The 108,725-nt window shown below is 52.0% G+C and overlaps 24 protein-coding genes and 3 pseudogenes across 24 annotated transcripts; 15 read left to right on the forward strand and 12 right to left on the reverse strand.

Moving 5' to 3' along the window:
* Positions 1 to 9,345: 9,345 nt before the first annotated feature.
* Positions 9,346 to 11,604, forward strand: SAPIO_CDS3088 (uncharacterized protein; the record flags this gene model as incomplete). Its single annotated transcript, XM_016785957.1, has 5 exons — positions 9,346 to 9,460; positions 9,588 to 9,685; positions 9,776 to 11,138; positions 11,216 to 11,386; positions 11,450 to 11,604. 5 exons carry the CDS (start codon positions 9,346 to 9,348, stop codon positions 11,602 to 11,604), a joined length of 1,902 nt encoding a protein of 633 aa, XP_016643963.1.
* Positions 11,605 to 12,056: 452 nt separating this feature from the next.
* SAPIO_CDS3089 (Uncharacterized protein) lies at positions 12,057 to 12,850 on the reverse strand (the record flags this gene model as incomplete). The annotated part of the gene is made up of 2 exons (XM_016785958.1): positions 12,057 to 12,653; positions 12,788 to 12,850. The coding sequence occupies 2 exons, from the start codon at positions 12,848 to 12,850 to the stop codon at positions 12,057 to 12,059; spliced, it is 660 nt and encodes a 219-aa protein (XP_016643964.1).
* Positions 12,851 to 13,654: 804 nt separating this feature from the next.
* SAPIO_CDS3090 (uncharacterized protein) lies at positions 13,655 to 14,921 on the forward strand (the record flags this gene model as incomplete). The annotated part of the gene is made up of 5 exons (XM_016785959.1): positions 13,655 to 13,709; positions 13,793 to 13,986; positions 14,085 to 14,149; positions 14,228 to 14,280; positions 14,341 to 14,921. The coding sequence occupies 5 exons, from the start codon at positions 13,655 to 13,657 to the stop codon at positions 14,919 to 14,921; spliced, it is 948 nt and encodes a 315-aa protein (XP_016643965.1).
* A 4,281-nt stretch (positions 14,922 to 19,202) lies between these two features.
* On the forward strand, positions 19,203 to 20,225 carry SAPIO_CDS3091 (annotated as a pseudogene; the record flags this gene model as incomplete).
* Positions 20,226 to 21,595: 1,370 nt separating this feature from the next.
* SAPIO_CDS3092 (uncharacterized protein) lies at positions 21,596 to 24,952 on the reverse strand (the record flags this gene model as incomplete). Its single annotated transcript, XM_016785960.1, has 2 exons — positions 21,596 to 24,386; positions 24,492 to 24,952. The coding sequence occupies 2 exons, from the start codon at positions 24,950 to 24,952 to the stop codon at positions 21,596 to 21,598; spliced, it is 3,252 nt and encodes a 1,083-aa protein (XP_016643966.1).
* Positions 24,953 to 30,622: 5,670 nt separating this feature from the next.
* On the reverse strand, positions 30,623 to 35,733 carry SAPIO_CDS3093 (uncharacterized protein; the record flags this gene model as incomplete). Its single annotated transcript, XM_016785961.1, has 6 exons — positions 30,623 to 33,132; positions 34,221 to 34,961; positions 35,023 to 35,185; positions 35,248 to 35,412; positions 35,484 to 35,574; positions 35,630 to 35,733. 6 exons carry the CDS (start codon positions 35,731 to 35,733, stop codon positions 30,623 to 30,625), a joined length of 3,774 nt encoding a protein of 1,257 aa, XP_016643967.1.
* Positions 35,734 to 36,190: 457 nt separating this feature from the next.
* On the forward strand, positions 36,191 to 37,297 carry SAPIO_CDS3094 (uncharacterized protein; the record flags this gene model as incomplete). The annotated part of the gene is made up of 4 exons (XM_016785962.1): positions 36,191 to 36,343; positions 36,401 to 36,473; positions 36,530 to 36,876; positions 37,277 to 37,297. 4 exons carry the CDS (start codon positions 36,191 to 36,193, stop codon positions 37,295 to 37,297), a joined length of 594 nt encoding a protein of 197 aa, XP_016643968.1.
* A 912-nt stretch (positions 37,298 to 38,209) lies between these two features.
* On the forward strand, positions 38,210 to 39,254 carry SAPIO_CDS3095 (uncharacterized protein; the record flags this gene model as incomplete). The annotated part of the gene is made up of 5 exons (XM_016785963.1): positions 38,210 to 38,272; positions 38,410 to 38,502; positions 38,562 to 38,715; positions 38,812 to 39,017; positions 39,120 to 39,254. The coding sequence occupies 5 exons, from the start codon at positions 38,210 to 38,212 to the stop codon at positions 39,252 to 39,254; spliced, it is 651 nt and encodes a 216-aa protein (XP_016643969.1).
* Positions 39,255 to 40,252: 998 nt separating this feature from the next.
* Positions 40,253 to 42,478, forward strand: SAPIO_CDS3096 (uncharacterized protein; the record flags this gene model as incomplete). Its single annotated transcript, XM_016785964.1, has 8 exons — positions 40,253 to 40,500; positions 40,806 to 41,036; positions 41,092 to 41,114; positions 41,172 to 41,299; positions 41,356 to 41,369; positions 41,584 to 41,895; positions 42,020 to 42,055; positions 42,115 to 42,478. 8 exons carry the CDS (start codon positions 40,253 to 40,255, stop codon positions 42,476 to 42,478), a joined length of 1,356 nt encoding a protein of 451 aa, XP_016643970.1.
* Positions 42,479 to 44,195: 1,717 nt separating this feature from the next.
* On the forward strand, positions 44,196 to 46,272 carry SAPIO_CDS3097 (Homeobox domain-containing protein; the record flags this gene model as incomplete). The annotated part of the gene is made up of 4 exons (XM_016785965.1): positions 44,196 to 44,389; positions 44,511 to 44,622; positions 44,706 to 45,172; positions 45,249 to 46,272. The coding sequence occupies 4 exons, from the start codon at positions 44,196 to 44,198 to the stop codon at positions 46,270 to 46,272; spliced, it is 1,797 nt and encodes a 598-aa protein (XP_016643971.1).
* Positions 46,273 to 48,079: 1,807 nt separating this feature from the next.
* Positions 48,080 to 49,981, reverse strand: SAPIO_CDS3098 (Nad+ kinase; the record flags this gene model as incomplete). Its single annotated transcript, XM_016785966.1, has 2 exons — positions 48,080 to 48,561; positions 48,643 to 49,981. The coding sequence occupies 2 exons, from the start codon at positions 49,979 to 49,981 to the stop codon at positions 48,080 to 48,082; spliced, it is 1,821 nt and encodes a 606-aa protein (XP_016643972.1).
* A 4,250-nt stretch (positions 49,982 to 54,231) lies between these two features.
* Positions 54,232 to 55,202, reverse strand: SAPIO_CDS3099 (uncharacterized protein; the record flags this gene model as incomplete). The annotated part of the gene is made up of 3 exons (XM_016785967.1): positions 54,232 to 54,654; positions 54,730 to 54,786; positions 55,050 to 55,202. 3 exons carry the CDS (start codon positions 55,200 to 55,202, stop codon positions 54,232 to 54,234), a joined length of 633 nt encoding a protein of 210 aa, XP_016643973.1.
* A 448-nt stretch (positions 55,203 to 55,650) lies between these two features.
* SAPIO_CDS3100 lies at positions 55,651 to 56,925 on the forward strand (annotated as a pseudogene; the record flags this gene model as incomplete).
* A 134-nt stretch (positions 56,926 to 57,059) lies between these two features.
* SAPIO_CDS3101 (Peroxisomal multifunctional enzyme) lies at positions 57,060 to 58,210 on the reverse strand (the record flags this gene model as incomplete). The annotated part of the gene is made up of 3 exons (XM_016785968.1): positions 57,060 to 57,826; positions 57,939 to 57,987; positions 58,091 to 58,210. 3 exons carry the CDS (start codon positions 58,208 to 58,210, stop codon positions 57,060 to 57,062), a joined length of 936 nt encoding a protein of 311 aa, XP_016643974.1.
* A 2,176-nt stretch (positions 58,211 to 60,386) lies between these two features.
* Positions 60,387 to 61,145, forward strand: SAPIO_CDS3102 (uncharacterized protein; the record flags this gene model as incomplete). Its single annotated transcript, XM_016785969.1, has 3 exons — positions 60,387 to 60,787; positions 60,893 to 60,974; positions 61,134 to 61,145. The coding sequence occupies 3 exons, from the start codon at positions 60,387 to 60,389 to the stop codon at positions 61,143 to 61,145; spliced, it is 495 nt and encodes a 164-aa protein (XP_016643975.1).
* A 3,416-nt stretch (positions 61,146 to 64,561) lies between these two features.
* On the forward strand, positions 64,562 to 66,712 carry SAPIO_CDS3103 (uncharacterized protein; the record flags this gene model as incomplete). Its single annotated transcript, XM_016785970.1, has 6 exons — positions 64,562 to 64,583; positions 64,670 to 64,892; positions 65,085 to 65,241; positions 65,321 to 65,762; positions 65,928 to 66,006; positions 66,079 to 66,712. The coding sequence occupies 6 exons, from the start codon at positions 64,562 to 64,564 to the stop codon at positions 66,710 to 66,712; spliced, it is 1,557 nt and encodes a 518-aa protein (XP_016643976.1).
* Positions 66,713 to 67,321: 609 nt separating this feature from the next.
* SAPIO_CDS3104 (ATP phosphoribosyltransferase) lies at positions 67,322 to 68,523 on the reverse strand (the record flags this gene model as incomplete). The annotated part of the gene is made up of 3 exons (XM_016785971.1): positions 67,322 to 67,692; positions 67,796 to 68,380; positions 68,451 to 68,523. 3 exons carry the CDS (start codon positions 68,521 to 68,523, stop codon positions 67,322 to 67,324), a joined length of 1,029 nt encoding a protein of 342 aa, XP_016643977.1.
* A 1,420-nt stretch (positions 68,524 to 69,943) lies between these two features.
* On the reverse strand, positions 69,944 to 70,570 carry SAPIO_CDS3105 (annotated as a pseudogene; the record flags this gene model as incomplete).
* A 574-nt stretch (positions 70,571 to 71,144) lies between these two features.
* Positions 71,145 to 78,510, reverse strand: SAPIO_CDS3106 (uncharacterized protein; the record flags this gene model as incomplete). The annotated part of the gene is made up of 8 exons (XM_016785972.1): positions 71,145 to 71,767; positions 71,891 to 72,665; positions 72,857 to 73,697; positions 74,547 to 74,634; positions 74,942 to 77,162; positions 77,237 to 77,857; positions 77,986 to 78,151; positions 78,458 to 78,510. 8 exons carry the CDS (start codon positions 78,508 to 78,510, stop codon positions 71,145 to 71,147), a joined length of 5,388 nt encoding a protein of 1,795 aa, XP_016643978.1.
* Positions 78,511 to 79,842: 1,332 nt separating this feature from the next.
* SAPIO_CDS3107 (Dolichyl-diphosphooligosaccharide--protein glycosyltransferase subunit stt3) lies at positions 79,843 to 82,504 on the reverse strand (the record flags this gene model as incomplete). Its single annotated transcript, XM_016785973.1, has 5 exons — positions 79,843 to 80,113; positions 80,183 to 81,335; positions 81,407 to 82,081; positions 82,153 to 82,176; positions 82,378 to 82,504. The coding sequence occupies 5 exons, from the start codon at positions 82,502 to 82,504 to the stop codon at positions 79,843 to 79,845; spliced, it is 2,250 nt and encodes a 749-aa protein (XP_016643979.1).
* A 449-nt stretch (positions 82,505 to 82,953) lies between these two features.
* Positions 82,954 to 83,499, forward strand: SAPIO_CDS3108 (uncharacterized protein; the record flags this gene model as incomplete). Its single annotated transcript, XM_016785974.1, has 3 exons — positions 82,954 to 82,977; positions 83,132 to 83,318; positions 83,426 to 83,499. 3 exons carry the CDS (start codon positions 82,954 to 82,956, stop codon positions 83,497 to 83,499), a joined length of 285 nt encoding a protein of 94 aa, XP_016643980.1.
* Positions 83,500 to 84,507: 1,008 nt separating this feature from the next.
* Positions 84,508 to 86,661, forward strand: SAPIO_CDS3109 (WD domain-containing protein; the record flags this gene model as incomplete). Its single annotated transcript, XM_016785975.1, has 2 exons — positions 84,508 to 84,627; positions 84,709 to 86,661. 2 exons carry the CDS (start codon positions 84,508 to 84,510, stop codon positions 86,659 to 86,661), a joined length of 2,073 nt encoding a protein of 690 aa, XP_016643981.1.
* A 1,578-nt stretch (positions 86,662 to 88,239) lies between these two features.
* SAPIO_CDS3110 (DUF726 domain protein) lies at positions 88,240 to 92,030 on the forward strand (the record flags this gene model as incomplete). Its single annotated transcript, XM_016785976.1, has 2 exons — positions 88,240 to 90,531; positions 90,615 to 92,030. The coding sequence occupies 2 exons, from the start codon at positions 88,240 to 88,242 to the stop codon at positions 92,028 to 92,030; spliced, it is 3,708 nt and encodes a 1,235-aa protein (XP_016643982.1).
* Positions 92,031 to 95,041: 3,011 nt separating this feature from the next.
* Positions 95,042 to 96,613, forward strand: SAPIO_CDS3111 (uncharacterized protein; the record flags this gene model as incomplete). Its single annotated transcript, XM_016785977.1, has 2 exons — positions 95,042 to 95,480; positions 95,619 to 96,613. The coding sequence occupies 2 exons, from the start codon at positions 95,042 to 95,044 to the stop codon at positions 96,611 to 96,613; spliced, it is 1,434 nt and encodes a 477-aa protein (XP_016643983.1).
* Positions 96,614 to 97,448: 835 nt separating this feature from the next.
* On the reverse strand, positions 97,449 to 98,007 carry SAPIO_CDS3112 (uncharacterized protein; the record flags this gene model as incomplete). Its single annotated transcript, XM_016785978.1, has 2 exons — positions 97,449 to 97,603; positions 97,746 to 98,007. 2 exons carry the CDS (start codon positions 98,005 to 98,007, stop codon positions 97,449 to 97,451), a joined length of 417 nt encoding a protein of 138 aa, XP_016643984.1.
* Positions 98,008 to 100,934: 2,927 nt separating this feature from the next.
* SAPIO_CDS3113 (Uncharacterized protein) lies at positions 100,935 to 101,977 on the forward strand (the record flags this gene model as incomplete). The annotated part of the gene is made up of 2 exons (XM_016785979.1): positions 100,935 to 100,974; positions 101,061 to 101,977. 2 exons carry the CDS (start codon positions 100,935 to 100,937, stop codon positions 101,975 to 101,977), a joined length of 957 nt encoding a protein of 318 aa, XP_016643985.1.
* A 648-nt stretch (positions 101,978 to 102,625) lies between these two features.
* Positions 102,626 to 104,904, reverse strand: SAPIO_CDS3114 (uncharacterized protein; the record flags this gene model as incomplete). The annotated part of the gene is made up of 5 exons (XM_016785980.1): positions 102,626 to 102,847; positions 103,071 to 103,279; positions 103,337 to 103,603; positions 104,071 to 104,131; positions 104,191 to 104,904. The coding sequence occupies 5 exons, from the start codon at positions 104,902 to 104,904 to the stop codon at positions 102,626 to 102,628; spliced, it is 1,473 nt and encodes a 490-aa protein (XP_016643986.1).
* Positions 104,905 to 108,725: the final 3,821 nt, after the last annotated feature.

Raw genomic sequence — 108,725 nt, forward strand, 5'->3', positions numbered from 1 at the left:
CTGCCAACCTACAGGGGTCTGAAAATGGGCAAGACATTGCCATTAACGGCCAGAGTTGAGGAGAGCCAGCCGCTCTCTCCCCTCACTCAATGCTCATATTGTGCAAGCCGCATGATTCATTGCCCTAGCATTGCGGGCGTAGTGTATGAAGGACGCCGTACAATTTCGAAAGTGGACTGAGAAGACGTCTAGGTTACTTAGGCTACAAGGAAAGGTTGGTGTCCTCCCCAGAACTTTTCTCATGCGCTTCATCGCATATTAGTGGTCTGCTCACACCCTCCCTTTAGGTACAATTGAGGTCTTGTGGTGTGCTAGGGCCAAACTTTGGATAGTTCAGGACTGACTAAACTGACCGTCAGGAGCACTTATCGCCTCCACTTCCCCGCCGATTGCCCATCGTACCCCCCGAGGCGCAGCCGGGACCATTGTTAACGAAACAACTTCTCCGGTAACGTTTCTTGCTCATTGACTAGACGTTTTATTAATCCTGTCAAAAGGAGGGGGGTTATTGGGGAGGTGCCGAGTGTCCAGTGAGAGGACAGCGTTTGAGACCAAGTCAATATTGCATATCTTATAGCGAGAAATTTCATCCTCATGATCAAGGTTTTCGTGGAAACAACAACATTGTCCTTCAAAAAGATGTTGTTTACCCTCCAGCCATTGCCGAGTTGGACCGCGCCTACTCCGGGGAGATGTGAAGTATTGCTAATATTATTACGTTCTGTTTTTGTCCCCTTACTTTCTTGAATATTGGTTCCCTTAATCCAAACTCATATGAGGGTGCAGAACAGGCGGCCTGGGCGGTCTTCCCGCTGGCGGCTATGAATAGGACGGCTCCCCCGTATATTGGCCCTTCGTTATAGGTGATGCGCTGGCAAGAAGGCGCTACAATGGGCCGCTCGAGGTGCCCCGTGCCTTCGTCATCACCCCACGGCTATCTAAAGGTCTGGTATAGCACGGTCCGGGGAGGAAACGGGACGAAAGGGAGGGCCCACTGGGTAAAAAGCCGGGGAAGTTAGGAAGGGAAGGGAAGGGAAGGGACGAAGGCGGGCCACTCGACCAGGGCATGGGTATCATGGATGTGGGAGCAAGGGCCTTTGCGAGGGTATGCTGATCGATCGGCGGGTTCCGGACATTCCACCTTGTTCTGCTTCCCTCCTTTGGGAGCCGGGCAGTGCTTCAAATCGGTCGAATAATCGGGAGTTCCTCTGAGGAGGATATCCATCGGGATGGAGGGCATAAAAGGGCAACAGGGGGTGTCGAGGATGCAAAGAAACTGACTGGCTCTCGTTAATACTTACCCTCCCTAGCCAGGCGTTCTTCCATGTAGAAAACGGGTGACTGGAGTGATCTGTGAGAGAGCACGTATGCGTCTGAGGCTAAGAATGGGACAGGGTCTTATACAAGGATCTAGGTATGAATGTTGGTAAGACGCAAGCGCTCATCTTACATTGCAGTAGTGCTGGGGTCCTTGCCTTTGCTCCCGATGATGAGACACTGCGAGTGTTTCCTTGGGAGGGGAAAGCGGGCAGGGCAGTTTGACTAGCACTACTACTGATGAAGAAGGGTTGCGTCTGTTTCCACTTCCGTTCGGTTTGAAGAAGACCAACCAAACGGATCGAGGCTGAGTGTCTTCATTCAAGCCCATCCCGGCATTGATCGGGGCCGGCCTCCCTCCAAAGGCCCCACATTGTTTCGATCTGGTGTCCATCGCACCTGCAGCTGGTTTCGCCGTGACATGGACCAGACTGGTAGGAGCGGGGCGGGGCGTTGATAAAACCTTGATTCGCACATGTCCAAGGACTGACGAAATCTCTCGGCAGCAGGAACGTTGAAAAGGGACCTTGGAGGAGGCGATGGGTTTCTTAGAAAGAATCAATTGATCACTCAAGGCATTCCGAATCTGGCACATGTGAAGATGGAGAAACGGTGTCAATGGACAACCCGCACCTTCTTCCCACGGAGGACAAAACACAGTACAATTGAACCTATTACGTTTTCACATAATACCAAACGGCCGTTCATGAAAATTTTTCGTGCATGATGTAACTGTAAACGTGTTGGGCTCAACTATAATAAGTAATACAGCAGAAAGAAGAAGGGAGAACCTGAAAGCTACGGGCAGTACCTCAGTATCATGCTTTGGGATGTCGTTGGCGGCGTCGATCCGTGTCTGCGATCTAAGACCAGTTGGGAAGTCCTTTAATGTCCTGTGCAGTACGGGTCTAGGCGTCGATCTCACAGGGTCTTATGCGCGTGGACTATCTAGGTAATTGCCATGAGCCCAGGTGGGTTCGAGCCTTTAATTTTTCTGCGGCGCAGCCCACCTTGCTTGAATTGGTGTTCTATGGATACCCTCCTGTGTCATATTTAGAGTATTCGACCTTCACACAGGTTTGGACACTAATATGGCAAGTCTTGTCACTGCTTGCAACCTTCACAGAACCCGATTCAGACGGTCAGCAAGACACACCAGGGATCAGGCTTTAGGAAAAGGGAGGGTGCCCATTAGCAGGATTGATCCATTAAACCCATCTAGGTTTTAAGATAATGGTGATTTAAAACTTCCGACCTGGCAAATCCTCTCTCGGGCACGAGAGCTCGAGACGCATGATTTGAGAACGAGCTGATACTTTACATCATGATATTTGATGATCCTGAGCGGCTCAACCCTTTCTTCTATTATACCCATCCAGTGGGCCAGGCCCAGTTGCAATTTCACTTCCCCGCCCTTCTCAATAACGGGCTAAGCTAGGCGACGGAAGACTCAACTCGCTTGGCTCTGCTTCCCGTGTCAGAGTCGGCGTGGCTATATCGACACCCCTCACCAGAGTGTGATATTTTGCTGATGAGACAGAATGGATGAAGGCGATCTTGGCAGGAGCCATTGAGAAACAAAACGTTGGCCAGTGGTCGACCGATGCCATCACTCTTCAACAATTTCAACCTCCGCACGGCCTCATCGTCATGGCGAGATACTAATTACTGAAAGCCTAGCGCCCTTTGATAAGCTCATTGTGTGGTGTCGGCGGTTACCCGTGTCTATCAATTCAGTTTGATGGTTAACCGTGACTGCAGGTACTAGTAGAGTGGGGGAGGGGGTGGAGCTTGGGCCACCGCGGGCGACGGCCGCCTGGCTCGGGGATCTGGACAAAGAAAGTAATAATTGCTCCCGTCCATCAAGGCGAGGGGGCGCGCAAGAAACTTAGCGAAGAGAAGAAGGCGAATTGAGTCTGGCGCCGGTAGAAAGTTTAAAAAGACTGGCCAGTGATTCGAAGGTCACAGAGGGTGTAAGTGGAACATGACGGACCAAACTCATTGCTCTGCACATTGCTTTGCACTGTTCATGGCCAATCTCGTCTCCAGTCAACGACCATCATCCATCAATTACTTTCTACCAAGTAATTCCAAGCCGTGACCTCCGCTACTGGTCCACGGACCGGGACGCCTCTGTTTTAGGCCGCCCAAACATTTCCCTTTGGCAGAGGGTGTACTTCGATATTCTCTCTCCTCACTCTTCTACGAAGCATTATTTCATCAACACGTGGCTCGGATTTCTTCTTCTGCCTACCTCATACATACAGCGCACCAATATATCCGGTTTCGAAAGTGGATGCGGCCCTTGCCGGGGAAGAGAACAAGAGAATCATTGCCAGATGTTCTTGTCCCTCTTTGATCATAGTGTTGTGTAAGCCCCGAATACGACGCAACGGCTTTAACAGCATGCCCTTCCGGAACCTGGGTCATGCCTACCCCTTGCGTCAATCCTGCGCCTAGGGTGCAGTGCAGGTGCTCTAGCCCAACTTGCATCACAGATTCTTTCCAGCAGTGAGGTACGACATACGAATGAAGGATGAGGTTTATTATGTGAGTGAACTGGACACCGGGGTACGGCAACTCTGTGTACGACAATTCTGCACGCCCACGGCTCCTGTGGAAACGTGGGCAGCAGGACGGGAGATTTCGGATCAATGGAAATCAAGGGACGAGGCGAGAAGGGGCGGAAAAGGCGGGAAAAGGCAGGTGCTGACCGCAGGCAGGCGTTGGTTTCCCTGTCGGGTTGGTGGGGGACCGCGGACGGGACGACAAGTCGAGGCGAACGAAGGCAATTTGGAAACCTTGATGGTGCATATTGTTGGTGCGGGAGAGTGTTATATCTACGAGGAGTATACCGAGACGTGGATCGACTAACACGGGAACAGAATCAAACAATGTCCAAGACGAGGCCAATTTCTTCCGGGAGGAAACACTCCTATATTATCTTTTCCCCGGAAACGCGCCTCGTGACGTCCCTTTGGGGGGGTTCGCGCTCTCCCGTGAATTACTTGCACTCATAATTCTTCAAATATAGCCTCTCAAAGACCGAGATATTCTTCTGTTGTTTAATGCCGCGCACTCGGCCCGAGCCCAAGAGCAAGGCGTGATTTGTTTCCCTTTATTTTTTTCTTTTTCTTCACTTTTCTTGTTTGTCAATACGCACATACTTGTTCGATACGAGACGGCTCAAGGGAATGGACCCATCTCTCTCTTCTACAAAGTAGCAGAGAGCTGGATGATGCGCTTTCAGCCTGACCCAGAGGTGGAGATAACGCAATGTGCCACCACCTGCAGCCTGGCTGCACATTGATCCTTGCTGACTTGGTTGAGTCCGCAATTCTCACATTGTTTTCGCCCCCAAAATCGGATCCGGCACCGATGCCACCCCGCCGATGTTGCATTTGATGTGAGGTTTTATCACCTCTGCAGTTGTCGGGAAGAGTCTATCAACATCCCTCTCAATACCCACACCATCCCAAAAATTAGAAGAATTAGAAGGGAGAAAACATTGATGAAAAAAAGAGGCTCGAAATTAGGGTGTAACGCCCACCAAACCAAGCCAAATCGGTCAACCTCGGTGATAGAAATACGTCGCATTTTGAACCGTAGGGTGATACTTCTCCTCGCATATACATACCAAAAAGTTGCCGTTTCCTATAAGATCTTGGTGTCCTATAACTCCTCCCCGGCGTGGCGAAGGAAGTGTTGTGTTTAAGAACTATGTCGTATTGAGGGATTCTTACTCCCCGGATTCTGGTAGGGTTTAGTTGCAGTCTCACATCTCACACTAGGCGGAGGGTTACCTTGAGCACCGACTGGCTTGAGGCAGTTTCAACAAGGGAAATCGTCGCGGTGTTCAATGTTCCATCGAGGGTTGTCTGTCCATCCTTTCACCTCAGTGCCACCGATCTCTCAATAAGTGTTTCCTTTTAGAGAATTATATATATATCCATATGCACCTCTCCCATCCTCATGTTCTCCGAACTCATGCCTCATACCGAACTACGAAACGTTTGGTTCGGCTAGTTCTCCTTGTAAACGAGAAACGTGAGTGACGACAAGTTTCATCACTTAACTGTCAATAATCGCAGTCGTATAACCTTGAAGGTCCATCCGCATGAGCCTAGACACTACTGTAACCACCCGAAACTTTGGTAAGTAGATGTCATGGTGTTGAGAGAGGTGAGGGCTACCTGGGCCTCTTTAGGTTGGGCTTGATCCAATTCAGAAGATCGTGCATGAAGGCCGCCAGTATTGTAAATGACGCCGAGAAGCAGGTGGACGAATTAAGGAGTGGCGTGTAAAAGAACTCCGCAGAACTACGAAGTAACGGACATAGAGCGAGAGCGGATCGCCAACCAGGGATGGATCGGGCCGGACCTCCACAGTTTAGATCTGTGAGATTACACGAAGTATTATTCCACCTCCGTATTTCGTACTCATCGAGAAGTGAATTGCGGCCTCGCGCTCGGCTTCCTGTGTCGATGTCTTGCATCTTGCGGAAAAAGGTCTTTTTTTTTTTTTTTTCAGCATGCGGAACGCCGAAATAGGTAATAGGGTAGCTTCAAGCTGGAACAACCAAGGACCGGGTCTATTTGTGAGGGGCGGCGTTGTTTTAACCCACTCCCCTCCAGCGCCCGTATCCGTCATACATACACACGCACACGAATACATATATATAGCTTACTTGTGTATACTATCTCCATTTCGATATCGGAAGGGGCGGGGGGGAGTATGAAGGAGGGGAAACGTGGGGCCATTCGGGTCCTGGACCTGTACGAAAGCTTGGCATGCCCGCGCCCATCTCCCTGCTTTTCGTCGAGTTTTAAAGATGTTTCTTGCATGTTTCTCTCATCACGCCGAAATTGCTTGCTTGATGCTCCATGCAAGGCAAGGCAAGGCAAGTCAGGGCAAGACAAGTCAGGGCAAGACAAGACCAGGATGCCTGTCCCAAATTCAGAAAGCAGAGCAAGAAAGCGGGGAGACGCAGATTGGGACAAGATGCATTTTGATATTGGACATTATGTGCTCCTTTGCGGATTGTGGGGAACACATTGGTGGAATGAGAATGCATGCACTTCCACCTCCACTTACAACTTGCACACACACCTGCACCTGCATTTACACCCACACTGGCGTCAACGCACATCTGCTGTCGACATGTCAGCACCGAGAGGGAGTGGAGCATTTTTGACAAGTCTGATATATCTCGAACACAGCACGCCAATTGATGTGTTATAGGGCCCTGACGAGCACGGTGATATAGAACCACGCCCCTTGGCGGATCAAGGACTGAAGCCAGGATCGTCGAAACCACCAAGCACACACCGACTTCACATCCACCGCTTTCCGCTTATTACAGGGCATCCCTTTCGGGTTTACACTCAATTTAGTAAGGTCAGTGATAGATCCTCGTAGGCATACAAGGTCGGCGGTTTCGGAATGTCCTTGGGTAACTTGAGGCTATCAAATAGTGCTCCGGCACCGTCAACAGGCAGTGATTCTTGCAGATATTCAGACCGTCTCCGGTAACAGCCTACCCGAGAACAATGTGATGGTTAACGCATAGTAACATTATTTCTTTGAAGGACTTTTGGTCTTTGTCAGGCTTGGGGCCTTCCTTGGTAAGCCCTGATACCACATCATTGATGCTATTTAGGGACGGGGCGGTGTGGAAAGGGGTGATGACGTCGGAAGTTCGGGGGTAGTCAGACCGGTTCGGTGTGCAACGCCGGCTCACCTGAGGACGGAACCTCGGATGGTCAAGGTTCCTTTGCGGCCAGTCTCACAAATACAGACCAGGGCATCAATTGATTGCTTATCTCAGCATCCCTGTCCCAGATGTTCTTCGATCAGGATAGCTGTGATGAGGGGCGGACACTCACTAATCTTTCGCCTCGATCGGTTGCTGCTAGCAAAGCGCCGAGACCCGACGTATTATGGAGCAAGAAATGGGTGGGTAAGCATCCAAGGAACGACTGCTCTATCACATCTTTATTTAATGTATAGACGCTCATGCTACCGAATTCTCTGGAACGTCAATTATCAAGATGAAGACCCTATCAACAACCGATGACTTGAGTGAAGGTCTGGATTTTCATGACTCTCGTCAAGAGAGGGAGGGGCCTAATGTACTCACTCCCCACCGACGACTTGAGTGAGAATGAAGGATTTTAGCGAGTACTTGGGGAGGGACCCCGGGGGAGAAGGATCGAAGATGCGTAAATGGGGAGAGTCATATGATGGTGTGGAAAGTGGAAAAGGTAAGACAATGCAATGGGAAACTATGCCAGAACCAGCCTACGAGTCTCTATCGCAACCGAATAACCTCCATTAACACTGTCTCGAATAGTTTCAAGGGTGAAGGCATCCTTCTCTGCGTCGTCTATTTGCTCTTGGTCCGATTGGCCATTCCAGTAGTCTTGTTGCGTCCACACCAAGGTAACGGATGGCCGATACACTTACTTGCGACCACTCTCAGACGTCCATACCGAAATAAACCCTCGAAGGGTTCAGCTTTCGAGGTTGAAATGACGTTGGAGGGATTGAAAGCCTTGAGTGCAAGGACAAGGCTTGCTATTATGCCAACCGACCTCGGACGCACGAGCAGGAAGTGCGAGGAAGCCGTGGCGATTTCTGAGTTATTACCGAGCCATCCAGAGACCCTGACGCGCGCTGATTTTTGTGGTGAGAAAAGGTCGATGGCTCTCTGCCGTTCGGTCATCATGATCTTCGAATCATCTAAGAAAGGCACTTACGTGGAAAGTGTATGGGTGTGGAGCGAGACAGTGTTAGTGGTATTGCCAGCTTTGATTTCAATCTTCTAGGGCTTGTCCGGCGTAGGCAGTGCCTCCGTCATCCTCCCCAATCCACCTCGGTCAAATACCGATGGCTGCTCGTGACAGACCAACAAGGAGATTTCGGTCTGCCGTCGACCGAGACATTTTCTAACCACCAGCTTTGTTCTGCATGCCTACTTCCACTACAATCGGCTTCTTAGTGGACGAAGCAGTTGGCGGGACTTGGGTGACTTCCCGTGACACTGTTTGGCAAAGGGAGCAGCACCTCTGCCGGTGTTTAAACTCCGGTCCATTTCAGCACTGGTGGAATTTTTGTTTCGCTGGACGTTGAGAGTGGCGCAATCCTGCAATGTCACCGGACTACGTCGATAGGCGGTGAAGACTGAGATGGCAGGACCCGGTTTAACTTGACGTCCAAACTGTACAGTAATGATACACGATATTCAAATCCAATCACCTCCGATGCGTTCCGTCGTAGAGCAGAATTGGGTTGATACGTGCCTAATGTGAAAGAAGTGGGAAATGATGCTTAAAGTGGAAGGTATAATACACAGTTTGTTGCGGTTTTCTTCGCCAGTCGGACGATTTAGCGACCATCTGGGCTCGAAGAGAAGGGGTTTAAAACTGCTGCCTGGTTGGGGCGGTGAGTTGCGCAGCTGAGTTACCCCTATCAAAATGTATCACACGCGATCTAGTCGGCCCGTGTTCGAGATGGGAATTGGGAAAGGAGAGATTCGGCGATTAGAGGTGGCTTGGTCTGAATCGACAAAGAGTGGCATACACAGTAGTTTCAGTCACGCATCGTGATGCCAATGCGTAGGGGTTGTATGGGCAACGTCTGTGCTGGATAGATTCGTGTCCGAAATCCCAGTGCCGCACCTGCCAGCCCCTCTGCTCCAACGCTAGACCAGATTCGGTTGACAGCATCGGGGATCAGCCACCATCAACCAGGCACTGGACCAGAGCATTCAGACTCTCGCCAAGCGGAAATTGCCAAGTACCGAAATTGTACTTCAGAGTTTACCTCACTGGCGGAGCCAATAAACCACCTTAAGTGGGCGCAGCCAATCATCGTCGGCGGCCGCGCATCCTCGATCCATCCGTCGTCCAACTTCAATCTCGACGTCGACTCTCGTGATGATCGTTGGGGCTCGCCTGAGCAACGCGTGTCGCAGTTGATATTTCTCTCTCGTTTTCGAGCAATGCTCCGAAGGCTTCAGTCGACATAATGCCGCCCATCGCCCCGAACCCGTCGTCTCCCTCGCGTCCCGACCGTAACACCTCCGCAGGCGCAACTATGTCGTGGGGCATCCTAGAGTCTAAGTCCCTGGAGAAGGTTCCGGGTTAGTGATGCTTATTCTGTGGAGCCGCAGTCCTTTTTTTTTGCGATCCGCCTTTTGTGTGTGTATGTGTGTGTGTGTATGAGCCTTTGCTAACTCTCGCTGCCGCCGCTGCTGCTCCTGAACTTAGGGACCACCCGTTATTTCGATGACCTCGAGAGACCTCAGATCGCGGACGCCAATACTCTTCTGAAATGCGACAGGTCGGGCCCGGTGCCCATCATTCTTGTACGGACCTGTCTCTCGTTCTAAGTTCTATGCACGAAAGGAAACGTGGTTTGGTGGCGGGTTCTTTTCTTTTTCTAATCAATCTTTCAGGTCCCTCAACCGTCAGACGACCCCAATGACCCTCTCAACTGGCCGATATGGAAACGCGACACGATCACCTTCATCCTCTCGATGAGCGCCATCTTTGCTACCTCGCTCGGGTCCATTCTCGCGGCGGACACAATCGTTATGACCATTATATTCAGGACGACATTTACGAAGGTGGCTTTGATGACTGGATACTTTTTGCTTGGTGTCGGCGCAGCGGCCGTGTTCTTCGTCCCTTCGGCTAGGATTTGGGGAAAGCGACATGCCTTCATTTTCGGCCTCATCCTTCTCATTGCTTCCTCCGCGTGGGCTGGCTCTGCCAGAGAGTTCAAGGCCCCCGGTTTGGGCAAATACGGCTCGTTCATCGGTGCTCGCGTTGTCCAGGGTGTCGGCTGTGCTCCGTTCGAGACTCTCGTCAACGCTGCCGTCAGTGATCTCTACTTTGTCCACCAAAGAGGCATTCGTATGGCTTTTACTAATTTAGCCGTGTTTGGCGGTGCATTCTTCACTCCTATTTTGGTTGGAAAGATTACCGAGTCCCTGGGCTGGTATTGGGCATTCTACTTCGTCGCCATCTTCTGCGCCCTTTGCCTAGTTTTGGTGTTCTTATTTTGCCCAGAGACGGCTTATCGTCGCGACGCTTCGCTTAACACTGACATGGAGGCGGAGGTCCGGCATGCATACGACTCTGCTCAACAGTCGCCTCCCCATACTGAAACCAGGATTTCTGGCGGCACCGAGACCTTGGCAAACAACATACCGACGAACTTGGACCCGGCCAAGGCCGAAGTAGCCGGAGTGGCAACGTCCTTTAACCCGGCTCGTTTTATCCCGCCAAAACGCACCTTTGCTCAATCGTTGGCTCCGTTCAACGGGAGGAAGACGGACGACGCTTTCGGGGAACTTCTTCTTCGGCCTTTCGCTCTCGTGTTCCACCCTGCTTTCTTGTGGGCCTGTATGGTGCAAGGTACTATGATTGGATGGACTGTCTTTATCGGTGCTATCATCGCATCTATTTTCACCGGGGGCCCGTACTTTTGGACCGAGGTAGAAAACGGGTATGCCTATGCTGGTCCCTTCGTCGGCGCACTAATAGGCTTCGTTGTGGCCGGGCTGGGGGCAGATTTCAGCGTCAAGTGGCTGACACGGAGGAACAACGGCATCTATGAGCCTGAGTTCCGAATCTTCCTCACCATCCCTGCGTTCGCCGCTGGGTGTGCCGGCTTATACGGTTTCGCTATCACGGCGTCGCAACTCATCACTGGCAAGTACCATTGGATTGTGCCCATTATCTTTTTCGGCCTTCAGGTCGCTGGAATGGTCATCAGCACCGTATCCAGCTCGCTCTACATTGTAGACGCCTACCGTATGTAGCCATCCTTGCTTTGAAGACTGTCAAATCACGTCGCTAACTTTTTTTTCCCTTCCCCCTTTTCCTTCTAGGTGATCTGGCTATTGAGGGATTTACCATGATGATCATCTTTAAGAATTTCTTCAGTTTCGTCCTCACCTTCTTTGCATTTGACTGGGTCACTACGGGCATGGGGATCAAGTGGACTATTGTCATCATTGCCTCGATCCAGGTCGTCATCTTCCTCACTAGCATCCCGATGTGTAAGTGTGCCAGTCTCCTTTGGCCATGTGCTACTCCGCAGTCCGCTAACCGTGGCCGTCTAGACATCTACGGAAAGCGAATTCGTGCTTGGTCATTTAAGCATAACCCTGTTCAACGGTTGGCTGTAATGTATGCACCGTTCAGCCGCTGGTTCGACTCCACCATCACACCTCGAATAAATCATCTCTACAATCAATCTTCGGCGTCGAAGGAGTAAATGTCTGATACTAATTAATAGGCCGCCTTGTGCGTGCTGTTTCTCTTTTCTTAATATTTTGGTTTGTGAAATAGGATAGTGAGTGATAGTATTACATGAACTGAAGTTCTATTCCTTGGTATATTCATATATGTGTGTGTGTGAGAGTGTCCATTTGGACTTAACATGGAGAAGAAGAGCGGCGTTTTTAGTAGCTTGTTTTTCTTTTTTCCTTTCTTCGAATGCCCACACAACCCATCCCCTTGCTCCAGGCTTGAATCATTCAAAGAAGAAATGAAATGAGGTGAGGGTTAACTGCTCGTGGTGCGAGATGCCATTCTTAGGCACCAGGCACTGTAAATAAATGATTGGCGAAAGAACTTCAATCTCCAGCCTCTCTCATCTCCATATGGTCATCATAAAAGTTGCGAACAAACGAAAAAAAAAAGATGTCGAAGAGCGATTGCCAATCCTTACAACCCAAACACAATGGTTTCACCTCGGATAACCTCCGAAGCACCATCACCCCAAATACCCACGATAGAAATAGCGAAGCTCAAGGCCGCAAGACTAGTCTGCACAAGCCTCTCCTTAAGGAAAGTCTCAACCTGGGCCCTGACCTCCTCGCCATTCTGCTGCTGCTGTTGCTGCGCAGCCTGATCCTCCTCGACCTCCTCACCGCTCACGGTACCGTCGCTGTGTGCGTCGCCGAGGACTTCGTAGCTCGCCTCCATGGAGCGTTGAGGCCTCCTCCTCTGCGGAGACGACGAAGCAGCGGGAGCGGGCGCAGCGGGTCGGGTCGAGGGTCTACCGAGGAGGAAGGGAGCGAGGCGCGGGGCGAAGGCGGATGCGGCGGCGAGGAGGGAGGTGTAGAGGAGGTAAGGGTGGCGGGAGGATCGGGGGGAGAGGACGAAGGCGAGGGCGAATGCGGAAGAGGAGAGGGCGGAGAGGGTCGTTAGGTGGGTTGCGGAGGAGGAGGAGAGGGAGGTGAGGGTTTTTGAGGCGGTGGTCGCGGAGGGGAGGGTTAGGAGGGCGGGGGCCGCGAGGGTCGAGAGAGTGTAGGAGACGCCCTACATTGTAGGAGAGACGAGGTCAGTCAAGTGGTTACGACTCCCCCCCTTCTTTATTGTTCGTTTTGTGGAAGGGGACGGGAGTTGGAGGTGGGAGGGGGAGGAGGGGTTATGACGCAGTGGGCATGACGTACGGTTAGCAGGCCGACCGAGACGGTGCCGACGAATTTCAGCGCGGAAACCTTTTTGGAGGTCATGATGCGGAAGACGACTTTCTGTGGACTCTTGGATGTTTCGGACAGACAGAGACGGCGCAGATTGACGAGGCGAGAAGAGATATATCGCGACTTGGGACGATGCGAGGTTCAAGGTTTGGGCGTCGAGGGGATTCTCCGGCCGGGTCTGGTCGAAGGGATCAATGATGGTGTGTCGTCAAGCATCAAGCACCTGATGAGGGGCGTCGTCTGATTCGCTGAGGGGGTGACACTCGCCCATTGGTGCCTTGAGCGCTGTGAAGGCGGAGAACTGCAAGCGGGCGGACCCAGTTGCGTGCCAGTAGCTGCCGTCTGTTTACTAAGGCGGGCGGCAACGGCCAAAAGTGGCTTGAGCTGCCATTTTAGTGCAAACTCATTATGCAGACCGCACTGCATAAAATGTGGATGTCTTGGATCTCAGGCCAACAAGATGCTATGCGAGTGCGAAGTACGAAGGTACGCTTTGGAGCTTTTTCGCGTTGCTGATTACGTCAATCCACAGCGGAGCCGAGGCTCGTCGACCTCGGCAGCCCCGTAGCTTCCCCAGGCTTAATCCCAGCGGATTGCGGAGGCAGGGAAAGAAGTCCGGGGGGACACTAAACCATTTGTAGGCCCGAACTCCGTTTCTCTCCTCCACATATTAAAGAGAAGTTCCCTTCCCTTGAAAGGAGTTTGTCGACTGAAAATATTATCAATATAAACAATCGCATTCGCTTGATTTCGAACCAGAGAGTCGACCGTCCAGTTGTGTGTGTGTGTCAAGAGTGCCCGTTCCTTGCCGTGATATACCCGCGACACGAAAACAAAATGTCGATCCCCGAATCTGAATATCTCAGCCCCGTCTGGAAGGATGGACTGTTCAGTACGTCTCGCCCACTTTTTCGTTCTCAAGAACCTCTAGCCGTCATTTCTCGGACGTCGATGCTAATGTTGTCTCGACGATAGACGGGCGCGTGGTCTTTGTGACGGGAGGCGCTGGTACGATATGCAGCGCTCAAACGCGAGCTATGGTGAGGCTCGGCGCCGATGCTTGCATCATCGGTCGCAACGTTGAAAAGACCGAGAAGGCGGCCAAAGACATCGCGACGGCAAGGAAGGGTGCTAGGGTGATTGGCATTGGTGGCTGCGATGTGCGAAGCGTAAGTCTAGTGTCTGGGCCTTAAAGGCAGGATGTCCGCAGAAGGGAGATCGTTTCCAAAGGTCGGAATTGTATTCGCTGACTCGACTGTGCCTCTAGTACGAGAGCCTTGCCAGCGCGGCGGGCCGCTGTGTGAAGGAATTGGGCGGTATAGATTTCGTTATGTAAGTCTAGCGACCCTACAGTATACAATCGTATCAGTCCCGAAGGCGTCGTTGACTTTGAGCTCACATCTTGGATAGTGCCGGAGCAGCCGGTAATTTCGTGGTACCCTTATCTAGGATGAGCCCGAACGGTACGTTATGACTTTCATCATTGCAAGCGGTATAAAGTCTTCCTAACACCCCTTCACCAGCCTTTAAAGCGGTAATCGACATCGACGTCATTGGCACCTTCAACACCGTCAAAGCCACCATCCCTCACCTCGTCGAGTCCGCCAAGCGAAACCCCCTCCCCAGCAAAGACGGCCTCACAGGCGGCCGCATCATCGCCATCTCCGCGACCTTCCACTACACCGGTATGCCTCTCCAGGGCCACGTCGCGGCCGCCAAAGCTGGCGTCGACTCGCTCATGGCATCTGTCGCGCTCGAGTACGGACCCTTCGGCGTCACTAGCAACGTCATAGCGCCGGGCCCCATCGCAAACACCGAGGGAATGTCGCGACTCAGCGGTGTCGGCGACGATGTTATGGGGAAGCGCATCCCGTCTGGGAGGCTGGGCAGTGTGAGGGACATTTCTGACGCGACGATTTACCTGTTTAGCGATTCGGGTTCGTACGTCAACGGGCATGTTCTTGTGGTGGATGGCGCGCTGTGGAGGATGGGCGGGTCGGTTGGTGTTGGGACGGAAATTGGGGTGCAGTATCCCGATTTCTTGTTTACGGGACAGATTGCTAAGGGTCTTGCTGGACAAAAGGGCTCCAGCTCGAAGTTATAGAGATGTAGCTCACTCTCTTTCTTACTTTTTCCCTCTTCTTCTTTTCCCTCGCCTTTAGTTCTCGTCCCCGTCCCCATTTCTATGTCGTTGTCAAGGAAATCCCTTGTGTAAGACTAGATCTAACTTCGTACCGGTCTCATGAATGTTGCACAACCTATAATGATTTTAGCCCTCTCACAGGGTGATAGAGGCTGCGAGTATTACCGCGCCATGGACTCCCGAATGTCTGTTCGTGACTTTGACCACCAACAACCCTGAGGAGAATAGAGCAAAAGTACTAGCAGATCACAGCCGGGACGTTCTCGGATAGAGGACTCACCCGCCATGCGGGCATCAAGCTATATTAGAGAAGGAGATTTAGGCACGCGGGGTGGAAATTGCCGTCGCCGAGCAATGCGCATAAGGACCAATTTCACCGAGCCGGCGTCGGTTTTTCTAGCGTTGTGGTGTGTGCCGAGTTGTTTCTTGGGTGTGCGGAACGGTGGTAGCATTGATCTCATCTCGGTAACATCCAATGCATCTTGATAACCTATATCACGTACTAGGACCACTTCAGCGTACCTGTTGAGCCGTTCTCAGTATAGGCAAAGGCTCTTTGGTTTTTTGAAGCATGGTCCCCACCAAGTGGTCGCACAGAAACGATGCAACATCGAAAGAATATTGAAAGGCATGGAGCTAAAAATGGAATTACGCTGCAGTAGCTGGCTGAAAGATCAGCAAGGCTAGTGGCATCGTAGCTAGATCTGATGAGAGGTAGCTTGACGACAACAACAGATCATCAGCCGGGCAATGATTTACGCGGAATAGCGCAGCAGGCATTTCCCTCCCTGCCTGTGTCGCCTTGCAGGTTCCTACCGAGACTGTGGATCACCTAGGTTATTGGGGTGCCTCTTTTTAAGCCGAGAGTAGTGAATGGGTAGAGCGCAGTGGTCATGACCTCACCCAATGCGGCATCTTGAGAGAAGGCTTGATCATCGATGAAGCGCAGGTCAAGATTTTTGGGCAGAGCTAGCCCAAGGTCTAATTCGGATCCGCCTATTACCCTCTATAAGTCCCACCGACGGTGGGGTTCTAGGGGCATTCCTGACATGCACTATTAACATGAACTATTATTATCTTCGCTGAACACGACTGCTTGCGACACCTAGTGCTTCCCGTTTTGAAACATTGGCATTGCGCGTCCATCGGTGTCGGGGCATGATGAGGTCACTGGACGAGGCGTCATGCCTCGACCTGGTTTGAAGCTGGTTGGGCCTAAGGTTTAAGGGGTGCAGAGACCAAAAGGTCAAAGCTTTCCCTGCTCGCGTGGGCCTCCTTTTTTGGTGGAGGGAGAAGGGAACAAAAATTTCCGTGTGGCGATGCGGACGAAAACTATTCACCTTCTGATGTGTTTCTAGCGGGCGATGGGCGGGTAGGCGATGGCGTTACACTCGAGACGGGCATGCTTAGAGATCTCTCGTGGAAAATAGTGGACTTCGGTGGCATGAAAGGAGAGCAACAGAAAACTCTCTCGCCTGAGATGGGCTGAAGCAAGGAACTTCCATGCCGACTTTGATCCACCCGGCATTGTCGTACGAAAGGACACGGGCCTTGGTGATAATATAGCTATATGTACATCTCGTATTCTACAGAACAGGACAGGCAGGTGGAATGCAGCTGTGAAGTACTTCGTAGTACCGAGGTATTCGTACAAGATAGACTCATGAATGCAAGGATGGCGGTGATGGCTTCCCGTCATTCATCATCAGGCACCAGGTGTGCTCTCTGCTCAGCAGGGGAGGCATGTAAACGGCGAAGCCGGGAACGATCCAATGAGTGGTCCACAAGACTGCAGGTCCTGTGATTGACACTCTGCTCTGCAGCCACTGCAACAGTCACTTCAGAAGTGGCCTTCTGAGATGGATGGTCAGTCAGTATCCGGGTCAGCCGCACCACCTGGCACAAGGTTTCAACAACAGGTCAGCACTATCGGCTGGCTGAGACTCAGGGCTGGCCCGAGAGTGTGGTTGGCGACTGCAGGGGTGAAGGGTCCTGCAAGACCACACCATTCCGCAACTGGCAACCATCGCAGATCTGGCTCTGAGGTGATGGATTTTGGTCGTGGAGTGTACCCCTTTTCACTTCGAATGACATCTCTGGCTGCATGCGCGAAGTATGCAGGCACGCACTCATCATTGTCGAAAATGATCGATTTAGTGCCAGACTACTTCGTAAAGATTGCAGTATTATTCGCAGCTGGAATTATGGCTCATGCACCCATGCGGAGCAACTGAGAGCCACAAGAACCTACAACATGAACAGTTCAGGGGCAGTTCACCCTTTCCCAAGGTCTACCGATTGATCCTAATCCAGCATGGAATGTCGGGTTTACAGACCCCCGTGCTGGGGCAAGCGTATTAAGGCAGAAACGACAGGCAGACGCGAAAAGGACAGAAGACGGCATGGGACAAGTGAACCAATCAATCCTGGACCCCCTTTCAATGTTGCGAATACAAACAGTGCTTCACCAGGGATCAATTGATATTAGTAGATTCATGTTCTGCCCTGTGGTAAGACTTCGAAGAGGAGAGGGCACATGGATGGATCCATCAACCTGGCCCGTTTGCCCTGCCGCTATCATTATTTATTCCGCCGACTTGATTGCTTCGTAAATACTCCATAGATCAAGGTCCTCCGTATGTAGAGCATGTATCACCAAACGTGTCAAGTTCTCGTACTGCTTCTCCCTCGCCTTCGAAACCGCTTGCCAGTGCCGCTGAGGCTGCATTGCGATCAATAGCATAGTGGTCTAACCGTCTTTTCTCGAGATGTCCACTTCCCTGTTTCGACCTGAGGCTGAAGGTCTCAACTTTCGCCTCTAGGGCACCAGAGAAACTTAAATCAAAGGGTCCGATTGTCCAAAAGCGATGACCCTTTGAACTGGGGCGAGACGGTGGTGGAATCACATTGATCTCACCTTCATCCATTCCAAACGCTCCTTCCACCAGTACTTTGTAGCCCAGAGGTTGTTGCCAGCAACGGTCATTGCGGGTACCTCCGTTGCAAAGTAAGCAAGTGCGAGTATTACCTGTACAAGTACTTCGAGTGACGGTACCTCCCATCTTCTTTAAAGTGTTCACCCTCTATCTCTTCACCGTCCTCGGCCCTTGAAGTGCAGCCGGAACGTAGCACCAAGCAGGCACTAGACAGACCTGCATACACTAATGTACTGCGGTTCATGTACAGTTACCTTCCCCAGACGGATAGTCTCGCCTCTGGGTACTTGATTCCTGCTATCTTCCTGAGCACCCCCTCTAATTAATACTTCGAAGGCTCTAATTAATAGCTCCCTTGCTCCTTCCGTCCATCCACCACCCACCAACCCACAAGGAGAAGGACCCTCCAACTCGTGCCGTGGTTCTGAGGTTCTGGTTCACAACCTGCCCAGCCTAACCCAGCCGCTCCGCGACCCTTGCTGGATGGATGGCGGCTTCCCGCGCACTTTGTTTACAGCAGAGTAGACAAGTACCTGTACTCAGCCGGTTCTAGTGTCCCTCAAATCAATCCCTTCGATTTGGTCCCCGGCTACTTCAACACCACCCTCCCTGCTCCTCTCCCAAGACCTGTATCCATCCATCTTCAGCAACACCCCCCCCTCACCTCACCGACGTCAATCTTAACCTTTGCGTTACCGCTCACAGCAACGCATATATTTTTCTTGCGCTCCTTCTAGCAAGAGGACAAAAATCAGACATCCCCCCACTCTCTTCTCCCGCTCCCTACTCCCACTATTTTTCTGCCTCCTTGGCCTCACCAAGAGCCGGCATCCAACGATTACGAGAGCCGCTGAAACCAGAAGGTCGTCGATCGAACCCTCTCCTATAACGACGACCAAGAATATAAACAACACAAGCCCCTCTCGATCTAACCACGATCTCGCCTCCCCGCTTGACGAATACCTTGCCGATTAAAAAGCAATTCCGAGAACTTACCGCTGAATAGATCAGCGAGAAGCAAGTCAATATAGCTTCCGAAACACCTAGTGCCCCCTTTGGCCATTCGTCCTTCGCGACGTAGCCGGCGACGAGACAATTCACCTCCAGTCCCAGACCCAGTACTCAGCCATTCTGTCCCGCATCTCCATCGTGTCAACAATCAAACCCACCTTTATTTTCCGCGTCTTGCCCGCTTCATCACCCAAGACCATCTCAGCTCGTTTGTTTATCCGTGTACCTATGAGCTCCTCAACCCTCTAACACCTCGGCCTACTCGACCGAACCAACCCTTGACATATCGACCAAAATGGAGCCCGTTCCAGAGACTGAGCGAATGGAGGAGTTCCGGCAGTCTCCTCTCCCTACATTACGTCTTCAGAATCCCAACGCAAACCCCCCAACCGATAGCGATGGCCTCGTGAGACTTCAGGCCCTACGGCGATCGACCGATCCACTTCCCTCATCCCCAAAATCGCCTTCCTGGTATTCCTCCTCCAATACTCTACCCTACCGACCACGAACTACTTCGCCTCTCTCGGGAGGGAGCTCTCACACAAGATCCCGATCTGCTGCTTCCCCCTTGGCGATTCCCCTGTCAAGAACGCAATCTCTTCCTGGAGTCAATGGCGCCGGTCACCTCCTTTACTCTCCGCAGCTACGGCCCAGCAGCCCTTCTCGTTCCCCGAGCTCTCCGAGCAGAATCCGCATTCCCCGGAAAATCGCCGACGAAGCCTTCCCGCCAATATCGCCAGTCCGTATGACCGTTCTCGAGCCAGCCGAGCGAAAGGTCACTGAAAAGAACAGCTCTACTACAAACGTGCCTACTCCGCCAGCCCAGATCACGGTTTCACGCCATCGTCGGCCAGCATCCCCATTTAGACATTTTACCACTACCGGCGCCGTGCCAACCCCTGGTTCGTACTCGACCTCGACCTCGACCTCAGCCACTACCAACCCGTTTTATCGATCGCCTGACTCCTTCCCTGGTGGTTATGGCTTTGTGCCCTCCTTTGCGCCTTCTTCTGTACCGTCGACTCCCACTTCCGCCCGGTCTAGGAGCCCCAGCATTTCAAGTCTCGAGACAATTCCTGATTCTCCCGATGCTGAAGAGGCAGCTCTAGAGGCCGAGAGGTTAGCGAGGCTAAAGGCCGACGCTGAGGCAGCGGAGAGCTCCGACTCGTCTACGGACTCGAAGCCCAAGTCTAGCCTCGACGTACCTACTCGTGGCCGTACTCTTGGCTTTGGTTCGAGGGACAAGCGCAAAAGATGGAGTGTTTGTGGGGCCGAACGGCGCGGCGACCTTGATCTCGAGACGATCTGGGAAGACTAGTCTCTTATCCACCCCGAAGCCGGAACACGGCCCCCTCTTTTGACCTCTATTGCACTAATATTGGTTTCTACCTTGCATCTTCGTTGAACATAAGATTATGTCCTCGCCCCGGCATATTCAATGTTGTATACTTTTCTTCTTCTCCGTTTCCTTCTCTGTCATCATCGGCGTCCAACCCAGCTTCATAGCATCAAAGGTGTTCAGGTGGTCTATTTCAATCTCTCTCTCTAGTCTCATTCAGGGGACCCATATTTTGATACCCTCGCAAGGAAATTTCTTCTCTTCGTTTGTTCTTTGAAATCCAAGAAGAGCTGAAAGTTACCGTTGCGAAACTTTTTTTGTTTTCTTCTCCCATACGTACTGTCTCCGTCATTTTCAACTGCGCTGCATTACTGGCATCAGGGGCCTGGTTTTTATGTCGGCTGTTTTTTCACAAGCCAAAGGGTTCATGGGTCTTTCAAGCTCTCGGGAAAGAGCATCGGGTCATTCGTTTTAATGGTATTGGTTTGGTAGGCGGTGGTAAATCAAGGATCTCTTTCCATGAAACAACATTTCGCCTTCTTCGTTTCCTTTCCTTTAAACCCACGAAGGTCTAAACGGTTCGACTTAGTCTTGCGCGTAGCGATTCTTGGGGGGGATCGGAGGACCCCGAATCCTAGGAAGTAATAGGTTTGAATCAAAGTTGGGACTTGTCAACGCCACAAAACGAGCGCAGAACTTCTGGGATTCAGAACTCAGAAGACGGGATTCAGGATAATAATAGCCTAAGTGTCATGAGTAAATCAAGAACTCGTTTCTAGGACCGAGGTTAAAAGAAACACCTATGCCGTATGGAAGAAAAAGAAAAGGATTAAAATTTGTTGTTATATTTCATCATTATTCGGCATCATCATGATCCAAAACAGAAGCCCTTAGTCTTATCAAAACAAGAAAAAAAAGAAGGGGAAGAAAGCTAATCGAGATGCGCTCGACGATGGGAAACGGCAAGTAGCAACACCAAGTGAGACTTCGTTTCGCAATTGGAAAATCCGGGTACCCCCTAAAGAAAATAAAATCCTGTACTATGTTCTGTCATGTTCCCTCGAGATAATAATTCCATGATAATTCCTCCCGGAACAAGATATCCAAAAAAAAAAAAAAAAAAAAAAAAAAAAAAAAGAACCCCAAAAAGAATAGCTCCTCCGAAATGCTGTGTATATAATAAAATGCCCTCAAAAACACGCTTTTTGTTTCTCCCAAGGTAGCACTTTTGTGTTCCCTTCCCGTGATCAGATCATTATTACATTGGAATCTCTTGTTTCCAAAAGTGTAAGAGGTAGTAACTGGTGGTATATGTTGTGTATAGTTCCGAGGAAGGGAGTTTAGCGGCATCACCGCCTGCCGTCGACTGATCCTCCGTGGCTCGACGTGTACTGGTCATCGATTAGCTCGGCCGAGCTGCCGAGAAGGTCAACATGCTGCCGGTCCGGCTCGACCCTGCTTATACTGTGCTGCGGAACGGTACCACTGGTGGGCTCGTCCTCGTTGGTTTTGGACCGGTGGAGGTCGATCTGGGTGAAGTCATCCCCGATATCCATGGACGAAACGGACGAATTATACCTCGTCGAGTCGGTGCGCTCAAACGGCAGTCGGGATAATACTGGCGGCCCATCACTGATGTCATGGCTATGTCGCCTGGGTGAGTCTGGAGGCGTCCCTGGAGGTATGAGATTGAACGACGGCGCCCCGCTGACGTCTAACACTCCTGAATGCCTCTTCGAACTCTTCCTCGGGATATCTGGCGCATCCAAGTCGCCGAGCGCCGCGGTCTCCGCATCCAGGTCTTGCGGTTCTCCATCTTCGTTTAATAGGGTCGCTGGGCTCCGTGCTCGCCGAATCTTCGCCGGTCCCGCCACATCGTCTTCATCGTCGTCCGAGTCGGCAGGTCCATTCTTCAGATTAGACATAGCCACAGGCATGCCGCCGCTTGCAGGATCGGCCCCAAGACCGGCTTGCATTCGCATCGCCGGAGGCATCCTCGCGCTCCGGACGACTTCGAATCCTTTGCCCTTATCTTTCGTTTTGCCGCTAAATAACGAACGCAGCCATCCTTGCGCCGTCGCTACCGGTCCGGTTGGATCTGCTGGGCCCGTTCCAAGCTTCCTTCCAGGACGCTCGGAATTGAGAGCCGGCCCTCTCACACCATAGTAAAAGTCCACTTCTCTCGTGGTGTAATCAGTTCTCGGCGCTAGGTTAATGGGAAGAGAACCATGAGGGGCGGGTGTTGCACCTCGGGATAGGGTCGCATCCAAGTCGCTCGGGTCGCCGAGGGTGCCTCCCGTCTGGCTATAACGCTTGGGTTCCATGATCGAGGGAGCGTTCGCGTTGCCAGCGACGGGCTCGGTGATCGTCTCGCGTCTCCGCCTCGGCGGCCGATAGTAATACGGCTCCATGGTGTTGTCGGCCATGGCACCTTGAGCTGGTCGAGTGCCGTGGGTGGGGGAAGGGAGGAAGGAGAAGGGGTTTGCTTCTCCAGGCGTCGTGGGTGTGAAGGAGCTTGCTGGAGCGCCAGAGTATATGTCGATGCTATCGAGCGCGGATGAGGACCTGTGTTGCTTGTTCATTAGACCGCCGATGCTGGCCACAGATTCACTCCTGATTCTGCCACCCGGCATCACATATCCAGTCTTGGAAGCTTGTTCGGCATCGAGCATCGCAGTAGTAGAGAGTTGGCTCTGACGGGACACTCCGTGGTGGCGGCGAGACATACGCCTCGACAGTTGTCGCATGCCAAAGATCTTGGAAAGTCCGCCGCGGGTTAGCCCTCGCATGTCATCCCCGCCAGCCCCAAGGAGACGAGCCACAACCTCAATCAAGGTTTGCAGCGCATTCAGGAAGAAACCAAACACAAGAACACCGCCGTGGATGAGCAAAATGACATATCCGACCCAGCCCTTAGGCCCCTCAGTAACGCCCAACGGCGGAGCGAAAGCGATCATCAGCAGCGTTGTTACAAGGCGGAGAATAGAGAATAGGGAGTGATATGCGTTCATGGAAGTTTGAGGGTGGAATGGACGGAAGTATACCAAGGCAAGAAGCTGCACAACCTCTGCGCTAGCCAGAATGGCGATCTGGGCGATGCCAGAGGCTTGAAGACCGCCAATAGCGATGCCCCGGAGGATCCCTAGGAGGATTGGAATCAGGGCAAAACCAGCGGCCTCATCGGTGTAAGTATTATACAGCGGGCCGTACATCAAGACCGTCGGGAGGTCATCGAACAGGTCGGACCGAGGACGCGCCTGGGTGATGATCCGAAGGAGCCACACCGTAAAGCCAATTACGATAGCCAGGGTAACAACCGAAAGTGCCACAGTGTAAGCAGGCGACTCGCCAGCAGCGACGAGTTGATATGTGGATAAGGAGACAATGGGGAGTAAAAAGTAATTGAACCCGATTCTCACAATGTTGCCAACGGAGAATGGTACGTTCTTGGACCGAAGGTCCTCCTTGGGGATGCTCCTAACGAGCCGATACACTCGGCGGACAAGGAACCCCAGCTGGGTTAGGACGAGCACGCCACCAATGATGACGAGCAACCAAACCATCATGCCGGCCCATACGTCCTTGGGTTCGCTCATTCCTACTAGTTGACTGAATCGAGTGAGACCACGGGTGCTATTTGTGACATAGATGCCGTCGACCAAGCTCTGATAGGGGGGTCCGTGGCTCACAAAACTCTGGTTGAACATTAATGATGACCAGGCTACTTGGCTAGCTACCGGCTGGTAAAATCCGGGGTAATTGAGAGAGAGAGCACCAGTCAAGGCAGCAAATTGGATGTACTGCAAGCAGTCGCCGAAACCAGGGGTCACGAGGCGAAGCAAATCGACATCACGGCCGTGATTTGAAGACCACATGAAAATATCCGTGGTTCCCCAAGGACTGTAGATGGCGGCGAAGACGGTTGCAGCGCCGACAAATATGAGTGCGACGAAGGGGAGGAAGGTGAGCATCCAGGCGAAACCGCTGAGATCCGGAGTGATAGGCACCGACACGCATCCGATATTCGTGTTTTCCAAGTCGCCGTAGATGATCAGAAATGTGGCTGAAAAGGTCGCAAATGAGTAACTTGAGAAGAAGGAATGAGAGAAACTCATCGCCGGGAGGCCGTAAGGGAGATCCCTAGAGAGAAAAGCCACGAGTTAGCAGGGTTCACCCAAGAAGAACTGCGGCTCGCGGCAAAAGGATTCGGCCACGACTGCATTGAGAGCGACCCTCGCGACTTACAATATGCTTGTATCGAAAATAGGAGCAAGCGGACAGGTCCCGTTTATGAGTGAGTCTTTGCAAAAGTCCGAAGCATCGTTGAAGGGCTCGTAGGTAAGGACATTAACTTTGGTGATCAAAGTGGTGACCCGACGATTCTCCATGTCCGGGTTCGGCTCTTGTTGGATCTTGCCATGGGTATACTCGGGGTTGGACCAGTTCGGATCCCCTGGAGCAGGCAGCGCTACTTTATTATACGACCCGGTCACGTTGCCCCACGTCGTCACGCGAAGAGTATGGCTCTTATTCTGGGTGTCGAAGACGGCATCGACGTAGAGAGGTTGCCATTGTAGCGGCGTCGGATCATGCGCCTTGTAAGTATCGGGAAGACAATTGTCAAAGGCAGCTATCTGGGCCGCGGCGGCTGGCTTGAAAAAGAGAAGACACGAAGCAAGTAGGCAGGTGAGAAACCAGGACTGCATCTGAAGCCTCGGAAGGCAACAATTCCTCGAGAGTGGTATTATACTGGCCCGGCCCCGGCCGCGTCTACAGCCCGGAATCGACATGGCGTTAGGATTATTTAAAGCAGGAGAGGCACAACTCATAGAAAGCTTTGAAGGTGGAACAGGCACAGCTGATGACCCATGACTGCGACGAGGCTTGTTGGAGGTGATTCCGGAAGTATTCGAGGCTTTGCGAGAAGGTTCTCGCGTTCGCATGATCGAAAGGAAGACGTAAAAAATTTCCCTTTTTATTATTTCCCTTTTTCCCACTTCGGTAGCTGGCCTGGCGTCGGACAAGTAAAGAGGAAGAGAGGGTTGGGCGCTGTGCTCAGCCCGGCATCTTGTGCTCGACGATGGACAGGTTCGACTCGGCGACTCGGGGGTGATGGGGGAAGCCAAAAACGAGAAAGGAAGGGAGGGATTAATGTCGAAGAGAGCGAAACCTCGTGAAAGAAAGTCGGACGCCAATGGCTTCGAGTCGTTCTGGCGTTACCGTTTTGGTGGTAAAGTGGGAAAGGTTGGGAGTTGAATGAGGAGGAAAGAAAATCGGCATGGAAGCTGGGCTGTGCAGGTGAAAGTGGAAGCGGAAGTGAAGTGAGGCAAAGGAGATAGCCAAACGCCAAGTCAAGAACAAGGAAGCGACGACCGCTGGGCTGAGCCCAGTACGAAGTCGAGGTACCTCGTACAAAGTATCGAACTACAAAAATATGGGGACCAGGGACATTTCTGTTCCATTGTTCTGTGCTCCTTCCCTCCTCCTTGGTCAGGTTAATAATCCTGCCCAGCCAGGCAGGTCTGTCCAAGCTTTCAAGTCTTCCCGACCAACCAGCCCAACGAAGGAATTGCAGAGGGTAAGAGCGAGGTGACTTGTTCCATCACCGAACCCCCAAGCATTGATGAAGTCGTGTACTTTTGTGCATACTATTAAACAATTTGCGGATCCATCAGATTTCCACACCTTGGGTACCTTGTACCTGGCTTGAGCCGACAGTCATGCCTCCGAGTTGAGGACCCAGCCAGCGCTAGCTAAATACGAGAATTTGAGCAATAAAGGGTTCAATGAAAGGTTGGGGACGGGGGTTTGGCAGTGCAGAACAAAAGTACATAGTACACGTCATAATCAGCTTGGATTGTCAGAAGTACTTCGTATCATGTACTAATACACTACTTCGGAGACGAGAACGGAGTTGTTAGCGGGAGGAAATTATTTCCCCAGTGTCATTTGAACGGATCGATGAGTGCTCCAACAAGTTTACGGTACTAGTTTAGATTTGATTCTGAGAGCGCGAGGTCCAGTAGTTTGTCGTCAACAGTGGTTTTGCTGCTGCTGGCTGAGCATTAGCTGTATACGAGGTAGTGAGCAAAGTAATCTTGATACAACTACGAAGTAATCGAGTCCTTCGTTCGCACTGCCAGCGATTGATGAAGATATTTCATCAGCCTTTCCGGATCGAGAGTGGTGCCTATTATAATTTAATACAGCTCTGATGGAATCCTCCGCACAGGGCTGCTGCTAGCTCCATTACCCTCTCACTGGCGTGTTTGGGAGTATCGATCTAAATGCTAGTGTTGTTGCAACGTTCAGATTCTTCTTGAGGATAATTGCAGATACACACGTTCCAAGGTTCGCAGGTCCATGCTCATACCATGCTCTTGAGCATCACCGCATCTCATCCAGCACTCTAGTCGTACTGAGTACACGAGTAGTATAATTACTCTCCGATGTAAATGCGGCCCATGCCTACATAGTATAATCCCATTAAACTCAATTTCTCGGGCCTCACCAGCGATGCGGGATGTTTCGCATTCTCGCGCATATTACTGGCTCGTGTAACTCGAATACATTGGCTGTTATGGCATTTGCGGTCACTTTCAGCATGGGGCCACAGGCCATCATCACGGCCGCACTCTCCTATTTCGCTAACTCGGCGCACGGGTTTTATCCTCTAGGGCGGGTCACTCAGGAGAAGTCCAGGACGAGATGGATGTCGATGTCGTCCCAAATTCTCAATGCTCCTGTGGGACCAAGGGCATAAGGAGGCAGTCTCGGCGCAACACAGCCGCCGCCTAGCTCGGCCCCGGGGCTCAAAAGGGCAAAGTGCGCTGAGGGATGACGTGCTGGTGGAGCATTGAGCATTGCAATGTGGGCTGTGGCGGCGCCGCCAGGTTTCCCAACAGGTGAAATCTGATTTGACCTCGTCGGTCTCGGACTCATGTCCCAACAAGCCCACAGTTGCACCAAGTGACAGTTGATATGATCGAGGAGATTGTGGATGGATCAATATCAAATGACGGTTCAAAATGTACTCCAAAGCGGCAATTCGCTCGGTTTAGTACGTTGTAGCCAGTGAGGTAGGCTACACTACCTCCATGCGGCAACGAGGAGAATCTCTGCGTACGAAGTACACTGCTCGGCTTCACTCGACACTTGGCTCGAATCAGCTTGTGTCTTGAGATATCAGTGTCACTGTAAAGCAAGTTCCAGGGAAGTTGTCCTCCGGCCATTGCTCCCTAACAGTTGATGTTGCGTCAACGCCTGGTTTACTTCGTATGTGAGGCGACGAAACCTGAGGTGACCTGGCCATGCCCCCCATGTCTGTCCTATGCATGTTACAGTTGCAGCAACAAGGGAGGATCTGTAAGATCGTTGATCTGCTGTGGGCAGAGAGCTCGCCTAGCCCGTCTCCGGAAGATCGGATCGACAACTTTGCGAGTTGTGTTTGTACGATCCCGTCTTCCAGTGCTCACTGCTCGCTGCTTGCTACTCGCCCGCACATTGCATTGCATACGAAGTACATAATCAATGGTGGACGAAAATTGTATCAATTGAAGAGTCTCAATTCTCAAAAAGAAAGAAAGAAAGAAAAAGCAACTGTACGGCGATGGCATTTCAAGTCTCAGCTGTGGTGTCTCAGGCCTCGGACCATCCTTGATGGAATCCATTGACAGATCCAGGATGCATGGTCTCAAAAGACACAAAATTCTTGTCAAAGGAGTCCGTCTCCTGGCAATGTCCCCACTCGGCCTCGCGAAGGTTCTCAGCTTGACCCTTCAAAGACTAGCACGCAACATGCTTCATACCTAAAATTGAATTCTTGGAACCAAATTCCCGACAAGTACTTCATACACGGTTCATCGTGAAGTCTACCTCAGGATAGCATTTCTGCGCTAAACAGAGCACGAGGGAAATTCAGGAATCCGTCAAGGAATCTTCGGGAACCAGTGGATCCCATCAGAGACACTAAAGTCGTAGTTCACGCATTTAGACATTGATCTATTGATCAATCCAATCCCTGGCAAACCCGAACCCTTCGGCACCTAGGATTGATAAAGTGGAAGTAATGGAACCTCAGGGTCAGCACGATGAAACAAACACAACCCTAGCCATCAAGGCTTCTGCGTGGATCATCTCCCCCTGGAACAAGAGCACGGCAGAAGACAGGGAAGTTTTTACCAACCCTACGAAACCAATAGAAAGCGCTCTATCTTGCCGTCAAGTCCCCCTCCCCTCTCCCCTCCCAAAACTCACGATGACTGCATCGACGCAAAGTCATTGGCCGTATCCGTCACGGCATCACCCCATGGAACCGGCCCAGACAGCAGATATTAACTCCAACAGACATTGGAAAATTGATCAATGGATCTTCTGATCTCGGCCAATGACCGAGCCTTTTTCAGCTGGTGAAGTGCGGAGGATAGCGTGGTACGAGGTACCACCCTACAGCCTGAAGACACCCAGAACCTCTTCGCCCTGCAGCTCGAGTTTAAAAATAGCTCTGCCTGCAGTAGAGAATTACGGAGTATTGGGAAGCGGCCGATGTCCGCGACGGAACAGACCATCGAGCTAACAGTCTAAACGTTGACGTTGTTCTTCGCATTTATGTGGAGTTGACGCGGATCCGCTATCACAGAGTACGAAGTCTCTCGGAGAAAGGCCTACTCACACATCGGCTCAGCCCAAGAAATAGATTCTTTCTTGTTGCGTTTTCCGTACTATTCAGAGCGATATACTAGTACGAGCACGAACTAATCTGTCTCTACAGTAGTGTAGTGGGGACGACGTCGTGCGGACTCGCCTCCGGCATGTTCCCTATCATCCCACATTCACTCGCCCAGTATCAGCACAATTCTGTACTTCGTAGAGGAAGAAAGGAGTGGGAAAAAATAAAATAAAATAAGTAATAAAAATAAAATAAAAATAAATAAATAAAATACAGTCAGGGAGGATCAGTTCTCAAACCCAGGCATCAATGACGGTGTCTTCTTGCATTAATCCATCTGCTGTATTTAAGGGGAACGCTTTCCCAGAGAATCTCTAAAAGGCAGGGTTTGTTTAAACGAATCGAGTAGCATGATTCTCCGACTGCGCCTCTCTTTTGACGTTTAACATCGTGATACCAATGCACCAATGCCGGCCTCGTAGGGTTGGGGGGACTGGTTGCAATGTGGCCATACAGAAACGAGGAAAGGGAGAGGGAGACGCTCGTCCCGGAATCGCCTCTGTCTTAGCGCTGGGCTTGGAGAATACGAAGTCCCGACCACCCCCTTTTGAATCTTTGAATCTCATATTTGAATGCAGGAGGTCTATAATGGACTTCGAATCGATCCACGACACATTCTTCCGCCCACGTCATCGCTGCAACCTCAAGTTCTGTCCGCTTGTCGGCTCTGCGGACTTGGCATGATTAAGGAAGAAGAAGAGTAACCCCCGGGGGGGATACTAAGACTAAATAAATTTAAAAAAAGAAGAAAAAAAAAAAAAAAAAGAGTAATACGATTTCATCAAACTCTCTTGCTCTTTGGTCCCTCCACCGTTTCGGCTCTTCCCTTTGACTGATGCCAAAACGTCGACTCCGGGTGATGAGGAGTCTTCTTGCGTCCACACTGATCCCTGGTGTTTTTGGTACGAGAGGCGTCGATCTTCCAAGAAATGCGGACAGCCCCATCATCAGCATCAGCAGCACAAGGGCTATCTTTGACCCGAAGAAAAGGCCTCCTACCATCAACAGACTTTGGCCCTCCTCGAACGAAGTAAACATCGTAAACGGGCAGTCGGCCCCCACACACATTGCCCAAACGGCACAGCTCCAAGCGCTCATGGTCGTGTTTCTCAAAATGCTGACTTGGTACGGGGTTCTCTTGCGCTCGTGAACCTAGCCCCTATCCGCCTGACATGCCCTAGGCGTGCCCAACGAACGAATGGCCATCGCCTCACCTTAATTGTGGACGTACTATCGATCAAGGTGTGAAAGTTGCCATTAGGCCTCCTCCCAGATCCCTCCCAGCTTTGAGGCTCCGCTCGAGCCGTGGGGAGTCTCGTATGTTGCTTTAATACTTGAACAGTATAACGAATCAAGTAACCTGTCGATCAGCATCTGCTGTTCTATTCATAGACCGATGATCTCGGTGTGACCATCTGGACCCTCCTCTCTTAATGTTCTCAGATCATGTACTTGTAGCAAAGCGCGGTTCTCCACTAGAATTCCGGCGAACCGAAGAAAATCTATGAATAACCTTATACTAACTTGTTGCTGAGCTCTTCCTAGATGGGCAAGTCAACATTAGACCACACTCATTCATGGCAACTCCCAATAACTATACTTTCTCCCTTCTGCTCAAGTCCTACGCCACACAAATATCCCGCTCCCATCAGGGTGTAGCCATGTACTCCCTACTTTTGCCCTTGAGCTGACTCCGTAGATCTAGCTTCAAATCGCACCAATTCCCGGTTTGAAATTCTGTCCACTCCCCGAATATGCGCTGTACCGTGTTCTGAATATCAGTTGCCGATGCTAAGTCGTTTGGCAAGCCTAGCTGGCACTTGCCGGAGGCGACGTAACTATCAATACCCATCATCGTGGAGACCTGCTGCTGAAGGATATCGATATTAATAGTTTCCCGAACCATTACAGTGTGCATCTCTTTACCCAGCTCGACCGACTCTAGCGGTAGCAGGTTGCTCCTGACCCTCCTGAGTGCCCTCTTCCCGTCTTTTTTATCCCTTGACATGGACCGCGGTCGTTGCATCAAAAAGTCCCTAATATCCGGGGCCGTAGAAGGCCCAACCGGATCCTCCTCCTTGACAGGGTCGCCGGCTGACTGTGCAATAGAGGACCGGCCTCGTTTCATGGATGCGATAAGTGATGGCGATCGAGCCCGTCGGCCTGGACTGGTGTCATTATCAACCAGCTGACTAGGATTGGGCTCTGGGGTAAGAAAGTGATCCGGAAGACCAAGGATGGTGGGCTCTAGGAGGGTCGGCCACCCCACCAGCTCTGTGATAGGCAAGGGATACGAGAAAGCTGTGTCTAGGCTAGGGTTCTTGTGGCCGCGGCCTGCCGGTTGGTGTTGAGTTCTCGGCTCGCCGTATCTCTCTTTGCCACGTCCATTAGGATACCGATCCTTGGGGTGAGACATTGTCGGTAACTTGAATGGTTTACTAAAACCCCGATTTCCCGATCCTGCCCGCCGGGCTGATGACGGAGGGGTTTGGAGCTTCTGGTGCCCCTGGAGCGACCTTGGCATGGGTGGGGGCGTCAAATGTTCGTATCCAGAGAAATCACCAATTACATCTGCGTGAAAGTCCCGGGTTTTGAATGGGAACGCACCAACTGTTTGTGCAGGATCTGCACAAATGGGGTTCTCAACAGAAGCCGGTCTGAAGCCGAGATCGGTACTGTCAGTGTCGATTTCATGCTGCTTTACTTCTGTCGAGACACAGGCAATGCCCCAGGGGTTAACGGTGGAGGTTTGCTGTGTAGGGCTATGAGCCGAGTGCTCCACGGAAGCTTTGGGGCCCCCAATGGGTGATTGCCTTCCATTTGTATCAAGCCCATTCCCAGGGGAAGCACTTGAAGCACGTCCCACATCTTTCCCTTCCTGTGCGGAGCCTCGGCGAAGCTGATCAATAACGGACAGGCGTTGAACATTGTGGACCATGGAATTTTCTTCGTCGGTGTCGTCATCTAAATCTATGGACATATCGACGGCCCAAGCCAGACAGGCGTGAGCCGGGCTTACGCCCAACGCGTCAGCATCTCCCTTTTGGCCATTCTCATTAGCGGTATCCTTAGAAGGTCGGGGGCCTGAGGAGTCGGTATTCAGGGGCTCAATAAGTTCTGATAGCTTGTCATCATCCTCAGCAAACGATTCGAGTGCGATGATATCCTCTGATGATAGATCATGGCCAGCTGTAACCGGGGATCCAACGTTCTCTTCCGCCGCATAACATGACTGAAACAACTCCTCTACCACCTTGAGCACTCTAGGCTCGTCTGTGAAGACAACCTCATCTTTTGCAGGTGAGACATTGACATCATAAGTCCCCGGCGGGCATCGAATATTGAGCTGAATAAAAGGACTGGTGAGACGCTGCACCCTATTTCCTTGACATGTTTCCAAATAACGCTTGTAGGTCGCCATGATCTTCTTAGGCGTTCCTCGGCTGGAAACCAGCGGTCTAGCGTCGACTGATATAAATGCCCCTTTGCGGCAAATTTCGGAGAGATCTGCATCTTTTCTCGGTAGAAAGCCCTCGACTTCAATCTGAGAAATCTCCGAAGCGGTGAGCTCTGCTACAAGTCTCTTGTTTTGGCACGAAGCAGACTCTGTCGCTTTGACGAATTGGCATTTATTAACTAGGTTCTTGCCGAATGTTTGCAAAGCTACCTCTTGAACGGTTGATGGAATTCCGGGGGAGTAGCTCCAGGACCCTTTATTATCGCTGGGGACCTTGAATAGAATCCGTATATGGGGCCTAGCAAAGGCGTATACTTGTAGCAGATGCCTGATATCGGACAAGGCTTTCTGGCTTGTCTTAAGCGCCATTTGCTTTCTCACTGGGAGGTTGGCGAACAGACGAGTGATCTGGACCGTAGAGCCCACCGCGGTCGACGCAGTTCGCAGTTCGGAGATGCCGCCGCCTTGAGGATTAAGTCGGAGACAGTGGCCAACAGAGTCTTGCGCCGTTTTTGTGATTATCATCACCTCTGAGCACGTATTTGCGCACGCCAACGCCTCACCCCTAAAGCCGAGGCTCGTTGCACCAACATGAGGAAGTTCCTGGAATGTTCTCAGCTTGCTCGTGTGAGCCCGTCGTCCCAAGGCGTGGAAATCACCCGAATGGATGCCATTGCCATTGTCCCTAACCTCGATCAGATCTATAGTGTTGCGTGAAATATGAACTCGAATCGAAGTGCACTTGGCATCGATTGCATTATCTACTAGTTCTTTAACGAGAGACGCCGGAGATATAATCACGGCGGAAGCGCGAAGCAGTCGTGCCGCGTCCGGCGAAAGGGGATGAATCGACATTGCAAGTTTCTCCTAAGTTGAGAGAGATCGAGTTGGACATATATTGAATAGCTGTCAAAAGACGCCTACGCGCCGTTTATGCCGAACATGAAAGCAACGAAGTGGGAGCAAATTGGAGATTGTCAAGCACAAGAATTGTTGAGGATAACATTGGTAACACTGGATCTCTATCAAGGTGCAATGAGGCAGTAGTCACACGGGCGAGTATGCTTGAATAAGCATCTGGAAACCACCTGCCCTGAGAAAGGCCCGAGACTTGAAACCTTGCGGGTGGCAGACGGCAGGAGCTCAGGACTAGCTTGGAAAGAAACCTTCCGAGAATGGAAGGGCCGAGCAACAGCCAGACCTGTCGGCCACTGGCATGTGATGAGAGCTCATATAGCTACAACAACTACAATTCCTAGTGCGCTTCGTCTTTAGTCTTGGACAGATCATAGTGACAGCGAACCGGGACGCCATCACCGCCATTCACCTACGTTTCTCAGTCTATGTTTCCGGGCCTGTTCGAACTCAAGCCTGAACCAACGTACCACCTATGAACGAGTGATTAGATACCTTTATATATATTAGGGTGTAAACCAGCCATGCTCTAGCCAATGAATCTAGATCTACTCGATACGTACGAGGGCAAAGAAAGCGAGGCAAGCGCAAGGAAGGCAGGCAGCATAGCCGTCGGTGGGGGGCCAGGCAGGATGGAAATGCTTCAAACAACGTTAGCCAGGGAGCCGACAAAGCATAAAAAGAACCGTTATCTTGTCATCAGAGGAGATTATCTCATCTTTCTGCCCAAATTCTAATCTCTTCCGGCGCCTGTAGTTGAAGAATGATAAATGACCGCAGGTGGATCCATTATACACCTTCGCCTGGTATCCGAAGACACCGGTGCAGTCTTGCATGCAAACGGTCACTGCTGGATCAAAAACTGTCAGCTGACTTGCCCCGGGACCTGTCAGACCGTGGGGAAACACTTCGTCGTCGGGATCGGGACCGAGATCGACTGCTTGAAGGCGATCGCGTCTTGCTGCTATCGGCGGACCGAGAGTGGCGGTCGCGTCTACTTCGGCTAGGACTTCTGCGACTATCATCGGACGAGTAAGATGAGGATCTGCTTCGGCTACGGCGTCTCCGTCCTCTTGCCGGGGACTGACCGCGCGATGATCCGCTCGAAGATCTGCTACGGGCATATCGACGACGACGAGGCGGCGATTCCGAACGAGAGGATACGGATGATGATGCTGAGTAGCGTCTCCGTTTTGATGGTGGAGAGTGGCTGTCGCCCGATCGGGACGATCGCCGAGAAGATGAGCGTGAGGGAGGACGGGATCGGTTAGGGTGGCGCCTGGAAGAACGTCTTCCTCGCGTCTCATCGGGATCCCTATGAGGGGAGCGACGAGGAGATCGTGACCGCTTCCTGTGGCTTTCTCCCCTTCCTCTGCTCTCTGACCTCTCCCGAGACGGGCGACGCCTTTTTGGACTGGTGGGACGGTGGCTGGATCGACGGGATGGGCGAGGGGTCGGGCTCCGAGAACCGGAGCGTGAGGAAGCACTGTGTGAAACGGACCGCGAGCGAGATCGAGAAGGAGACCGCCGTCGACCATTATAGCGGCCGCCACCTCGACGACCCCTGGGAACGTACCGATCTCCACCGCTAAAAGCATCTCCAGAATCACGATATCTAGTGGGTGGAGGTGATCGCGAGCGGTTGCCACCACGACCAAATCCTCCCCTCCACCCACCATCGGAAGTGTGATCTCCTCTTCGTCCACCCCTCCAGCCGTCGCCCCGTCCACGGAATCGATCGCGTCTTTCGCGCTCTCGGGTGTTTGCTAATTCGCGGTCTCGGCGGTCCATTTCTTCGCGTCGTTGGCGTGCCTCTTCCGCTGCTCTACCAGCCTCGATCTACAACACAATGTTAGTTTAGTCACGAAGCACGACCACCTAACGATCGCTTGTAATCTGACCTTCTCTTGGATAAGTTCCTGCTTCTTCGCTTCGAGGAGCTCCTTAGGAACGCCCTGGGGGCTTGATTGAGCGCTTAGGCATAGCTTCCATAGCTCTTTGCAGAACGTAGCAGTATCCTTATCAAGGAATCCGGTGAGCTGAATTTGTAGAGACTTGATGTCAGGCTGTTGCAGAAACCCGAGGCCGGTTAGCAAAAACAAACATAACACTCGATGGGGTGGAGGTCGTTGCATACGTATCGATTGCCTTCGATGAGGTTGAAACAAAGCTCAATGACAACGTCGTCCTCATTGCCGAGGATTTCTGAAATTCTACCTGCAATCCATCTAGATAGGTCAGCACTAGCGCGTCGGCTTGCAATCTTGCGGTTGAAAAGCTCACTTTTTCATTACTTGGAGGTTGACCTTCTGCATGTCGACCTTTTGGTTAAATTCCGGGGGGAATCTCGTGCTCTTCAGGAGCTTCGCATCGACACCGGTCGCCATGGCTGCTAACCCTTATACTGGTGTTGCTAAAACAACTTCTCTTCCACTATTGTTAGGTAACTCACAAAAAGGGAATCTATCTCGGGATGCAGGGCCAATGCGAGAATAGCCAAAAGTTGGTTGGGCGCGTCCGTCCAACCGGATTTAAGAATTCGGCAAAAGTCAGGATTTACTACCGCCGAGGATATTCCGGTAAGAGGATGGGGAACATTGAACCGGTGCCGGTGAGGCTAACAGCCGCCACCGTTTGGTTGCAGAGACTCTAGTTGTCCCGCCAAGCTTTGCTTCACCGTATGAGGTAGGTGGGTGGGTGGCCAAGTGCTCTCCAAGCTACCCCTCCATCTTCCGCATATGATCCGAGACCTCACCTTCAAGAGCGGCAACATCGCTAGATTCGCATTCCGACCACGCACAAACAGATATCCCACAGCTGCGTAATAAAGCTTTTCTTTCGGGAATGGACAACCTTCACGCGCCAACTATCCCGTCTGGGCCCTCCAGCAGGCCGGCTCAAAATGGCCAAAGCATCCAGCGCACAATGGGGGAGCTTCAGCACAAGAAGGCGGACATCGAGGCAGAACTAAGAGCCCTCAGCGGAGTTCTCGACTCGGTAGGGAACCCAACACCCCCGTTTTGATACTACGTAAATTGATTAATAGTATTCTAGCATGGGGTTGACATGAATACGCCACTGCTTACTCGAGATGGCTTTCCGAGGGCGGATATTGATGTTGCTCAGAGTGAGTCCTGTCCTGTCCGAAGAATAAGAGCGAATGCCTAACATCTTCGTGTCAAGTTCGGACAACGAGATCTAGAATTATTCATCTACGAAACGATTACAAGGACCTGATGGATACCATCGAGAAACGGATACACGAGCACTTCGCAAGCCTCCCCGAGGAATCCACTGCAACGCCGGAACCTGCTGTTCGGGACGGACCCCCTGCCGCGGCCCTTCGGGACTACGTTGCTCCGGCCACGCTTATGGAGGCGTTCGCAAAGGTGAACACGGTTGCGGATGGAGGCCCTGCAGCGGCCGCGGGTCTCAAGCCAGGCGACGAGATTCGTGCCTTTGGCTACGTCAACGCCTCAAATCACGATGACCTCAAAAAGGTGGCGGAGTGTGTTCGTGGAAATGAAGGGGTAAGCCGAAATCCTTGCACCTTTACAAAATCGATAGCTAATTCCAGTCAAGCAAACCATCCTGGTAAAGGTTTCGAGAAAGATAGAAGGTGGCGACCGCGAAGAATTCCAACTATCCTTGAAACCGACGAGCAACTGGGGTGGAAGAGGTTTGCTGGGGTGTCATATAATCCCAATGTAATTCACCAACCAATCGAGCCTAGGCAAAGCTCCGTTAACTCTTGTATTTCTATTGTAAAAGAGGCTCTTCCTCAGGAACCGGAAGCCATAATTAGTGAGGAAAAGAATATACCCCATTGATGCCAATAGGCCTGTGTTAGTTGTGGTGAGTGGACGAAGGTAATTGACGGATAGAATCATGTCAGGGAGGAGGCCTAAGGAAGCCTAACTCAACGACCAGGCGCAATTGATCGATTTGTAAGCACCAATATCGGAAGATCAAGATTAATCTCTTCCGCCAGGCTCCTTGGGCTTCAAACCGCTCATTTCTCTGCACAGGAGGATACATGCAATTCTCGGACATCAGCTAGACACTCGTAGAACTGGATAGGAGGTCCTGAATGACATGCGCTCATCTTCAATTAGCTAGGCAGGTAGCTAGCTAATGGACCTCTGATTGCCCCTCCCCTACCTGCTCGTAATCTAATATGGCAGATGCCCACCCCTGCTCAGAGCATGCAACTGAAGGAATGCAGCGAACCGTTGCCACTGATTCAAATAACCAGCCAACCATATCGGCCAGATCTGGAGCTGAGGGAGCCTGGAGGGGCTGCCTAAGTCTAATTTTCTGATGGTAACACACATGCGAGCAAGCTGCCCCCATCAGATCGTGAACCTGCTGCGAATGATGGGTCTCTCACGTGATGTGACGCCAGTCTATGGCTCGATCGGGAAGGATCTTTGCTAGGTGTTTCTTGCCCCTCGTTATTGCCTGGCAACCCAGCCTCTGAACGTTGCAGTTGTGTAGCCTGACATAATTTTTTTTCCTCGCTTTTTTTCACTTTAAGGCTTTTCCCTCCTGCCCCAAGCACATCCCACTTCCTCTGACTGGGTAGAAATCAACGTCAGAACCATCCATCGGTGAAATCGCCTTTCCCGCCTAATCCACCTTCCAACCACCACCTCTTACCGCGATTTATTTATTGTCCATCTTTTCCGGTATCGCATTTCTCCCTTTTTCTCCCCCGACTCCCTCACCTTTGCAATCCTATTTTTCTTGCAAAGCTTCAAGTCTTCTCGATTTGCCACTAACTCAAGGCGCCATCCGCCAGACTCCCCCGCGCTTGTTTACATCCCTCACCCAAAAACACATCCTCACATTCGAAGCGACATCATGGCCGCCCAAGAAGTCCCCACCTTCAAACTCGTCCTCGTCGGCGACGGCGGCACTGGCAAGGTGAGTTTCTAGCTTCCGATGCATTTTTGCATCCATTCCACCTTATCTAGACGATGTGCGGCGAGATGTTCTTGCCGAACTACCCCGCTGCCCGATGAGGGGCATCTTTCTAACCTGCAATTTTTTTTTCTTCCCAGACCACCTTCGTCAAGCGCCACTTGACTGGAGAGTTCGAAAAGAAGTATATGGCCACTCTCGGTGTCGAGGTTCACCCTCTTGGTTTCACTACCGTATGTAACGATCCTCGATTCGCGCGCCGTGAATCGCATGCGCTAACCCTTGTCTCCAGAACTTCGGCCCCATCCAGTTCGACGTCTGGGATACCGCCGGTCAGGAGAAGTTCGGTGGTCTCCGTGATGGTTACTACATCAACGGCCAGTGCGGTATCATTATGTTTGATGTGACTTCGCGAATTACCTACAAGAACGTCCCCAACTGGCACCGTACGTGAACTCTCCGCTCTCAACCTCCGCTTCCCCCGCAAGCAAACAGCGACAGGCGGTGTAGCGTGATCCAGGCTGGATACTAACTCGATATAGGCGACCTCGTCCGCGTGTGCGAGAACATCCCTATCGTCCTCTGTGGCAACAAGGTCGACGTGAAGGAGCGAAAGGTCAAGGCCAAGACCATTACGTTCCATCGTAAGAAGAACTTGCAGTACTACGACATCTCTGCGAAGTCCAACTATAACTTCGAGAAGCCTTTCCTCTGGCTTGCCCGAAAGCTTGTCGGAAACCCCGCTCTTGTACGTCCGCCCTGATACGATTTCCAGGAGTTATCTTCATCGTCACCGTCATCCTCCTCGTCATCTTTTTTCTTGTCCTATGTTACTAACCCGCCGATGCAGGAGTTCGTTGCCGCCCCCGCTCTTGCCCCTCCCACTGCCCAGGTCGACGAGAAGCTTCTCGAGCAGTACCGGAAGGAGATGGACGAGGCTGCCGCCATGCCTCTGCCTGGCGAGAACTCCGACGACGAATTGTAAATTAACCGGGGTAATGGTTCCGAACTGCCTGGGAAGCGAGGTCATGATCTTCTCGTGATGAATACCTGGCAGTTGTTGGTAAAGGGAGGTATTGGGAGGAAGCGTTTCAAGATACATAAAGGAGGATGAATGATAGTTTTAGCACAAAGATGGCTGAAGGAAAGAGCTTGGAAGGCCGAGTTCGGGGACATTGTTGCTCGTTCGAACGCCAAACTAGAAGCAGATTGCATTCGCAACGATCAGGAATAGTGGACTAGATACACACGCGAATTCAAAAACACGCCGTGGTTGAAGCCTGTTGAAGCCTGTTGGAGCCTGTTGGAGCCCTCATCGACATTTCCCTTGTCAACCCGTTTCAGCTTGCCATCAGTGATGAAACCCTCTTTGATAGTAGCGATGATAGAGATTACCTGCCTGAAGACCCAAGCTCAGATGCTCGTGTGACATCATGACACGCGCCCAATATCTACCATTTTACCTGCAAAGTTTACGCCCAAACCTTAGAGCACCCAGTCTCCATCTCGGGCAATCCCATCAATATAGGTCCGCAGGCATCAGATATATTTAGTACATCTCCCGAGAGCCGCCATTTTGGGGTTGGATAGCTATCGGGAATATAGGCTTATTATATCTTGCGCTCTCAAACCATGTGTAGGCTATACAAGTGCTCAGATCCTGCATTGACCTGTATTTGAATTTTAACCGCCATTCCGGAAATAAGTGTTCCCCTCCAATGAGAAATTCTTTGCTATGAGACCATATATATATATATATATATATATACGGGGTTGATGCCTGCCAGTCGAGACTATTCTTCGAGCCTAGAGTGGGAGAGATCAAGCATCCAGAGAGATTTATTGTTGCCGCGCAAAGCAGGGATCTAGTAGAAAGAGGTCACATAGCTCATTTCCAAGGCCCAGGACCTTTTCGAGCTCTGTCCTTCCCAGCCGAGTAGCTCAAGCAGCTGCCACTGCAATCCGCGCCGCCGCTAAGTTTTGATGTGGCGCCGATCCCTCCTTCTGCTACCGATTCTCCGGGTCATCATTGGTGCAGATGCAGCAGATAACATCACTTGGGACCGAGGCCCAAGACTCCCTGCGGCTCTACGCAGCAGCATTCGGGAAGAGACATTTGAGAAACGCGCCGAAGACAGCTTGACCGAACTTAACGTGACGGATACGGTGCGCTTGCGTTTTAAAGAACCGAATATTTGTGAGACGACACGGGGGGTGCGGTCGTACTCAGGGTATGTCGACCTTGATGAGGGCTTGCATCTGTTCTTCTGGTTCTTCGAGGCGAGAAACGAGGCAGAGACGGCCCCGATCACACTGTGGTTGAATGGAGGTCCAGGATCGGATTCACTGATTGGGTTGTTGAATGGTTCGCCATCTCGTTTGTCCTCATGATAGTGTTCTGCAGAAGATCTGATGTAAGAACTAGGTATTGGACCGTGTCGAGTTAACCCGGACCTCACGACGACTTTAAACTCTGAATCGTTAGTGTCTCTCTCCTCGCCCATCAACTGCATACGAGGCTAACTTTCTAGAGTAGTTGGAACCAGGAGTCGAACCTGCTCTTCCTCTCCCAGCCTTTCGGTGTCGGGTTCTCCTATGAATCGCGGGACAGCGGGCAACCGCTGTCCCCTTATACCAATGCAACATTGGTCGACAGGACAGAGATAGCTGCTGCCACGGCATGGCATGCAGTCCAAGCACTCCTCTATGAGTTGCCGCAAATGGGTTCCGAAGTAAAATCCACGGACTTCCATCTGTGGTCCGAGAGGTATGGGTTTCTTAGTGTCATGTAAAGGACTCCTTGCTGATAATGGAATTTTCAGTTATGGTGGACATTATGGGCCTGGTGTGTCTATCCGGGAACCCCCGTTGTATGATACTTTCTGGCTAATTATGACGACAGCTTTCTATCGATATTTTCATGAGCAGAATGAAGCGATTAAAGCTGGGAAACTGTCAGGAGTGGAGTTGAATCTCAAGACTCTGGGTATCAGCAACGGCATCATCGATGCAGCAACTCAGTTCCCATCAGTGGGTAGCATGTACATGTATCCTTTCGACTTTTGCAATATCCTACGTGTGTTAAGACTGACCAAAATCTGTATGTAGTATCCAGATTTCGCAGTGAACAACACTTACAATATTCAGACCCTTGACGAGAAATGGGTCGACTACATGACAACGGCATGTTATATGATAAACGGATGCCTAGATCAACTTTGGAGGTGCAGGCAATCCTATTACGAAGATCCTCAAGGGTATATCTTCTTGCCCTTTCCGTATCGTTAGGTGTGCTCGAGGCTGACCACATCCAGTATCACAACGGAAGCTCTGTGCTCACAAGCAGCCAACATGTGTCGAGATAATGTTGAGGGCCCGTACTATTCATACAGCGAACGGAGCATGTACGACATCCGAAAGGATAGCAACCAACGCGCTTACCCGGATTTCTTCGTGAAGTATCTGAATACGCGGGAGACGCAGGATGCCCTCGGTGTCGCTCTTGACTTTAGGTATGAAGACTCAAGTTACGACGTGTATCTGGCTTTCCAGCATTCGGGGGATTATGCCTATCCCGGGTTCCTGGAGGACTTGGAGTTCTTGATGGACAAGGGCATCCGGGTTCTGTAAGTTTTTTTTTTTTTTTTTTTTTTTTTTTTTTTTTTTCTCCTCTTACTTTTTTCCCTTCTCAAAGAAAGACAACGTACCAAAATGCTTTGCAACTAATAATACTACTGGGTCGGTCGGCAGGCTCATTTATGGGGATGCGGACTACATTGGGAACTGGTACGCATTAGTGTTGGGCTCGATCAATAAGCTCCCTAACTATTAACAAGCTTCTCTAGGTTTGGTGGTGAAGCAGTGTCGCTCGCTTTAAACCATAGGCAGTCCACCTTCTTCCGAGCGACTCCGTACACATCGCTCATCTCTGGCGACAAGGTGAATGGAAAAGTGCGCGAGTTCGGACATCTTTCGTTTGCGGTTGTCTACGAAGCTGGACATCTCATTTCCGTGGACAGTCCCGGCGTAGCTTTAGACTTGTTTAGAAGGGCGGCCTGGGGACGTGATTTGGCCACAGGAGAGAAGACCTTGGATGAGTTGGTCGAGATTCCCTTGACCCCTGACGCACCAGGCGTGCCCGATGAGAGTGGTGATGAGGAAGAGGATGAAGAAATCGTAGATTGTTGGATTGGAGAACATGTGGGCTAGGATAATGACATCAAATACGACGTAGGGAGATAAGTAGAGACATGCATAGATATATTGACGGCGGCAGATGGGGTTAAGACACTAGAAGCATCGTGATGAGACCATCTCATTTTACATGGCAAGATGACGTGGAGAAGCTTCTTTTAACAAGAGGCGGGCTCGAAGTGTGGCTTTGTGGCAAGGTTAAGGATAGCTCGCGCTGTGGGCCGTTTATTGGACGAGGAGAAGAAGTGCACTTCAACTCCCATGTCGGGACTCGGCAGGGACTCGACTCGCTCGGCTTGTCAGAGAGATCATGTAAAACGAGCAAGTATGACCACCCTGTGTGGGCTACAGATGTGCTGTATGCATGTCTAGTGAAATTGACCATGCGTAGTGCAGCCTCTCAGACACGTCAAACGTCCTCTACCGCGAGGCGCTGCATATGCCTGATTACGCGATGAAATGAAGCAAGACTTTGACCTGCAGCGCTGTGGTCCAATTCGGAATACGAAGTACTTCGTACATCGGGCCCTGTTCTAGCCAGAAGAAGTAGTATTAGGAAAATTAAAGTCAGAGCCTTACCGAGCTCCTGCTTCAGACTTTAGAGGTGTCCCTCCTCGGTATCCTAGGCGATATATGAGAGCGCGACTTGAATCGGCTGCACGGTTGTCTCAATTCGACATGAGGCGTTGAAGTTTGAACGCGTTTAAGGCAAGGTCGTATTCACAGAGGCGCTCAGCAAAAGTGCTGCTTCGCACTGACGGTACGAGCCACGAAGTACACTCCATCAAATCCTTTCCAGGAACAATTTAGGATTATTATTGCTTAAAAAAGCCGAGGTGAAGCACTGAAGATGGGGCACTGGAAATTGCTTGGGCTGGGAAATACCGTCACCTGTGGGCTGTGGACCGCGTCTTAAATGGGCCCTGCAAAGGTGGAGCGTGATATGCAATTGGAGAATGAAGAACTAATTTGAACCGAAAGAGACTAATTGCGGAGCTCAACACAACAGGAGACTTGGCAACAACTGTTTGTGTTTACTTGTGTGTTTACTTGTAGACTGTGAAAATGTTGTTCAAAAGGAACGGATAAATGACAAGGTCAGGACGAGAAGGTCAATTCCATGCCCGTCAACCGCGTCGACTCTTAAGATCTAGCCATCCACAGGTACAGAGGTTATTTGTTGATGGCAATGAGGTTTTATGTCGTCGGAGTGCACAAAAACGGCTATTTCTTTATCAGGGATCTTTTCACTCAAGACTCGTAGAAAATCTGTGCACGTGATTATCCACGTGAAATATGTTGACCTTAATTTCCTATTCGGGGGAAAGAGGGTCCCCAGTACGCGACATGACTGGTCAGATTCGCCAGATTCGCAAACGCGGACGAGGGTGCCAATGTGTTCTGCTATTATTACGATGCAGCACCTGCATCGCGGACCCTTGCTCCCCCATCCCACCTTGCTCGCGGCAGCGCGAGGCCCTTGTTCAAGAGCTTTCGCCCTTTTACCTCGTACCCTCTTAAACCCCCGGCACTCATATTATTAGCTTTCCACACTTAATATCTTGATCCACGTCCATTCTCTCCACGTTTACCTTCCTCCAACCTCCATCGTGTTGGTTTTTCTCTTTCCTTGAGCGACACGACAACTATCTTTGTGTGTCTCTGATGCCGTCCATTCGTTCTTAATTTTTAATTTTCTCCCAATTTCTCCCCGTCGCTCTCTCTACTCGCTATGGCATCAACAGACACCACTCCTTCCTCTTCCTTCGAGTTCACCGCCGGACACACCATGGCTGCCGAGTCCGGTCAGACGACGCCCTATAACGCGACCCCGAGTAGGGCAGTAGGCGAGCTTACTGTCGTAAAAGTTGATCCGCAAAAACACCCAAAGAACAAGCGGAAACGAACCCAGTACGGTCCTCTCCCGTTCCAATTGACTCGACCTGGGACACCTAGGACGCGAAGATGCATATCTCTTCTGTCCTCTCCTGTATAATGAGCTGGTGGTGGATCGAGTTTGCAAGCTAACGTTTCTTCCGTGGGATAGAGCTGGGGACAAAGCCATATTAGAAGCCGCGTATCAGGAAAACCCGAAGCCTGATAAGATAGCGCGTCTGGAAATAGTAAAACGCGTTTCCCTTAACGAGAAGGAGGTCCAGGTAAGTCGGGAGGAGAAGAGCAGACGCGTATCGCAGATATCACTCCATGCGAGCGGGAAAAAAGACTAAGTCGTGCCGGGTAGATCTGGTTTCAAAACCGCCGCCAGAATGACCGTCGAAAATCTCGTCCCCTTACTCCTCAAGAGATTGCTGCCCTTCGCTGTGGCGGCATTCAGATCATTTCCGAACTCTCGTTGACCAAGTCTACCGTTCTCCCCGAAAACCCTTATTCGCCTATTCCTGGTGCTGCCGTTATCCCCAGCAATCATGCCTCTCCGGTTCTATCACAAGCCTCTGGCAGCCCTCAGCTTCATGCACACCAAGTCGGAAGTGATGGAAATCAGTCTCCGCACGCAGACTCTGAGGTGAAAGGCATGGAAATTCCTAGGGCTCTTGACCGAACGCCACCGCCCGCGTCTGCAGATGGCCCTCCGGCCATTTCTCAGTCATTCCCCGGAGCGAGTGGGTTTTTCGCCAACCGTTGGAACTCGAGCAATTCGTTCTCGACTCCATCAGCTCTCGCTAACTGCGCAAGCGAAGACCCGGCAAAGTATGCATTTACACTCCTGTCACGACGGAAAACGTTTACGCGTCTAGTTACTAATCTCTCGTCGTCTCGTGAATAGGCTAGATTCTCTTGCACCCTCTTCGTGCTCCTCTACGCGGTCCGACAGCAATGTTCTACCTCGCCCCTCCCGGGTTCGTCTATCTTTCTCTCTCGAAGGAAAGGCTGAGATCGTTTCCAATGAGACGAGCCCGCCACGAATACAAGCCGAACGACCGATGTCCGCCCTCCCTCCGTTACCTCAAGTCCGTTCCCGAAGTCTGCAACGCAGCCATAGTGCTCTTCCCAGCGTGACCTTACCTCCCATATCGACCTTGACGGGCACGCTCCCGCCTCCCCGTCTCGTCCGTGGGCGGTCGCGGGATGTTAACGCCTGGGAGCTATGTTGTGACGAGGACGCCCCCGACGACCTCACCAAGATGGCTGAGAATGAAGCAAACGGCTCTGCGCTTGCGGCCATCAGCCTTCTCCGTTCTTCTGGTTCCATTCTTCAGCCAAGCGGCTCTAAGCGCAACGCACCTCTGTCGAGGCACTCTCAGCGCTCCCAATTATCTAAGAAGCCTAGGCTTAGTCGGAGCCACTCGAGCATCTCACGTCTCTCAAGTGGCCGGCTCACGGAGATAGGGAAAATGAGGGATGAAAATGACGAATTCCCGGAGAAGGATGTCCCTAGCAAGAAACTAAAAGTTTCCATGTTGGTCTCCCCTTCCGGCGATTCGGACAAGGAAAACTGGAGCCCGGACGAGGACGGTAACCCTCGACATCCGTTCTCTCGCGTGGTTGGCCGGCCCGTTCCCGGAGCTACCCATCCGCACGACCCTAGTAAAGCCGACCGACATCTGCTGGAACAACGAGCTCAAGCCTTGCTTCCGGGATCCCGGGCTAATACCGGCCCGCTTCATCGGAGGGGTATCAAGCTTGGTGACGAGGCTGTCAACATCTTTGAAGATGGCAACACGAGGCGATCCCGAATTCCCGAAGACGAAGTAGAAAGGTTCATGCGAGGGGATGTCAGTCCTAGCAAGAAAGGAGATGCCGATTGCGTCGCGGGCTTGTTGGCTCTTAGTCAGGGGAACTGGCGGTAGACGGCACGGTGTGATCTGCAGAGTCTCACCCTGCGAGTGTCTCGACCAACCCCGACGGAAAGGAACAAAAAAGGATATGCGTCTTAAGGCTGAAAGGAACTGGGTTTTGCACAGAACCAGTTTTGGAAAGGTGGAAAAATGGTTCCTGCCGAAGTTGCAGGATTTACATGATGTGCATGGGTTTGAGGAAGAGTCTGCGTTTGTTACGTTTATCAGCCGTGTCTGGCTTGTGAAGATGAAGAACATGTTGGTTACCCCTTGTTTGCCTATGTCGGGATATCCGCATCTGGAGTGTCGGGGCAGCCCGACCGTGTCTTTGTGGGGGAAGGGACTGAAGGGAAAAAGCGGATAGGATTGGGGTCGGGGATTGTGAATCTGTTTAAACGGGAAGCATTAATTCGGGGTCGAGAGGCGACGGTTGAAAGCCGCGAGGGCCCGAGTTTTACATGGGAAACTAGCTTTCTCCGTCGCTCCCCGTCTCTAGTGGTCTGGGGGTTCTTTCTTTCTCTTTTCTCTCTTCCTTATCTTCTGGCTGGTGTTGGTTCTTGGCCGGAGTGGGTTGGCGTGTTAATGGTGTCGGGGGCTGTTCATTCATGTTTTGGTGTCCTTGTGCTTTATTTTCTTTTTTTTTGAGATTTGAATTCGGCGAAGGAGGCTTGAAAAGAGTCGTCGTTATTTGGCAACCATGTTATCATTTTAAAAGGTACTCAGACAGCTCCCAGACACCGAGATCTGTGTGTTCGGAAGACGAACGGAAGTGGTCGATGGATGCTGTTGGAAGATGAATTAATTTTGACCAAGTCTTCAAATCCGTGCCATTCCCCTCCCCCCAATCTCATTTGATCAGTCTTCGCAGGCCATGATAAATATCTCACGCTTCACAGCTCAGGGAAGGCTCATTTTTATGTTCCCCCCTCACACCTCACATCAATTGATATACCAAGAAATACTACGTCGGCATCTTACGATTTTCGGTCAACTTCCCCGCTGCCCCCGTGACTCCCGATGCTCTACACTGTTCATAAAACTGTAACTAAAAACCCCCTATAAAATCCTCGACTGCATTTGATCCATCCCCCGCTGCCGCAAACATCAATACTCACACACCAAAACCTCCCGCGAACCCCTATTGTCGATCACGCTGAAGAAAGAACACTCGTCTCCGTACCCTCCACTTCCGCCTCTTTCGGCTCTTCTTTTCCCCCATTTGATACAAGCATTTGTTTTCCATGACGACGGGGACAAGAAGCTAGTGCTTCCGGAGCTGTGTGTTTTGATTTGTTTTTCTCCTTGGCACCTTTTACGACATGGTTGAATGAACGTCACTGATGCGTGGCTGACGGGCGAGAAGAGGTATCAAGGTCAGAGATGTGCTCTCTCTGTTCAAGTCTATTGTGTACCCCCCATCCCATCTTCTGGAGCAGACGAGACAGGGACTGAGAAAAAAGAAAAAAAAAAAAAAGTTGTCTGTGACATACATGATGCTTTCCACTGCCTCCCCGATCGTCCAGGAGAGGAAGCGGGCATAAAGGTATCATTCATTATTATGGGACAGAGCATCCCAAACATCAGGTCACCGGCGCTCGGCCGGGGTATGTGTGCAACGGAAACAACATTTCAAGACGCAGTTTAGGTAACTGTGCTTTATATCCCGTGTACCAGAGGGTCCGACGATCACGACCTAAAACCAAGTGGTCTATTCCAAAACCACATCGAAAGCCTCAAAGATATCGACTTTCTTTTCAAGCAACAAAAGAAACGAGACGAGGCAGAAAGAAAACCCCATTCATCCAAAAACGCCACCCCGTCACATTCCCAGCAGACTCATCTGCCTCCTTAGAGGGCTGGCGCTAACGCTACCCTCCTCGCTTGCGTAGCAAGCTGAGTCTGTGTCGATGTCCCACTCGGCACAGTCGTTATCTAGGTCCTCCTTGTCACCAGCCGAAGGGTCGAACGCCTTCTGCGTGGCAGCACGGACGTTCCACCTCAGCGTGCGGGACACACTGTCGAACCATTCCGTGTCCGTCCGGGCAACAGTGGGAAACGGGTACTGACTAGCCGTGATGGTGACGTAGTCGCCTTGCCGGAGCTCCAAACGGCCCTTGCCATCAAAGGCGCAGTAAGCGGTGGCACGCGAATTTCGTGGAACTGACACCTTTAGAGCCATTGTGTCGCTGAGAACCATGGGGCGGAAGGAGAGGGTGTGGGGGCAGATAGGAGTGAGAAGAATGGCGGGGATGTCAGGGTGGACAAGAGAACCGCCAGCAGAAAGCGAGTACGCCGTTGATCCTACAGAGCGTTAGTTTGCATATTGCGATGGGGGAAAGAGAGAGCATAGCGAAAAGAGGGGGGGGATCTTCGGAAACCTACCAGTCGGAGTAGAGAAAATGCACCCGTCCGCCTGGACAACGGTGAGCAACTCGTCATCGCCGTATAGTTCGAGGTTCGACACGTAGGGGCTTGGACCGCGGTCAATGACGAGCTCATTGAGCACCTCAAACTGCTCAGCCTCCTCGGTCTGGTGGTTGATGCCATCCCTGTACACTGTGCAGGTGAATCGCATTCGCAAGTTGACTTTCATGCCTTCGGAGCCCATGATACGGTCTAGGTGGTTCTTGTATCGTTCGAATTCAAAGGGCGTTAGGAATCCGAGGCTTCCGAGACTGAAGGACAACACTGGCGGAACGATGCGCTGGAAGAGCCACGAAGTGAAGAGGACGGTGCCGTCTCCGCCAAGAGTAAGGACGAGGTCGAACATTTCAGGCCGGGCCCAGCAGAGATCTGGAGTCCAATACTTGAGCATGTGCTCAAAGCGGGGATCTTCGGCCAGAATACCCGCGGCATCGAAGCGCTTTCCGTTGCGCAATTTGGCGTCGACGTAAACATTGACACCAACGTCGGATCCGTACCGGGGGGTCCGGAGGAGAAAAAGGGCGAGCTCTTTCGTCATGTAGACGAGCTGGTTGTCCCGGGCCTTGGTAACAATCATAACGTTACGTACAGCGCGCTTGATGGGACGTCGCTGCAGTTGCTTGGCAACCTCCCGCACGCCTGTGGCGGTCTGGACGAGGCGGGAGTGTGACATGTACTGATCATTCTTGATCTCTTCGAGGACCCTGTCGATGTCGACGGCGTCATCGAAGCGCTGGTGATAGAAGCATGGTGATTGAAGGCTGGCGGGTAGGGCGGTGGAGAGGGTTGGTGTGAGATTCTGGCTCGCGGCAAGGCCGCTCAGGGCATCGGCGAGTTGTTGCGACGAGGAGGTGCCAGGTCGGTTATCGACCATACTATGAGCGGAGAGCATCCCTGGCAAGCTTAGAGCCTCAGGCTTATTATTCCTGGCAACTGAAGCTAGGGCCTTGATGATGGTTTGGCGGGGAATCTCGTGCGACGGATTGTTTCTCCGATGACCTTGGGGACGGTTGTCAGCGACGGTGACGCCTTCAGAGGGCTCGGGAAGGCCGCTCAGAGAAGATGTACCAGAGGGAACAGTAGGTCGTGGCGATTCAGCATTGGCATGACGGGTCAGGACTTCAGCATGGAGGGAAGGGAAGAAGGTAGTTGGAGGGGCACCAAGGCGGGCGCTGGAGGTTTTTGGGCGATCCGAAATGCTGCTAATATATCCTTCCGGTTTTGGGAGAGTTGGCGGGTTACTCAGGGCTGGGTGGAGAGCCGTGGGGGAGGTAACGGTGCTCCTGGATATAGGCATGGTGGGGATTTCGGGTAATAATGCTTGGCTTGCGCGATTGGCTGGTTTGTTGCGTCTTCGTGCAGGAATCTCCCAGATTAGTGCGATTCCTTCTTTTCCACTCTCTTCTGCTCGGCTCCGGCTTATGCTTGTTCTGTCCTAGGCGAAGGTCGGGGAAAGGGGGGGCGAAGTACCTTGCGAACAAAGTTGGCCGGGATCTGGAATCGGGAGCGTCGGCGAGTGCAGACCAGGCGGTAGCCGATGCGGCACAGGTGCAGCACAGTACGGTACAGTACCCTACAGCACAGCACAGGACAGGAAAAGAAGACTCGACTAGGAAAAGCCTGGCGGTCCACGCGAACTACGCGAGTCACACAGGAAATTCCAAGGAAAGCTAAGCTAAGTAGCGAGATGACGTGGAGTTTCGGAACGCGGGTGTGGGTGATGATGAGGGGAGAGGGGTGGGTGTGGGTGTGTTCCCGATCCCTGGATTTGTGTTGATTTCCTAATTCTGATGGTCAGACACACTAGTGATGAGAATCTCGGGGCACCATCAAACACAACATGTACGGTTGTGCCGAAGTGCTGGCTGTGTGCTAGTAGCACCCGCGCAGGCCGGGCAGAATTGAGTTTCCGGGGAGAGGGGGCTTGCTGTGAACTTACCAATTGGAATGGTTCTTCCCGTCAATCGAGGGCGGCGCTTAAACCTCAAGGGAAACCCGTGGCTTCCAGCAAAACTCCTAGTGTGAACTTTGAAGTTTGATTGTGATGGTGATGCTGCCCTGCAGTTCGACCCGCACGTGGTATTGGCTATGCAGCGTGGGATGCAGGTGAAGGCGAATCAAGTGACGAGGCTAAGACCAAGAGGAAGAGGCAAGGGACTGGATGATGCAATGAAAATGTGAAAGCAAGTGAAAGAAAAGTCTAGGTGATGTGTCTGGAAAGAAAAGAAACCAAAGGAAGATGAAAATGAAGACGACGCCAGGTCTATGAGATGCGATGCGGATCGAGAAAAGTGACCAAGAAAAAGGTATCAACAAGAATGCAATGCCGAGGAAAACTACGAAGTAGCAGAAAATAGAAATCAAAAAGGTGGGGAAGAGCTCGAGCTGCTTTGGTTGAGTCGGAAAGCTAGTCCTAGTTGAGGCAAGACGAAGTGGCGATGCGGAACAGGAGCTCAGAGAAGGAAAGAGAGACGCCCCGATTCTGAGGGTACCAATTGATATATCGGAAGCAAGAGTGGGACGGAAGTAGATATCAAAAGAAGATTCCGAACGACGTCGACAAGATGAATATATGCAGCCACAAACGGCTAGGCCAGCACCAGCACCGGCACCAGACAAGCAGGAAGACAAAGAACACCGCTGAATAGGGTAAAAGGTAATTGTGAGAACTACCAGAGCTCTGCTTCACCGTCTTGCCTGTGCCGAAATCAAAGGTGGGAGGAAGGGGTTGCTTGGGTCTACCGAGAGAAGACTGAAGACCAGAAGAGGTCAGAGAGCTGTTCCCGACTTCGCGACGAGAGCTTTTATCTATATTCGTATTTGCTTGCTCCCGTCCCCTGCCTCGCCTCCTGTGCCAGTTGGGCGGAATGAAGATGGCGACGATCAAGAAGTTCGAGGGATAGGCAAAGGCTCCGATCCTTGTTGAAGAGGGTAAGGGTATGTCGTGTACATGGTCCTTCGTACACTATAGAAAACGGTATCAATAAACCCTGCAGCCCGCTAAGGTCAAGGGTGCATGGGCTTGTCGATCTCTTACAGGCTTCACAGCAGAGCAGACGTCCGGGGTGTGGGAAAACTCAGTGCGATCGCCGATTGCACATTGCAGGATTTGATTGATTCTTTTCCTCTTCAACTGGCTTGGCTTCAATGTCGGAGGGCCCTAGAGGTCGAGGCCAGGCCCAGCAGGGGTCGATGTATGAAGACACTACGAAGAACCTCTTGTGGGAACCAATAGTCTCCATGCCGCCGGATCAACACTGATGAACCCTGTGCTCCCCGGGCTCCCTGTTGAGGCACACTCATCCCTGTGACAGTGACAGGACGACGGTGTAACAGAATCGCAGGCTTGGCAAAAAAGCTGAGGGGGCTGTGGGGAGTACTGATACTGGTACTGATACTTGGCCCCAGTTCTTCGAGACACCTCTCAACCTCCATCTCCATACCAAGTCGGCCTTTTTTCGCAATCCTGATCCCGACACATTTACTCGAGGTGGTATTATTACGAAGTGTGTGAAAGTACGAAGTAATATCACTTCGAACTTTCCTTCCCCTTGGAGCACGCACATGCTCCTGCCAACCAACCACGGCCCGTAGCACATCCTCAGCTTGCTTGCGCCTTCGCAACCACCACGAACCCTCTTTCCTTAATAGACGTACGAAGGTACTTGTAGTGGTATTTGTATCAATGTATTATTACCTAGATTCTGTTCTATGTCCTCCCACATTACGAAGTTGCGTATACATATGCTGCTGCGTGGATGACTAGTTTATGGGTTTCGGCCCGCCGAGACTATGGGCCTTCGTCGAGGGTCTGGCGGCACATGAAGCAAGGGGAAGAAGATAAGACGAACACAACATACTTGGTACTTGCAGAAAGTGTCTTAATCCCCAGGTCCCGGTGAGAATGGAAAGCTCAATGCATGATGACACTGATGTATTTTTTTTTATTACGAAGTGGGTATTGCTCGGTTACCGAGCGTGACCGTATTGAATTCGAGGTGTAAGTATTAGAACAGGATGCTCCTGCTTGGCGCATTGCAATATTGCAATTGTGGAGAATTGTTCCTGCCCTCAAAAGCTTGGTTGCTGTTTGCTAGAACTTTGTCAGCAGTCTAAGATTTTAACTACGAAGATACGACCTCGTAGTTGCATCACCGAGCAGTACACAGGCACAAAGAATACCTTAACTTCGGCTACCATTTGTTGTGTCAGAAACTATCAGTCTGATGTAACATCTTCAACGAGGCGGCTCCAATAACCACGCAAACTACGAAGTACAAACAGTCTTGAGCAATGATGAGTTGAGATCTGACGCTACTTTCTAACTGAGGATACACGTCCTTCGCCGTGTCATAATCCTGGCCTGCATCAAATACGCTCGGTTCTGACCTCTTAGCGCCCCCGACTCCACATCAACCAATCTCCAGTGGCGACCGCATTTTACCCCCGAGACGAGGTGGCGATAATGGGATATTGACAACCACAACAAAAGAACAAAAGGGGGTTTAAGGAACAAAAAAACACTAATATCATTTGCACTTGTCTGCATATTGATGGGGAGGACCCTTGCAGTGGGGGGTCCTACCACGACGACACTGATCTTGAAGGACACGCCTGCACGCCTTGCACGTAAGACCCTGGACCTGGCAGCTGGCCGAGGCGTGTTTGACTTGTCGCGCATCAAGCAGGGTATAACCGACACTTTTTTCTACGAGGTAGGATCGTTACGCCACATGTGACAAATTGGCGGTGGGATCTGGATGCACAGGTACATCTGACAAGATTGGCTATCACATCTAAGGAAGCGCTTCGTGAAGCAAATTATTTTGGTCGCATTTTTGTCGAATTAAGCCTTGCGACAAATGGAGATGGAAAGTTGACCAGTCACCAACTCCAGGGAAACACGAGGCTCGTTGTCATTGCAAGAGGTGGGGCCTTTTGGATTCCCCTGCAAGATCTGAGGCTTAATAGTTGGGGATGAAACCCCCCGATGGTCTCCCGCCTCCCCAAACACAGACAGTCGTTGCGGCAAAATCTCCACAGTTATAGTGGCGGTCCAGACCCTGTCAGGGGGTTTCCTCCCAAGGCGGGAAAACGGCAATATTAGGCGTACGGCCGTTGTAGATAGTTCGTAGACAGACTTTCAAGCCCTTCCTCCAGCTATCTTCGTAGTAGTAATGGGTAGTATAATGGCAGCAATTATCCTGGCCGAAGCGCTACCTCGAACAGCTGGGATCGTTGGACCCACTTGTCCTGTGTCCTTCCAGACACCTTCCAGACAGAACGACGATTTTGCCCAAGGGCCATTGCCATTGTCTTGTTTCAACAGGCCCGTTCACCTTCCTTTTGTCAGGGCAACTCCGACCCACTCGTCGCGAGTTTCTTCGTATCGAGTATCGTCTCCAGTAAGACCTCCGCGGGGCTTACCAAAAGTACGACCCTTTTTCATCCAATGCATTGTGCTGCTGTTGCAAGTAACGGAAGTGGCTCCGCTCCCCCCTTTTGCCCCAAACCATTTGCCGGCAAAGCCTGGCTTCATAGTTTTGTTCATACGGAGATCTTCCAGTGTAGATCAGCGGCAACCTTGGAGGCCATGACGGTCCGAATGAACTGCTTCATGTCCACGGACTTGACGTAGGCTAGTGTGGACTCTCCCTCGTCAACCGACATTTCGTCTGGTGATTGGAGGCAGACTTTCTGCGCGGCCCTGACTACCTCGTCCCATTCGTCGAGGGAGAATTGACCCTCGCTCTCGGCGAGAAGGAGGTCGCCTTCGGACGTGAACCCCAGGACATGCACAGATCTTGCATGGGCAATCTGGACCGCCGTCGGATCAACGATGACTTTCCCGTCGTTGGAGTCCCCAGGGACGATCAGTAAGGCGGCAGTTGCTATCCCCTTTAGCGGGACTGCTCCAGAGAGTAGAGCTAAGATGGCGGCATGTAATAATGCTGGGATGGCGGGAAGATTCTGCGACGCATTGCTTTGTCAGTTCCCCCCTTGGTAGAAGATTATGATGGGTGCGGGAGACTAAGATGAACGTACAATGTTATACCGCATGGCCTTTCCGTTCTCATACTCATTCTCAGGCACTTCCATCACCTGGAGGGCAACTTGAATAAGGCATCTTGGGAAGTTCCGGATAGGAATTAGCTGCCGAAGGGCAGACTGTAGAATAGACTCAAGATGACGCTCTCTCGTACCTACACATACAGACAACAGGCGTCACCGCCCGTCCAACTCAATAAGCCTCAGTCCTAATTTGCAAAGTGTCTATTCCTTCTGTGGGGATATGAGAGAGACAGGGAAAAGGGGATTGATATCTAACCTCCAACACCAGCTGCAGGTCGCACGATAACATCTACCAGAGCTTCGAATGCGTATTCCTCACGCTTCAGAGTTTCAACAGGACCATTGGCAGCCGCCACCACCTTGTATCCAGCGTAGGAAAAGATGACAGATCCATCTGCATTTGGCAGAGGAGCTATTTCCGCCGCAGGCGCATTTGTTGGGGCCATTGTGAGGCTGAAGTGAAGGGTGAGTGAGTAGGTGATTGAGTAAGGCTTCAACGATCTCGAAAAATTAAATTCTAGTGAGCTTCGCGCTCGGCTGCTGGTGCAAAAATTCGGTGCTTGAGAGCGGGGCGACTGCAGCAGATCGCGGGGTAAATAAAGTCATAAATTCTAGGGAGGAGTATTCAATTTCAGCGCCAACCCTTCTGTAAGTAGCAGGGACTACCGCTAAAAAAAGGTACCTTGACACTGTCGATCGCCACTGAATAATGTTGAACCTTTTGTGCTTCTCAGCTTGTGCAGCCTTACTCAGCCTTAGGAGCTACCAATGTGACCGACATCATAATGGTTCGATTTCAGGGTCTCCGAGACGCAACGTAGCTCTTCCCGCCAACATCATCGAACCATCACACCCCCCCTTATCTTATCCCCGCACAAAGAAGCAAGCAACAACATGCCGGATACCGACGTGAAGCCAAATAACCCGACGCAGGGGGCCCCTTCGACGTCGTCTTTAAAAGACCGACTCCCCAAGCTCGAACCTCGAAGGCGTCCCAACGACCGCACGAATCCCACCCCTCGCCCAGAGACGCCGGAGCTGCCACCGCCTCCCGACACAAACTCACTCACTTTCCAGATCCCGTCGAGACGTATCCTTTCGAAGAAGGACCACGAACTATTCCTTTCGTCGCCGACGTACAAGCTTATCCTAGCATGGGTGTTTGGCCTTTCGGAGGCGGTCACGGACACGCCGTGTTCCGCGGTGAAGGATGATGAGGGCCTAAGCAAGGAGGTCAAGACGATCTTAGAGATACTCGACGATGCGGCGCGACTAGTAGAACAGGCACCACCGAGTGACGAGGGAGGATCCCGATTCGGCAACAAGGTGTTCCGCACCTTCCTCGACCTCGCCAAAGCGAAGCTCCCCGAATGGCACAAGAAGCTAGGGATCGAGTCCGACGCCGCCATTGCGGAAGTATCAACCTACCTGCAGCATTCCTTCGGTAACTGGTCTCGCATCGATTACGGCTCGGGACACGAATTGAACTTTATGATATGGCTTCTCTGCCTTTACAAGCTCCGGATTATCACGAAGGATGATTTCAAGCCGCTCGTCCTCCGAGTGTTCAACAAATATCTCGAACTTATGCGCACAATCCAGTCGACATATTACCTCGAACCTGCGGGCTCTCACGGCGTTTGGGGCCTCGACGACTACCAGTTCTTGCCTTTCTTGTTCGGCGCTTCGCAACTACTGCACCACCCGTACATAACTCCACGATCTATACACCAGGACCTTACGCTGGAGGAGTTTGGACACGATTATCTATACCTAGGCCAGGTCTCGTTTGTCAACAGCACAAAGACGGTGAAAGGGCTACGGTGGCATAGCCCCATGTTGGACGATATCTCGGCGTCAAAGTCATGGGTTAAGGTGGAGGGCGGAATGCGAAGGATGTTTGTCGCAGAAGTCCTCGGGAAGCTCCCTGTGATGCAGCACTTCTTGTTCGGGTCGCTAGTCCCGGCAGTTGAAGGGATGAGCACGGAGGATGAGATCGAGGCTAGCGAGGAGGCGGAGAAGGATCATCATGGTCACCCCCATGCTCACGACCATAGCCATGACGGATGGAGTGATCCATGTGGCATCAAGGTGCCTAGCAGTATTGCGGCGGCACAGGAAATGAGGAAGAAGGGTGTACAGACATTACGCAGGATACCGTTTGACTAAATAAACCTTGTTTTATTTGCCAGTAATAAGGATGAAAAAAAAAGTTGATAGTACAAGACATGAACCACATGGTATATGTAGACTAGACCACCTAACCACCCACTTTGTTTCCGGTTTCCAAGACACCAAGCATCTTACAACTTAGCGCTCGCGCCGGAGCCAACAACCTTGATGAGCGCCCTGCCGTTGCTCAAGCAGACCTTACCACCCTCAATCTGAGTCTCGAACCTGATCTCCTCCCAGTCACCGTCAACCTTGGTGCCCGTCCTCCAGGCGCGAGTGACGAGCTTATCGCCAGGCCTCACGGGGCTAGCGAAACGGGCCTGATATTCCCTAATGTTGGCGGGGTTGCTACCGCCAAAGACCTTGAGGAGCTCGTGTGCGGTACTGTTCCACGAGTAAAGACCGTGAAGAATAACGCCTCCGAAGCCCATCTTCTTACCGGGCTCGGGGGTGGCGTGGAGGGGGTTATAGTCGCCATTGAGGCGGTAGAGGAGAGCGGAACCCAAGTTCGTCTGGTGCTCAACAACGGCATCAGGCTTCCTGTCCTTAGGAGGCGGGAAGTTCTCCGAGGCCGGGCCCTTGGGACCGCCCCAGCCGCCCTGGCCGATGTAGAAAGCGCTGCCGACGACGCGGTTATAGACCTCGCCCGACTGGGCGTCGACGAGGTCGGACTGTACGTCGACGACGGTTCCGGGCTTGCCCTTGTCGTAGACGCCGAGGACCTTGGAGCGGATCTCGAAGCGGCGGCCCTCGGAGGAGGTGGGGAGGGGCTTGAGGAAGGTCATGCGGCGCTGGCCGTCGACGGCGCGGGATGGGTCGAATTTGGGGACGCCGGGGATGGGGGTGGCTTTTTGGGAGGCGTAGAAGTCGATGACTTCTTGGGTGGCGCCCTTGAACGCTGTATTGTTAATGTATGTGTTAGTGACTAGGTAGCCTTTTTTTTTTTTTTTTTTTTTTTTTTTTTTAACTCATAGCAACGGATCTTTGCTGGGGTTTGGCGATTGACGTACGGAGGATGATGGGATAGGTAGGGAAGACGGCGAAGTTGGGATGGAGCTCCTGTGGATCACATGTTAGCACCAACGGAGCTATCTTATACTCGACGAATACGACGAGCTCGCGATGCAAGGCAAGAGTTCGAGGAGGGGGCAGGAAAACGCACATAGAGGAAGTGAAGCTCCTCGGGGGTCACGCCGATGGAGTTGGCGAAGAGGAGAGCATCACGCTGGAGCCAGGTGACCTGCTGGGGAGGGTACTCGAAGCCCACGCCGGGACCGGACATTTTGTTTTTGTGGTTTTCGGGGTTTGGGGGAAAGAGTATTTCGGGAGGTTCTAGGTTCGTCTGTTCACACGAGATTCACGAGGTCGAGAGTAACAGTATATTCTTCACCTTGTTCTGGGTATGGGAATTGTATTTATAGAATGGGAGGAGGAGGATTGCGAAATCCCCAAGCTTTCAGGGTGATGTGAGCTGCCGGTGCAGGATGCCAAGATGCCGAGGTTCGAGGGCGGAAATGGATTCCACCACGGAGGGGTCAATCTTGGAGCGTGCCGTTTTTGGCTGGTGGTCGGGTGCCATTTTCGGCACCCTCCACACCTCCACAAACGCGCACTGTTGGTTAGTCCAAGTAAACTGCACGGCGGAGTCCACGCAGATATCAATTGATCGATCTCGGACGCGCTACAAGTCTTCCTACAGTACGTTTTTTTTGCCTACTTCGTACACCCAAGGCTGCGCCGTCTTCGTGCCAAGGCGCCGAAGTACGCGCCCTCATCTAAGATATTATCCGGGCCTTCTCGGCCGCAGCTCTGCTCTTCTCGGCCCCGAAAGGTCCCACAGGAAGGGTAGCTATGCTAACAAATTCATCTCAGTCAGAGACAGGTTGAGGAAACTATCTGCCGCGATGGGGCGGGAGCTGCGAGAAGTGATGATAGTGGAGGATTTCTTCATCGATTTGGTGGATATGAATGAAGGGAAGTAAAGAGTCGGGGGGGATCCCTTTTGAGCATGTTTCATGCGTCTGTCGAGATGAAGAAGACTCGCGCTTTGCGGCCGTATGTTATATCCGTCGAGCCACGACCAGAATCTGACCTCTCGACTACGGTCAGCCTCCGCCACCAATCGACCAGTATTAGGAGTGTCGCCCTGGCGAGGAACTGTTTGTAGCGGAGCCGACTGCAACGTATAGGTCTATAGGGCATATGAGAAGCATATTGTCAAAGGAAAATTTCAAACTTCAGACACCAGCTCCGATATCATAACATTCTAGAGATGGGGTCTCGGATCGGTCCGAGGAGTTGGATTGGACATCTGAGGGATGTTGGATGAACAAGAGCGTGGCGATTCGGACGAGGATGATATCTCTGTTGAAGTTCCACAAGCTTCAAATGGAGCTTAGTTTTCAGGGACCATCGATTGCAGTGGATTGTGGAGGCGGGGTTGGTGGCGGGAATGGAATTTGATGGCTAGAGCTGGTAATATTCAGTATTCTTAGAATTGAGGATGGGTCTCCGGCAATTGGGCAAGGCAACGGCACGTCTGGTTTTGGAGTGTGATACTTCGTCATGCTCGAGCACTTTGTATTATTATATTAAATTGAAGGGTTTTTGGGGGGGTTGTCTTCTAAACGAAGTGTGGACATCGTTCGTTGATCAAATTGGCAGAAAGTTATCAATTGCAATCGGCATTCAAGTAAAATGGGAGGTGGCCGCAGTGACAGTGTACCAAGTCCACCACCACGTCTGTGGACTGGCACACCCAGGTAACTGCGAGTCATTGAGGCCTAATTCTTTCAAATGTTCAATTTTTGTACTTGGTCATTCTGCGATGGAAGCGACTGTCCGGTCTCCATCCCCAGCTTGGCAGCCAAGCTAGCTTGAGGGTGTTCGAAAGCAGATAGGGTCAATCATCAATGCGGAGAAGCACGTGGGGTCTCCAGCATTGCAGTGATCAAGAGTGTGATATGCCGCAGTTGTAGGGGGAGAGGACAGACTGGGTTAGCGTAAATGGTTACTGGGCAGTGTGCAGTCAGTCAGCACTGAGCATAAGACTATGAAGCGTGATCAATGCTGCCAAGCCTAGTGACGAGAAGACGGTGAGCTGCAGATGCTCTCACCTCCATTCCAGCCAGCGGCAAGCTCCCCTGAGGCAGGAAGTGCACAATACTCACCACTCAATTCAAGGTTTCTCTCAATCGCTGTCGGAAACTTCCGATAGCTTGTTGAGGAGTTCCCCGGACTGAGCTGACCTTATCGCCTATCACGGAGCTGGCCAGAATCGGCTTCGAGCGGGACTTACATCAATGTCTGAGCCCTCCCCCCAAGCTTTCCGCCCGCAATCTCTCGCCACGACCTCTCTCCTTACTCCCTTTCGCCAATTCGTCTCCAATTCCTTCTCGCGAACTTAGAGAAGCGACCAAACTCCCTATCGAGCTCAGGACAACGTGAAAAGTGTAAATATGGAACAGATCAACATTCTCAACGCTTCCGACTCTGCCGTAGTCGCCAACGCCTGCCAGACCTACGGCATCAGCACCAAAGAGTTCACCGAGCTTCGCTCGCTGTCTTCCGCGGCAAAGGGGAAGGCGTACTGCCCCTACAGCCAGTTCCGAGTCGGCGCGACGGTCCTCGTCGATACCAGGGAGAATGAATCCGCAGAGGGGCCGTCGGCTTCGGGCGGTACCGTATCCGAGTATGTCAGCGGCGCCAACGTCGAGAACGCATCGTACCCCGTCGGCACCTGCGCTGAGAGAGTGGCTTTTGGCACTGCTGTAGTGGCGGGCATGAGGAAGTTTAGAGCGGTCGCCGTAGCCACAGATGTCTCGCCGCCTTCGAGCCCCTGCGGCATGTGCAGGCAGTTGTAAGTCTGTCCCATGCCGTAGAGCTTCGGTCTGCGGTAGCTCATGCGTGGGTATGACAGAAGCCCGCCGTTGCTAACCATTTTTTTTTTTAACAAACACGTTAGTATGCGCGAGTTTTGCGATCTCACCACGCCGATTTTCATGTTCGATAAGGACGGAAACTTTGTTGTGATGAGGATGGGAGAGGTAAGTTAGGCAGTTTGGGGGGAGCGGAGCGGAGCAGAGAAGATTTCAAACCAAGGCATTGAGCCTTCCTCCTCCGATTGCTATTTACTAACGTCCTGGCATCCGGCCACTTACAGCTCCTTCCTATGTCGTTTGGACCTGATTCTCTCCCGCTTCCAGCGGAGCTTCTAGCAGCGAGAAGATCCGAAAACAACTAAGCCCCGAGGATCTCAAACGAACCTGCCGCTCGACCGAGATGCAGACAGAGCTGGGCAGCGAGTCGAATAGCCCCTTCATGTGGAAAGACGAGATGAGACGGGGAAATAGAATCTGGCTGGCGCGCTTACTGGTTAGCAGGGAACAGAACACGACTTGCCCAGCGCCACCGGAGAGACTGAAGCGGTCCAATCTGAGAAGGGGGGAGGCAAAGTCTCGGTTGATGCGTGACACTAAAGCAAACAAATGTCTCCCTGGACATCAACGCTGCGGTGCTTGGCATGGCACAGAGTTGTATTTTTTTGAGCTCTATGTTTGGGACAGTGTTCGTATTAAGCTTGCACCTGCCGAACACATGGCGACGGTATTACTGGCAATGGCGAAGGTGATGGCAGGAACCGTCCGAGAATGACGAGCCGCATATCCCACGGTGTGCATGGAGGCGGGACTTCTTCTCTCCATCGAAGTACTTGAGAGCTAGGGGATCCTCTGGCCAGGTAAATCTCCGATTAGCGCGCATCACGGGTTTAGAGTTGGAGCGTTGGATCATTCTGGAGAGACGCCTAATCTGGGGAACCTTGTTTGTTTGCTTTTGCTGTCACCTCACACACCCTTGCCTCAGCAGGAATTTGACAGATCATCACAATCAAGCGAAGGCATGCGCTCTGTACAGCATTGGAATCGATTGATGTTGCTTCCAGGAGTTGTATGAAGTATAGTTGCATTTTATGCTCCTCCCAAAGCTGCAGGTCTGAATTACAACTCGTGCTGTCTTAGTTCGTGACGACCTCCATCGCTTAGTGCCACCCGATACAGAAGCGGGTCGCCTCCTCGTACGAACACAGAACACATCCCAACATCCGCTGAAGAATGCAAAAAGGAAAAGGAAAGAAAAAAGAGATGTGGAAAAAGAAAAGCGGCAAAAAAGAAAAACATACAACACCAGGGATTCGCTGGTCGTCACCGACCCAACTACTAGTCTGGCGCTTCGCAGCTTGTGTACAGGGGAGCGGACGGGACCCTCAATGATCTGCGAGCTATGGTCGTATGTGCTAGGAGTATGCTCTAAACTGGATTATGTCCTTTGGCGTGTCATTTCTAGGCGTTCCGTATTCGCCAAGTTGAGCCTTCGGTGTCTGCAGAGAAAAGGGCAGAGAAGTATTTTCTCAGCTTATCCCTTTATACCAATCCATATATTAACATGCGCCTTACCCCGACCACCTAGATTGGGGGGAGCAGGAGTTGAACATAGGTCTAGGGTTTAGACGGTTCCCTTTGAAGCAGACTCGTTGACAGCGCATTCATCAACACTGACATATAAGTCGACCATGGACCTGGCCAGTAACGCGTCTCTGCTAGAAGTTCTTGGGAGCTTATATCGTACGAAATGTTTTTTGTGTATTAAGATCAATAAGGTACTGAGGTAGCTAGTTTTACGCACCGCGGGAATTAACAGAAGTGCCGGGCAGGTTGTCCCGCGCGAAAAAGCTGTGTTTCTGCTTCCGTCCGACCTTGACCCACGTTCCGAACTGCATTGAAACCCATGAAGTGGCTATTAACGAGGTGAATCTCAAGAAGACGAGCGGTACACTGCTCGCTGAACCGGGATCCTACTTTGTATCAGACGAAATCATGGCTGAAAAGATGATTTGGCATCGAGCGATCACGGTGGGGTTTTGTTTGACTTCTTTGATCAATTCATTGATCTCAATGCATGGGAAGGTGTTAGTGTTAAGGACACTCGCTTGAAAATCTCCCGAGCCAACCCAAAGATCACATCACACGACTTCGTAACTTGGAAAGGGATCGCTCCAGTATACCGTCACCGGTCTCTGAAATAGAACGAACAAGTTTCCTTTCGTTTCGTGTTTTGCTCTCAGAGGGAAAAGAACAGTCGAGGCTCATTGCCACCGGGAAGTGTCATTGCGCTGGCTGTACCATGCCCTCACTTCGCCTGTTGGGCAGACCTCGCCTCTGATCCTTGCCCGGCACTCGATACAACATCCGCACCAATCACGGAAGCAGGAAGTCGGACCGACCTCCACGCTTACTCGAGGTTCCCGAGTGTTGCCTTTCTACGTAGAATCCCACGGGAAACCAGCAAATCCGCACTTCAACCCGTACTTCAAGGTTGCCCGACATACGAAGATTGCACATCAATTGATGAGAGCATCTGGCACGGCTTTCCTTGCACGGCTAGGCATGCATCCTCAACGTGCCATTGATCCGCTTGATATCGACTGATGCAAGCGGACCGGTGCCGTACCAGTAGATTCCGTGACTACGCCAAAGCGACAGGGTCGTACTCCTGTATCCTAACGTAGCAGGCACTGGAGGTCAGCAGAAAAATAAACACCTACACACCCACAGAGAAAGCTTCCGATGCCTACCTGCGGTAGTTGGAGATGAGGGGGGTGCAAATAAGTAAAGTAGCACTTTAAGGTTGCGAATTGTGCCCAGCCAGCCGCGCCTATGACGGTTCTTCCTGATGATTCTTCAATCTTGCCGTGGAACGAATTCGGGAAGGAAAGCGTTATAATATGGATAGAAATATATAGTACAATAGAAAGAGCGGGAGCGGCCAAATTATAGAAGAAGAGATCAATGTATAATGTAACTCACCTTTTCCTTTTGTTCTGATTGAACGACTAAAGCTCCGATGACACGATTTGCACCGCACGGAAGAGGTGCATGTGGAGACAATGGAGAGCCAAGAGTGGAGAGACGCAACCGATGGACATTCCCCAAACCCCGGACGGAGGCGGAGGCGGAGGCGAAGATGGGGATGGAGTCTAATCCCAAGTACAGAAGGGGCAAGGTGTAATGCGGGGGGGAATCGGCTTTCAATCTTCTCAGTAGCACCAGTCACCACAGAAAGACACGGACTCCCGCGCCCTAGACTAGCTAGAGCACTGACCTGACTCCTTGGCGTCGGTGGAGATTCGTTCCTCCAACCTCCCTCATCTGCTCGTGCTAGGGCTAGCTTTTAAGGATAAGAACATAAAAATACCGTGGTGAGCAACACTGCATCGAGTGACTGGAGGGGCGTGTATTGGGAACATCCATCCACCCAATTCCCGGTCCATTCGCCTGTGTGAACCCAAAAGGTCCCATGCGATTCCCTGCTACAGTCGACCCGACATTCGAGATGTAACCAACCTGCCTCTCCTCCTCCGCTCGTCGATATTGACCTACATATTACTGTTGCTTTGGAACCCGTGCCACGGGTCCTGCAGATATTGGGGAATATATAGCTCTGGTTCCCCCCTCCGAATAGATGGATCACAGCTACGTCTGCAGGGTCCCTTCGTCTCCATCGCATCCAACTCTTGATTAAGCTTCTGGGATAGCCTCCTTGAAAGTCTAGATTCAAGAAGCTACTCCAATTCATCATGGCGAAGCTACCAAAGATCAGTGAGTAACTTCCGAGCTCTCTTCGTCCGTCATCCCATTCCAATAAGCTACCCAGAAGCTAACCTGGCCCTCGTCACTGCTCTTAGCAAACACCTACTTTGTGGCCATGGTGGCCACCGTAGGTGGCATGCTGTTCGGCTTCGATATCTCGTCCATGTCGGCCATTGTCATTACCCAGCAATATGTCGACTACTTCGACAACCCCCATGGCATCATCCAGGGTGCCATTGGCTCTTCTCTTGCTGCCGGTTCCGTTGTTGGTAGCTTGATGGCCGGTCCCATCTCTGATAAATGGGGACGTCGTGATAGGTGCGTGTCTTCCCTTGCAGGTTCTGCTCGTTCCCCGGGCCTGGAATTTGGTCCTGCCCACTTGGGACGCGCATATCTCGGGATCCCTCCCCCAATGGCCTGATCCCAGAGGGTCCTTGGCTTTCAAGTCTCCTACACGTTCTCTTCGGTGTGCCCAGGAAGCAATACTGACCCGAGACTCCGCGAATACAGTATTATGTTTGCTTGTCTCTGGTGGTTAATCGGAACGGCCGTCCAAGTCTCCACTAATGGCTTCGGTTCCCTCATCGCCGGCCGCATCCTCAACGGTGTCTGCGTCGGCATCACCTCCTCTCAAGTCCCCGTCTACCTCGCCGAGATCGCCAAGCGCGTAAGCTCTCTCCCACCCCCGCTTTCCATCCAACTCTTCCACAATTCCCACATACTTACCCCACATACCTCTCCTCTAGGAACGCCGTGGCCGTATCATCATCATCCAGCAGCTCGCCATCGAATGGGGTATTCTCATCATGTACTTCATCGGCTATGGCTGCTCCTTCATCAAAGGCACCGCCTCCTTCCGCACCGCCTGGGGCACCCAATTCATCCCTTGCGTCTTCCTCATGCTCGGACTCCCCTTCCTCCCGAGATCCCCCCGCTGGCTCGCCAAGGTCGGCCGCGAGGACGAGGCCATCCAGACCCTAGCTGACATCCAGGCCGGCGGAGACCGCGAAGACCCCCTCGTCATCGCCGAGTGGCAGGAGATCTCTACCGTGCTGTCCGTTGAACGCGAGTCGCAAAAGGGGTGGAGGAAGTTCTTTCTCAAGGGCATGTGGAAGCGTACAATGGCCGGCGTGAGCGTGCAGATGTGGCAGCAATTGTCTGGTGCAAATGTCATCGTTTACTATATTGGTAAGTATTCTCCTCGTTTTTTGGCTTCATTTTGATCTAAAAAAATAGCCGCATTTCGTTGACTTTGAAGAAAAACGCGGATTGGGTTGGGGGGTGGGTTGTCTGCGCGGGCGTGGGAAATTATGAGAGAACTTATGAGCTGACAGTTGATACTTGTGTGTGTAGTATACGTTTTCCAGATGGCAAATCTCACGGGAAACATTAACTTGATCTCATCGGGTATCCAATACGCTGTATTCATCGTGTAAGTCCAAGCAGGTGCCCCGAACGCTCCGCTCTCGAGAACGGGCTCGCTAACCCCTAGCCCTACCGCCAGCTTCACGACCATCATGTTCTTCTTCATAGACAGCTCCGGCCGCCGCGGTCTCCTCATCTACGGCGCCCTCGGCATGTCCGTCTGCCACTTCGTAGTCGGCGCCATGCTCGGCGCCTACGGAGTTGACGTCCCCGAAGGCGTAGGCGGCAACGCCAACGTAGTCATCCGCGTGACTGGCTCGCCCGCGCACACCGTCATTGCCTTCAGCTACCTGCTCATCATCGTGTACGCTCTGACCCTGGCTCCCGTGGCCTGGATCTACGCCGCCGAGGTGTGGTCCCTCGAGACACGCGCCACCGGCATGGCGATGGCCGCCACGGCCAACTGGCTCTTCAACTTCGCCCTGGGACTCTTCACGCCCCCGGCCTTCTTGAACATCAAGTACAAGACTTTTATCATCTTTGGCGTTCTTTGCATCGGTGCTGCTGTGCAGGCTTTCCTTACCTATCCGGAAACGTGCGGGAAGACGATTGAGGAGGTCGAGGAGATGTTTGCGGAGGGCGGGCCTTGGGCTTGGCAGACTAGGAAGGGTGAGTCGAGGCTTGATGCGGAGATCCAGGCTGTTATTGAGAAGAAGAAGGCGACGGAGAAGGAGAAGGCGGTTGAGGTGGAGAATAGGGAGGAGGCTGTTTGAGGTGTGTCTGTTTGAGAGCCTATATGCAGAGCGGAGGTAAAACGGGTTCTTATGAGTGTGGCTAGAGAGATGACCTAAGGAAGACGTAAATATTTCTCTTATATATACCCGAGGAAGTTTTTTTGAATAATAAAGGGCGATGTGTCCTTCATATTAGTCCGTGCAAAGAAAAGCTAAATCGGAGGGTTGTCTCCTGACTTTGGAGAACAAGCCATGGCTTCGAGCCCTTGTAAAAGTCCGGTGTAAGTCGAATGGGCTCCCCGGTCGTAAACGGTTGCGGATGAAATCGATCGTAATGCCACCCATACCGGGTTGGGTCTAGGGTAGAACTCAAGGCCAGGTTCGTACGTGAAGATAGGCGGGAACGCAAAATCAGCAGAGGAAGGACGTAGAATCCACGACCTGTCATAACAAGAAAGAAGACAGAAAGAAAAACAAAAGATTCTATTCCCAAACCCCGTGTCCAAAGAAAACACTCGCTAGTTGAACCAACCTCAACCTTTACTTTTTCTTTTTTTAACCAGCCTTTCTCTTCGCTTCGTTACCATTATCGCTATCCTGGAACTCTCGAAACACAAGCCGGCAAGATGCTCACTCCTCCCAACACATCTACCTCGAGTTCTTGATATCAATAACCAAAATATCCTGAGCCCCAACCTTTGTCAAGTCATCCATGACAACAGCAATCTTCTTGGACTCCACCATGACGCTGACGGCGACCCAGCCGTCCTCGTCGAGGCTGGTGACGGTGGGGGCGCGCTTCCCGGGGGTGATCTTGACGACGGCGGGGAGTTTCGTCCTCTCGACGTTGTACTGGCACATGACATACTTTTGGGCGGTGATGACGCCGCGGATGCGCGAGGCGATCAGGTCTACGAGTTCGGGGTTGGAAGGCTTGCGGGACTTGATGAGAACGGATTGGGATTCGACGACGGTGTCAATGGCTTCGAGGCCTGCGGCTCGCATGGTCTCTCCGGACTCTGTAAGATGTAATTTTTAGTCATCTGTTCGCTTGTAGCTGGTAGAAATGGTTGGAATGGGGGCAGGGGTGGAGGGGTTGTCGAGTAAATGTGTCGCACATACCAACAAGATCGACAATGCCGTCAGCGACACCGAGGGCGCAGGCCGCCTCAACGCTCCCGCTCAGCTCAATAATCTTGGTTCGAAGCTTCTTAGGAACCAGGAAATCGTCGCTCTTGGTCTCAGACTCCAAGCCAAGCTCCAGCCTAGCAAAGTGCTCGGTGGCCAAGTCGACGAAACTCGTACCGATAGTTTTTCCCACGAGATCCTGCGAGGTCCTGTATGGTCCATTCTTGGGGACCTGAACCTGGAGCTTGCAGCCGCCAAAGCCAAGCTCCATGACCATTTCGCTACGGGACTTCTTGATGTCGCCGTCATCGCCGGCGTAGGATGCAGCACCGTCGACGGAGAGCCTCCTGTCGCGGTTGTAGGCCCTCACGCGGGCATCGTGCTCCTGGACCTGGTCCCAGCCGGTGATTCCGAGGTCGACCTGGCCTTCTCCGACGAAGGTGGGGATGTCGGCGGCGGGGAGGAAGATGAGAGCTATGGGGAGGTTCTTGACGAGGGCGATGTCGAGGCGGTTTTCGCGCTTGAATTGGATATCAGCGCCCTCGAGGAGGTTCAGCGTGGCCTGGTTGAGACGACCCTCTGGACACGGTTGGGATTTCTGTTAGCTACAAATATGTATAAGAGAGACAAGGAGGGGAGGATAGCTTACTCTTCGGGACCGCAAAGAGAAGACGGCCCTCGAGGCTGGCGCGGGTCAGCGCAAGATGCTCCATTGGCGACATGGTCACCTAATACAACGACAAGTACAGAGAGTTGGAGAGTGGGGGAGGACAAACTGGTTGACCAAATCCATGGCTTTCACGAAGAGGGATAATGCAATGTCTTAAATGGGAGCACACGGGCGGGTTAGGCACGAAGATTGGGTCGGGAGCAAATGAGGAGCGGCGGCCGGGGTGGGAGGGCTGCTGCAGGAGGGATATCGTGAACGGGGGACCGGGTTATTGTGTGATGAGGAGGGGTGTGCAGCGGTAGGATGGGACTCGTTCAGAGGTGTGATACGACTCTAGTGGATGCAGTTGGGGGTTCTCGAGGCCGGCCGTGTCTTCTCCGAGGTGTTATGCTTGTATTGTATGATCAATGGCCTAAGAAGGTTGAGTAGTAGTATCTACGGAAAAAAGATCGAAGATCAGAGGTTTAGCGTCTGGCGGTGACTCCAACTAACGGACTTGAACCATTGGACCACCAAGACAATCACCACAATACAATTGTACGTATACTTCGGGAGTAGGTGCTTTGTCAGCCCAGCACTTGTACCTTTCTATGGTGCTCAACAACTTAACGGTACGTGTCCAGGAACCAAAGTTGAGATGGATCGATGTCCCTCAGGGGCCATCAATCTCCAAGAAACGCTGCCAATTGACATCTGAAAAGAGCCTCTGTTGACTTTTTTTTACTTCCTAGGCTGATTTCTGGGGTGATTTAACTCTAGGAACCATGAAATCCACTCGACAAGTACCAATGGCAAGCAGCAGGCGACACATGCCGGTTGAACGCCTCGATTGATTCCCTGTTGAACGATTTGATGGCGGGCTCCTATTTCGGAGCTCTCAAGTGACTCTTTTGTCTCTCTTTCTCGCCCTTCTCCAGGCACAATTTTTACCCCGCCCCCGCTCTGGCACAGGGCACAGCCGAGTTCTGCACCACGGAACCCTTGAATCCTGGTATCTTTCGCCTGTGAAGCTGTGGATGGTGACATCATTTACATCCCCCACCTCAATTGGCACCAGAGCAATGGACCCTTCCAAACCTGAGCAGCCCGACTTCATCAACTTGACCCCCCTTCTTAGCTCCCATCCCAATCATCTTACATTCTTACAGTTCTTACTTTGTCAGGAAAATGGGTCCCGTCTCATTGGTCTGGCCTCTCACCAGAGCCAAGCATCAACGTGGGCTCAGTAAAGTACCCATGCATATGATTAAATATTAACTTGCTCAATGCGCTCATCGAGCTAGACAAAACTAGCTCCAATCTCTTCCCTCGTAGTGTAAGTGATCTCCGACTGACTGTGATACACGCTGTGGTACGGAGTAAAGATGCCGGCTGGCTAAACTCCTAAAACAACGCCGAAGAAGAAAACAAAAATAGGCCGTGGCTCCCTCGCCATCATCGTCATCATAAAATACCGCTTGAGTCATTCATAGTCAAGCCACCACTCCAAACATCGCAAGCACACTCCTCACCGTGCCCTCCTCCCCATTCACATCTCCCACATACCCAACCTCCCCCTCCCCAAACGGCATCAACACCGTCGCCGCTGCACCCCCATCCTCCGTCTCGTACCACCCCGCATCCCTCTCCACGTTCCGGACAAATACCGCCTCCTGCGTATACTTCTCCAACAGCCCGCCCCGTTCCGCAACCGCAACTGTCACCGCATCACCATTCAGCCTCGTCTCCTCCCGCCGCTTCCCCTCGTATGCCCACGGCAAACCCCACGTCCTGTCGAGCAGCTCCATCATCCGAGAAGGCTCCGCGCTGCTGAACGAGCCCCCGAGGATCACCGTCGCCCCGCCCCACGCGAAGTCGACGAGACGTCGGGCAAGGTCCAGGTTCTCTTCGTTTGCTAGCGCGCCGTCGAGGACGAGGATTCTCGTAGTTGCCTGTGTGGGGTTCGAGAGGATGTCGAGGGCCGCTTCTTTGCTCTCGGCGGTGTGGACTTGGCCTTCGGATGCGAGTTTTGCGAGGATGCCGTCGTAGCCGCTCGGTGTGGTGGGCTTCCCGCTGAGATAGACTACGAGCGTGGAAGGTTTCGTAGTAGCCGCCGCCATGACTAGAACGGGAATGTGGCTCGTATGTAAATATGTAAAGGGCCTGATAAGATTGGAAGGAACTCTGTAATGTAGAATCCTCGTAACGAAGAGATAATTGTTTTAACAAGTGAAGGGAAGCCTATGGTAAAGATGGCAAAGCTGAAGATGAATGGCGTCGCGTCGACTCTCACTAGCCTCAAATGTCCGAGAGACGAGGGGATTCATTAAAATTAGTCCGCTTGAGTCACCGACATTGGAAGTACAGAGTGTGAAGTATCTAAGATAAGCACGCAGCCCGTTACTTCTTATTTTGTACAATTGTATCATCAGCCCGATAAGAAATCCGATCTAGGAAATTGTCGGAGTGAGTCCTTCCTCACTGTTTCCGAACGTGGGATCCTGGACTCTACAAATTACGGTTTATGTTTCCTCATCTTTGAAATCCATTTTCCTATTTATATGCACCACCCTCCTTGCTCTTGGGTTTTCCTTTTCAACACATCTACTCGCCGACCCGCCATATCAGTCTCTCTCTCTCTCACCAGCTTAGTGTTCTCGCTCGAGAATACTCAGTCACACGTTTCATTCTCGTTCACAAAGCTGGGCGCACTCCCTCCCACAACGTCTCGAGATTCAATCTCTTAACATCCCTCGTCCAAGACGCCGGCGACGACGGAATAGAAAATGTCCAACCATGCTTCCTGCCAATATCAAACAACGCCTCAAGACTAGATTCCACACCATCATAGTCTTCGGCACATACCACCAGCGTCGTCTGCACAATCCGCACAAACGGCAACTTGCTATTGAGCTCGTGATTTAGAAATATTTGCCATATACGCGAGGACATAGGCATATCAAATGGCAGTGCCTTCCACCTGTATAGACGGCCCTCATATGTGCAGAAGTTCAGGCGAGAGTACCGCTGTCCGGGAAGCATCGGCATTGGCCACGCGCAGTAGTGGACATTGATCCTCCCCTTGGCAAACACAGCGCGAGGATGAGCACGCTTGTAGGCCTCGACGAACTCGGGGAGGTTGTTGGTAGAAGGGTCGAAGTCAAGAATACTGCCACGAAGGGCTTGCTCATTTAGAGGCTCAAAGCCGTAACAGAAGTATAAATCATTCTGCCCATCGATCCCCTGAATAACAATAGGAGAAGTATGCGGTTTCTCGTAGTCTTCGATTCGCGTCATAACACCGCGTGACTCTAGGTCTTTTGAGACTCTTCAGATAATCCGTGACTCGGAGAGTGGTACAAGCCGTGATGAATCCTGCAGGGTAGCTCGAAGGGTATGGTAGACTGAGTCGGGAGGATCCCAGCATCGGACACGGCTACCTAGGTGTTGGTGGGGATTGATTAGTATAGCCCGTTGGTTGAGCCTCATCTGCTCAACTGCTTCCAAATATTGGGCTTGTTCCTCGGCGGGAGCGTGTTGTTGGATAGCTTGACGGAAAACTTGGTAGAATGGCGGGTCTCCCCTCAGTTGAAGTAACACATCTGCCACAATATTGAGGAGATTAAATTTCTTTCCCGATATCTCCTCAATATTGAGGAGATTAAATTTCTTTCCCGGGCATCTGTCAATAATGATAAACTCGTAGTAGTCCCTAGTCATATTCTTGTCCCTTAGGTGGTAAATGAGCTTGAGGTCGCTGAGTATTCCCTCCAGGGAGTGTTCTATTGTCCACGACTGTAAACCTAGTTCTTCTTCTGTTGCCGCAGATCGAGACCGGGAGATCCACGGGTTCGGCTCTGCAGTGGAAGATTGTATGAGTCCAGTGGCTCCATCTCCCTCATTCTCATGGTCATATACTAGGACCTCCAACGATGCAATCCTTTCACTCAACTCCTGTGCCAACGGTAGAGCGAAAGGATCCTTCTTGCTCATTCTTCCCACGAGATAGCATCGTACCTCTCTCTCCTCGGTAATGCTCTGTCCCGGCCCGGGCGAGTCCTCGCCGGGTTCGTTAAAGCCTTTCGTAACCGCAATGAAGCCCTGGATCACGGCCAGCTTACATTCCTGAGAGACATCTTCGTCGGGTATGTACCAACTTGGGACATGGCCATCGCCGGGATCCCCTGATCCATATGTGTGACATGCAGCCAGGGTCTTAACCGTAACCAGATCATCAAATCGGATAGCAAAGACTCAAGATTCCACCATTTTACGATGTCGTGGAAGTTTGCCCACAGGATATCCCAGCCCTTGGTGGTCATCCTTCGAGGGCTATCTTCTGTGGCAATTTTGGCACCAAGGATGGTAGTCGTTGATAGCCGTGGATCTAGGAGATAGTCACATACGGCATCACGGAGGAGGTGGAATGTATCCCGCCGTCCCTCTTGAAAAGCTTCGAAGAAGTTGAGGTAGTATTCGACATGCTCCCCTGAGGACTCCCGAAGGAAAGTATCAATACTTTCTGTGCGACTGGCCTTGGAAAGTATATCGGCATCGGCTTTGTATACGAGGAGCTCGCGGAAGAGGAAGCGGATGACGAAGTCACGTTCATCCGGTTCCCTTAGCTCATGGGTCACCTCATCGAGGACAATGGGAGACGCGTCGTTGAGAGAAGGGGCAATCGAGTAAAGTTTCTCGATCCTTGCTGTCAAGACTTCATTTATGGCTTGTTTCAGGACCAAAATAGGGTCGTTATCGGGTGAGCGACGGTGTGGCGCAGGCAGTGGAATTGCTGGGTTAGGAATGGACCGGTAGGCTTTGGTCTCGGTATACGGGATCTCTTGTGCTGCTTGTGATGAGCTCGCAGGTTCTTTAGATGCCCTGGCTACCAGTTTCGGTTGCGATGAGCTTGAGGACCCCTCAGTTCCCAAGACTGCCAGTTTCTGTTCCAGATGATAGACTTCGGATTGTAGCTTCAATATCCATTTGATGTGGCCACGGTTCTGCGCGGAAAAGTTGAAAAACCGACGGTTAACCTGGTCCCTGAGCTCTAGCGTTTCCTTCCCAGCTACCAGCTTGGCCTCGATCTTCTTCTTAGCATCAGGCTCGCCCTCCTTCGTGATGATACTGTTGTAAGACTTTTCCTTCAGCTTGTAAGACTTGTTTAGTTTCTTATATTCCCGATGGTGGATAGGACAAAGGGTATGGCTGGCTTGGAGCAACTGCCGCTGGCAATCGGAGCCATCCCTGTGCAGTGCACGGCATTGCCAATCTTTAGGAAGCGATGGAAAGGAGGGTCCCGAGGTAGACTTGGGACTGCGAGGGTGATTTGGAGACATCTCAGTTCATCTTCCCCGTGCTATCTGCTATTAGGCGCGGTCCGCTGGAATGATACTTGTCAGAGAGAGAGCCTCGGAAAGACATAAGCGGGGTAAAATAATGATGCAGATGCCCAAGCCATGATGAGAAGCCGTTCGATTCTTGTAACACAGGGCTCTGTACCTCCGTACTTCAGAAGAATGAGCCTGATGCAGGTAAGTATCATTGCCGGTAAAGTATCTGGCAAAAGGACCTGTACGCCCATTGGGGATTGGGGATTGCGTTGATGCAACTGCCTTGATAGGATAACTCATTAGATCGACACATATCCATCAGAAGCAAGTGAGCCCACGCAGTTACCGCTTGCAGAAAAGAGACAACAGGAGTTGAAGCAAATTTTTTATCTTTTTTTGTGCTTTTGTGTTTGGGTTTTCATGAACGTATAGCTAGCTGGAAACAACCGAACAAGAGAAGGAAAAGAAAAACGAAGGTCAAACATTTGTTCCTCAGCTTCGCTAAAATAAAACTTGAGAATGAAGAGAACGAACGGGAACTTCATCTCCTCTTGCGGGGGTATGCTCGAGCGTCCGGGTTGTGGCCGAGTCCTTCATCTTCCATGAAATAAAAATGCAGAAACAAAACACCGCACACCTGGCCTCGCAAAGGGAACTGACTGGTGCATATACAGATGATATGGCATATACCTTGAAAACAACAAAACAAGAAAGAAACACAACAAAAGAGGAAAGGAAAGAGGCAGTGGAAGAGAAGATTCACTCCATTTCCTCGATTTCAAGACCAGAAGGTCCGTCACCTCCCCCATCGCGCTGATCATGGGCTCCCTCGTACCATCCGTTCGCCGAATCTGTTTTTAAACACGTTAGCCTGACATCCTGTGATCCCGAAAGCTGAGAATAGAAAGGGGGCAAGCTTTATGCACCTACCTGCAGATCTTCCGTCAGATCCCACAGCTGGGGACCCGTCCAGATTTCCCCCGTCCTCCCCCTCCCCGTCCTCCGGTTCCTCGACAATCGGAATCGGATACCATCCTTCGCTCGTCCGGTAAAACGAGCCTCCCTCGACGCCCACGGGCGCCGAGTGCCACCATCTTCCCCTGGGGCGAGATCTCCTCCCCCCCTAGGCGAAGGAGGGAGGCTGATCATGGCCGTGACCGAGCCCAGGAGGAGGATACCCCAAAGGGCCACCGAAGGCTGACTCTGCCGGTTCTGGATTGACTGGCGCCGCGACTTGGGGGTTGCCTAGGATGTCGCGGCCATCACGAGGCGCGCTCCGAGCCCTGTTCCCAGGCCGACTGGCCCACTCGTCAAACGAGCTGGTGTCCCAAGGATAGGGAACTGGTTCTCCCCTCTCGTTCGTGTAGGCGGGCGCCCAGGAAGAGGTAAAAGGGTTGTCGCCGTCGTTTTGAGGTCGAGGTCCCTGGCCGTTGTTATGGGCGCGGTTGGCAGCGGTATAGTTTTGCGCCTCGAGAGGGGTAGCAGCGCCTGTTGCATGTAGGAAGGTACCACGGTCACCGTTGTCTGTCTGACGAACTGGCGTAGTAGGACCGAGGTCGCCGTCATTGCCCAAGCGGTACTGGGGATCGCTGCTGGAGCCCGCGCCGTGGTTGAGGCCATAATTGGTACCCCAATTATGCCCTCGACCCTGGCCGCGGTCCAGGCCGCCGTTGGGGTTGAGGTTGGACCCATTGTTCATGCCATGATTAGGATTGTGGTCAGGCTCAAAGCTGGGGTCAAAGTGATGGATGGCATTAGGGTCATAGCTCATGCCACTAAAGTCGGCGCCGTGATTCATGCCAAGGTCGGGGGCACCATTTTGGCCGTGATTCATGCCAAAATTGGCGGAATGGTTGGGGATATGGTTCGGGTCAAAGTCAGAGCAGTAGTTGAGACCATCGTCGTCACCTTCCTCATACATGCCATCATATGCCTCTTCGGGCTCGCGGTCACCCCAAGAACTGGGGCCGGCAGCGCCTGCCATATTAAAAGCGTTATGGGCAGGCTGGTGGTAACTGACGCCGGCAGCTGGGGAAGGAGCATAGGGCTGAGCCATGCTATGTCCGTGACGCAATCCATGATTCAGGTTCGGCTGAACACTCGTATGCATATATCCGTAACCAAGGTCATCACCGTACAAGGGCTCGGCTTCGTCGACGTTTGGGTGAGGGCGACTCGAAGAAGGTATGGCAGTGCGTGGAGGTGGAAAGATGGCGTCTTCACCGAGCTCGAGATAATCTTCCCCAAAAGTGCTCAATGAAAAGAATCGAGACCAAGAGTCGCTAGACTGTCCTCCTGGGCCACCGCGGCGGGAATTATAAGCTGACGACGCTATGTCAAAGTCACGGTTGGGGTGCATAGAAGGCGGCATCGTACTATTGCCCGTAAAAGAGGCCTCAGGGCGTGCGCGGCTTCTGGTACGATGGTTACGGTTAGAGACGGTTTCGGCTTGCGAAATGCGCACATCTGAGTCGAACCGAGAGTTAGAGGTATTGAGAGACCCATCCCTGACGCGTGGGAGATCGGATTGAGGCCCGTTAGTAAAGCCGCCATACTCCGGCGCAGAGCTTGAGGGCATATTGGATCCATGAGATGTGGAATCACTTATGCCACGCTTGGAAGAGCTTCTGCTCGGCTTGCTAGCACCCGCATTGCGACCGGATGAGCTAGATTCGCCATGGGTACTCTGCCGACTTGACCGGGTGCTTTTGCTTTTGCCACGGGCTAGACTGCCACTGAATGTTCGTCCCTTAGGGGAAGAGTAGGCCACGCTCGACGAAGAAACTCGCCTGCCAACAACCACTCGAGCCTTGGAATAACTCTTGCTGGTTTTTCCCAGTGTCGAGGCGCTGTCACCGTCCGAGCTTATGTCCGACTCCTCATGAGGGGCTGAGGCGAACGTCTTGGACATCTTGAGACCTTGGCCTCTGACGGGTTGTTTACCTTTCTTATCCTTAGGGTCGATGTCAGACTGGATTTCATCATCTTCTTCCACGGCCTGTTTTGAGACCTTGGTCGGATTTGAAGCTCGAGACTTGGGATTCTTGATGGGGCCAGGGAAGGGGCTGGAGTCAAGATCGTCGTCGGTCGACGGAGAATGAGTGGCGCTGCTGGCCTTCGATTGAGTAGTGGACTTGAAGTGTTGGCCACTCTCCTTCAGGATGCCGTGTGCCTTAGGCGTAGTATCAGCAGTCTCTTTAGATTCCCGCAACTCCTCAGTCGATTTGGATCCATGGACGAAAAGCTGCTTATAACGCTGCATTACTTCTTCATTACCAACGAGGGAATCCGAGAAGAACTCGTCATCAAGCAGGATACCCATCTTATCCCGGTCGCCAGGGCTGTTAGATTGAAACGACACTTGTGACGGAGGCATAGACTGAAAAAGATTTGTTAGCACATCTACCACGGGGTAGGCGGCAAATGGAAGAAGGCAAAATAAAAAAGGCTTACCTCAAGATCGCCGTCCTCCTCATCCAACTCGGATCCGAGCTGGCGTGCCTTGGTATGAATAATGCACTCCTCACAAAGGTTCGCGATGACACGGTGCTGGGCCTCGGGCTTCAGTTTGAGAAACTCCTTTGAACGAACTTGACCGCAGTGGAAACAAAACTGCTCAAACTCGCGGGTCGGATCGTCCTTGAAGGCCTCGAGCCGGGCAACCTGACACTTTGTGCAAAAGTTGCGACGCTGAACTCCACCATGGATGTGATGGAATTGAGGCGAACGAACAAGGTCGCAGTCCGAGCAAACATGGATACTACGCGTGTGGCCGAAGACCTGGCGGCTGCTTGCCTGACTGGCACGTCGGGCGACACTCTCATGCCGGCCACTATGACATCGACCACTCTCTCGTCCACGGACTCGACGACGGCCCTCACCGTAAACTTCCTTGCGTGAGCGAATAGATGATGTGTGGCGTCCCGGAGGAGACTCCTCGTAATCATCATCGGAGAAATACGCTTGGCTTGAGTCCCCGCTCTCGTCTGTGAAGTCGCTATGATGGCGACTGGAATAGCGCTTCTGCGAAGAGGAAGCAGCCCGCGATTTTGAAGACGGGGTTCTATGACGCGACTTGTAGAGTCAAGTGTTAGCTAGGGAGAAAACCATTGTCAGGGCTGGGCAACGCTTACAGTATGGGCATGAGTGATGCTTCTCCTAACTACTCGGTCTCGGTTGCGAGTCTCTTTGCGAGAACGCACCGGCCTTTCTTCCTCGGAGTACTCATCGTACTCCTCTTCCTCGTGGATTGTCCTGGGAAGAGCCGGAGCCTTTTTACCTCGTAGGGTCACGACTCGCAGAAAACCTTTCCACGAAGGGAGTCTGAGTTTGGAACGTTTCTTTTCGCTACCCTGAGAAGATACTCTTCTGATGGATTAACAGTACTGGTCAGCAATGAATGGCGGAATAAAAGTGAGTAACGGGATGTCAGATTTGGGAATTTTTGGTGAATATTAGGATAGAGGTAGCCTAGAGACGTAGGACTAGAGGTGACAGAAAGCCTCCTTTCTAGGTTACGACATCCCGGCCCTTGAAAGGGTAGGTCTTGATTCATCCAACTCCACGAGGGCAAAGCTCAGAGGAGATCCGAAACTAAGTAGATCCTTCTTGTGCACAAGGAAAGGAGATGACAAGTGAGGACTAGGTAAAGTAAGAAACGAAGACAAGACTCACTGTTCCGCCGGAGCGTACGTCACCGCGCGTCGTGCTTTGATATGAGGAGGCATTGTAAAATTCTCCTTGTCAAAATGAATCTAACGCGGTCTCCTTAGTTATATTGCCGGTTAGCTACCTGATATTGGATAAGAAAGTGCATCCCTTTCCCACATACCTTGCCGATATAGGTGTTGGTACAGAGAGAAAAGTGAATTTAGAGATGAAACCTTGGTAGAGTCTTCGCCACGGTCAGCGAGGATCTTCTCCGAAAAGGTTGACGACGCCGGCGGCCCTCCGCGGGACGGCCAGCGGCAAGAAAAGGGGTATAATGGCATGCTAGGAGAAATACTCACTTACGCCTAAGGATAGGCTCTGGCATGGGAAAGTGCTTCTGCTCCCCAAATGTCGCGAGATCTAGAATAATGGGCCGACGCGTTTGGAGGAACAGTCGAGCGCGCCAACGATGTTGAAACGATGAAACAAAACGCGGATAGGATAAGGTTGGGGGTAAGAACGAGATGCAAAGATGGGTTGAGGAAAATACCAGCCTTCTTTTGATGAGAAGACTGGTATTTTGATGGATGGAGGTAGATGAGATGATGGAGATATGAGAATCAAAGATGGGAAGAGGGTTGAAAGAGGATGGCTTGTTTTGGCTTGGGCTGAAGAGATGAGATCTAGTTGAGCTCAGCCCTTCAGGGCTTCGCTTAGTCGCTGCAAAAGACATATCCATGAGGAAGGAAGATTGAGGCTATTTGGCAGATACAGATGCCATCGTGGAACGCAGGACTTGTTAGTTTATCCCAGATGAGGGCTCGTATGCGTTGGGCAGTTGGACACTGCACGGGTAGGAAGATGTGTAAGTTCACTCTAAGGAGATGCTGTGCATATAAGAGCAGTTATCAGACTTTTGTAGTAGCCATGAAGACATGATCTCTAGAGAAGTGGGATGGAGATCGGGTTCTGGACTCTGGATAGAAGGAGAACCTTCTGCACTTGCAAGGGAATCCTGGGTGTAAGTGAACATTTGTGGTAAAGGAGCAAGGGGACAAAAGCATCTAGAATCCCGCCAAGGATAGGGACATCAGAAGGATATACCTGGAACAGACATTGTGTAAGGCATGTTGGTACAATGGTAAACTTTCGATCATGAAGAGTTTTATCAAATCAGCATTTCGTTGATACATAGTACAGTTGTGGTATCAGCCCCTTTTCCCTTTGTCAACATCCTTGTTATTCCTTAAGCTCTAATAGGAAAAAAAAGCGCAAGAAGACATGGCAGGGAAAGTGAGTTGTAAAAAGAAAAAGGAAAAAACACGTCTCATTTAAACTTCTATACGCAGGCCAGACCCCATTGCTTTTAAGAAAAGAGGAAAACCTCAAGTTGCAGCTCTTGAGGAAGCTTAGTCAACTCGGAGAACACGCTGGCCTCGCTTCTTGGGCGTTCTCTTCTTCTTCTGGCCCCTGTCGAACGCGGCGGCGGTGGCGTGGTCACGGCCGAGGTTGTCAAGATCCTTCACCTTGTAGATGCGGATGATCCAGTTCTCGCTGGTGAAGGCCTCTTCGAGCGTGTCGAGGACGGGGCCCTTCTCAGGAAGACGCGAGCCTCTGACACGGTCGTGGGCCTGGCCGGGAGGGAAGAGCGTGTTGTAGTTGTAATACGACAACTTGTACCTGTTCATGAGGTTAGTAATGCCACATAGCGAATATGTATGAACACCAGACAGGGGCTGTTTCACTTACATCAAGCTGTTCTTCATCGTATCAGTGGCTCCGTCGTCAACCCTGTACTCGCCGCGAGAGGTGAAGAAAGCTCGCTCCTGAACCTCGTCGGGCCAGATGCCCTCGGCGATTCGCACCATCCAGAGGAACTTGTTGATGTCGTCACCGGAGTAGCCCAAGAGACCGCCAAAGACGACGAGAACGTAGTCTACCTCGTGCTGGCGCATGATGGGATAGCTAACCTCCTCTCGAGAGGCCATAGCCTTGCCGACAGTGGCGATGTGGGTGTTGTTCCAGGTATTGTTGTCAACAAGGGTGGGGCGGTCAGCCATCCCTCCAATCTGGTAACCATAATCCCACCAGGCCATAATCTTGGCATCCTCCTTGGTGTTCTGTCGCAGCCACTGGTAGGCCTCACGGTAATCATCGATGATGTGCTGTGATCCGTCCGGAAGACGACTGGCCAGCACCACGGACGGCGAAGAATAGGCATTGGAGGTGACCCAAGTGCAGTGAAGCACAAAGACAATGAGGTACACGATCGCGGCGGCCGTAATACCGAGCTTGGATAAGGTCGAGAAGATCCCGACGTACGGCTTGCTAGTCGAGCGTAGGCCGCCAGATTTAGCCTTCTTAGGGGTGCCCTCTGCGCCTTCCTCTTGGGGATTGTGGTCCGCGGGTGCCGGGGAACTGATGTCCACGAAGGCATCGAGAATTTGAGAGAGCGCAACAGCAGCGGAGACGCAGACAACAGGAGTCAGAGTCAACATGAGGCGAACCATGACACCGGCGAAGTAACTGGAAAACAGCGCGTAGATCACGATGAAGATGTGCTCGTCCTCGAGTTGTTGGAAGCAGAGATACACACCGGCGGGGAACAGCCAGATGAGGAAGTTAAGGTCGAAGAAGAAGGCAGGCCAGGCGGTGGGCTGATGCTCGGAGACAGAGGCAATGATGGGGATGTGGATCTTTGCATAGGCCGTATCCCAAAGCGAGTAGAACCGACCGCTCCAAGGTGCAATGTACCCGAGAGATGTCAATACTAGCAGGCCGGAGACACCAAGACCAACGATGCCGCCGACCAGCGTGTAGAGGAAGGTCTTCCATTGATGACTCGAGACGGTCGGGCGCACAAATTCGACGAAACCGAGGAGCTGCATCAGACCAAAGACACCTGTACAAAAGTCAGTCCGTGATCTACGGTAGATTGTTTCGTTCTCGAGCCTCTGGTGTATCTATACTTACCCAGCGCAGGCATGTGCTCGCTAGTCCTAATGGGATTGAAGTTGACGAACGGAATTTGCATGCTGGCCAGAGTCCCGAGGGCGTACCAGGTCGTGTAGCTCACATATAGCCTGGAGCTATAGCGGCCCATGGCCGTCAGGACAAAGGCATGGAAAGGTATCATACAAGTGATGAAGACATATCCACCCCACGAGGCAACCATGTAGCCGTAGAAGAGGGCACAAAGAGCACCCCAGAACATGGAGCCCAGCTTCAAGGCCTTGATCCAGAGGTAGAAGGTGAAGACAAGGAGGAAGATGGCAATGGCCTCGTTATCGTAGCTTCCGGCGACGGAACGGGAGATGTAACCTGGAGCGATACCCATGAACAACGCGGCCAGGAGACCCGCCGAGGGTGACGTGGTCATCTCATTGGTGAGGAGATACGCGGCTACGGCTGTCATGCCGGAAAAGGCGGGGGCCAGGAGAACACAGATGTTTCGAATATCAACGGGGACCGTGAGGGCGCGGAGAGTATGGTAGATGACGCTACTGGTAACCATCAATCCTGGGAAAAGGGTGCCTCCGGTAACCCGACCGAGAGGGTGCCAGGTTCGATCATCGAACCAATCCCAGAATTGGTAGTATCCATTGGCGACAAGGTACTTAGTTGCTCGAAAGTTGAACCACGGGTCGACTATAGAGGCCAAGGTTAGCCAGAGGTCTAGAAGAGGGCGAATTGGCTCAAAGTTGAAGGCGCAAACTCACATTCATGGATAATACTCTCGAAGCCTAGAGAGAAGGATACGGTTAGCCAACTGGATTCCCAGAGTCCCTAAAGACGAGAGGGCACGATTTGCGGCAAAGTTTGGGTAGACACGATCTGCAATAATCGCGGAAACTTGACGCGTCGAGCTCAATGAGGTCGAACCAAGGAGGGGCCAAGAGTGAGGGTGAGGGCGATGGTGAGGGCGATGGTGAGGGTCAACTTACGAATGACGGAGAAGAGACGACTGGCGATGGCGGCAGCGGCGATTAGACAGAGAATGACGACACGAAAAAGGGCTCTGCTATTTTCGCTAGCGACTCCGGAGAGCGGGTCCAGAGATTTGGCCGACATTTTGGCTATTGATGTCGGAATTCTCTGGACAGGTTGTGGAGTTGACGATGGTTGTTCAAGATACCATTTACCTTCGAGTCTCAGCTGCACTGGCTTGCTCGAAAACGTGAGAAGGACAGCTTGGAGCTTATGCGTCGTGGTGTAGCTGGAACAACAAAGGGGGGCGTGTGGGTAGAATGAAAGAGAATGGATGGTACGTACTTGGAGACTTTGATTAGAATTAACCGACGTTGTGCCGCTCAGCTGGTTTGCAGGAAATTTCATGGCGTTATTTCCCGAGCTGTTTTTCTGACCCTTCACACGCAGATAAACGCATCCGATCCTTTCAATCGCCGTCACGACGTCCGACCGGACCAATTGGTATCGCTGTCCAGCCTTGACTTTCGTCCTTAAAGTCCCTGCCTTCCTCGACAAGTCCCCGGTGCGCAACCCGGCCTAGAACAATTGCAATGTCTACCTCCGCTGGTGTTAATGTATGTGGCTCCATGTCCCCGGTCCGCTTTCGCCTCCACGCCTGTCCCGGCTCCCTTGCCTATCGACATCGGGCGATAGCGACGAAAGGCGGATCTTCGATTAGGATGTCCTTGGGGTTGATCGTGGTCGCAAACTAACATCGGACCTCTCTAGGTACTTCGGTACTCTGCTCTTGCCCTCGGTGTCTTCTACGGCTTCACCCACCAGAGGAAGATCACGGCTACCCAGAAGGCTGAGGCCGACAAGCGCGAGTACCAGCGCAAGGAGGCTTTAATAAACCAGGCCAAGTCCGAGTACGCTCGGATTAAGAACCCTCCCGTTGCCTCCGCCGCCGATGAGAGTATGTCCTGTCATGCTGATGCGCCAAGGCGCCAGCTATCATCCGATCTTCCGATCATGTCCCTTATAATACCCTTTCAATTGGGCCTAGACTAACTCTCAACTTAGCCATCCGCGATCCCATGGACCCTAAGTTTGATCTCGAAGCCTACTTCCAGACCTTGATGAAGGAGAACCCATAAACGAGTCCCGAATGGTGTAATGCGTGGGGGTTTGGAGAGAAAAGTCTTGAGGGGGGACGTCGGTTAGGCCACTCATGAGCGAGACAAAATAAAGTGTGGCTTGGGTTTTCTGGAGCGTGTCCTGTGAACGGGAATGTTCTTGCGCGGCGGTCTTGTGTATGACCGGAGGCCGGCTTCTAAAAACTACATAGAGGTTTCCTTGCGTCTCTTGTTTTATTTTTGCTGTATATGTGTACAATACACACTGAAGAATAGATGACAATTAACCTAGTCTCGACTGTACGCGAACCAACCCATCATGCACATCAATGCCCTCGGTTCCCAATACTGGTCGACAATTCTCCCTCGATCTTGGTCCAGCCCTCAAGGCCAGGAAGAAGAAGTGACATAGCAGCCCAGTTACTTTGCGCGGGTGCTAGTTTCTCCTTCCAGCGTTATCATCTGGAGTTATAGTGAATCGGTTGTCGGTTTGAATGCTAGTTTGTATATCCACCAGACCACAACCAGAGACTCTATATAGGATCTTCATAACCATTGAGAGATGTGCCTCGCTATCCTGGACCGATTCATGAGAGAATCTGGAGTACCCTGGTCGTCTGATTTATATGGTCATACCTTGTATTCTGAGAATTCGTTTGCCGAGCACGGACCATCTGCTTCTTAACACATCAATAGGCTTGCAAAGGTACCAAGTACAACTAACTCACGACTGAGGTACAGGCCAAAGTAATAGGGAGAGTGCGACCAAGTCGCGGACGCGCAACAAAAATATCCAGAACAAAGAGGACAGCGACTCAGTCTGTCCAACGACCGATTCCCTTATCAGCATCATTTCCACCTAGCCTAGACGCCTTTGATACGACTCTGTTACATCCTTGGCTAGTAATACCGACGACATAACCCATTCCTCTTTTTCCTGACGCTTGCGAATCCTGAGGACTCAGGATCCATCCCCATCCTTCGTTGGCGGACGTCACCAGTCCGACATGCTAGATTCGATTCGAGAAAATGCAGAGCCGTCGAGATGAGATTCTCGCAAAGAAGGCGAGGCTTGCGGAGTTAAAGCAGCAAAGAGTGTTGAGAGCTGCCCAGGCAGGCAGCAGACAAAGTATTGGTGCTTCGCTTGATGTATGGCAGCTCCGCTATCTCGTTTGGGTTTGCAACCAGGAGAGCTTCTATACTGACATTTTTGATCTCGTGTGTTTCTAGATCGTATCACCTACCCCAGGACGCGATGACCGCCGCTCTATCGAGGACTTGATTAATAGCCTAGTCGGCGACAGGCCAGTTTCCACATCTACTGCCGGTGCTGCGTCGCCGGCTAGACGGGGCAGTAGGCCAAACAGTGTACTCAGCGCCGGGGAGGTCAGCACCGAGACTTCTGAATATGCAGCTCCCTCGACGGCAGCGGTGTCAGCAGCCCAAGGCCCTCCGCCGGCGCTCACAACCGCTCCCCTTACTACGATATACGAGTGTCCGCCCTCCCCCGTCAAGGAGATCTTCTCGTATAACAAGGGGGTCCAGACAATGGAGGAATGGGTGCCGCCTAACCGACCGAGAGCCTACTCCCTTTCAGATACCGAAGATGTCGGGGTAACGGCGACACCAAGCAAGCGCTTAAGCCGGAGGGAGCGCGATCGGGAAGAAGAGATCCGGCAGAGCATCAGGCGAGAGATCGAGGAGGAGCTCCAGGCTACCAAAGATATGATGTCGGAAGGCGTTTTACAATCTACAAACGCGATAGCAACGAATAACTTCCCACTGAGGCAGCTTACGTCAGAAGAATTGAATGCGGTCATGTCATCAGACGAGCTCATCGAGTTCATGGACAAGTCATCCAAGGTCATCGAGCGAGCTCTCGACCAAGAATATGATATCCTAATCGACTATGCGCAAACAGGACTGGACATCGAGGAGGAAGACGACGAGACGGGAAATACAGGAGGAAAAGGGAAGCGGAGAGTTAAGGAAGTCATCCAGTACTTCAATGACCGGTGGTCCAACAAGCGAATGATTAGCGGTGTTGAGTTTTCGCCCAAGTTTCCCGAGCTTCTTCTGGCCTCCTACACCAACAACCCAACCGCGCCCCACGAGCCGGACGGAATAGTCCAAGTATGGAATCAGCACATGCACGACAGGGCCGAATTTGTATTCCACGCCCAGTCGGACGTGTTGACGGCGCGATTCTCGCCCTTCCATCAGAATCTCATTATCGGAGGAACGTACAGCGGGCAGGTGCTGCTCTGGGATACGCGCGCCAAATCGGCGCCGGTGCAAAAGACGCCCCTGACGGGCTACGGGCACACTCACCCGATCTACTCGATTGAGATTGTTGGTACGCAGAACGCCAACAACATTATTTCGTCCTCTACAGATGGCGTAGTGTGTGCCTGGAGCATGGATGTGTTCGCGCAGCCGCAAGAGATGTTGGAGCTTAAGGCACCGTCTCCGGCCAAGATCGAGGATGTCAGCCCGACTTGCTTCTCGTTCCCCGACGGCGACCCCACATTCTTCCTCGTGGGCACGGAGGAGGGCACAATCTACCCCTGTCATAGGTATAACCGCGCCGGGGCCAAAGCCGGCATCGACTCGGACTTTAGCTACAAGGGCCATACGGCGCCAGTCATGTCCGTCGACTTCCATCCGGCGCGCGGCCCTGTGGATCTCGGAGACTTTGTGCTATCGTCGTCGCTAGACTGGAGTGTGAAGTTATGGAAGGTACGAGCTCCAGCCGCCACGTCGACAGCGGGTACCACAGAGGGCAATATGACACCTCTCCTAGACTTCGTCCGAGAAGACGTCGTGTACGACGCCAAGTGGTCCCCCATCAAGCCCGGCGTATTCGCGCTCGTCGACGGCGCCGGCTCGTTGGAGTTTTGGGACATTACGGTCGAGACGGAAGAGCCCGTTTCGAGGATATCGCCGAGCGCCCGTAAAGGTGCCAGGACGATGCTCTCCAAGAGCCTCAACAAACTTGCGTGGGAGCAGACTGAAGGCAAGCGGATTGCCACGGGAGGGATTGATGGGTCGGTCACGGTGTTTGAGGTTGCTTCGGGGCTTGGTGGGAAGGAGGATCTAAAGGCGGAGGAGTGGACGAATGTGAAGAAGCTGATAAATAGGGTGGAGGCGGCTGGGCCAGGCGAGGTCTTCTTACTCTCCTAAGAACAACAAACGCGTCGTTTGCAGACTATCTACTCGGTCAAGCCGCGGGGGCGAGCCCAGTTTCAACTCAAATTTACGATTGATCCGCTTTGGGGCTGTGGATGAAGAGTTGATTTTTTTTTTCTTCGCCTGAGTAGTTATTTTTCTTCGGACTAGCTATTTGGTCATCAGGCGTATGGTCCATCAATCTACGGTATACCCTATCCTCTTGCGCCTGTCTCTACTTGGGTTGATGTTCTGCTGTGCATTGCTCTGCCTGCAGTCAATAACAAACCACTTGGGCGTTTGAGCCAATCCAACTCCGGCTGTCTTGATTAGACTTATAGGGGGGGGAAGAAAGGGAAAGGCAAAAAAAAAAAAGAAATTAGAAACCCTAGCCCGTCGTGTTGCTTGCGTGGCCCGAGGGATATTCACGACCATCAGTGGATCAATAAAACAACATCATGAGACCACATGCCACTGTTGGGGAGTGTGTCTTAGTCGAGGTACAAGTTCTTGTTCTTCAGTCTACTATGAATGAATCCTTGGACTCGCTGGTGGAGCCTGACCAGATGCCCTAGAGAAGGGATCTTCAGGTGGCTTGGATGGCTTGCTTGGGGCTTCTTGCTACTGGTGTACACCACTGCCAGGCTAGGCTGGTCGTCTCGCGACGACTAATATTATAAAGTACATGTACTTTGTACAAAATATGACTGGCAGTCAGACATCAATTGGGCTATGAGCGAGTACCTCGGTAATATAGTTGCAAGTCCAAGAAAGATTCTTCAGAAAGATTGAAATATCAGCGTTGAACGATAAACTATCTTGATAGAAAATTCCGGGAGCAAAAGCACTTAACCTGCGGAAGGTTCCTTGCTCGGAGCCGCGGGTTGAAGAACATCAAATGACAACTTCTTTGTAAACGAGGACGTGCTGCGTTTGCAGAGCGGCTCTGGCCTGAGAATCAAAATTGGTGTAATCTACTTTGTACCTTTGTACTTCGTAGTTCGAAGTACTTCATCGTTGGGCCTGCCTGGGCTGGCCAGGCCGCTGAGCCCGTGCAGGTGCAGGCTCCAGGCCGCTTTCAGGGCCCTTAGGGAATCTTTATCATTGATCAAATTGATCAAATCCTTCATCGTCGATTTATATTTCGATCCTCTGCTCTGGGAACCCAAGATGTTTCAACATCTGGCAATAGTATCGATAGGCTAACCCCTCTAATATCCAATTGGACTGATGTTTCATTTGATCTTTGTTGTCTCCTCAACCTCGCAGCCCCTTCAATCCTTCAATAGCCCCTCGTCTTATCACCGAACCGTTGTCACGGTCGCTCCCCGGCAAAACTAGACCTAAAACGAAATATCCCCTCGGAGCCCCTGACTCGAGCTACCCCAGAGATCATACGAAGCACTCCGATCCTCTCTTCATCCGGCTCCCACGCACCCAGTCTCGAGAACACCTGCCTATGAGACGGACGGGATAATTTTGTTCGACAGGAACAAGCGGCATACCGGAAACAGCCCGGTAGATCGAATCGCCCCCTCGTGCACTCGCTCCGCACCGGCCGTTTTGTTCTACTTCTATCAGATGTGAGGAAACATGGCTGGTGCCGGGACTGAACCTACAGCTGGCCCTGCCAGCACCAGCGATCCGTCGTCATCCCACCAACCGACGTCGATACCACTGTCTTCTTCACCTTTTACTTCTTCGAAACCAATAGAAACAGCGATACTCTCTCACGATATTTCGAAGCAGAGTAGTCCCAAGCAAGAAGAGTCTACCGCCTCGACAAATGGCACCACATCCGCTCCAGCCGAGCAGAGCCACCCACGACCCGAACAGACTGCGGCCCAATCACAGCCGCCGCCAACTAGCGCGCCGATGGCCGTCGAACTCGACGACTTCGGGCTGCCCGTGAGGCAATACAGAGCTCCGAGCTCCGCGGCCTCCGAGAGTGGCCGGTCCGTCGACAACAAACCTCGTAGTCACTCGAATAGCTTTACGTCATGGTTGCCGAGACGCTCTTCGAGTCGAGATCCGAAACCCGCCACTCCCGCGCCCGAAGTCACGTCCAAAAAGGAGAAGAAGCCGGAGGAAAATAGGACCGAGAGCGAGAAGGTAGAAGACGAAAAGGAATTTAAGACCAAAGCCAACGGCAGCAAGGGACGTAAAGGTGACGATGTCGATGACGATAGCGAAGATGAGTTCAAGGATGCTGTTGCGACCCTGCCTGCCGACGGTGATGGGCCTCTTACACCCGTGCCCGCTCTGCCTCAGACCGAGGTGCAGAGCAAGTCTACTGCCACTGCCCAACCTACGACTGACGACCCGGCGCAAAAGCCGAGATCGGGCACCATCACGTCGACAGCCTCGAGCAACTTTAACGGCGTTTCCGAGTTCTCCCATCAACACGTGATTATCAAGCAAGAAGAAAAAGCGGAAAGTGACATCGGATGGCAGGAGATGCCCTCTTATGCGAGATACGACATGTACGATGACGATGATCGGCTTATTGCGAGGGAGCATAATGAAGAAGAAGATAATGACGAGAAATACGGATATTCCGGTCTCGGAGGCGCCGGGAAGGGATATACCCGTGTGATTATGGATGACGATGTTGAATCGGCGACGAGCTTAGACGATAATACCCAGTACCTCTTCAAGGATGTGAAATCGACGAGTATGATGGATGAAGATGATGAGCAGCGCGATGCTGTGTCCCAGATGCAGGCTACCAAGGACCTCTTGACCGAGGGCCAGAGGATAGCATACGTCGGAGTAGTGCGACTCGAATTATACCAGATGGCCAAGGACACCGAATCACTGGAGCAGACGAGGAAGTCAAAGAAGCTGGTCGCCTTCTCCGCCGAATCCACCAAGATGTGGGCGCAAAAGATGATGATTCGGATCTATGCCCACATGGATATCAGCCCAGCCGAGCAGGTCATGATTGAACAGCTAGCCGAGCACGGTGTCATGCCTGCCGATCTGACCCCGATCCTCATGGCCAATTCGAGAGTCAACAATCCTATGGCTGAGAAGTCGACGAGTCCCAACTCCGCGGGATCTAGGAGTTCTCTGCAATCTCCCATATCCCCGGATCAAGAAACTGCGGCTGAGCCCCCACCTCCATACGAGAGCCATGAGGGCGAGGATCTCCCCGAGGTCAGAACACCATCTCAGCTCCCCAACTCGTCAAAGCTCGACATCGACCTCCGATGGACAGTCCTATGCGATCTCTTCCTCGTCCTCATTGCCGACTCGACGTACGACTCCCGCTCGCGAACCCTTTTGGAACGAGTCGGTAAGGCTATGGATATTCCCTGGCTAGATATCTGCCGGTTCGAGAAACGCGTGACCGACGCCCTCGAGATCCAACAGCAAGCGGAGAAGGAGAACTGGAACGAGGACGAGCACATGGAGGAGCGCCGAAAGAAGGCCCTGAAGCGGCGCTATGTCATGATGGGTCTCGCGACCGTGGGTGGTGGCCTGGTCATCGGTCTCTCGGCCGGTCTTTTAGCACCCATGATTGGAGCAGGCCTTGCTGCCGGATTTACTACCATCGGTGTGACGGGTACTAGCGGTTTCCTAGCCGGTGCGGGAGGAGCCGCCGTCATCACTTCGTCGGCCGCGGCGTCCGGGTCCATTATCGGTGCCAGGGCGGCGAACAGACGAACGGGCGCGGTGAAGACTTTTGAGTACCGGCCTTTACACAACAACAAGCGTGTCAACCTCATCATCACAATTTCCGGGTGGATGACGGGCAAAGTGGATGACGTCCGCTTGCCTTACAGTACGGTTGATTCGGTCATGGGCGATATCTACTCGGTGCTCTGGGAGCCGGAGATGCTGAGGAGTATGGGTGACACCATCAATATCCTGGCTACTGAGGTAAGTCGCACGCTCTTCCTTCCGCAATGCCGGCCAATTTACGGTTTTACGTCTTGCAGCTGAACTAACAATCCGAATTTCAGGCCCTCACACAAGGTTTACAGCAGGTTCTCGGAAGCACAATTCTGATGTCTCTCATGGCAGCTCTGCAACTCCCCATTGTGCTGACGAAGCTATCGTATCTCATCGACAACCCATGGGCCGTCTCTCTTGACCGTGCCACCGCCGCCGGATTAATTTTGGCAGACTCCCTTATCGACCGAAATTTGGGTACTCGGCCGGTGACCCTAGTTGGCTACTCTCTGGGCTCTCGTGTCATCTTCTCCTGCCTCCAGGAACTTGCACGCAGGGGGGCGTACGGCCTAGTACAAAACGTCTACCTGTTCGGCTCGCCCATTGTCGTAAAGAAGGAAGAATACCTCCGCGCCAGGACCGTGGTGCCCGGGAGATTCGTCAATGCATACAACCGCAACGATTGGATCCTGGGTTATCTGTTCAGATTGACAAACGGTGGCATTCGCCGAGTCGCCGGCCTCGCCCCGATCGAGGACTGCCCCTGGATCGAGAACGTCGACGTCACGGAGATCGTGGTGGGCCACATGGACTACCGAACGAAGATGCCCAGGCTTCTCCGAGAATGCGGCTGGATGGTGGAGAGCGACGAGTTTACCGAAATCGAAGATCCGGATCCGGAAAATCACGAAGAGCGCCAGAGGGAATTGATTAACGAAATCGAGGAGGCTCGCAAGGAGCTTGAGAGGGAGGGCAAAGAAGGCAAAAGTGGTGGAGCCTTTAGCCTTTTCCGAAGGAAGAAGGCGCTCGAGAGAGCCGAGTGGGAGGTGTATCAGGATACACTCGGCAAGGATGGAAATAAGAAGGGCGCTGGTGATGCCAATACGGGTGTGCTCTTTGATGTCGACGCCATTCGAGCGGAGCTAGCCAAAGAGAAGTTTGAGATTCGAGAGCTGCAGTCTACACTACCTCCTATGAAGTTAGACCTGCGGCCGTCTCCAGCTGTCACGGACGTTGGATCCGCTGATGGTACGACCGCGGTGTACAGCCCACCAAGAACGGCCATCCCGGCCACTCTCTCTGAACCCAAGCATCTCGATGTGGGCTCGGCTCGTGTGTCGAGCGAGGCCGGCACGCCGGTATCCCGACAGCGCACACCGACGCTACCTAAGGATCAAGAGCTAGCCAGGTCACCGTACTTTCAACAAACCCACGATCCCTACGAAGAGGAAATACAAATGACTTTTGATACCACCTTCGACCAGAAGAAACCTTCCTCTACTCTGCCCCCGCCTCGGTCACCTTCGCCTCCTCCTCCGCTGCCCCCGCGAAAGGACGACAACTTGAAGAGGGATGTGAGCGGAGTTGGAAGCAGCGGTGGCGCGGTACATGCGGCGCCGTCGATTTACATTGCTGATCCATGGGCGGATCCTGATCATGAGGACTTTGGGAAGGAGAAGGACGAGATACACATGACTTTTGCATAGAAAAGAGGGTTGGGGAGGGGGGCGTTTTGTTTCTATTGTGATTGGGTTTTTCAGCCAGCCTTGAGGCATTCTGACGATTCTAGTCTTTTTTTTTGAAGTATATCCGTATATAAAAGCTAATACCATGGTTGGGCAGTTTGCTTCGGAGGGAAGAGGCTTGGATGGGATGAATAGCGCGGGTGGGGGAGGCATGATGAGAGTGTAGGAGTATTCTATGAAACATCGATATTAGGCATTTGATCCCCTCTAGATTCATCAATAGGTTCTCAATAGTATCCTTAGACTCCTCGAATGCGTTTACATGATGATGTCTTGCTTCAGAGCCTCGTCGCTCCAGGGGCAAGATTCCCTACGTCGAGATATCCCATGGTAAAAATGTACTTGAACTCTGAGTGGAGAGATGGCTTTTACGAGCCCCTTCCATTCAATTTCATCATCGTCATTACCATCATTAATTTTGATATTAATTCAAGTGAATGGCGGCCGCATCTGACAAGAGTTTTCGAGACAAGCAGAGACTCTCCGTACAACGGGCTGGTCAGACCGAACACCACATTCGTATACCAAAGATTCAATGCGAAAATCTCACGTCATCAAGGTCGATGCGGTTTGATATTTGCAAATTAATTTTTACCTTCTAAGGCGTACAAAAGGTCAAGTTGAGACATGCGGCAGGGCTTCTTGGCTCAGCCTCCATCCTCCCCGTTCCATGTGCCGGACGTAACGGCTGGTCGCATTAGGGGGCGGCACGGAAGGCGAGACGGGGGCGAGCGGGATTTTTCGAAGCGAGATGTTGTTTTGGGGGCGGGAATGAAGGAGAAAAAAAGAGATCTGTCGGTCAATCATCCATTTTGCCAAGCAGCAGACGGCGGGGGAGACGGGGGTAGAAAGTCGGATACAGAAGAAGATTTCCGGATGCCATTCGATAGGAGAGCGCGGAGAAGAGAGAAGGATTGCTTTTAGCGTTTCGTTGGTGCTTCGCATTGATGTCACTGTCCCAAACTTTATGGGTTGTGGCTTTGCAGCGAAGCAGGCCAGAGAGTGAGGCCTGACTTGGCCAACTGGTTGGGCAGAGGATTGTTTGCATGGGATCTATGTTTGGATAATAATAGCACCTGGAGCTTAGGAGAGGCGAGAGTAAGACCAACATGCTACATACACCAGCCAGTACTGAGTACACACAGCCCGAGACTCGGTCAAGTGAGCACCAAGCCTACTTCGTAGTTGGACAAGCAGAAGGAATCGCCTGTTGGAGATGATGGACATTTGAACCAAGGCGAAGAAGTGGATCTAAATGTTGGGCAATTGGACAGGCTCCCACGCCTGGCGGGTGCTAATGACGGTAGGATCATGGAGACATGGAGACCTGGGGACATGAAGTGCTCATATGAAGACTTGCCTTCTTCCAACAAAGAATTTGTTAAAACCATTGATGCATTCGGCCCAACATCTGTAAAATCCTCGTGGACGACTTCAGCAAGGACTTCAAATTGTATCGACATGGATTCCTACGCCAGAACTGAGGTACCTTCACGGTGTCATGGTGGACGAAATACATCCTAAATGATTACTTAATACCGAGCCCAGTTCATAGTATACGAAGTACTCAGAAGCGAACTAAGTACATTGTCCAAGTACCTGAACCGGATCAAGAAGCCAATCAGCAGTCGTCGTTCTCCATGCCGCTCCAGGAGTCGATGAGAATTGAGAGTCTCATTGCCTTGACTGACTCTGGCGACCCTTGAGTGGACGTTGCAATAAGGCCAGGCTCGGTACCGGTACAAGTCAAGCGTCGGAATCCATCGTCCCCCCGTCATCGCTTCAGTGACATTTGTTCGATTGATGCACTGCCAACAATAGAACATTGAAGCATCCATCATCCACTTCCAGCTTGCCTCTTCAGGACTAGTTTCTCCGCCTAAACGTTCGTTAGTTCAGTTGCTGGCGTTGTCCCCAGCATTCGGGCTGATGACTTTGATGATGTTGGCTTCGTATCGTCCTTCGAGCTCATCGTTCGCGGCAACATGACCGATTCTGATATCTCCATAATTCAAAGAATCGTGGCAGTTTCAAGGCAGATTCCACAGAGAGACTGACGGCGGTTCGTTCTTACTCTTGTCACTAAATCACCAAAGGGGGTACCACCATCTCGAAAATGTGTGGTACCGGTACAAGAATCGCCTCCACAATCCTCGCAAGGCTGTGTACCACGGTCACTATTCATGTTCCCTGCGCGACGCTTGCCCGTTGCGGTCTGGACTGATTCCTGCATCCAACCAACACCCTTCCGATCCTGCATCCCCCTACAAAGTATTACTTGGCTGTGCTGTGCTATGTCCTGTCCAGTCCAAAATCCCTCTGCGGCTGACATGGGGCCGGCGTTGGAGGGAGGGGTCTATTGCAAGCGCAGCTGCAGTAAGACGGGGTGTTTCTGCAACCTCCCAGCCCGAAATCCTGTGCTGCCTGCTTCCATTGTTCACCAGCGCTCCACCAAAGTAGCTGGTACGGCGCAGCAGGAGAGGGATATCTGTTTGTTGGTTTGTCTGTCGCTAGACTCAATCGAGTAGCATCTATCGGTATCGTACGAAGTATTCCTTGCGGGTGTGCCCTCTGCCGATCATCTCTCGCCCCAGACCTTGGGCTGAGGCTGAGCCCTGTAAACCTCCTCATCCTTTGTTCTTTTTCCCCTTCCCTGCCTTTGCTTTCCTTTCTTCCATTGCGAGTCCACCCTGTACGACGACAATTACCCATTTCGAATTCACTTTCTCGTCTCTCGTCGAATCTCGACGGATATAATATCGTGAGAGGCCGGACGTGAATACAAAATCGATAACACCGACTTGACGGCCCATAATACGAACGGGGACGTGACCGACTATCGAATTTGCTCGAGTTGCGGGGGGTGACGCCTAAGTAGGAAGAGTAGGGGATTGAGAAAGAGTGTTTTATATCGACCGACGAAATTCATAGGATTAAGGATTGAGAGGAAAGGGGGGAATTTGTTAAGGATCATGGCCAACGAAAACCCGCTGGCGCCATTATTCGCGCCTTACTCTCCCGGCCCGACTGCCAAGACGAGGACAATTCACGACGTGTTGAGGGACCTGCGGCTCGACGATGATCGCGTTTTGGGGAGCGTAGACCCAAGGAACGAGGGCGGTGACACGATATTTAAGGATCTCCAAGTAGGATCCGGAACGCAGACTAACATGGAGCCCGCTTCGGGGGGGAGCGAGGGCGACACGAGCGAATTCGACGGCATGATAACAGTCGACCCTAGCCTCGCCAGTGTCCGCGCATTTCGAATCAATGAGACACTCCCCTTCGCCTTCGACTACGTACGAGATATCACGCTTGGCGAGGTCGAATGGATTATCGTGGATTATACAACCCCAGCGACAAACTTCGTAACGCTGGACAATCCTCAGATTCGACCTAGTGTTTCCCAAGGTGAGCAGTCTAGTGGGAGTGGTGGGGAAAGGAGAAAGAAAGACGACAGGCTACCCCCCCCCCCCGGGTTGTTGTCTCCAGTCCCTACTTAGAAGCCGAGAAAGAAAGACCTAGGCATTTAACCTTCTGAGTGTACAGATCCATCCAGACCTTTGCGCGGTGAATTTACTCTCAACCCAACAGCCCTTGACCGCGACCTTCCCATCCAAGATTACGGCAAGCGCATGCACCTCGTTGTCCATTTCCAGCTAAATTCACAGGGTCGAGAACCAGGAACTCCTGGGACGCAGCCGTCTATCGCCAGCAGTGCATTCACGGTCTTAGCTGCAGAGGCCACTGATGGCCAAGCGGCGGTAGCTTCGTTGAGAGCCGAGGCGGAAAGAAACAACAAAGGCGACAGCCTTTCGGGCGGTGTGACGAATGATGGCTCTATCTGGAACCCCAATGCCTCCGCTTCCGACCCTGAAAAGTCTGGCAATCCCGGGACAGGTGGTGGCTTAACTAGCACGCCGTCCGATGATGCCTCCGACAGTAGAGACCCCGGCATTGAGACAGCAAGCCCCACCATTGGCAGTAAAGCTGGCGCCTCGCTCTCCACCGGTGCCAAGGCGGGCATTGGCGTAGCCTGTGCCATCGTCGGTCTTCTTCTTATCGCCCTCGGCGTCTTCTTCTTCCTCCGCCGGCGTCGCAGGGGCGCCTCGGCCTCGGTCCCAGTCGGCGCCGCTGGCTCCGTCCAACCAGTGCCCTACGTTACGACCTCACTTAACGCTCCTCCAAACGACTATCTCCGAGACAAGGAAGCCCAAACACACCTCGCGGACTCCCCGCAATCAGAAGACGTTCCGGGTCGAGGCCTGCGCGACAGTGCCGTTATCTATCCCGACCCCGCCACGTCTCATCCTGCTTCCGCAGCGGCATCACCAGCGGTTGGGGCTGTTGCCGCTGCTACTCCCGGCGCTGCGTCGTTAACCGATCGAAGCCTTTCGCCGAGCGAGGCGCGGACGAGACCCGAAGTGCCGGCTGCCGTGGCACATCTCGTGGAGGAAGGCATGACAGAGGCCGAAATTAGGAGGCTGGAGGAGGAGGAGAGGGCCCTTGATCGAGCCATCGAACAAGCGGCGCAACGAAAGTAGAGTGGGCAAGTGAGGTGTGTGGTCTTTTTGATGATGCGGGTTTGAGACTTCTTAATGGTGATGACCTTGGCGGGTCTGCCGCGTCATGGTATACGAATGTTGTTCTAAAAAAGACAAGATGAAAGCAATGTAATGTGAGGCACAGGATATATTCTTGGAAGACCACTGTTATTCTGAATATCCATATCTCGGGAGTTTTTTGTTGATGGGGATTTTGTTTCTGTTTTCTTCTTTAGTTATGCCTTGAATCCTGTTTCGAACAGGAGTTTGGGCGCTGAGCGTTAAGGATCCCCCATCCAAGTTAGCCACTTCATTTAATTCAGGAAGCATCTATCGTTCTTTTCCCTCCCCTTTCTACGTCGTTCGTTCCTTACTAGACCTAGTTGCGTCTCTCGCTTCTGGTTTACTGAGGCGTGGTTTTCCCAAACAGTCACCGCAGCCGAGATCTTGAAGCCCCAAATCTCGAAAGTAGCCGGGCGCTTTTTAGGAAGCGGTATTTAGGCGCTTCGAAAACGTGGATGTGTTCCGTGTAGGGAGATATTGACGGCTTGAACTGGGAGTCCTCAGTCCAAAAAAGACGCTCTACCCATAGTCGTAAATTATATCCAGACCAGGAATTGAAACTAGCAGCCGCCCTTCATTCGCAAGCAAATTAAGAAACAAGGAAAAGATAAGAACCCGTGATAAAAATACACGATGAATTTTCCTACAAAACCCCAGGACTTCGCTCCTTTCTTCCACTTACACGCGGGATATGGGCCAGAAAGAGAGGGGAGGAAAAGAAAATCAAGCCCACTCCTCTCGTCACTTCAAAAAAAGAATATACACCGGGGTCTTAAGACCTAAAGAAACGACCAACCATGTTCGTCGCAATGGTGCCGGCGAGGTTGCCTCCGGAGAAAGCAGAACCGGCAAGATTCGACGCCTGGCTGAACTTGTCGGCGCGGGAGAAGGCGAGAGTGTTCATGATCGTCAAGACAAGCGCGATCACTAGGAAAGTCTCAATTAGTCTTCCATCACGTTCGGGGTTTTCCCCAACGAATCCAGCAAGAGAACTCGTGATCCCAACCCACTCCCTTTCGAGAACAGGCCAAGCAATGAAATAAAGTCAAGGGATGTGATAAAAACTCACCGACAAGCGGCAGCCACAAAAACTGGAACCTAAACACCGCCACAATAGCCATGACAACCCAGATAACGGGCTGGATATACATGGCCAACCAGAAGAATCGGCTATCGGTCGGGTTGATAACCTTTGTCCCGGGCTCGCTGCTCTCAAAAACCCACTTTGAGTCGCCGGATTCGGTGTCGACTTCGTTCCACCACCGGAGACCGACAAGGCGCCGGCCGGCAATGTTTTTCGTGTAGTAAAAGTCGGCGGCGAGGAGGAGCATTGTTATGATGAAGATCAAGATCCTGGATAGGGGAAGAGGAGAGCGGTTAGCGTGGAAACCTTCTGGGAGAGAGTCAAAGAGAAAATCCTCCCCGGGGGGAAGAGGAGACACGCACATGTTGTGTATGATTAGGAGTCCCAGTAGGTAAACCAGGAAACTTGCTGCGGACAGGTTAGCGAACCACGGCTCCCCAAGATGTTCCCATAAGAGAAAGTAATCTCTCCTACGAACCAATTCTGAATGCAAGAAAGGTCAAGAGGGTAATGGGGTGGGAGCTGAGGCGCCAGCTCAGAGAGCCAGGCACAAGCGGTTGGGACTCCATCTGCGTCGTCGGAGAGCCTTTGAGTCGGGTGTCGGCGTTATATAACAAGCGAGGGCGAGAAAGAGAGTATCGGAAACCCTAAGCGTCTACAAGGTTCGTCCTGCCGCTACCTGCGCATATCGTTGAACAGTCGAGGGCTGTCTTCGCTTCGTGGCCCTTCGGTGACGTTCGCAATCCGTCCTTGTTCAACGGGGGTACTCGTCGCTCTGCTGTCGTTGCGATCCGGAATTACAGGCCTAAATTCCAATCGCCTGCTACTATGTTTCCCGGCTCGGGGCTTATACTCGGTGTCGAACGTCGCTGGGAGCTAGAGTGGAATGGCCTTGTTGTGAAGCTTGTCAATCAGGCTTCCTCAAATCGCGATCAACCGACGTGGGACAATTACGAAGTCCCAAAAAGAGCTTCAGGCCAGCATTGAAATCATCCCTGCTTAGTCATCGATCACTTCTCATCCGGAAATCACTGTCCAGAGCAACTGTGAGAGTTCTCTCTGCATACGAAGGTAATAATAGGTCCAATCAAGATTAGAAACGAAGAAATAGGGCGGCGCAAAAGGATTCCGATGAGGCGAGTACTAAGTATGTAAGTCGACTATATTCTTACACTACGCCTCGAAGGCACAATTTACAGGACTGCCCGAGAATATTCTCTCCGAAATGGACATCGAAAAGAGAGTACATCCTCCGCGAAGGAGAATCGAAACTGCAGACATTGAACATCAGAGTCCCTTTACAACAAGTGGATGGGACTTTGCGAGTTAATTGCGAGGCATATTCGGTATATTCGGTAATGACACCGAATATCCCCATTCATCGATGATGGCTCAGGGGGGAACTAGCGCCCTGATGATGGAACGCGCTGCGCCCGTTCTGCACACCAGGCTTTTGGGGTTGGCTTGTGTTGAGGCGCCAGCCCACCCACATATCTCCAACCTTGAGACGCCCAAAGGGAACCATCAGCAGCTCTCGCCGCCACGATCGCGCAGGGCCTCTTCCGGAAGCCTAGCCTCAATTTTTACGTGTTAGGGTCCGAGTGTTTTCCGTAGAGATATATTCCGTGATTCTTCCAACGACAAATTTGTGCTGGAATCCAGATTGAGTGCTCCTATTCACTATCCATACTCCCAAGCTTCCCTTGAAGCGCACTATACTTGATGTAGACAGATTCTACATACCTGTTCACCCAGCCATCCCCCCCAACAAGCCGAACAACCCAAACCTTTCTATGATCACGATTGGCAAAGACTTAAAAAGTCATCGGATCTCTCGTAAGCTGAGCACCAACCCAGGACATATCTAGATCCCGACGACAATCACGAAAAAGTAGCCAGCGGCTTGAGCAATAATTCAACACCATAGTGAGAGTAGCAGAGAGCCATAGGGTTATCCACGAGGCAGAAATCGTCTCTTAGCCCACCCATCTCACCTTGTTGTTCATCCCATCATATTCGTCGCAGGGACACTCGACATGGCCATCGAGGCAAGTAGCTTGTTTCAACTCCCCTTTTCTTCGAGGCGATAAGCACTAACATAACTGCCCATTCAGGGGGGGTTTGGGCACCTCTCCATGCCGTGGTGCTGGATAGCGACCCCTCTTGGCATCATCGCTCTGGGGTGTCTGGTTCTCTTCCGGAGCATACTACTGGCCGCTTTTCTCAATTTTAGAAGACTCGTCTGGAATCTGACGCCGGTTCGCGTAAAGAAGTGGTGGTTTCGAGCTCTATTAAAACTATCAGACGCCTTACTCAAACTGGGGATGTTCCTGCAAACGTTAGGACGGTCCATGCAGAAGTCGGGACGCTCGCTACAGGACCTGGGACGTTCCCCGGAGAGCTGGGGGCGTTTCTTGCACGGCTGGCTGCCGTGGAGGCCAGTACACGGAGCCATTGGGCTTGGAGCCGTCGCAGGTCTCGCCGTTGGCATCTGGAAACTTGCAGTGAGCCGTCTAGCACCAGCTGTGAAGGGCGCGATTGGTGGTGGGTTGGTGGTTGTTCCTCTCTCCCTCCTTGCATATCGTCGCTATGTGGGCGGACGCCCAAGGACACCACGGGACATTGAGGAGACGAAAAAAATAGATGGTCTCTATAATCGCAGCTAATTCCAGGATATATACTTCGTACAACAGTTCTAGTAATCTTAGTAGATTTGATGTTCCTTTTGGATATCGATGCACCAGGTGGTGGGATTTCACTCAGGGGGCTTGGGGATTCCGTTAGCGCGCCTGCCTGCCTGCCAGGCCAGCGAACAATGTTCAGCGTTCCGTTTTGGGGTTCTAAATCTGCCGAATCTAGGTGCCTCGTCCTGTAATCCCCGCACTAGATCAACTGTAAAGGAAATGAGAAATGAGATCAATTGAAGGAACCTCGACTCTATTGAGCCCTCGGAATCCCCCGCTCATGTCCAGCCTTAGCCGAGATTGTCCTGACTTCCTCAAAGACTGTTTACATTCACCAACGAGCTGCGTCCAACGAGTTTATGCCTGGCTCTGGGAGAATAGAATCAATTGATGAATTATACAATACGTCTGATCTAATAGCCCTGAAAATAACCTAACAGTACTCAAGATATAACAATTCATCGCTGTTTCCCTCAACCTCACATCAACAATGGCGTCGGCATCCATCGTCCGCCGGTCTCTCCTATATGGTAGGTTCAACTATGAATATTCAAGGTCCCGCAGTAGTACAGGGGTTGTGAGGAGATGTTCTGACAAAAACCAAATGCAATATCAGTCCCGGCGTCATCCCAAAAGATGCTCGCTGGCTCGTTGAAGATCAAGTCCGACAACGTAACCTATGATTTGGAGGATTCGGTGACGCCCTCCCTGAAGCACAAAGCCCGCGATCAGCTTCGTGCTCATTTGGCAAACCTCGAGGCAGAGAATCGCGCCTTTGGCGAGCTCGCTGTCAGAATCAATGCAGTCGAAACCCCCCACGCTTTGGCCGACCTCACCAGTCTTGCAAGTTCGCCCAATCTAGATGCTGTCGTCGTGCCCAAGGTGAATAGCGCTGCAGACCTCACCTTCGTCACAGACGTCCTTCGGCATGTTGCTCCCCAGAGGCATGGTGCCCGCTCCGAGAACCCGATTAAGATCATAGCGTTGATTGAATCCGCCAAGGCCATTATGGATCTTGCCGAGATATGCAAGTCCAGCCCTCTGCTTAATGGCCTCATTTTCGCAGCCGAGGACTTTGCCCTTGACCTATCGCTGACGCGAACCCCGTCGCTGAGAGAGTTTCTATATGCGAGATCCGCCATAGTCACCGCCGCGCGGGCCTTCGATCTGCCCAGCAGCATCGACTTAGTCTGCACGTCCTACAAGGGTGACCGTGGGCTGAAGGTATTGGAGGAGGAGTGCGAAGATGGGAGGTCCCTGGGATTCAACGGGAAGCAGTGCATTCACCCAAGCCAGTTGGAGGTGGTTCATCGGCTATTCTCCCCATCCGAAAAAGAGATCGACTGGGCCGCTCGCATTTTAGTTGCCGATGAAAAGGCGCAGAAACAAGGTCGTGGGGCTTGGACACTCGACGGCAAGATGATTGACGCTCCAGTAATCGGTAAAGCCGCTGATATCGCAGACAAGGCTCGGCGATGCGCCATCGACATGGATGCAGTCCTCGCTAAGTGGAAGGATCAAGAACCAGAATAGATCGCAAATCCTTGACATGGGCAGTCTGTCTTCCTCACTCATACCTTGAATCAAAATATGGGTAAGGATCGTATGTCTCACACGGCCTGGGTACCGTATTATGCCAATATTCTCCATTCGCTTCCTCCATCTCCAGCTCGCCCCGCCCTGCTTCCCTTAGAGTGTATGAAGACGTAGGTATCCGTTCCGCGTCAACATGATCATAATAAAACTCATTTCCGGGTGCGTGAGCAAGGTGGGAGCTCCCCTCTTTAACCAGAAGGCCGTCAGGTACTCCCGGATAGCTTTGATAACCGTGGTGGGAGCAATCCCGTCCATCGAAAGGACTGCCATCATTGTAAACATATTGATGAGCTTCTGTGCCCCGCGTCCTGCATGCAGGAATCTGCTTCAGTATCGGCCTGTTTTCCTCGGTAAGGATGACCTGGTCATATGACGCAGGGTAGCTCATGCTCGTTGGGTAGTGTCCATCAGGGCGCTCAGGATGACAGGCTGCAGCCGCGTCATCGTTTTGGGAGAACGCATTTCTAGAACAGCCACACTCGGGCCCGCAGGCCCCCAGCTCTTCATAGTGAACGGCACCCTTTGTGTCCAAACATTCGGGCTTCGTTGATACAGCGGTGCTATCTGAGCCTCTGGGCCAACCAACTACGCCACCTCTCGTGGCAAGATACGACTGCCTGCTCTCTTGCTGGAGAAGGCGCTTTTGGGCGTGCTGTGGAGGTACGCGGACCAAAGTCGGCCTTGGCCTATGGACACAGAAGCTTGGTGCATACCGGACTTCCAGGCAATGAGAGCAGCCATTCTGATGACCGCACATTTCCTGGGGAAAGCTCTGTACATGATGCTGTCGGGATTGGCGGTCATCGCCTAAATGAGGATCTGGCAGCTTCTTAGCGACGGGTTTCGAGTCCCCTTCCAACATATCTCCTCCCGGATCCGTGTCCGCTGGAGAGGCCGTTTTGTTTATGGGAGATACGGGGGTTGATTGAGGACCAGTTGTTCGAGTTGTTTGGGTACCGGTATGGGCCATTCTGGCATTCCGCACTTCGGACCAGGGCGCTTCTGTTTGGCATGCTTGATGGGAATAAACCGGCATGCGTTCTCCAGCAACAGTAGTGGGTTGGGCCGTCTGATCTACTTTTCTGGGGTTTGTAGCTTCTGGGTGTACTCCTGACGCCTGGCTTTGTAGACTCAAGATGTTATCAATAGCCTCAAGATTACCCCCAATGTGCTGGCGTTGTAAAGGACCAGCGTCGCCATTTTTCGCGGGCGTCGACATGTTGGGCAAATTCTCAACACCTGAGCCATGTCGAGCAATACCTCGACCAACGTTTCCAATGCGAGGGTCAAGCTTACTTGGTGTGACCATGGTGTTTTTGCCCTCACATTGAGGCTTAGGCGAATCGCCCAGTGCACCAAGAGTCACGGTAGCTTGTTGGTTGATATGGTAGCTATGCGCATGTGGCATGTAATGCGGGATGGTATATCGCGGTAGTGAGCTACTGCTGTTCTCAAAGTCGTCAAAAACCCCAGTCTCCAGTAGTGCTCGTCTCATGACTTGGGGACTGAGACTGTCCTGGGAACGATCGTGGTGTTCGGATGGTGGGGGATTTCCACTGTAGTCTGGAATTGCGCTTGGTTGAACAGATTGGCTCGATCGATCTTGATAGCGGAAATGCCTTGCGTCCAAGCTTGAGGTCGTTCTCTCTGTCATATCGTGGTTATCACCTCTGCTGGCCAGCGTGTATGATAGAGCACCCCCGACCGTTGCCCGGCATCCTGACTGTTCCGTACAGTCACTACCTTCAGAAAAATTTCGGTCGGAGTCTCCATGGCCTTCGTCTAAGCCCTCCCGGAGTTTGCCGGTGTCCGGCCCTAACCTAGCTCGTGAGTCGTTTGGCAAGGCCTCGGACAAGTCATCCCTCCCATCTTCCGGACGGGAACTGTCCTTTCGGTGAAGTACCCTTGCCCTCGACGTCGTATTCTCCCCTTTGGATCTGGCGGGCTCGAGAAAATTCATGCCGTTATACGCAAGATCGGATACTTGGTCGTGTTAGTCGGGCTAGGCAGACGGAAATATGTAAACTTACAGTAATTGGGGACAGCAGCACGAGCATTCCCGTACAGCCCAATAGCGAGCGTCGGTTTTACCTGTTGCCACACAGTTAGCCTTATTTAAACGGGCCTTTGATTCTCCGTTTCTTTCATACTGTCAAGCGGTCGTGGGTAAGTATGGCGTCCGAGGTGAAGGCAGACATTACCTCACGGCTCGAAACGAGGGTCTTCTTGTCTGAACGTTTGGTTCTTTTTGCACCCTGGGACTTTCCTGTTTTGTCTGCTCCGCCCGAGTTCCTTCTCCCTCTTTTATTCTTTTTAATCTCGTACCGATCTTCCCTTGTCTTGTGTCGAGGTCGTCTATCGAAAGACTGCTTGGGACGTGGAGAAGAGCCCACTGATCCCAAAGGTCTATTGGGTGAGCCCTCCTTCATATCGGGGCTGATGTCGGAATTTTGCGATGGTGCTAACGCAGGTGGGAGGTTCGGGGTTAAATCATGTCTCTGGGGCCTCTTGTGGTTCTCTGGGATGAAGGAGCTGTCAAAGGACATTGCGCGGCGACGCTTAAGGAGCCCGGGGGCCGGTGGGGGAGGCATATCGAGATTAACACCACCGAGGTTATGCGGTCGCCAGGGCAGCCTCTCTCCCGGTTGGACCTTTGCAACGGATTCCCAGTCAGGCCGCCTTTGAGTCTGAACTAGCCAGTTCTGAACAAAATCATTGTTAGGAGGATTTGGGGGAGCAATCTTAGCCTCAACACCTGAGGCGAGGCCGGGTTCTCTAGGACGACCATCGAATAATTGTCTAGTATGCACTCCTCGATGCAATTCGTCCCTCTTGGGCCTATTGGCTCGGGGATGATGACCCATGATGCCCCCCTCCGCCTCGGGGACGACACGGGCATCTGGTGGCAAACTGGCAGTGGAGTTGATGGGATTGTACGATCGGAATGGTAGACGAAAGACAAGAGATATTCCCAATGGCAAGAGTGTATATTGAGATGCAGCAGAGGCTGCCCAACTCGGGAAATGAGAGACATGATGACTTACAACAGCTATCTAGGTCGAGGCCAACCATGCCACATCAAGATCACCCCTACCGCATCCAGTTATCGTCTTCTGCCCTTCTGCATCGCGACTCCCTCATGGAGTGCGGGCTATTGACGGGGAAGGAGCAGAGTTGGCGGCCCCACGCCCTCCCGACTTACGGCTTCCTTCCTCCTTCCGTTGTCTACTTCTCGGCCCGGGCCCAAGATCATCATGGCACGTGAAAATGTTTCGATACAAATTGTACCTTATACATCTCAAGGACCACAGCCGAACAATTGAAGTGATCTGGGGAGGAGCGACAGATACCAAATGATCTTGGTTACAATATGGGCCCATTTCAAAGAAACAAAAAGCGACGTCAGGGCATGCAGGGTCCAGCCGCTAGATCCAGTAGCAACCACGTCTAATAATCACTTCGTGATTGCCTGGCTTTATCTTGGGGGACGATAACGTATCAATTCGAATTCACATCCCGGCCAGCCCCCATCCCGCCGTCTATGAAGTACAAGTGAAGCTGACGAGACACACAGTCCTCCTCGCCTGGCTCCAGTTCCCGGTTTCCAGGCATCGCTAAATTGGCCTCTGACAAGGTCAATACTCAAAGACTAGTCTTGTCCGCAGCTATACAGTGCGCTCGGCGAGGTTGTGCATTTTCTGCATGAAGAACCCGGCATTTCGCAATTTTTGTGACACCTCACATGTACCGAGACACTCATAAGGATGCGGCGCGGACAGTCGAAAATAACTGGAATATGCCATGATTCGATACCGGCTGTCACATTGGTTTCGTTTTCCGAAAGGGAGAAAAATCGCTGGATATTCCCGGCTTGGTGGGACTCGCCTCCCATGTTTTCAGTCTCTCGCTCGAGCCGTCACGGAGACTCGGTGAGAGTCGATCGTCCAGGGCATAGATGACATCCCCGGAGACCGAACCCCTTATAACAAGTAGGCGAATGTGATTCGGCGGTACTTCCGGCGCTTGCTTGTCCAGAACGGGGCCTTTTGAGTCGCGTATTCCATCTCTTGTCTCAGTGAGTGGGGAGAGGAGAGGGAAGAGAGGGGCTGTTGACTAGGGGTGGAACAGAAGCTAGGCCATCTTGATTTGATACTCGCGTCCCCTCTGAATTCATCGAGCTGCAGGACGTGTCATTAAGCAGTATGATAACGATATCATTCACGGCTATTTGGCTCTGAACCATGGACTACAGATTTAGGGAATGTTTCGAACACCTACACCCGGTGCGCGCCGTAGGACCGAAATTTGTCAAGCAGTGGTTTCTTATTCTCCTAGTTGAAATGGTGGGCGGTGGACCTCACCCAGGGTCGCAGTTAGGTGGAATCACCACCGGCATTCCCGTCCACCTATGCAGAACTTCATGCCACTATCAATTTTCCTGTTTTAGAAACATCCCCAGATTTCGCGACTTCTGCCAAATTAGTTTAGTTTCTTGGACCAAGATTCCCTATTCGTGTTAACCCGCTTCAACTGCCAGGCGGAAACTCCACAGACCCGCCTTGAGGCGGGTCCCAGTTCGTTCACTGACAGAAGAGCTTGAGCCCCGAGGGGGTACATGTAACAGTATGGTGCAGGAAATGGGGCGCTTGCCAGTACGGGGATTCGTGGAATAGTGTGATGTATGATATGCCAGAAAGTTGGGGTCCAGACCGCAACTTGCCGCCTCCCTTACAGCAAGACACAGCTTGATGCCTCTCTACTTTTCTGCTTTCTTTTCGCCCCGGTCCAGTCGGAACTGGAGATACTGGAGCCAAGCCGGGATAGAAGGAAAGGAAAGAAGGGAAAAAGAGAGAAGATCAGTGCTGATCCTCCCGACCACCGCCAGTGTTGAAAAACGCCAAGCCATTTCCACCGATGTTACGGAACACATGGCGTATCGAAATTCAGCATGTCCCATCTTTTTTGCTCGTCTGAAATACCTCGTCGCTGTGAAGCAACCTTGCCTCGAGGGCTGACAAAGCTTTTACAAGATTGATGGGATTTCCTGCTTCGTAAGAATCGCACATCCGCCGAGAACATCCGTGAGCTATCTTGCCTCAGCTGTTTCTAGATTTGATTGCTCTGTCAGATTAGGCTTGTCAGAGCCTCCATTGTCCTAGACTCCTTGAACATTGCGGAACCGGCTAGCCCTATCCGAGAGGAGAGCTATCGAACGACAGCGCACTGAACAGCGGACAGGGAAAGAAATCCGAGTGGCTCTTCAATCGATGGCAGCTTTCAGAGGGGTCAGAGCAGTTGCGCCCAAGCAGCATCAACCACACGTGCACGAACGACAGACAGATGGAGTCCAATTTTCTGCCGTTGATGGTTCCCAGGAATTTGGTTCTGCCCTGTCGATGCATACAAAGTACTATGGGGTCGGCCCAAACCTGGGCAACTCTCAGAGAAAGGATTTGATACTCAACAATTCCATCCTCTCAGGTCCACATTGCTTTTTTTTCCTTCTCCCTGCACGCCATAATTGGGCATTCCACGCGTTGCTACCTGTTTCACGTACTAGTGGCAAGCGAAAGGGGACAAAGAGGGGGGAAAAAAAGAAAAAAGAAAAAAAAGGTGTGAGGGCTCCCTGCTACAGGATAGTTTCGTATGCCTGTGCGATCTCCAATGAGCTGCCCACCCCTGGCCGACTGCCTTGTACTTGCAGGCCCCCCCAATATGCCGGACGATGGTTGCAAAAATGGAGGGGAGGGTGGAACATGCATCCAATTCGCCATTGTTGTTTGCCGACGCCTCCACACCCAGACCATTGCAGAATTAAGCCTGGTAAATCCCCAAGTTGGTCAACCGTGTATCGCAACGTTGTGGTGGCATGGTGGCGGCGATGAGGGCGGAAGCGGAAGCGGTTGGGAAGAATAACCCGTGAAAGGAGCCGGGGTTGCAGAAATGTACCGTACATCACCGACTCTTATCCGTGCCATATCGGCAGCGGGTTTAGGGCTCCACCACACTCACGGAGTAGGGTGTGCTCCACGACTGAAATCGTAGGTCTCAACGACGGAGATGGCGGGGTTATCTGATAGTATCGTGTCGAGCCGCTCTGGCAGATCGCCCGAGGCTCGCCCCAATCTTGTGCTACCTCAACTCCAACACCTCCCAAAAAAGGGCCAAAAAATGCGTCCCTGCGCCCACTTCGTCCCCATCCGACAGGTCTGTAACAGAGTTCTTGCCCTTTGCGGTGAGTGGAGACCACCCTGACATTTCTTGGAGTGGGCCATCGGGCAAGGACCCGCCCATATTAAAGATTGCGTTTTGGTGACGACGCGAAAGATATATCCTAGGAAGCGGAGCTCTGGGATTAGCCTGGGGTTGACGAAACTGACCGCTTGCTTGATATGCTGCCTCGCTTTGATGCTTCGATGTTAGTGCTTATTTCCTCCTCCTCGTTTGGTCCATAAGGAAAATTACCCTGCACTTCTTGGCAAAAAGTAACAGAACGACAGGCGAGCAGGGGTATTGCCGTGAACCAGGCCCTGGACAATCTGAAGTGATTGGCAAGGTTAGACAGGCCGGGATAGTCCTGATAGTCCTCCAGCATAAGTTTGGCCTTACCTAATCTGTAATGCCCGGAAAAGTCCACAGGGAAAACCGAAACAGTTGATGGAATATTTTCTAACATGCACTAAGT

The sequence above is a fragment of the Scedosporium apiospermum genome (genome assembly GCF_000732125.1).
Source record: "Scedosporium apiospermum strain IHEM 14462 chromosome Unknown SEQ_SAPIO_0088, whole genome shotgun sequence".
NCBI lineage: Eukaryota > Fungi > Ascomycota > Sordariomycetes > Microascales > Microascaceae > Scedosporium > Scedosporium apiospermum.